Raw genomic sequence first — 122,202 nt, 5'->3', positions numbered from 1 at the left:
CTGCCCCTCGGGAATGAGGCAGAGTCTCACCCTTTCAATCCATGTCTCCCTTCTCCTGATCTTGGCCGTCACTGAATATGCCAGACGCTTATGGAAGATTTTCACACAACCTCACGCAGTCAAGGTGAGCTCGATTATAGTCTATGTTTACCCATAAATCACTTGGGGAACACAGCCTGGAGACGGCACCGAAGAGAATGATGGAAATTAGCCCCCAATGGCAACAAGCTGTTATTTGTGGAAAAAAAGTCCAGCAGAGAACATTGAAATGTTGCTAAGGCAATGACATGAATCTCAACTTTTTTTGAAGAGGTTATTCACAGGTGTCTCATGTTCTTTGTCTGTGCAGTAAAGTGATACCCCCAGTGGTCACTACCATAGTCATTCCAACCGGTCTCCTCGTCCTTTATATATTCAGAGTTTTGTTGAACCGCACATTATGTCTTTCTATATAAAGGATTTAACATAGATCCACTGTAGGTCCAGTGTGAAACAAACCCGCACAGACACACAGAGACACACTCGCATGCATTCCTACCTTAACAACAGTGTCGGATTACGCAGGCCAAGTATGGATCGCTACCTCTGGTCAAATCAAGGTCTTCTTTTGTGATATAACTGCCAACAAGCATTTGTATTCTTCTCTTAGAAATAGTAAGAGAGGGTAAGTGGGTGTTCTATCAACGAGGTATTGGTTTTAATGCTCCACGTGACAAAAACAGGCAGACAGACAGAAGCAGCCGTCACTCCACCGGCATTTATGTACTCATGCAACCCAACAAAAGCTACTGATTGCAATCAGAGCTTTTCTCTGAGCACTTTGCAGCCATTTTCTAGTTATACTTGAAAACTTTTAGTGGACTGAGCACTCACCCTCAGAAGTGCAAAGCAGTCTTCAAACGCACCAAGTTGTTTGGTCAGAGACACTCGATTCACTTTGTAAGAGGCCTTTAATCTTTCATCTATGTTTCATTTAAATTCACTATTGATTTAACCCACAACCTCAAAGTTCTTGTACAATCTTCCAACAACCTCAGACATTTGGTCAGACAGGCAGTCCTAAGCCGTATTTCTTTAGTCTTTTTATGTTGGCCTTCATAATTCAGCGAGTGAACTGTTTTAACACCTTGAGCTAGTTGTGAAAAGACACTTGACTTGATTTGTTGGAGCCTGTGTGTTTACTCTAGGAGTTGGACTATGCAGCGAGTGAGGATCAAACCCAACACTTGGTGGTCCTCTAATTCCCTGAGCAATTTAACAGAGCACACCTGAGCTTCATTTCTTGGAGACTTTGACTCTTCTCTCTGGTCACAAAAAGTTCAGCGAGCGTCCCAGTGATTGAACCTTTGACCTCAAAACGTCCAAACACCCCCCGACCCAATTTAACGTACCAACCTTTTGTGTATGTCCTTTGGAAGTCAAAGATCAAAATTGAATAAGTTGCCGGAGATTTTGATTTCTGATTTTCAGAAATAGCAACAACACTAAGAGCCATTGGGTCATTCTCAAGTGTCAACCACAGGTGTCAACCCACGGTGACGTCACTCATTGGTTTGCGAGCTGCCACTTTGAAGTCTTTATTGTCTCTTTAACTCTAAGTGGGACCATAATTTATACCATAAAACACATAGGGAAAATGTTTACTGACATGATAAATCAAGTGAGAATTTGGCTCCTTTTCTCATAGACTTCTATAGAAACTGACATATTTTTTGCAACCAGTGGAGTCACCCTCTGCTGGAGGAGAGAATATACAGGAGGTTTCTGGCACTTCCGCATTGGCTTGACTTTCCAGAATCCATTTCCATTTCCATTTTTATTTTCAGTCTTTCATCTTTCTTTTATGAGCTAGAGCCTTTGAGTCTTCACTTTGGGTGTTGAACACATAGAAATAAAATCTCACAAGTTACAAGATGTCCCCTAATATAAAATGATCTATTTAAGGAAGGACTGGTGCACTCTTTCCTTTGAACTTTTGACTATTTCCTTTAGGTGATGATGTCCAAAAGGGGGAAAAAATGGGACCACCTTTGTGAGTGGAAAGGCTATTTGTTGTGGTTTGAAGTCTAAGATTCTAGTCTATTATTTAAAAAAATAGTGAGCATAACTGGTGAGATCGGAGAGCAAAATGACTGGTCTATAGCTTCCGGTTGTGGGTTTGATCTTTGTGCGAAGCATTGCATTTTGAAGTCCAACGTCAACAGCAACGAATCAAAATCTCAAACAAAAATGGTGCTCAAATGTCTTTGTTCAAACAGTTGAGGAAGTAAAAGGACTGCTCTGGAATTCTGAGCTCTTTGGGTTGATCATCACACTCTGCGGTGAATTTTAAAGTCCAGCACCAAAAGCAAACATTCAAAGGCTCTGGAAAAAAGGGTCTGTTGTCTGACCCCGAGCCAAATGAGGACAGCTTGGAAGGTTTGAGGTTATGAATTCAGTCCTTGTGAAGCTCAGTAAATTACGAAGTACAAGAGTACTTAGAAGCTCCTAGTGTGAAGAGGACTTTGTGTCTTGGTGAGTTTGTTGATGACCTTTATGTGCGGGTGGGGCAGTGTCTGGTTTGAATCCTGCCCATTGTTAGAAAAACGTATCCCACTGCAGAGGGTGAAAAAACATGTGTGGCTAAAATCTTGCCACAATCAGGTTCAAGTTACTTTATTTGTTCCCCTTGATTTGTTTTGCAGTTTGAGAAAGAGGCATCCGTTAGACAGACATGTTACAGACAGCACAGACAGGGCATGATAAAATGTAATAAAACATACAAATTAGCATTATGCATTTCAAAATAAAATGAGTGAAATAAAAGTGCTCTGTTTGTGTGATTGCTGCTGGAACAAAACAACCTTCTCCTTCACCTCAGGACTGTAAATCCCCATCCAGAGGCAAGGTTTTTAATAGAAGAGTTTGTGTGTTTAGTAATAATTTAGTATAATTTTATTTAATGTGGCAATGTGTCACTGCACAATTTTACCGATGCGGGTTTGGGCCTGCATTGGCCCCACAGTGTGTCCGCACTGCACACTGATGAGTGTGTGACGACTGGGAGATCCAGTGTTGAAAAGTACACAAGCACGCGCACACACAGAGACAGGTTTGATTATAATTGCAGGAGCCTGTCCAAAGTAAACAAAATAGTTAATAGCGAGAGGCTTTGAATCTAATGGTGTTGTACAGTTTTTGGCCGACACGAGTGCCAAGAGCAGTGTGGAGAAACATCATGTATCCCTGAAAAATAAAGATGCTCTTTCAGATTCCAGATTTGGTGAGGTTGAACTTTACCTCACCTCCAGAGGCACGGCAGGGACATGGCAGAGAAAACACAGCGAGGGCCATGCAGGGGAAATTCCTGCCAGGGATCCATGAATGTCTTAATACCACAGGAATGCACAAGTCAAATTTACACGACTGTCCTGACAGCTACAGATACGGAGCGAGATAAACCAAAGTCATCCCGAGCACCATTGTGGTTGTTACTGCTTGTTCTCGGCTTCATCACATTGTTACATAAGAGCTTACATTTGTAAAGGTATTTTGTTTGTTTATAGTGTTCAGGTCTTCTAGGAAACATTGCAGAATGCGTGTGGTCTCCTAACAAGACTTGCATTATGATAATATATTTGGAAGCAGAAAAACAAAATGAAAATAATATCAATTTTAACATCAGAATTCCTTTTAAGAGAACAAACAAGGTTTTTTTTCCCAACAAAACAAAAGGGTATTTATTTAGATGACATAATGAATTTCATGAGGAATGTTCCAGTATTTTTAAGTTTATAGAAGGTTAAATGGTGATTTTAGTCGTGCATTCAGTACTGCAATGTTTTTCAAACTAAAACGTAGACATTTGGGACATGATGCATATTCATTTTCTTAGCGTTAGATTATTTCAAACTTGCTATACCACTCTCATATTGTATGGTTAATATTGATGCAATAGCTGCCGGTTAGCTTAGCTTAGTACAAAGACTGGGAACACAGTTAGCCTTGGTCAAAACCAGCCAAAAATTCTAAATAAAAATGTTTATTACATTGGAAAGTATGGTTGGGCGATAAGGCCCAAAATTATGTACATTATTGTTTCTTGTAAGTTTTAAGACTCTGAGGTAGTTCACCGATGTGTTATACCTCCTGCTGTACCTACTTGCACGATGCATAAACAAATCGATCAGAATTGCAGTGTTGTTACATTGCTATTGACAAAAATTATACTGTGATTATTTATTTGTTAATTATTGAAATGATCAATTATTGATATTGTTCTTGAAATTTCTTTTCAAGCTCAATCTCCCAGCCCTAAAAATAAGTTTTAAATCATCCAAGTTAGAAGAAAGATAGAAAGTACACAAGCTGCTTTTCCCCCCACATTATTAACCTTTTCTTTGCACCTCACAATTTCAAATATTCGTTAGAAAAACAACTGCTGTAATAAAAGATGAAAAGTTAACCTTCAAGTTTCAAGGTTACTCATGTAATTAAATGAGTTATAAACACAGGACTGGTTCTTTTACTTATGGAAAATCCACCCTAATGAAGCTCTAACAGCTTCTACTCGCCCCTGCCCGACCATATATAACCTAATCAGGGAACATCCTGTCACAGCTTGAAAAATAACATTGATTTGTTACTTTAACTAAGCTTCATCGCTGGGTGGATCTTCTCCAATCCTGCCAGCGTCTCTCGGATAGTTTCTGCATTAGTAAGAAAAAAGATTTGTCAAGGCTCGCGTGGATTTATTTATTTATTTTTTTTATAGTAGAACTCCCTAATCGTGCCTCCATTCCTGTTGATGGAGTGCAGCTCATGGAATCTGCTGGCCGAGCGCCCGCTGATACTTGCACCTCAGCTACGAGCCATGCATTTCTCTTTCTCTCGCTCTCTCCCTCTTTCTCAATGCCATTTGACGACTCCTGGTGAAGACGATGTTACACGTGAACATCCCTCTGTGGAGTTCACTTCACTCAGACTTCAGGAAACCAAAAGTTTTGCTCCATTAATCGCTGAAATCTATTAAACTCCTCTACTTGCATTTCATGGACAGCAGTGACTTAAATGCAGTTATTGTATTATGGCTAAATGCATGTGCGCTAACCCAAAGTATAGTAGGTTGTATCTTGTATAGGAGATTTTTTCCCCCTGATGAGCAGACCAGTATAGCTGAGTCCATTATTCTCTGCGGTACTGTACATGCTGGCTATCTGCCCGACCCCTCTGGTAAGCCACTCGAAGAGGCCAGCGCCAGCCAAAGCCTGGAGCATTCCCATACAAACAAAAACACATCAGTAAAGTCAATATTATCCTTCTATGCTGCCAACCAGCAGCAGGAAAGGCTGAATAAAAGAAGAGCAAATACCTCAAAGGATATCTAAAGGCTAAACGAAATCACTCGGATGGTCGAGACGTTAATGAGGTGCTCTCAAAGGTCTCCGTCTCGAGGGGGCCGTAACCCATCACACTCCCGCGCTCACTTCCGGCCATTCTCTGTGTGAGGTTAATTGGACAGAGGGACAACACTTTGTCAGGATGTGTATGGAAGTCTATGGAATAGCTCACATGGGTCCCTTTTATAATGGAATGAGCAATTTCCCCTGGCAACCACACACACATTTCGCTGCCAAGAATGAAGAGGGTGTAGAGTTGAACAGGAATCCATGGTGTGATGTTCTTACAGAGACGGCCTCCATAAATTTGCTGTTTATTGCATTTCAGAGCTGATATCATTTCATATGGCCCTTTGTCTTTTTTTAAGATAAACAGCAAGGTGTTGCACAATAGCTCAGTGTGTCATGTCACATGGCTGTATTACATTGTGAATTATTACTATTATTATATACATATTAATTTCACCCTGTAGTTATTAAAGTATATCAGTGAGAGTTCCTGAAACCACAAAGGTTACTTTGATTAACAAAGGGGAACCAGGAGAGAAAGCCACAACTCTCTTATTTTGAAAGCCTGACATTTATTATTGATGGATGGTTGCCTCTGAAATAGCCTGATTCTAAGTGACATTATCTGAGTCACACGCTCATCTAATAAAAATACTAAAACAAACAAACAAATGACAAAAGGGGAAGTTAAAGTTCCAGCTGAAGCGCTAACTATTTTTTTGTTTCACCTTTAATTGGTGGAAGTAATACTCTTTGCGTACGTAAAAGTACAAATAAATAGACAAAAATGTATTAAAGTTAAAGTATCACATTAACTTTTCAACTTGAGCAAAAGTAAGTACTTGCTTTTCAATATGCTCAAAGTATTAAAAAGTACAAATTTAATGAAAAGATTAAGAAGTACCTTCCGAGTGTAGTCTATTCCCACAATGCAACAGTCTGTAACATCATTATGGCTGTGTTTCTTCACCAATGATTCTGCTGCTGCAGGAGGCGGAGTCTAATGTCACCTGCCCGCTCTGATTGGTTCAGTGGATCAATTCCCTCTTGTTATTCATTAGTTTTACAAATATATTAAAAAACCATTGTGAACATGTAACTATGCTTCGTAAACATGTAGTGTAGTAGAAAGTACAGATATTTGCTGATAAATGTAGTGGAAAGTGAAAAGTATCACAAACTAAATCTAAATGAGTGAAGAACAGATACATACATAATGTATTTAAGTACAGTAAATTTTAAGTAAAGTAAATTTTCTTCTTTCCTAAGTATTTTAGAACAAACTTTCTGAAGTTTCTTGCTTGTGGGTGAAGTTCCAGACAGCTATAAGATCCTGAGCAACATGCCAACTCTCAATTTGTTAAATCTCCCTAGGATTGAAAACTTATTGTAACAATACCCTTCAACTTTTAGCAGACTTGTTTCCTCTGCCAGTTAAACGGATTTTAAGTTTGAACTGATAACGTCTCACAGTGTCAATGTTGGACTTTGTAGTTCATGTGACTCCATCTGTGTTACTTTTCTTGCAGTGTTGAAATCCCCGAATGACTCTTAATGCGAGGACGAGGATTTCGAGAAAATATTATTGATGCTGCTCGCCTCTTTAGCGCTCTCCGCAGTGGGTCCAACAGCTGTTGGAGACACCAGATGGGGTAAAGGTTCATGCTCCTACTGGGATCATGTGATACAGCAGTTTTGTTCTCACTTTTTTTCTTGCAACTGGTTTATTTTCTCAAAAAAGAGATGGACCCTCTGTGCCAAAGAGTTTCTGCACATGTGTGTCTTTATTGCAGAGAAATGCTCTGTAAAGTTCAACCTGCACATAAGACAAATAACCTCTTACTTTCAGATTTGTTGCCAGATAAGATTAAACAGGCATCAAATGCAAACTTTTTATCCTTTATCCTTTTTATACTTTAAAAAAGTAAAGGATAAAAAGTGAAAAAAGGATATATTTGAATTATTTTTTTACTACATTATTTCATTATTTATTTGAACATAACATAGAGTTCAGCACAAAGGAAATGATGCCAAATAGAGGATTATACCAGCTTGAATATGAATGAATAAATATAATACATAATATATAAATAAATCTCAGACTGTCTGAGCTCAAAAGGCTGTTTTATTAGAAATGGATTTCCTGTTTTCATAAAGATAACCCTGCACTCTGCGAGCACATGTTGTGAGAAAATATTAAACCTGGCTTTTTTCAGCATCCACAATCTTCACATATTAAAGATTAAATCCGTCGGGAGGTAAGCTTTCCTCAAGTAAACTGACTCAGTGGGCTACAGGTCTTAAATAAATAACAATTCTGAATAAATCTGTGTGGTTTTTTTAATCACTTCATCTTGTCATTTAGAAATGGAACCAGCACCCCTGTGGTCCAATTTCTGGTCTTTTGAAGTGACACTTTGTCCATCGTAAAGCACTAATTTATGACTTTTGGAAGGGTCCACTTCTCCCCAGAGGGCAGAGGCTATTACTGTTAAATGCCAGCCACTATAGTGCTCTGAAGTGTGTTGTGGTCAGAGCAGTTAGGTTGAGGTCAAGTCAAAGAATACGAGCCACAGGACAAATCGATTTAACGCTGTTTAAATAATGGACGTAAAGCTGATGACACTTGCAGATTTGTCATGGGGCAAGAAAACATGTGACAGCGTGAATATGTTGATATTAAAGCTCCGCTCGACTGATTTCTGACTTTATTTTTATGTGCTTTTAATTGCCTGGCACAAGATATCCAAATACACACTAAAATAAATATGCAGCTGCAACCACAGCTCAAGCAGCACAAACAAAGACTTCAGCTTTAGTTTTCCAGGGTCCAAAGTTTCATTTTTACGTGGTTAATCATTGCAGGCGATGGGTCTTGGACACCTTACAATAAAAAAACACAAATAATTCAAGTAAAACCAAGCGTTACAATGAGATTAGGAGACACAAACACCAATGAATACAACATATGGGACACGAGAATAGTTCAAAAGTAAAACCAAGGTTATAAACCTGGTTAGGAGGCATAGAAAGCTGATAGCTCAACAAATGTGAACACAAGAGACTAGAAGGAAAAACAAATGTTAAATCTGATCAGTGAGGGATGAACACGATGTTATGTGGTAGCGTGATACAAACAGATGTGTTTTGAGTTGTGATGTGAACAGTTTAATAAGGTCCAGCTGCATATTGACAGCATAACAGTTACAGACACTTTCAAGGGGAAAGTATATTCTGAATTGATCCAATGTTCGGATTTCTATCATTTTTCTCCTCGTCTTACTTTCTCTACCTCCCTCTGCTCCGTCAGCCTATAAAGTCACAGTTTACAGGATGTAAAGGATGTAAAGAGCGGATGAACTTGTTTAATCCTCCATCTATACACACATCCCACCGTCAGATACTCACCTGTTTCCCCGTCGAGCATCTTAAAAAGTACACAAACATTCTCTTCTTGACCCCACCTTGGCAGGAGGAGAAACATGAAAACAGAAAAGGTAGAACGCGTCCCACCCTTTCCTCCCCACGTATGGACCCCGACCACGATGACATAAAGCCCAGGAAGGGAGAGGCTGCAAGGACACGTTCCGCACTCTCCTTCCGACCATCAAAGGACGCTTGGTTTATCGCTATCTATTTGCTCAGGAGGCCGGAGTCAGCTGCAGGCAGGAAGCAGGCGGAAGGTTTCAATCAAGATAATACATGAAAAGTTTGGAGTCGAACCAAATTCTTAATAATCAACAACTGCCCAGGAAAAAAGAAAAAAAGAGAAAAGAGCAGCAGCACGTCGTGTCTCCGTTCCTGTTCCTGTCTTCTGTTGCAGAGGTTAAAGGTCAGATGAGCCCAACTTACCCCAGGTTACAGCTCATATACTGCTGAATACAAATGTACACATCTTGAAGATCACTTAGCACACACAGGAATTCCTTCCCATATGAAATCAACACAGCATTTCCTCTGCAGATTAACAATTCTAACATAGGATGTTGTTGGGTTTTTTGGTACGTATACGTTCTCAATTGAAACAGTAGATACTAGATAATTTACTCATACTTGGCGAATGATGCACTTCAAAAAACTGTTAGACGAGTTCAAACATGTTGAAAACTCACTGCTGTGTAGCAGTTTATTATGAAATGTTTAAATCTAAACCCCCAGGGACACGAGTGAAAGCGCCGGTGAAGTCACTGCCAACTCAGTGAAAACAAAAAGGCCTGAACCCCTGTGGCAACACCGAGGTGAGGAAACAAATATTAGTTTAATACAGCACTATGTAACTTCTACTGAGCAACAGCCAGTAAGTGTTTTTGTGCAGAGAAAAAACAAAGTATCAATCTGTTGACTCGAGCGCTGACTGTGTCGTCCCACTCACTGAACTGAAACACAAGTGAAGGATGGATGCTACCCATGATCCCCTGAACCAGAAGAGCTGTGCTGTAACAAATACACCAAACTGTATAGTCAGAATATTTGTAAAATGTCCTCGTGAATTTTGGAGATAAATACTGTTTTTTAATGACTCCTCATTTTATATTTTTTAAGTAAGCTATAGTTCAGCATTACTCTTAAACTTGTGGTAATTTAAGCTGCGACTATAAGTCAGTTAAACATTTCTCACAGGAGGTCATATCCATAGACTGTATATAAAGATGGGCGTCATGACAGCTCACCAAAAGTGAAGCATCTCGATTGCCCCCTGGTGGCTGGCAGCAGTTTAAAATTTGTTTTCTCAAAGATGGTTTCTGCCATTTTAGGTCGTTCCTAATACATTGATATTTGTTCAACTGCTAATTTGTCAGATAAGTTTAGTTTTAATGACTTACTTGATGCTATAAGAATGGGTTGACACATCATGATCTACAGCTGAGACTGACTGGTGGAGTGTGTGCAATGATGAGACCTCGTAAGTGTGGCTCCATCCCCCAATCCTTATTGTGAAGACTCTGGCTCCAAATGCACAAGATGGCGGTGTCTCATCGTATCTGATCAAAGAGCAAAAAGAGGTATTCAAGGCGAGGAGTGGGAATGAAAGCAGCACTCTCTCTTTTCCATGTCAGTGTAGCATCAAATTAGTTTTGAAGCTGCAATTTTAAGGTTAAAAAAAAAGTTACATAGTGTTGCTTTAAAAGAAGAACACTCACACTAGGACACTAAACTACTTTGGCAGTTCAGCAACTTGAAACTCCAAACATATGTAGTTATACCCTGTATATGTATGAAAAATGAACACACACTAATTCAGTCGACTGGGAATGGAATTGATTAAGCTTCAGCGTTTATCAGCATCAGCTCCCGAGCGTCCCAACGAGCGGATGAAAAGACGCTTTTTAATTGTCTCCACAGATGACTGAGATGCAGGAACGCATGTAACAAGAAATCTTTTATCCACAAGCTCATTAGGATCACGCTGCAAACACTGTATTTCACAAGCCGTGAAGAAGTAGCCACACGTACGTACGCACGCGCGCAGACACACACACACACACACACACACTTGTCCTTCTATAGTTGTGAGGACACTCATTTACATAATGCATTCCCTAGCCCCTTACCCTAACTTTAACCACCTTAACCATCCCAACTAAACCTAACAATGTAGTATCATGAAACACTTAACCCTCAAACAACCATTCAAATTTGTGAGGACCAGTCAAAATGTCCTCACAAAGTCAAAATGTCCTCACAGACACACACAAACTATAGAAAGACAAGCACACACACCCATACACACACACTTTTGTATCTTGATCAACCAAATAATTTCTTTAACTTCTGCCATTAAATCCGTGAAGGGTTTTTCGCTCTCTGCCATTCAAATTAAAAGTGGCTAGACTTAAAATGCAATTAAGGGATTAAAGGCTGCTTTTTAATGCACAGGATCTATAAAGAATAAATGCATACAACTCAGAATAATGGGAAATTTGACAGTGCGTGAGAACTGTGTTATATGTATTTAAAGAATATTTAAGTTCTTGTTTACATTTCATATTATAGTGCTTTCGGAAAACCCCTCTTATTCTGTTTCTATACACGTCAGTGTCATCAGGAAACTATGTGATTATATTTGACAGCACAGCGCTGCTATAGGCCTGTTCTGGAGTGTGTTTAAATTGAGAATATGCCAACAATGAGCTATAGAGAGCAGCTTGATAGCATCTTAAAAATGATTGCAAGTCACATTCCGAAGTTGTTCCTCCTGCACCGAACCCAAAAAAAGGTGTCTTTAATGGGGACCTCCAGTAAACAGGAGCCTGGGCTCGACTGAAATAATGTGAGCAGCACTTAAGCTGTTTACAGTAAAGGTGACAAATGCGTCCTGGTGGCGTCTGCAGGAAAAAGAATGAGGCCTATTAAAGACTAAACACAAACACGTCAATCAGGTCGGGCAGTGCATCGGTCCAGTGGAAGTGGACTATCGGCCCGCACGTACATTTCTAAATATAGTCCCAGTAAGTGACTCATTATTGAATGAGCTGCAGGGATCTTCTTATCAACCCACAGGAATCAGAGAAACACTTTGTACAGAGAGGGAGCATGCGGAGCTTGTACAGTACGGACGGATGAATCAAACTCGGCCCCTCGCAGCTATGGCACCGCTCCACAAAACGACCATCAAAGCCTGAAGCTTTATTTTTCACTACCTTCCCCAGAGACTCATGAGGCCCCACTTCTCTGCAACGCTAACTTACTTTGCTTCAACCCCACTCAAAGATTGCATATATCATATCTTCTTGTGCACCGTGCCACCAGCGTTTACATCATTGCCTCAGTAATGGAGGACGTGGGCAAAAACTCATAAATGCCAGATTCTGTTTAGCCAATCTGGAGATATGAGTGAGGGTCTTTGTGGGAGCCGGGGCTCAGCAGACCGGGTGCTGCAGACAGGCTGTTTAAAAACCTCTGCCTTCTGCTCCTTATAAATCACTGAAACTTACTCACACACTTGTATAAAATAACAACATCTCAGTGGACTGCGTCCAAGGTGCTGACGAACAAATCAGAGGAGGGAGAATTGTAAACGTGTCGTAAAGGCACCTGAAACATTATCTCTCTGAGGAGTAATGATGACACCGAACTGTGGGAGCTAAAATATCATTACGTATAAATCATGCAGACATACGGAGACATCTGGGACTGATTAAAACTTAAGCATATTTCATTATGTCTATCCACACAACCTTGATTCAACTAACAGTAAAAATTAAATCATAAATCACAGTCATAAATGATTTGAAAAAACATGTTTGTTCATAACTATTTTGCGTTTTGTTTGGTCTATTTCGTCATTGGTTTGTTTTTAAGTTGATGTCAGGTAACACATGGAAAGTGTGCAACTAATAATTTTTTCCACATTTCTGGTTCGTACTTTAGAGGAATATATGAATCACAGGTCTCTGGCGAACAGTAATAACCCTGCGGCCTGACCTGTTCTCCATCCAGATCGAGCAAACTGCTGTTATCAATAAACCCTTTTTATCTAAACTTCATATTATTACAGTCTGCATGTGTCCTCACATACCATCTGTGAAAAAAACATTTTCCTCGGAGGCCATTGAACTATCAAACATATATTTTCAAATAAATACGTCAAAGAACGAAAGAGACAGATGGAGGGGACAGATGAGAATAAGTCTGTGAAATCTCAATCAATGCGCAAAATACAGAAAGAAAACAATGTCTTCTCCATAGTGGCCTACATCACTAGAAGTTTGTCCTACTAAACACAATATGCCAATTACAAAACCGCGTCCTATGTAATCCAACAAACGGTCCTATTAATACTAGATCCAACCCAGGTGACATTTTTAGGTTGTGATCACAGATTTATGATTTCACAGAAAATGTCTTAGCCTAAAGTTCTGCAGAGAAATATTCTTGTGCAAAAGACGTAAAAGTATTATTCACCGTTTTTACCCCACATGCTGTCAGAGGACCTTATTGCTCTAATCTACTATACTATACAGACTGTATATGACCTATGTGCGCCATCTAGTGTTGAAATGTAAGCATTGTCTCAGTTTGAAGAAGGAAGCGTGTGATTCCGGGAACATGGTCAATAGACAACAACTGTGAAGTTACCCACTGTTACCTGGTGCTTTTAAAAAAATGAGCCTCAAAGTAAAACTTCTTGAGCCTGCAGGAAAAATGATGTTGAAGAATGTGAAAACAGAACGTAAAGACAGAGAATGTGTAAATTGTATATTTGAACATTTTATCAATTCATATTAGCAATGTTATTATTAAAAATATAAAATTAGATAACGTTTTGGACATAAATGGTGGAAGATAAAATGGTCAAAGTAAAACAGGAATAAATGACATGATCATTTAATTGTTACATGTTTTATCATACAATTGCATACTATATATATATATAATGCAAGGAAATATAGAAACAGAACATGTACACTAAATATTATTATTATTGCATAGGTTTTCTTAGATAATGGCTACAAATGCTTTCCATAGTAGCGTAATTGCATATTAACAATAAAAAACACATTTACAAATCTATCCCATAATCTGTAGATGATCTATCACAGCCTTTTTTTCAGACCTGTTTTGATTTATTTCAGCTTCAAATGTAGCTCACGTGAAACAACCCTCCTCTGGGTAAGACATAGGAGAACTTTTGTATTTTAAACTTCACATTTTCTTTTAGATGACTCCCTGTGGGTTTTACCTTGAAGGTCACCAGCGGAAGTGGTGCTTCGTGTCATGGCTAACTGTAGCTGGTGTTAGCCTCCTCACTCACACACACACACAGGCAGCATGGCGTACAGTGCGAAGATCGGTCCGTCCATCCTGAGCAGCGACCTGTCCTGTCTGGGCAGCGAGTGCGTGCGGATGATGGAGTGCGGAGCGGACTACCTGCACCTGGACGTCATGGACGGGTCAGTGCTACCGGTGCTTAGCCCCCCCCCCCACATAAACTAGCATGCTAACGACTAGCGGTCTAAGTTCAGCACTACAGAGAGAGAGAGAGCTAAAGTTGGCTAAGCTAAGTTAGCATGTGAGAGGTTAATCTGGGGGAGCTGGTGTTTATAAGTGGCTGTTTGTGGTTGAATTGTTTGTCAGTGAGTCTTTACAAACATGTCAAACATGAGCCTGAGCTCACGAGAGACTCACTGACCTCTTCCTCCTGCCGCCAGACTCACTCCTCTTCCTCTGCACTTACTCCAGGCGGCACGTGTGTGGAAGCCCACCACTTCCACTTTGTTATTAAAGATCAGACACGATGAGTCACCCTAATGAGAAACTTTCTCAAAATAATGACTCAGTTATTTAAACTAACTTGGCATCTTAAAATAATGACTCAGTGACGAAATACAACTTGATAATTTCAAGTAACAACTCAGTTACTCAAAATAATGAGTTGGTTTAAAAAACAAATGACTTACTAACTAACTAAATAATGATTGACTAACTAAAAGAACTTGGGCTACTATCTCAAAATAATGATTTAATATGTCAGAATAATGACTTACAAACTCAGAATAATAACTTAGTATCTCAAAATAATGAATAATAATTATTATTTAGTATCTCACCTTGATAATCTTAAATTTAGTATCTCAAAATACTTGGCTAGAATCTACCAAATTTTGACTTAGTATCATAAAATAACAAGTAAACATCTCAAAATAATGGCTTAGTTTCTGAAAACAGTGACTAAATATCTCGAATAACAACTTAGCATTTCAAAATAACTGAATATCTCAAAATAATGACTTAATATCTCAAAATAGTGAATAAGTATTTTAAAGTAATGACTTGGTGTCTAAAAATACTGACTTAGCATCTCAAAAAAATACTTATCAACACACAGTAATGACTTACTATCTCATATTTTTGATTAACTATTTCATAACTATGAGTTGGTCTCTCATAACAACTTTCTGTCTTGACTTTTTAATTTCAAAATTCAGACATCATCTTCTTCTCCTTTCACAGGCAGAGATGAGCTTCCGGCACTTTGCAACTGTTGAGCAAGTTGTGAAAATGTCCCAACACCTGCGTTGTGTTAAATGTCTGGTTTTGTTTCCCTTTCAAGGCATTTTGTCCCTAATATCACATTTGGTCATCCCATGGTGGAGAGCCTGAGGAAGTCAAGCGTTCAGGAAGCCTTCTTTGGTGAGGACAAGAAACAAAACACCCTCATGTATAATTGACTTTACAATGTAACCCAATTATCCCGTTTGGATTGAACGAAGAATGGCTCTGCTGTGTGTTGGCGTGCAGTAACTGTGACAGTGTTGATGTTGCAGACATGCACATGATGGTGTCTCGGCCGGAGCAGTGGGTGAAGCCCATGGCTGCAGCAGGAGCCAACCAGTACACTTTCCACTTAGAGGCCACGAGCAACGCTGGAAACCTCATCAAGGAGATAAGAGAGAGCGGCATGAAGGTGAGAAACGATTCTGCTCCCCCGACAGGCAGAATTGAACTCACAGCAGAGGGTGTCATGTAAAATGTCACTAAGTAAGAGAATTAAGAAATATATATATATTTAAACATAAACGCAGATTTTTTCTGAGATTTTTATCACGACTCTTATTGACGAGTGATTATTATTGCAGGTGGGTTTGGCCATAAAACCTGGTACAGCGGTGGAGGAACTGGCTCCCTGGGCAAACCAAATCGACATGGCTCTGGTCATGACTGTTGAACCTGGCTTTGGAGGACAGAAGTTCATGGAGGACATGATGCCCAAGGTAAAGACACAAACTAAACTTCAAATCGAACAAAACAGTAAATCAGCTCCTCTTAAATAACAGCATTATCAAACATTGAACATAACCAGCTGCTCGTTTGTATCATTTAAATCATCTATATGGCCAATATTTTGCTTTTCACGGAAGTATACCATAACATTACATGTGCCGGCTAAAGGATGTATCCCATGTGCAGTGCATTGATAAAAAGACAACAGTTTGCACAGTTAACTGGCAACAAAAGAGGCAAAAGAGAAAGCATAAGCAAGTTGAACATTAGGACAAAAATGAAATGATAGATTGTATTTACAGGCTCATCTTCTATTCAGTGCATTGAAAACCGTTTCTGTTAGAGGAGGATGAAGAGTTTAGACCTGGTCTGTGATATGTAATCAAGATTAAAAAAAGTGCAAAGCAGAGTCAAAATAACCGTGGAGCAGATCAGACACTCTAAAGTTAAAGACTGAAGTTTCGAAAGAGTCGTGTAAAGTGTCACAATGATGTGAGACTCGAGGTCCACAAACATTTCTGCTAAACCACACAGAAACAGTTATTTTACGTAAGAACCACACACAAATTGCGTATCGTCACTGTAACTGTCCACATCAGATCACAGGACTTTGTCTGACTAGTGTTTCAGTCTGGGTGGAGGAGGATGTTTGTACTTTAACCTGCAGCCCTGTGTCTCTCTGCAATCCTTCTAATATCTGAAGATTGTGTAGTAGAAATGGTGCTCAGCAGATTTTAATCTCTGTGTCTTGTGACCAGGTGAGCTGGCTGCGGAGTCAGTTCCCTTCATTGGACATTGAAGTAGATGGAGGAGTCGGCCCTGACACCATTCACAAGTGTGCAGAGGTAATGAATACAAACAGTACAGCCTATTAATTCAGCCACCAAAAACAACTCTCAATAATATTCTCCTTTATTTTGTGTATTCTCATGTTTGCTCCAGGCAGGGGCCAACATGATTGTGTCAGGCAGCGCTGTGATTGGCAACGACGACCCCCGTTCTGTCATCGCTCTTCTCCGCACGGTGGTGGCCGAGGCCATCCAGAAACGCTCGCTGGACCGCTGAGATGTGTCCTGTGTCCTCTGGAGATCCCCATGGTGACACTCTACCCAATCCAAGCCACACACCACAACAGCCAGAGGAACAGACTCATTACGGACATTTCTGGGGGGCAGAGGTCAGGGTGGGGGGGTTCACAGTCAGAGCAAAGGGGAGCCTCAGTGGAGGCGTGAGCTGATGGTGAAATCTAAATCACTGTGGTGTGAGTGAAGCTGCATCGTGCCTCTACAAAACTAAATCCTGTCCTGACACAGCCTCTGAGCGGTTTAGTCAAAGTGAGTCTCGTCTTTTCCAGACTGGAGCTGAGGTTACGCTGATTTCACGTCTGTAAACATTCCTGAATATAAGTCTTAAGTATAAATTATGGAACTAACATAACCCAAGGACATTATCTTCTGTTTTACATCTGAAATCATTTTTCATATAACTGCTGTGCTCTTTTGCTGTCTTGTTGAAATGGACCATTCTCTGCTGTGCTACTGAGCAAAGATATTCTACTCTACTGAAATCCATGAGATTTGGTTTTGCAGATTAAAAAGACTCAAGTCATGTGTGGATTATTTGCAGTTTGAATAAATATGAGTGAATTACACCCAGACATCATTTCCCTTCAGGTTGCTTAATGGCAGTGCGTCAGTGTTACAAGCTGCTGCTGGTTCCGACTGGATGAGAAAAGCCGATTATCTACTGATATTTAATAATCTTGATAATATAATCCAGGGTAAGGATGCGTGTTTGAAAAGAAGGTGGACGCTATTTAATAAGTGACAAAAACCTAATTTCGTTCTCACATTTATGCCATTAAATTCGTTGTGCAACTACAAGCGGGGAAGATTGAAAAGAACAAACAGTAAAGATGATTAATATGTTATCTGCACGTACACAGCTTTGTCCATTCTTGTTGGCAGGGATTCAACAAGCTGCTTGAAACATTTGAAATTCTGCTCCATGTTGACATGATTGCGTCACGTCATTTCTGCAGATTTGTCAAATGCACACTCATGCTGTGAATCTCCTGTTCCGCCGCATGCCAACGTTTTTCTATGGAGGCTGGGGAGGCTTCTGAAATTTACTGTACTCACTTTCATGAGCATGAAATCAGCCTGAGACGACGACTGCTTCGTGACACGGAGCATTATCATGAGGAAGCAGCCATTAGAAGATGGAAAACTGAGTCCGTGAAGGGATTCACATGGTCAGCGGATATACTCCGAGAGGCTGTGGCTTTCAAACCATGATTGATTGGTATCGAGGAGCCCAAAGTAAACACTCTCTGCACTATTACACCATCAGCAGCAGGCTGGACTGTTGACATGAGGCAGGTTGGGTCCATGGGTTCATGCTCTCAACTCTAAATTCGGATCATACCATCTGTGTGCCTGAGCAGAAATCCAGTTTCATCAGACCAGGCTTTTTTTTTCTCCATCAAATGTCAGAGTCTCACTGCAGCCTCGAATTTCAGAGACAAGTGGAAGCTGATGTGGTTTTCTGTTGTTGCAGCTAACCCGTATAGTAACTAGAATATAAATCAGCAAGTAGTGTCCTTATGAGAACACATTTACACTCACTAGATCCTGATTTCTATTTTTATCTGCACCACATTGCCCAAACAACATGCTGGAATTCTTTCCATCAAGACCCTGGAATTATAAGTAAGATTTTGAATGTCGTGCTCTTCCTATCCACTGAATATTTTCTACATTTTGATTTTGCTGCTTCCTGCACTGATTACGCATGTTCTCGTTTTCCTCTTCTGTACACTAGATGGCGAATTTTTTTCAAAAACCCCCGGACTAGGAGGATTCCTTGTCAGAGTAAGAATTCATGTAATGCAATTGTATGCATATATTATTAATCTGTAAGCATGAACAAATATTCTACACAGCTCTGGATTTAAGAAACACAGTGGTTTAATGTATAATGCATTTTGCCTCCACGACATGAACAGTTCTACTAACAGCGCTGCAGAGAGTTGGCTGCAGAACGAGTGAGACTGTAGAGTTCTCTGCTGATAAAAAATGATTTTGCTGAAGCAATGAAAACTTAAGTGACCTGATAGTATATGTGCATGATTAAACCCCTTTTTTTGCACCTTTTTCTCTAGAGCCTTTTCCACCCAGACAATTTTTTACCAAAACTTACAGTGTATAAAGTTGTGTTGATATTAGGTAAGTAAATCAGGAGCTGTGGTGGTGCCACTGGGGATTTTTGGAACAGGGAGAAGTGCAGGTTAATGAGCGGGTGGCATTTTGAGGAATCGGTGCGTAATCCTGCACTGGCTGAGGCATTCTGGGATGTGGAGCCCTCATCCCGAGGACACCCAGGAAGACGAAAGACACGACTACAGTGTCTCTCATCTCTTTGTCTGCTGACAGATTCCCTCGTGTCAATGCGAATCACCCATGACATACTTCAAACTGCAAGCAGCTCGCTCTCAATAATGCAGCACATGTCTTGGAGGCAATTCACAGAGCGTTGAAATATTGATGACTAAAATCTGTATTTTCATTTCGATGTGACATATAATGGCAGATAATGCCATCATTTTTGCTCGTCGGATCATTCGAGGTGCGTTCTGTGTGTGTGTGTGTGTGTGTGTGCACACGGGGGTCGGGATAGAGTGTGTGTTGCATGTGGCAACAAAGTTTGTGTGTGTGTGAGACGTTGCACTTGTGCATCACGGGGAAATCTCCTGTGACCGATCTCGGCTCTAATAGAGGATGACAGGCATTTTGTCTGCCCGTGTCAGTGGCGCCGCGCACAGACAGGGGACACAAGTCAGCACCTCCACATGCACCGCACTCCTTACAGTCATGTTGCAGTCTCATTATCAGGTAATCGACAGCTGCGAGGCTCTCCGGATCATCTCACACGGTTTACACTCCATTTGTTGATTTGTGTGAAAAAAAATGTGCAGCAGTATTCGTGACAATGAAATAATTGGAGTACGGGTGGTGCTTATACACACACACACACACACACACAGACGCACACGCACACATACGTACCTCATATGCTGGGCCCTAACTTATACATCAAAGCCACTCATGAGAGACTTTGATGCCATGACAACCACATCTGCTGGTACTGTCATCTGTGGTTAAAAGCAGAAATAGATCGGGGTGGGGGGGGTGGGGGGGATGGCAGTGACGAATGGTCAGAGATCCATCAGCAATCATGTGTTTGAATCACCGGCATCTTTCACAGCCTGTCTCCGGGCGTGTACATAGGAAAACAACACACACACACACACACACACACATAGTGAGAGAGAGAGAGGATATTGAAAGTCCAGAAAATATTTGACACCAAAATTGAGTCAGACAGCCACCATGTTGAGCTTTAAAGCGATGCCTTGAGGGAATGTCTCGGTCCCTGGCAGAGGTGTGTGCAGACATCAGAGTATATACCACAGCGGGTACAACCACCGCACAGTAAAGGTGCATGGTTCACCAAACAGCCGGGTTCCTCCAGAGGCCCTCTTCACAGACCGCAGAAACCCACACCACCACCACCACTGGGAGCAACTACACCCAGTTTGAATAGGTGTAAAAATGTACAAATTTTACACCAGGGTCTCAGAAAGGATTATGATACCAGTACCCACAACCATATTCATGATCATGAGAGATGAATCACTGGATAAGGAACTGTGCTGTCAAATATTCATTGGGCTCATCCAACGACACTGTTTGAAGTAGCTGTCCCAGGGGAACGTGGTTTTTACATTTCGTCTCCGTTTTTTTTTTCTTTTTTTCTTCTCTCTCTCCCCTCCTCTTGCACTTTGTGTTGCCATTTATTTTGTTCCATCTATTCCCTGCTGCATTGTCTCTGCTTTCATGATTCACCCTTCCCCATTGCTGGAATCATTATATAGTGGAATTATATCTTTCCGCCTCTCTCCCCTCATCTTCGGCACTAAAAGCACATTAGTGAACTCGCTTTGCCTGCTCCTGCTCATTCATAATTACTCGGCATCCCACAGGAGGACAACATGCACATCGCTGATTAGCTCGCTGTTGTTGCCACTTTTACTTATGCATAGAGGCCTCGTCTGATTGAGTCTGTATAGTCTTATTAACAATTAAAAAACAACTTGTTTGGAATAATATTACAAAAGATCTCCTTGCTCTTCCCTGCAGCAAGTTGGTTGATTGTGCAGTGTATAGATCGCGAGTGAATTCTGCGTATGCATCCACAAGGCACAGAGAGGATGAATCATTAACGACTTCAACGTTGCCTCATTAAAAGGTGCACGTTCATGGCTTTAAATTAAACTATTGGATTAAAATAGCAAGTTTCAGTGCTTGAGTAACAATTATGCTGTCCCTGGTAAACATGAGCATATTAAAGCAACACTATGTCAATTTTACTGAGCAATAGCGCCCCCTCCATGTCAGAGCAATTAAAGCCGGGGTAAGCGATTGTTGATATATGAAGTCAAGACCAAAACAAACATCCTCCCCCTCAGGGGTACTTCAGAAGCTCCACCCCCCCACATTCATGCTCTTCATCAAGAAGTTGGAATTAGCCACAACAAACATTAGCAAATGGGGAAACACAATACTGACTGAATGTGAGCTAAAGAAAATAAACGTTATCCACCTGTTAAGTAGAAACAGAGCAACCTCTTCAACGTCTTTCAACTCTCAGAGAGAAGGCTATGTATCTAAATCATGTTTTTTTTCCAGCGCACACACAGAATGTAAAGCTTGCAGGCCACGAGGAGATATAAGCAGAATTTGACAAAAAGTATATTGGATTAAAATCTTTAAGTGGTTTTCATGAAGGGAAAAAACAAAGCCTATCAATGTGTTGAGTGGAGCTGGGACTGTATAGTCACTTTACCAAAACACAACTGATCAGTGGATATTACCCATGATCCTTGGCTTCCTGAACCAGAAGAGCTGCCACTGTTACAAATACACCAAAATCTGTTTTTTAAAACCGATCTACAGCTTGGCATTACTCTTGAATTTACTGGAGGCCAGTCAGTTGTGCACTACTCGCAGGAGATGTCCCTCAAAAACGTTTCATAGACCTTCAGGGTGAGGAGTGGGCATTGAAGCTGCACCAAAGACAGTGAACCATCAAACTAATACAGAAGCTGCTATTTCAAAGTTTTAAAGTGTTGCTTTAACATCATAATCCTGAGCATGATATCTCACTGGCATTAGCTCAAAAACCCAAATGTGTCTGAAGAACCTTACAAAGCTGCTAATATGGCTGCAGAGCACTCTTGTTTGAAAATGCCTCAGGACTCGTATTTTTCCTCCGTTCACGCTTATCCACACAAAATACATTTTAAACCTTCACAACCTTGGATTGTTAAAAGCCCTGCATGCTTTGACATATCTGGAGATAAGCTGCGGTAGGAGAGGTCAAGCAAAATGCCCTCGGCTAAAATGTCCTGAGGACTGAACCATGCAAGGTCGATCCACCTATCAGGTATTAAATGTTTAAAAAACAAACATTACAACAAAAGCCTGGACCGAGCAATTAGCTTCTCATCTGAATCTTCCGGCTTTCGCAGGGGCCCCTGGAGACCGGAGAGACTAAATGCAGAAGTCCCAGTGGGGGGGAACGTTGCCGTAGTAGCAACCTTAGAACTAGTTTACTCTGCCTTAGACGGAGCCGGTGGAAGTACACAAACGATTTTAGTGCCGATCAATTATGGATGAGATGAGAAAATTCCAATGTGTGTTTGTAAATTTGTGCATGTTTTTAATCCATAATGAATGATGTGGGACCATCAGTGTTTTTGTTGTTTGGATTTCAGTATGTGTCTTGTGTATTTTGAGCTGCATGTGATTCATGTGAGTTTTCTGTGGTTGCAGTGATAATCTACAAACTCATTTTATTTCCAGAAAACAGCTCAAACTATCAGGCCCTTAATACAACTATTGATTCTTCTTCCCCCCCCCCCTGCAGGATTCACTGCATCGTCCTGGAGCTGCTGATACATCAACAGCAATTTGTAGAGCAATTTTCCGCTGTACAGGTGGAACATCTGTTCTCCTCCCACCTTTATCGCTCACCCCTGCGTTTGAACCTTTGAAAAGGGAGAAAGCAGCGCAGCCCTTTAAAATGCCAACGTTACAATTTGTGTAATAACAGGATTATTTCTTTGTCACCGTTGGCACACCTCTCACTCAAAGGTGAGCGCAGCAAGCGGCACACGAGCCCCAGCAGTCCACTCGCACCACAAGCTGTTCAAGTGGCAGCTCTGCCTCCCTTGTGTCGTCACCTCGAAGAACAGAACAACATGTGCAGTGTATTTTTAGTGTTTTTCCTGAGCCTTGTGTTAACATGATTTTCTATGCAAGCCAATAATCCTTTTGCAATTTGCACTTGTGTGCTATTGATCCGTATCGATCTTGATTTTTCTCTCTCCGTCCTTGTAAGGATGCGTCTGAGCTCACCACAGTGAAATGAAATGAAAATAGACGCATGTTATCTTTTCCCTCTCTTCCCTGCTCCCTTTCTCACTGGTATTAAATCACAATCTTATTTGCCTGACACGTCACCACGCCAGTGCCGCCTGCCCATGTGTGTCCCTCCGGTGTCTGCACCCTCAGCGAGGACTATATGGATTTGTGAGTATTACTTAGTTTTATGCAAAACAGATCTTTCCTCACAGGATGTGCACTTGACAACACGGCAACAGAATGAAAATCAGGGAGAAAGTGGGACAGGGAGACAGTGCTCAAAGCGGGAGGATTTGGTGTTTCTGCATCCTGTGAAGTTGCTATGGAGCCACTGACAATAACATCAGCAGTATCAGTGTTGCCTTTACTATCAGCGCCAGCAGCATCAATAGATGTTTGACCAAAAGCTCCTGCAGGGGGGGAACCCGCGTGCATCACAGAATCCTGAAAACAATCAAGTTAACACGCCGAGCAAAAGCCAAACTCTGATTTTCTCTTGCAGTGAGTGCAGTTTTCCATTCACATCACAGTTGATTCATGGAACGGGCGCCAACGTTTGTTCTTGGCTTCATCGGGTTTGTGTGAATCAATATGAGTTAATATGGATTCATGGGAGAAGGAGTTGGGGAGAAGTTTATGAATGACACAGACTTGTGGAAAATTGCAGCTTCTAATGGGAGGTATGTGTGGGAGAGCGAGCGAGTCCGTCTGTATTGGTTATGAGTTATGAATGGTGAGGTGTGATTTGCTGAGGCTGTCAAAAAAAAGTGCCTGGTTAACTTGCAGCAGGCCCTCGAAGCATCATTTATCCTCTTATCGTGCTGACACAATCCTTCGCTCTCCTCCACTCGAATAAAGACACATACACGCGGCGAGCGAAAGGAACACGCAGAGTAAATAAAGCCTCGCGTTGTCGAGGGGCTCAGAGGTTAAAATCCCACGCCGACTCGACAAGACCCTGCTGGCTGCAGGGCGTTAACCTTGAGTTTACGATTAAAGCAAAGCCAGATGATTGGTAAGGGAGCTGGTGGTGTGTTAGTGCATCGTGGCTGTTGTGAGAAAAACTGGATCAATATGCTGTTTTAACAACTCATCTACAAACACTGCACAGCGCATACGATTGAAACGAAAAACAGGAAGATGCACCGAATGTATTTTATTGCAATAAACTGACAATAGCAAAGTGCCTCTTTAATGTTCACGATGGCAACTATTAAGAAAAAAAGAAAATAAACAAACCATGGTCATATAAAAATACATCACTGAAAATAAAGCATCACTGGCTGAACTGAAAACATCACCACAAACTATTTTACACCTAAATCTGGAGCCAGCACACAGCCGAAACATGCAGCCCTCGAAATGCAGCTACAACACTGTCAGAATGTCGGGAGGAATCTTGGGAGGCAGCGATGGATGCTTTTAATATTATTATTATTATTATTATTATTATTATAACAACAAAAAATACACTATTCAGAGCTCGTGTGCAGCTCCGGCGGTGGCGGCAGCGCTGTGACAACAACCGTGCCCTATACTTCCTGGCTCAGGTCTACAGAGATGAAATGAATTGAATTTAGAATGAATTCAGTCTGGGATTAATGTGATTTATACAGTGACTCAACCTCCAGGATTGTTCCATATTTATAAAAAAGAAACAATCCAGCAAACCAGCTCCTGATTTGCTTATAAAAAACTCAAAATCGGCTTCATATGATGCAAGTCTATCAGATATGCAACCATGACAACAGTTGCATCAATTCTTCCTGGTGATGCCTGGGAATGCACAGAATGACTTTCCTGCTGTTCATTTATTATATATACATATGCATATACATATACATATATATACTTCTGACTTGTAGTAGCATTGCATCAAATAGCAACAGGGGGCTGTACCATTCACACTCTGAATATTGCGACTTAACGAGGTGACATTTGCAGTATATACACACAAACAGAAAATCAGGCTGACGATTAGATCACGTGATGCAGAAAACAAACTTGAATATTTACAGATGTAACTTTCTCATGCATAAACACGTCAATGTCCATATTTCTATCAATGTGCATTTGAAATAGCACAAACCCTCGATATGCTATACAGTGGATTGTGTTTTTTGCATCACCTGTCCTTTTCTTCCTTCTCATGGGTGTAAGACTTTTATAGATTAAATGTCACCTCATCAACTACATGTTCGTTGTGGACTACTCGTGTTTTTTTCCTTTGTAAGTTGGTTTTGTCCTGACCCTAAAACCTAACTGACCAAATTCTTGGCTAAATTATTTGTGGCAAATGTCTCGTTCATGAGAACAAAACTGAAAACACGTGTTTAATAATGAGTGGACAGGCAGTGACGGGCCTTTTTCTTTGACATTAATCAAACTGAGTTGCAGCTGCAAATACATGACATGTCTGACTCCCCTGACTTTACAGCACCAGCTCTTCTCCACTCAGCGGCGGTTCGGTGTGGACTTGAAATGCTAACAAGAAAAAACAGCAAAGCAAGTTGATATCTTAGAATTCGTAAGCTTGTGTCAGTATCGGCTACTTTTTTGGGGGATTATTAATGACATAAATCCGTTTAATGAAGTTCTGCATAAAAGCAAAGCGTTTAAAAGAAAAAAATATGAGCAGTAATATCAAACACAATCTCCAGATAGAGAACTTTATATGTTGGATGGGCATCGTTGGCAGTCGAATATAGTAAATAATGATATAATGATGAGAGGGCTGGGCTTTGTGTTGGCTCAGGAAGTCGGGGTCAAGGAGGAGGAGGAGGGGTGGGGGTGGGATTGGGCACTGCTCTGTCACACAAACACAATGCTCAAAGAGTTCAAAGTTTACAAAACATCAAAATTCCTCCTGCAATACTCATGCAATATACATGTTGACACACTTGAGACAACGATGTCAAGTTTTTCGAGAGTTTTTCATTTCAGGTCCAGTCTGGCAGTGAGAGGGTTAGGGCCCGGGTCGGGCAGGAGGATTTATCGTGTCTCCCGGCTGTCAAGTTCCAGCGGAAAAGTGATTTTCAACCCTTCTGCCTTTTTGTCAGGGGGAACTGAAGAGATACACCCTCAGCGAGAATCCACAAGAAGAAGACGATGTCGCAGCAGTTCATTTTCGGCTTTGATCAAACATCCTACCAAGGTGTTACATCACATTTCACTAAATAAACGCAACGCGAGCGAAGAAGCATTAAGTGGATCAATTCCTGTGACTTGTCTGTTGGACTACTGTACATGAAAAAGCCACAGTTAATTCCATTATAGATATAGATATACAGTGTTGTGACACTGACCAAACTTGACAATCTGGTGTGAAATGCTACAGACTGCAATGCGCAGGACGAATCTAGCATTTCTACATCTACCACGTTGCCAACACACAGGCTATTGACATAATCTGCTTTGGTGCAGTTGCCTGGCAACGCAAGCAGCACAGGTTTTAGAGAATTTCAAAGCACAAAAAACAAAAAGAAAATCTTACAAAGCTATGCAAAGTAGTATAAAACAATAAATAGAAAAATCTTTAAAATAAACACAAATCTAGGTTTGCTTATAATGTGCAGAATACATTTTAGAGTGTTTGACTACACATCTACACATTAGTAATCTGATGGGTGGTTCGTAACAGACCAAGTCTTGTTGTTTAACTTAATATGCATTATTTGAGCTTCTGGTATCTTTTAAAGACAGGACAACAGAGTGGTCATATTGGGCAACTTAAAGAAATGTGCAAGAATTCAATTTCAGCCATCGACCCCCACTGTGCAATTTAAGAAGGACAATTCAACTGATTTAACACGGGTGTAGAAATTGCCCTTTTGCCCACGAGGCCCCATAAACCCACAGCAGGAGGTAAGCAGTCATGTTCACGATCTGCCTCGGAACCAATCAGCTTCCCCCCCTCTCTTTAAAACTTCAAATACTGGCTGCAGACGACAGCATTGGAAATAAGGAGGACTTGGCACTGAAAAAAAAAAAAAATCCCATGTGTTGAAGTACATAGATCCTCAGCAGGAGAGAGCTGTTCATTTATTCTCCATCCTTTCTGACCTCCCTAGCGTTCCCTCGCTGTCTCTTTTGGGAGAGGAGGAGGAGGAGGATGGAGGAGAAGAGCGGAGCAGTCTCTCGCTAAGGCCAGAGTGTCTGGCAGTGTTTAAGTGGCGCACCAGGACCTGTTTCTGTCTGCCAAGGCAAATTCATTGTGGAGGCAGGTGGGCCAACACACATACACACATCCTCACTTAGGACACAGACTTGTGTGTCCTTGCCTTTGTCTCTATGCAGGCTGGAAACCAAGTCATCGGCTACGAAGTCAGTGGGCGCAGAGCATCACTATGGCAACCAACATAGTGGGCCAGGCTGTGGCTGCTCTTGGATCAGTGTGTAGATGTTTTTTCTTTTTTTTTTGGCATCCGCTCAGTGCCAGAGTCCATTATAGAGTTCCCTCTCTTAAATCTTCTTCCCGGATTGGCCAGTGATCTCATGTGCGCAGTTTTCTTCTCTTCTTGAAAAATAGACACATATTCAGAATAATAAAAAACTCAAAATGCAGCTATGAGATTAGGTTTCGCAGAAAACAAAACAACAGAGAGAGAGAGAGAGAGAGAGAGAGAGAGGCTTGTGATACTCTCTCATCCTTCAGTTTGCACTCACACACTTAATTGTGCTAACATGGCACACGCATTCTTGTCCATACACACACACACAAACACACACACAGTTGTTAACATAAAACAGGCAGCAATCAGGGTAGGAATCTTAAAACTGATCAACTGACTAATTCAACACAGCAGTGAACGACAGTAAGTTCTGAAAGTGGAGTCCACATCTGCTCCCTGGCATTGTGTTGGCTGGATCCGCAACAAGAGCGGAACAGGAAGGGGGGCGGGGACCCTCGCTTAGTCAACAGAGCCGGGGTGCAGGCTGAGCGCAGGGGGGTCCAAACAGGTGGGCGAGTAACTCAGGTGAGGTTCTTTAATCCACAGGAGGGGGGCGCCGTTTTTGCCCTCCTGGCTCTTGCTGTGGCTGCGGCCCTTGTAGCGCACGAGCAGCAGGGCGATGAGGAGGATTCCGAAGATGGGGAAGGGGTAGAAGAAGACGAAGTAGAAGAGGGACTCGTTGGAGCACACCACCGACTGCAGGTTGGACACTGTTGAGAAAGAACAACAAATCAAAGTTTTTTTTATAGATGCACCAAAAAAAATGGAACAACTAAAACACAATCACGACAGAATTAAGCAGATGTTGATAATGAAACACGCAGTTACTTTTTGTGGTCAAGCTAGCCGCCGCTTAAAATGTGAAGCTCGTCTATTTGACGTGTGCTTGGAGCAGCCAAAAAAAGGAAAGTACAGGAATGCACCTGTACTACAACACCTCAAATAGACCACCATCACAAACGACAGCTCACTTGAATTGATCCGTTCTCACTCACTTCCGTTGTGGTTTCGTTATGTGGCGATCGCAGTTGGGCTGTGGCATTTGCATTCGTGTTTACATAAATGTGCCTGTGTGGGACGTCTCTGCCCCGGTTCAAGAAAACCTTCTTGGTATAGTCCTGAGAAAAATGGTCACTGAAAAATTAATTGACTGAATTTTACTCTGGATTTTATGACTCTTCAAGCGTGTATAATGCAATTTGTAACAGCTATAAATGATCTTCATCTAGCCGTTGACACTGGTGAATAAATCAATTTGAATTCCTCGGATCCCGGCACTGCTTTTGACGCCATTAATTACTTTTCTTTAATGCTAAACAGTGGGTGGCCATCGCTGGCTTTGCTTTTAACTGCGGTTGTTCCCTTCTTCAAAATAAATGTTGTGACTGGGGAAGCCTGATCATCCGAAGCAGGGGTGACACACAGACTATCTGAGAGCTCCTTAATTGGACTATTAATATTCTCTTGTTACATGCACTGTAAAGAGGACATATTAGGACTTGGCAATATGACAGAATACAGCTCGAGACTAAACAGTCGAAGGAGCAGCAGAAAAATGTAACCCTATCCTGCAATCGGAGGAACATCTACAGTCTTTAATCACCAGAATAGTATAAGAAGACAGCCTTTGACCTAAGTATTGCATTAATCTACATTCAAAACAGTTGTTTAAATAAGGCCTCACCTTGTTGCAGCACATTAACAATAGTGAACCCAGAGTTGTTGGTGGCCAGGCGGTACCACGCGTTGCGGGGGTTGAGCAGCCACTCCTCCACGTGGCAGTAGTATCGCCCTGCGTCTGTCGGTCGTGCCCCCTGAATGGTCAGGCTGTACTGGTCGGACGCCATCCTCTCAAACTGCAGGCGGGAGGTAGGTCCCGCCTCCTCTCGGGGGCTGCAGTTTCCGTTTCCAAAAACGGCATCGTGGCCGATCGAGAACACGCACTCCCGCTCCCTTTCGTCCTCGTCCGGCTGGCCGTCGTCGTCCTCGTCCTCGGAGTGCTCCACGTACCAGGACACGGAGAAGCGGGAGTCTCGAGACGACTGGGAGGGAATGCTGCAGCCCAATCGGATTGAATCGGACTCTTCCACTGTCACGTTGGACTCCAGCTCCTCGACCTGCAGTCGAACTTCTGCAGACGTCCGTGAAGATAAGAAAGAGAGAGAAAAACGTAGTATTGAAACGTACAGTATTAGTTAGAGCCTCGCAACAAAGTACAAAAAAAGGACAATCTTTTAAAGTAAAACGATAGTGACAGACAACCATTCTACTAAAAGTACGACAAGAAACCCAAAAATATACGAGTCAAAATAATAGAATTCATATGCCTTAATCTCCGGACTCATGTTCCACTTGAATCCACGCTCCACTCTGCCAGGGCGTTAATATTTCACGGATGTGTCCCCGCCGAAGTTACACCAAGCAGTGTTTACACATGTCGACAGCCACATGGAAGGACAACATCAGAGCTTAAACTCTTAATGCAGCATCTGTAACGTGACCCAATTCTCCCTCAGGGATCAATAAAGTATTAATGATTCTGGATTAGATTTTCCGTAGAGAATCTGGGGTCAGTATTGGCCGACCCTGCTTCTAGTGATCCGTGATCAGGTTAAAGAAAAACCCTAATAGGAGCAGCCTTCATTTTAAGGTGTCAGCTTGTGAAATCGTGTTGGGTATTTTACTCAGACAAGGCATTTAGTTGAGAAAATAATCAAATATTAGCTGCAGCCTAAATGAACTTCAAATAACACCACAAAAATCTGAACGGGATTATTCACAAAACTTTACAACAGACAAAAAAAAGTGAATCCCACAGTGCTGCCCAAAGCCATCACCAGGCTTTGAGCTTTTCAGCAAGGTTAGATCCTACCCCAAGGCTATAGTGTCTGTCTGTAGGTATGTGACAGCCCTTCAGGGGTGACCCAGTTCCACTACAGTAACACAAAAAAAAATGGCAGCAAAGACCTGGCTTGCTTGGCGTTCTCTTGCACACAGTTTGAAACAGTCGACTTTAAAGCAAAAGAGAAGTGGCCCGGACAGCAGGAGAGCAGAAAAAAAGGCAGGAGCTGGCACACGTCTCCACTAATCTTTCCTCTCGACAGGCAGATTTCTGGACCACTTCCTCGGCGAATGCATTTTTCAGCACTTTAATGAATATCCATGTAGTTTATACCGCTATTCTACTTTTCTTACGGACATACCATTCACAAGTTCAAATCTATATGGTTGTGAGTAATATACTGTAGCTCTCTGATTGCTTAACAATAACGCAAGCTGCTGGTAAACTTCCACAAACAACCACGAGTTCACTTTTTAAATCAAAGTTGAAACTAAGCAATAGAACGACAGGAAAGTCTGTATTTGTATTTGTATTTCTGTATTTGTATGTGCACCATAGCTTCACTATCTACATTAAATAAAGTCTTCTTTCTCGCTTCACTGGCTCGTGACCAGACGTTTGGATCCTTGCGTTCTATTTGGACAGACGCCACGACGAGGATTTCATTCTGCATTAATAAACAGGACACCTGGCAGAAGAACACTGCTCTAGGAGATGTTTGAAAAAGGTCACCTTCAGCTAGTGCGTGGAACAGAGCCATACAAAAGAAAACAGGGGCTCGTCACGGATAGAGTGGGTTGGATAATTATTTGTTTGTTGCAAATTCAGTGGAGGAGAGAAGGAGATATGAGACTGAGTGTACTTGAGATGGCTGTCAGGGTCTGGATGGCATTAGGTACATGATGGCTTTGAGCACTTGGGAAGTTTTTGAGTACTGGACACGAGAATTAGGTCGTCCGTCTGAGCCAGGCTGCGCCCTCTGGCACGGCACATGACAGCTGGCTTTTTTTTTTTTTGCCACCTGAGCTCTGCCCAGGGCACGTGTAGGGTCATCAGAACGAGACGGCCTCGAGGCGGTGCAGGAGGCAAAAAGTTCGAAGAAAACGAATAAACAAGTGAGTGTTTTGTTAAAAGAGAGTTTGACCGCGTGCTCACCTGGCTGTCTGACCAGAACCTGCGTGAGCCCTGAGGACTCCCGGGAGAGTCGATACCAGGCTCCATCTGGGTCACTCAGCCACTCCTCCACCAGGCAGTAGTACGTCCCGGAATCGCTGCTCTCGGCCCTGTTCAGCGTCAGCACGTAGGAGCGCGGCGACAGCCTCTCGGCCTGCACGCGACGCCGCAGCCTCTCCTCATCTGCGTAGGCGCCGTACTCGAAGGCCCCCGAGCGCTCGATTCTCAGCAGGAGCTCGTCGGCCTCTGACCCCGTCGCGCGCCTCACGTACCACAGCACCGCATGCTGGGAGTCCTGGCTGGTCTGGGAGGTGATGGTGCAATTGATCCTGACGCGGCTGTCCTCCGGGTAGACCTGAGACTGATTGGTCTTTTGCACTTGCAGCTTACTCTCTAGAAAGAATTAAGGGAGAGGGGAGGGAAAGAGAAAGAGCAGACAGTCATTCCTTTGGGTGCAGGAAAATGTGAGCGTCGGTGACAGGTACACAATGCAATTTCTGTTTTGCGACAGACGACCTGTTGCTGGGTTTATTTCTGTTGGCAGCAGGCAAAAGATAGTGGTGAGTGGGTGGGTGCAGCAGGTGACAGGGAGGGAGAAAGAAATATGAGAGAAAGGAGGTGGAAATGTCAGGCAAATCAAAGCTGAGGGGATTGTAGGTTTGCTGGTATTAAGGTAGAAATGTAAGATAAAGTGCAGAGCAGACGAGGGGGAAGGAGAAGGAGTGTGTTATTAGGTGCGCTACAAGACAAAAAAGAAGGGCAATGGGTTTGTCAGTGTGAGAAGGAGGGAGACAGGAAAAGGAATGCATTTGTCAGTGGAGGACAGGGAGAGAGCAGATAGGAGAGGGAGGAGACGACAGAGAGGTGTGACTGAGATGTCAGGAAGGAACTGAGGCTGCACTGAGGGCTGTGACAGGATTGGTTACAGTGACATTGGTTGTGGGTAGGATTAGCTGCAGGTACATCAGGTGTGACTGTGACCAGAGCCCTGCTGTCAAATGCTTGGCGGGGGGGAAGGATTATTACAGGAGAGAGCATGTAGAAAACACGCACGCACGCACGCACGCACGCACACACACACACACACACACACACACACACACACACACACACACACACACACACACACACACACACACACACACACACACACACACACACACACACACACACACACACACACGTGTAAAAACTTGTACACCCTTGTATTCTCAGGCAAAACAAACAAAACTGACATTATAAGACATAATAAACAAGGACTGTGACATCACCTTGAGATCTTGAAATAAATTTATCCCAAACAATCACAATCACTGCACTGAAACAAATACCATTCATCTCCGATAAAGGTCACATAGTTTCATGTTCATTTCTAATGTGCATTTTCTAGCCTGTTTCACAGTGTTTTCTCAGATTCACCGCAGATCATCTCTATCACCAGCTACCACCACCGACACCATGACTATCTGATTAGTAACACTTTCTAGTGTTGGCACACAGACAGTAATCCAAGAGTTGTTTGCTGGCTGAACGGGATTTGGGAAACAGATTCCCTCGACTGATCTCAGAGGCAGATATGCAAGTGCACAGAATGACATCTTTCCACCGGGAGTAGAAAGTACAAGAAAAGGGGTTGTCTAACTTGCAACTGTCAAAATAAACTATGGATCCCACGATTTAATTAACAGCACTCGCAACAGGATATTCACCAATGCACACACATTCTCTGTCTGCACATGTAGGGTTATCTCACATAGAGGCGATGGTGAGATGGCTGAGAGGAGCTGGCAGGATTGGCAGGTTAATAAGGGGTCATTTCGGTTTAAAGGGGATAGCATCTCCCCTCAACCCCGAAACTCGCCTACTGATTATAGTTGCATGAAGACAAGTAGACACTCAGAGAGTTCATTCCTCCACCAAGGCCGAACAGTCCCCTTATGAAACCACAGTTAAATTCACTACATATAGATTATTATTTGGCTCTGCACCAAATTGCACACAAAATCTGTCCTATAAACATGTCGTTCATCAATAACCATGAATTATTCATCATAATGTTAAAAAAAAAACTATTTCAGAAAGACCTTCCCCCTGATCCACACCAACATTAATCAGGAATATACATTAGTGATAATGTTGTTTTCTGTTTACTGACACAAATCTGACCTCATATTAAACACTCTCTGTCTCATCTCCCATCTCACCCTCCTATCTCGAGCTAAACTCTGCTATGACTGACTGACTGGCTGACTGCCTGACTGCCTAGGGTCACAGCCATCTGCCCAAAAAAATCTCGCCCCTATATCCACAGATTGGCTGAGGGCACTCAAATAATCACTTTTGTAGATTGCATTAAACTGTAGCTACAGTATGTAAATAATTGGATGCATTCAAAGGAGATGCCACATGGCATTGCTGGACCACCATGTCTTTCAACGGCAGTTCAAGCTGGCATCTCAAATTAGTCATCATCGTTGCCTCACTACCCACTGGAGACTTGGTAGGAAGCCTGACAATCCCCCCATCCGGAATTACTGCCGAGCTCTGCAGAATCCTGGCAATCTTTTTTTTTTTTTTTCAGGAGAATTACCTCCGAAACCTCCTGAAGTGGAACCATGCAGGATTGGATTGGCACAGGACAAAGCAATTCTCTGCCGTTTCCATTTGAAGTTTGAATCTGCAGCCAGCAGGGGGGAAAAAAAACTGAGGGCTGAAAGCCTGTTGCAATACATGAGTGTTTACAGAAATGCTATTTTTGTTTTTTTCAAAGCTAAAATAGGCTAATTATTCAAGCCTTATTAGGTAGCATCACGAGCTATTACGAGCTATTTTGAGTGAGTGCTCGCTGAAGGAGAGAAAGGGGGACAAATACATTGAGGGAGCAATGAGCGGAGATATAGAAGAGAAATGAAAAGGGAAATATTGTCTTTTTTTGTCTTCAAACAACCTTAAAGTCTCGACTCCTTCCAGAATCCAAAAATGTCTCACAGCGACTTCACAGACGAGCCTGTCACATCCTCTGACACCTGTCCGTTCCCACAGAGAGAGGTTTCTTCCTTCAGCCGTGCAGCCGTCATGTGACGGCTGCATCAGCAAGAAGTAAACAGGCTAAAAATTCCATATGACGTTTGTGCAATGTTCCTGTATATGTGGTTCTGATGAGGGGCGATTCATTATGTCGTGGGAGGAGACCCAGCATAACGAGCTGGGATCAATCATACATCAGCAACAAGGCCGCTCATCATGTTACGTGCGATCCCTTAACAGCGAGCGCAGTTCTGTGCTCTTGTGTGCGAAGGCTGTTCAATGTTCTTTGCTACTGTATTTCTTTAATGAGCCTCAGGGGTGTATCAACAGCCAAATCCATTATCGGAAACACATGCTCCCACAGCTCTGCATTACTACATGTGCCCGTCACACCTGGTCTCAGCCGGATGAAAAGGGCATAATTCTCCTTTAGCCCCGGGGTGGTGAACATCCCGCCTCCGGGCCAATAAAGTACACAAGACGGTTTGATCTGACCCATGAGATGATGCATAAATAAAAATCCCATGACAGCAATTATTTCTTTCTGTGATGAAATAAAAGAAAATAAAACTATCATTTCCCTCAGGGTGGTTCTGTCTGGATATATACTTTTCAGTGTGGAGCTCGTCAAGATGAGGGAGGAGCAGCATGTTTTGGACTTTTGGTATACGTGCATTAATTTCATAAACCCTGAGATCTGTGATGGGTGACTAGTTGTCGGTAGAGTGTGCATGTCAAGCTGACCCTGATTCAGCTTCAACCGTTCTGAGGTCAGATATCTTGCACGGATCACTCTGTACATGAGACCACGTGAGAACATGTTTCTGATGCGGGTTTGCTTGATTATGAGTAAAAGTCGGCAAGCCACTGTTATCAACTCTGCCAAGGAGGTTCATTTTTATCTGCGTTTGTTAGTTTATTTGTAAATGGGATTACGCAAAAACCAACAACTGACATTTTGTGGAGAGGTGGGGCATGACCCAAGGAAGAACCCATAAAATTTGTATCTTGATCAGGGGGCGGGGTCCAGGGATCCCATTTTTTGTGAGAACATTGTGAGATGAGGGCATTTACCAACATTTTCATAAATTTCTCAGAGAATAATACATGGATCTTGAGGCTTCTTATGTTTTATTTTCTGATGTTTTTTTACGTTTGAAGACGTGGTCGCCCAGTTACTTCAATAGTTTTGGATTTGGCTTCAACACTGTTTACCCCTGAGACTCCGAAAGGGTTTTGTGGACTCAAACAATTCACCCACCCCTCCATTGGCATAGTGGTGAGAAGATAATGAGTGAATTTTCATTTTTCGGTAAACTATCCCTTTAGACACCTTAAAGGACCTCACTGGCCTCATCTAGCAGTAATCAGTATCCTCCTCTAGCTAACAACACACCACCCATGATTCAATAAAATGTAATTACAAATGTCGGATTCTCACTGTGCAGAAGTTGTAAATAATACTTTACAGGGCAAAGATACGAGCTTGTATCCCGACCTCACAACTATATCTCAGCTCCGGTGGAGATACTCGTGCTTCAGCAGTTAGTGGGGCATGTCGGCTATACTGTCATCACAGTGCACTGAAACGCGCATAGAGACTGCACAGCACACACACTAATTGGCTCATTGAACCCTCGTCTCAACCGTTTTCCCATGTGTGCAGTTTGTCTGTTTAATAGCTGCAGGAGCATTGCAGAGTTGAGACAAAGCTGTCTCCATCCCTTTTATTTATCAGTGGCGGTAAGTACACAGATGCTGCAAAACTGCTCTGCTTTCATAAGGAAGAAAGATAGCGAAGTGGACCCCAAACCCCAAAAGCTGCTCCGCACAACTGCTGTTTATGAAGCCGAGCAGATGAAAACAAGTTTGAGTCTGGGGGGACCGAGAAGTGTACAGCTAAGGATGCCACTGTGGCACGTCAGCACACGCGAACCACGGCTTGTAGAAAAGAAAAAAAAATGCGGATAACTTCAAAAGGGCTTGGAAACTTCCTGGTCGATTGTTCAGAGGCGAGAGTACAGCCCGAGATTGTAAATGAAAGACTGTGATCCTTTATTCTTTGGCTACAAAGGAAATTCAATTCATTTTCCATCTCTGTTTTATGCTGCTGCCGCTCCAGGTGAAGTCTTTTTTTTCCTTTTCTTTTTTTACACGAGAGAGGATCTAAACGCTGGGGTTGAAATGTCGGCGTCACCCCCTCTGATTCCTCTTTCATCACAGTTGTTGTTTTGACCTCTCGTCGCTTCGTTCCTCCCCTCTGTGTTACTGTGATCTGCGCCTGATCACATTCTGCCTAATCACCTGACGCCGGCATGAATATTCAGCAGCCTCGACTGTGGCGTGATGAATATTAATGAGGCATAAATGAAGTGCGAACACCAGAAGTGCTGGTGGGGTCTCTGCCTGACATTTTTCTGCTCTTTTTAGATATAGTCTAATATACGCTTAATGACCGCTGAGCTGACAGCCCATCCACTGGGCCGCGGATGTAATGCTTCCACTTAACTGAGGGAGGGCAGGGTGGACAAAAGCCGGGGAGGACGAGACATGAGGAGAAAAGCGGGATGAATAAAAGCGAGGCGGCAGACACAGACAGAGGGATGAGGTTTGTAAAGATGGGATGAGAGGCAAGCGTTAAGGGATAGATCACACAACTGTACAGATATTCAGAGGCACCTACTAACAAAGAGCGGAGGAGTGAGAGCGAGTTTATAGAGGGAGTGAGAGAGCCTGGAGAAGATGAGAGAGATGTAAAAGACAGAAAAGTGAGAACATGCCCCTGGGGGGATTTGGGAAAGCAGCAGGCAGTCGCTCCAGCTCCACTCCAGAGGACTTACAGTCTTAATGGCTGCCTGCTCCGCCCTTTAGCATTAGCATTAGCACGGCCCTGGGCTAATCCGCAGCCGGGACCCCGAGCATGTCAGGACTGAGGGCTTTCGACACGCCCTGATCCCCTGCAGAACGACTCACTTTGGCTTGCCGCTCCTCGTCGGCCTCTGCAGCGCCACACGCTCAAGCACATAAAACACAAGACATGACACACGCAACCCGTCCGTCTGGACCTCCGCCCCATGGGGCATAGATCAGAGCGGGCTGCTTGTCTGAAGCGATGAGGGATGGAGTTTTCCTGACTGAAGATCGACTCCTCTCCCAAACTGGGAGCCCAATTTCTATGCTAATGACGGCTATGTATCTGTGATCCCATTGTGTCAAAGGGATATTACCCCTCCTCATCCCTCCCCTTTCCAACTCCCCCTACAATATCATTAAGACTGGGCTAATTATGGGGATCTTGTGCACGTCAAAAGGGCGGTTTGAACACACCCAGTTGGAGCCCTGTGTACACGCACGGAATATGATTTCTATGCTCCACCAATATTGTGAGCAGATGCACTGACGGTGCACTTCCCTCTTCCTTCCTGCCCATCTCATAGAGTGATTGCTGGTCGCAGGATGGTCCGATAGGAAAATGGATGCACAAGAGGAGAGTGAGACGAGGGATCAGGGCAGCAAGAAGCTGCATGGCACAGAGGGGAGAGCATACAGACGTATCAGATTAAGCAGCGTGCATGTGTATCGATGTCTGTGTGTTTTGGAAGGGGTCTGCCAATGAGCGTAAAACACATTATGCTCATTAAAGCAAAGGGAGCAGCGGTTATTCAGTTAGTGCAGGCTGCAGAATGGCTAATGTGTATGTGTGTGTGTGTATTCAGGAGGCGGCATTGCTGAGCCTCTCTTACTATTAGCCACTGATTTACATGGGGAGCAGCAGCACTGTGGCTAGCTCTGAGTTATGACTTCAATTACATCAGCAGCAGGACACACAAGCGCGCATGTGCAAACACAACCACAAATGTGCGCGCACGCACGCACGCACGCACGCACAGAAAGGTGCTTAAGAGAGATGAAGAGACACAACACAGAGAATCTCATTGTGTCTGCAGACTGGGCCGAACGAGGGGAATCAGGCCTAGATTGGATTGGATTTGACAGAAAAAATGTGCCTGCGCTCTCATATAAGGGGTTTGCTCTTGTGAGGAAGAAGACGGGAAGGAGCCTGACCTTGAATGTCTGAGGCAGACGTGATTAATCAAAAACCTTTTATGAAATTATTTTCTGTTTCAGCGCACCCCTCAAAGCCTCTTCATTTATCACCCATTATGACCCTGTGTGCTCATGTGTGTGCAACAGACAGACACACTGTGAGTGCACTCTGATTATTTGTGCATGCAACATATGAACTGTATGAGGCAGGTGATGAGTTGCAGACGATCCATATGCAGAGTTCTACCTAAGGTGGGCAAAAACAAAACTATATACACTGCTGCTGAAAACAGGCCAAACAATAGATTTACAACCTTGTCACCAACAATAATACTGTGATAAAGCTGCTATTGTGCGCAAACAAGCACAGTTGCCGTATCCTTATTATTCATGAAATACTGACAATGGTGGAAAAGCTATTTGAAGAAAAATGTAAACATAACAGGGAGAGTGATGATGAGGAGGGAAGCAGGGAATTATAAAATATTGAAAAATCAAAAGCGTGAGAAAGAAGCTGGGGGCGTGCGTAGTGGGAAACATGCAGCTAAGTGAGAGTGAGGGGAAAGAAGACATTAAAAGAGACATATGGGGAGAGGGAAAAACTAAATGTTGAAAGACAGACATGGAGCGACGGGCCGATGGGCCGAGCCTTAATGAAGATAGACATCTCACATCCATGCCTGATAAGCAGGAGTCTCCAATCGCTGCGGCAATGCCAACGCTATCAATAACAGCTGTGTGGCAAGTACTTCATTGGCATGAAACGAGAGCACATGTGGCATCTGCTGGTGCCAGCCCATATTAAACGGGAAGACACCCTCAAGTACAATCTCAGAGAGAGAGAAAGGCAGGACAAGATAAAGTGGGAGACAGTGGGAGGTTTTCATCCTCTAACTCAAAGCACAACCACAGCAGGGCAAAACAAGAGGAGGAGGATACGGATGAGCAAAATACTAAAAAACAAAAACAAAAAAAAGGAGATCCACTCCTGCGTCATGTTTGATCATGTCGGGGGGGGCGGGGGCGAGCCGGGCGAGCGTAGGTGTGCGAGGAGAGATGAGGACAAACTCTAAGTGGGACAACCCCTCCATCATCACCATCTTAATTCCAGCTGAGCCAATAACCAGACGGTCTTAATATCCCGCTCCTCATGCCAGATACACGCGCGCACAAGAGTGCACGTGCACACACTGATATGATGAGAAAAATGTATTGAACTCCCCAAACCATCATTAATCTAAACTCCAGTTCCATTAGGGAAGATTCAGCATAATTAGTTTTGTGTGTTTTCAGTGTGTGTGTGTGTGTGTATATCGGTGAGAAGAAGAGTGTACTGTGTGTGTGTGTGTGTGTGTGTGTGTGTGTGTGTGTAGTTTGAGATATGAGCAGATGATATTAGATTGTGTTGTAGAGACTGAGGCTTCCCTGGCGATCTGCCATGCTGAACATGTGTTTGCCATTATTGCATTTCAGAAAGAGACAAAGAGAAAACTCAATCAGGTGAAATCTAATATTATACTGCCGCTGCATACTGTGTGTTTATGTTGTCTTTGTGTGTGTGTGTTTGTGGAGATCCTCTACAGCGAGGGATGATATTGTGCACCCTCAGTGTGTATCCTTGTAGTGCATGTTTAGACATGAGCATGATGTTGTTTGTACTCCTGTGTGTGCAATGGGTCTCTGCAGGGAAACTATAGTGGACACAGCTCGAGCACAGCTACTGCACAGGACAGAGAACATACAGTAAAAATAATGTAAGTGTGTGCATATATAGCAGTGAACTCATCTCATACGACCCGAGGGACTTGGACACAGGCAGCGAGCCGCTAATGCAATCTGAAGCAGGAAGTAGGCCTGGGCTGGGCTGGGCAGCAGCCACCTCACTCCTTCTGACGAAACATCACATTGACCGGCTGTCTGCTTCTGTTCCATCCAGCTTTCTTCTGATTCCAACTTTTTCCTCTTCTGCCCGTTCAAAGATGCACGGAGGTTGGATCAAGAGCACGGTTTCTAAAGCTAGTTCTCCATTTTTTTTTACTTTTGAAGTTCTACAATAATTTAATGAGAAGTGTCATTCTGCATTTGCAAAGCCTCCTCATGTCGGGGCCAAACGCGTCTCTCCTCTGAATATAAGATGGTGGAGAAATGGAGCATCGGGAAGCTGCGAGAGACTGTTGTGTTGCCGGGTGTCAGGGGTGCGAGGCAGGCTTTCGTATATTATGCATAGTAAGCATATGAATGCTCTCAGAGGCCCATCGCAAGTAACACAGTTGCAGGGGCAGTCATGCAAGAACTTAAGACTCGCTCACACGTCCTGTATGTATGTGCACACATAATGCTGGTGAGGCAGTTTTATACGTATTGAGCATGCAGGTACCACGATTTAACGTCTCTTAATTATGCATCTGGTCAGATGCTGTGTTTTCTCACACCTCATTACACACACTCCCCTTCATCCCACTTCTTTGAGAGAGGACGGGGGAAAATGCCAGCCGCTCTTTTTAGCAAGAGTGGTTAACATTTAGGAAAACAGAGGGGAGAAAAGCAGATGGGAAGGAGAGGTGCGAGGCAGAGAGAGAGAGAGAGAGACGTCCTACATTCTGACAAATGAATCACCAGTCTAAATGAAGGTCTGACAAACACACACACACACACACACACACACACACACACACACACACACACACACACACACACACACACACACACACACACACACACACACACACACACACGAGGTGGAGGAGATGAACACGGCATGACGAGGGATGAACTAGGCCTCGGCAGCCAGTGAGATAAAAAGAATAACTCACTCGCCTCCCCCTGTGAGTAAGTGCCCTTACACGTAGGATGATAGAACCGCTATGGTAACCGATTGGTCTTCAGTCCGCTGCTGATCACGTCGTCACGGTTACTGATGGAATTACCAAGGTGACTGATCACTTTGTCATGGAGACGCTGCCAGAGAAGCAAGTGGGAGGTGGGCTGTGTATTTATCCCCCCACAACATGTCTCTGTGTTTCTGTGTGTGCTCAGATTGTTCTGGTATAAAATAAACAAAGTGAAGTGCACATGGGAGGAAGGTAAATGAGCATTCAGGATGATAAGTCGATCGCCAAATTACTTCTGAAGGGCCCGGGGACACTGTGTGTTCTGCGTGAATGGTTAGGGTCAGAGCACAGTCAGTCAAGCAGGTAAAGCACTGTCTCTGCACTGTGGTTCACCTGTTGTGTGTGTGTGTGTGTGTGTGTGTGTGTGTGTGTGTGTGTGTGTGTGTGTGTGTGTGTGTGTGTGTGTGTGTGTGTGTGTGTGTGTGTGTGTGTGAGAGAGAGTCTGTGTACCAATTTGTATTTGTGTATACCTGAATCAATAGCGGCGGGGAGAAGAGATACTGTCTGTACTGTACACGTGACTGTATTTAACTGGCTCACAAGTGTTATTGACCTGCGCAGTCTACGTCTGAACTAAATACAGCATCTGACTTTCTCTCAGCTGAACATGGAGGGGATCACAGGCAGTGGAAAAACCCAACACTACACCTATATCTAGAGATGTTCAATACCACTTTTCCCTTTAGGTTCCCTCTGATTCCAATACCTGGACTTTGCATACCAAGCATAGCAGAATGCACGCATATCAGCTAGTCTGGTATGACCCCTAACAAAGCCAAGTGAAGAGTGGGCCAGATGGCCAATCAGAGCAGACTAATTCAGTGGAGAGACAGGAGCTAAAACCAAGCGTTTCCGACAGGGGTTGAAAAGAGGAGCAGCAGCAATGGGCCGTATCAATAAGTAATAAGCCAAATTAAAATTATGAACCTGAATATGAGCATAATAAAATGAAAATAAAATCTCCCTTAAAACCAAAATTTCACAAAATCCAACAAATCATGGTACTTCAAGTACCACAATGCTTTGCTGGGCGGCTTTGAGAGCCAGACTAAAGCAGTGGGCTTTTATGAGCAAGAGGAGTGTTTGCTGCAAGCACATTCACCTGAATAAATAAAATATCGTACTATTGAGGCAACCACACTGAGGTAAATTGGGCCAGTGTGTGTTCGTATATGACTGTGTGTGTGTTTGTTGTTTGTGTTCAGCCACTAATTGGGCTGTGTCTGAATGAGTTTTTCGTTTTCTATCTCTCTCTCGCTCTCTCCTTTGTGTGTGTGTGTGTGTGTGTAGCACAGAGGACCAATGGGGCGGTGTAGACAGTTTAATGCCTCCACTGAGGAAAAAGGTTCAAGGACATATCGTTCACTCTCTTTATCGCACTTTCTCACTCTCGCCGTCTCCGTCCTTCGCTCCCCTCTCTCCTCTACCTCGTTCACTCAGTGTTCTCTTCCTGTGGGATATTTAGCAATCCTTTCACTGTTCTCCATTAGGACACTCCACCCTGCCACACACACACACACACACACACACACACACACACACACACACACACACACACACACACACACACACACACACACACACACACACACACACACACACACACACACACACCACAAACACACACACACAACACAGCACCCATGTCCGCACACACACTCCAATTAGTGGCTAAACCAGAGACTAAGAGCAATTAAAGCGGGCAGAAATCCTCTAAGCTCTGCTGAATTCACTCCGTGTGTCTGTGTGCGTGTGTGTATATGTGTGAGTATGGTAGTTTGTGTGTGTGCGCGCGTCTGAATCTGTGTTTATCCCTGTTTGTGTGCCGGTCTGTGTCTGTTCTAATTAAGTGTGTGTCTGCCTGGCTAGCAGCCATGCATCTTTACCTGGCTGCAGGACACTGATGCCAAGCAGGTTGGAGGTGCGGTTGGACACTCTGCTCCAGCTGTTGTCGTAGTTTCTCCTCCAAAGGATGGCGCTGCACTGGTACTTGCCCGCCTCGCGGCGCCCTGCGCGGGTCACCGACAGGCGGAAGTTGGTATTGGAGTGGGAGCGGTCCACGGTAGTGCGGGTGCCCAGCCCCAGCAGCTGCTCCCCCCACTGCAGCGTGCCCTCGCGGGTGAAAGTCACCAGATCTTTGAACTCTCCCTGCTCCTCGTCTTCGGCCTCCGAGCCAGCAGGCATGAAGCGCCAGGTCACGGAGGTGGGGACGCGAGGGTTGTGACGTGGCTTGACCAGGCACAGGAGGTCAAAGGAGTCTCCAAAGGTTACAGATGGTGTCCGTGATGAGGCGGACACGCTGAAGGAGGACTCTGGATGGGAGAAGAAGAGGGGAGAGGATTAGGATAACACAGAATGACAAACCCTGTGGAGAACAGCTGATTGCATAATAGCTGTACAACATGGCTTGAGAGAGTGATTGAATCTGTTCTCCAAAAAGCTTTAAGCTCAGTAAATGATGGAGGGGTTCATCTTCATTACAGTAAGCGAGGTCACCAACAGAACAAACCCCTCTGCCAAAAGAAATACAGAGCGTAGCTTTTTCAAGTGCATTGACTTCTTTATTGGAAAAGCAGTTCTCAAACTTTTCTTCCATCATTACAGCCTGAGCGCCTAAAGAAAGCCATTTAGCTTATACGCGTGCATGTGTGTATATATATATATATATATATATACACTATATATATATATATATACACACACACCACTTTGTGCTTGTGTGTAAGTATGAGGTTGTGCGCTTCACTGCGAGAGCGTGCTTCAAAATGAATGGTGATGCAACAAAGAAAACCCAGGGGAGAGATTTCCTCTAAGCGCTGATGTTCGATCTACACCCAGCTCCTTGCCAAGTCTAAACTTTCCTCATTAAGCTAAAAACATTCACCCAGCTCCATATATTATTTCCGAGATACACCTACACTGGAAAGCACGGGAGACAGGAAGAGAGAGAGAGATATAGACTGGATAAAGAAAAATCCCTTTTATCCATGGCCCTTTAATAAACCTGGGCCCGGTGGCACCTATTTTTGGGGCATTTCAATGGATGTGAATGATGGAGCCTGAATATGAGAAAGACGCTCATACAAAGATAAAAACAAGCGAGTGGGAGGTAGAATGGGGAGATGTTGATGAAGTGTGATTTTTGCCAGATAAGACAATTTATTTCCTTGAGACTTTGCAGATTTCTCCATTATGCTCTTGTCAACAGCGCCCATCGCTTTCCCTCGGCCCCTCGCCCTCTGTCTTCCTCTGACAGCCATCATCCCCCGGTGTCCTTCAGGGTGTGTAATCAATGGTTTTCTGTCCAGACTTGGCTACTGCTGGGACAGCTGCCTGGGGCAATAATTCTCTAATAGACAATAACTCTCCGCTCTCGCTCTATCTCTCATCTCCCTGCACCGCTCTTCCGTCCATCCATTTGGCTCACTGTCTGCCTGCCTCTGTGACAGTAAAGAGGATTTCATGCCGATCCATTTTCCCATACAACGCTGTCTTTTTGGGGGTTTTTTGTGAATAAACATGAATGCGTTTGTTTCCTGCACAATACAAAGTGTGTGGTGAGTGCAGGAGAATGTGTATCTGCTGTACATTAGTGTCTGTGTACATAGAGTGTTCCAACCGGCATCCTGAGGGCCCCTTAAGCCAATCAGCTGGAAAGAAGACTACAGAGCACCTTTGTCTTCACCGTGGCAACAAAAACACAAAGATTCCCCAGAGGACACCTCCCCCCAAGGTCTTGTCAACCACCAGAGGGAATCCATAAAGGATGATGAACTACATTATGCCACAATGATCATGAACAATATCTTTAACTTCAGCCAGTTGTCGGGTTCACTCAGAGGACAGGTCAGCGTGAAGCCAAATCTCAGATCAGAAGGAAACTGAAGCTCGAGTTTCTCCTTTTTTATTTATTATGTGCAAAGACTTAAGAAGAAAGACAAGCTCTTGTAGAGGAGCTGAAACACAGGGAGACTAGAAATACCACCCTGTAGTCGTATGTCTCTGCCAACCAGTGCCGTTTCAGTTTTTTTACAGACTCATCTGAGGTCACCAAGACCTTTCAAAAATTTCATAACTTTCCCGACAGTCAGACTTGAGGTATCGTGTTTAAGAGGCCAAAAACATGTTGTGAGGCCACAGTGACCTTTTACCACCCAAATCTAATCAGGTAATATGTGAGGTGTTCTTAAGATGATGCGTCCAAAAGGCAAAAAGGACCACAGTGACCTTGACTTCGGACCACGAAATTTTAATTAGTTCATCCTTGAAAGTTTGTACCAAATTGTAAGAAATTCCCTAAAGGCGTTCTTGGGATATCGTGTTCACAGAAGGAAGGACAGAGAACCCAATGACACAATCCCTCTGGCCACTGGCTGTTGCCAACACTGAGGCATAAAAAAAAGTTTACATAGTGCTCTATCTACATGGCAAGTTTAGGTCCAATTATTCCGCATTCGGAGGCTAAAGTGAGAAAAATGACTCCCAAAACAAATCATGGTACAAAGTAAGTAATACCCCCACCCACTGACCGTCACACAACAGTTCACATTTGCAAAACCCTTGATCAACGCGTGTGGAGGAGAGGGAGATGAGACGTCGAGAGGTGCAACTGAGGAGAGACGAGCAGCTTTGGACTTCTATTCCCCCGATTTGCATAATTTGTCCCTTGTTCCTCGGAGTAATGTTTCTGTTGTTGCCTGAACTTAACAAATGGCCACTTAAAAACTGACATCCCTTCGCTGCTGCACCGCAGTGTGTTGCTGCAGGGAGCTAATCCGTTGCTTGTGTGTGAGTGAGTGAGTGGGTGTGTGTGTGTGTGTGTGTGTGTGTGTGTGTGTGTGTGTTATTGAGTCCAGTGCTCCAGGTCTGCCAGCCCCTCACTGCTCCGCTCGAGTGGCTTCCTCAGCCTGTACCGAGGACGTTCAGCTTAATTCAGCCCCGACTGAGGAGACCCACAGACTGTGAAACACATCGCCCCAGCATTTCCATTCTAATAATTCTGACTAATCCTATATGGGTGGTGTGAGTGTGTGTCTATGATGGGTGTCACTGACGCACCACTCTTGACGTGTGGCAGGTGGTCTGTGTGTGTGTGCAGGTGTGTCTGTGTGTGTGTGTGTGTGTGTGTGTGTGTGTGTGTGTGTGTGTGTGTGTGTGTGTGTGATAAGACTTTTTCTCCCCTGGCAGAGCATGAATAAACCATTGACTATTCCAATATGTGCACTGCATGTTCTGCCTGAGCCATTCATCAGTCATGAGAAAATTACAAACCATATGCCTGTCTCTCATTTGGTATGCATTTAAATACACACTAGGTTTGGGTATCGTTTGGGTTTTTCTGATACTGATGATGAATCCATACTTTTAAAACTCAACTACAGTAATTTTATAACTAAATAACAGTTTCAGTGGTTAATACAGTAAAATGCTCCAAACTCTTCATCCCTTGCCTCCACATCGACGGGGTCAGGGACGCCCACACTGCCCTCTGCTTTTAAATGTATCCCGTGCATCGCCCGGCGCTTCAATAAGTTTGTTGTGTTCCTCCCTTTAGACAGAATTGTTCTCAAACATTTGCCGCTCGTCCCAGTGTCGTAATCGTGTGAAACACAGCAACACTTTTTAGCTTTAGGTATTTCTTTGTTATGCCGACTGGAGTTTGAGGTAGTTAGGAGCTAACTATAGGTGAACGTTAGGTGCTGCCAGAGACATGTGGAGAGTGTGTTGCCACCACAGTTAGGTGTAATGTTAACTAGACACGTGCAGTGATGTTTATGTTGCCAAAGAGCAGTGCAATGATTTCAGTTCAGAGCTCAGGCAGCAAAATGTGGCACCGAAATCGGCGTTGTGATTTGGTGCCAATCTTCAACACAGAATCCTACTACACTCTGACTTGTCTTCGCTGTTTACGTGTTTTACTGACTTGGAGTTGATAAAACACACACAATATCGTGGCTAAGTGAGGCTGAAATAACTTACCAACAGTCTTAACGGTGACCGTCTTGGTGGAGGACTTCTCTCCTAGCTTCTCCCAGGTCAGCTCCGGTTCGGTGCCGGTCTGAAACCATTCAGTGGCAACACAGCGGTACTGGCCCTCATCCCCAGGTAAGGCGTTGTACAGAGACAGCAAGAACGTGTCTGCTCGCATCTTCTCCACATGTATCTCCCCATAGCTAGAGCGCTCCCTGTAGGCGGGGCTGTGCCACACGGTGCCGTCCCTGTCCACAGAGGCCACCTCCTCGGGCGGCACGTTTGCCTGCTTGTCTGTCCAATGCCAGACGACGGACAGAGGGCCTGTAGTGGACTGGACAGAGCAGGTTAACTGGATGGCGTCGCCCTCCAGGACCTCCGAGGAGTTGATGGACAGCGCGACGGTGATGTTGCTCTCTGAGAGGGAGGGGTAAGGAAAGAGAGAAAAACAGGTGAGCATGCGAAGTGAGAAGAAGTCCGAAGAAATTCTTCAAAATCTCAACTCCTCCTCACGCTGAATCCAAAAATCAATAAATAAAATAAAAATCACACGCTCTGTATTAAAACATTCAGAGAGTACAGGAGGCCAGAGGCGATACAACAAATAGTTGAGCATGTTGCCGCGAGTGTAACACAATACTGTGTTGTGCATGTGTGTCTCCACAATCGTATGTAAGGATGTGTGTGTGTGTGTGGGAGGACGATAGTGCAGTGCAGTTTGTAACTGGCCTCGGGCGCATCAGAGCGACAGCCAGAGAAGATGCCCGGGTGAATTTGCGCGTGTGGGTTGAGACTCTCCTTCTGAACCCTGTGTAGCTTGTTGACCAAGTCCACGCGGGCACAGGGAAGAAGAGCGAGATCACAGGGCTCAGCGGCACTTCAGAAGAAGAGGAGGATAAAAGTCTTTACTGGCTACTCTGCTCTGTTTTTCTGCTTTATCTCTACTGTCATCACTCCAGCGTGCATCAAACATCATGGAGCCGCCGTTGACCCAAAGCTCTCCTCGTCCTGTGGGACCGACGCTGCACGTCTCTTGGGGGGTGGGGCTCAAGACTTTTTTCCCCTTCCTCCCCTCAGGCCAAGCTGCCTCCCTCTCTGCTCGCTGGCCTTCCTAATAAGCATAAGCTCTCTGTGAAGATGGAATAAACTCCTTCATTCTAACAAACTCGGACAGACAAAAGTAAAACCCTTCATCCTTTTCTTGTTCCTCAGTATATCCCCGATATCTTACTCTTGTTCTATCCATAGCACAGATTTTCACTGTTGCATGAGAGCTCTCTCTCCTTCTGCAGAGTTAAACTCATCCATCAATGCTGATCTTGTCAGAAGCGTTTGCCCCTGTTTGATCTCTGCTGTCACCTCTGCCGCCCTCTGACTCAACTTTAACCCCTGTCGAACCCTATTACACCAACACTCAGCCAACTCCCAAAATCGGAGTTATGAAGCACATCTTGAAAGTGTGTGTGTGTGTGTGTTGTGTTGGTGTGTGGGTGTGTGTGTGCAGGTGAGACAAAGCAGACATGGGAGAGCAGTTTGTGCATGAAATAAACGCTGCCTGACCGCTACTGCTGTGTTTCATGGGAGTTTCTCCTCCAATAACCATGGCTATTATCCTGTGTAAACACTATAAACATCTTTTATAGGGCATTAAGGTCTTTTGTTGGGAAAACAAAACCTCCCATACAGAGAGCTTCTCGGGAGTATGCTGCAGGCTTGGGGCCCATTGTTTTTGGGCTGATTTAGCAGGGGGTGCAGAGCAGTCAGGGTGAGGAAGCATTTGGCTGCTTGGGAGGAAATACCATCATGCTTTATTATACAGGTAGCTGCTGGCCCCATGCACTTCAGAGAGAAGTGAAGGTAGAAATAGAAAAAGGGGGGGCATGTCTCCAACTGATTGAAGGGTTTAAGATACACCTCAGACCCTGGTCAGACCTGGAATTAACATCATGAGAGATCTGATCACAAGTGGACAGTCTGTTCGCATTTTGCATTAAAAGTTGTTGATCAGATCTCACTTCTTCCGCTCTATATGCAAATAAACATTTAAGTCATTTGTGTCCACGAAGACCAAATGACAATGACGACAATCTGTGTGTGTCGGCACTAGCAAAAGAGAGCAGGTGGAATCAGGAGGGACTGAATGGACCTCGCATAGCTGTGCTGTGCACCAGTTTAAGTAATGCATCAGTCATTATGTAGTGGTCGGTGTTGATACTGTGACGGAGGCCACAAACAAATCAATGTATGGACACTGAGAAGAGTAAAAATAAGATTAAATGTGTAGCGGGTCAGAGGACGTTAAGGGTTTGTCATATGTGGCCCAGGACGTTTGTGCTCACCCAGCAAAAAGAATGTGGCCACATGTGTCCCAGACCATTTCAGAATGTGGTCTGAGTGATTAGATCTTTGGATGCATTCAAACGTGAACTTCGCGCTGTCCACTTGTGATCCGATCACTTAGGACGGATGTTAAAACCAGGTCTGAACGGGGTCTCGGGGACTAATGAGAGGACTGTTTTCAAGGTTTGACTGTAATCACTGACACAAGCCCACCCTGCTTAATCCAGCTGAAGGAGACTGCCTCACGAGAACACATTAATTTAAGCCTGGGGAACCACTTAGAGGGCCCTGGAGAGCCAGGACCCTTTCTCTGCTTCTTTTCTCTTTCCACGGTTTCATTTCATGGCTGTTAGCTCAGTCTCCTCGAGTCTGGCCTCCTCTGCTCTCCATTACCCAACTATAGTGTTGCCACACACACACACACACACACGCACACACACACACACACACACACAGCTAAACCAAGGAAATGGGAAGGACCATAATGCTGCATTACCAATCCTTAGCAATCCACTCAAACAGAAAATACATCAGGAGTAAGAGCACCATTATCCTTTTCCCTCTTACTCACAGCTAACAATAGAGGCTGCACAGCTATCTGTTATAGGCCACCTTGTAGAGAGCAAGGGAAGAGAGGGGGAGGGAGGAAGAGAGAGAGAGAGGCTGGAGAAAAGCACAGTATGACAGTGTTCTCCACTGCCTTTATGAAGATAAAACTCTTTATTATGAAGAGCTCATCATTCTTAGTCTAACTGACAACTAAGGACAGGACAAGTAAGCCATTGGCCTCATGAACAGATTATTACTCACTGAGTGGCTGGACTGTGATCTGGACGTTGCGAGACCTCTTGCTGCGGTCGATGAAGTCTCCCGTGGGCGTCTTCTCCCGCTCGGTCACGCGGCAGATATATTTCCCGGCGTCATCGGACCGCAGGTGCTGCAGCTTGAGCAGGTGCACGTTGGGGCTCTCCTTGCGCACGGTTATGTGTCCAGCGGCCTCACGTGCGACGTAATCGGGGCCCAGGACAGGCACGGCACTGGGGCCCACCACGGCCACCGGTGAGCTGCTGAAGACCCACGACACCGAGAAGAAACGCTCGGGGACATTTTGGGCCTCGATTGTGCAGCGAAGCTCCAGCGGCTCACCGGCCGTGAAGGACCGTCGCTCTGTGCTCACCTGGATGCTGAAGTCCCGATCTAAGTGAAAGATGGAGGGGAAACAGAGGGAACATCAAGGTTAGAGGGGTGTTTCGTATAACAATCATAAATGTGGTCAGGAGGCAGGAGAAATATAGACACAATCTAGGATTCTGAACCTCTCAGCTAAAAGAGAGAGTGTGGGGGGTGATACAGGTGGGGGTTGAGTGGAGATGGGTGGATGCAGTAACATAGGCTGTGGTCACACAATGCATCATTCTGGTAAAACGCTAATCTTTCATGGGGCTCTACTCGCTCTCTCACCCCCTTGATTTCACCTCTGCAATAAAAAGCACATCTAATTAAAATTCTCGCCGGCAATCTGAAACAGAGTCAGGCAACGTGCACCAGCCTACGACGGAGCAGGCAGAGCAAACGCTGCTGGTGCTCGCTCCTCCACACGGCCTAAAAACAGTTTTCTGTGTATGTGCTGTTTCGTTTGCACGTGTGTGTGTGTGTGTGTGTGTGTGTGTGTGTGTGTTCAGTTTTATTTGCTGTATTAATTTCCAGATGATGAGCACAGTGTGTATCAGAGACGGTTTGCCTCTCAGTGAGGTGGTAGCCCTGAGCTGTAATTACAAAGACTTTAAACTGACTTCCTCAGAAACACACTCTCGGAAAAAAGTTCAAAGTCTGCCGTCGGTACAGAGCTCGTTACGGAGGAGAACATTATGGTGGGTGGGTGATGAGGGGGTGTGTGTGGGGGTACTTTTTGGACACGTACAAACACACGGATGCTCGCACATGCTGAATATTGACATACAAACACAGGGTGTGTTTACTGGTGCCGAAACAATTATCATCTGCCAATAAACGTGGAAATTAACTGTTGACAATTTTGATGACAAATATTTAGTTGGTCGTTATTAATTAATAACGCTTTTCTCTGTTGTTATGTCATTATACATAATGAATGCATAATATAAATAGGATATAAAATATATTTTATCTTTGCCTTAATGACACTGTATCTCCTTAGAGCATTATTTGTTTCTATTTTTGTCATTTTAAAAACAAAAAACAAACATGGCATGGCCCAACAGTCTCCTTAAATTTAATCAAGCTAACACATATCAGTCCCCTCAATATTTGTTTTCATCAAGATCCATGAATGACCTCCTAGAGAATCTGTGAAAATGCCATTTCTCGCATTTTCAAGACATTGATAACAAAATGTCTTTGTTCGGGTCCATGCCGAATTGAATAGGCTCTCTCCAGACCCGTGTCCCAAACGTCCACCAAATCCATTCGAATTTCATGGAAATCTGTCCAGTGGCTTTTGCGTGATCATGCTGACACACACATACATGGACAGCGAAACATAACCCTCTCGGTGAAAGTGAAAAACATCACTAGATTTATTATTTAAGTCATGTTTTTTCGTATGAAAGATTTTTTTTTACATTTTTACAGATATCCCAGGGAATAATTCATGGATCGTGATGAAATAAAAATCAGGCATGTTTGAGGAACTGATATTTCTGAGTGTATGCGAAGATAAAATAATCATTACTTGCAACCCTGAAACACTGATACATGCACATAATGGCCTATGTTTGAAGAGAACAGCCCACAGAGGGCAAAGCAAAGAACCACCTTCCTACAGCAAGGCAGCAGCAAAGCAAGACATTGTATCATGACACATTAATGTCATTAAATGTTAAGGAAGGGGAGCAAAACTCAAAAAAAACATTAACTGCCTGGTCACCCACTACATGGTCAAAAACTGGTCACTGCTTAAGTGTTCAGCATGGAGCTCTGTTGGGCCTGTGTTTTACAGGAAGAGTTCAAACGAGAGCTCTGGAGAGACTCGGGATAACAGGCGGAGGGAGGGAGAAAGTGGGTGATGCAGAAAAACTGGAGGGAGCACGAAAAAAAGAAAGACGCAGCAATGAGACACGACTGCAGGAAATAAGAAGTGATGTGAGAGTGGGAATGAACAAAGGAGGAGGTGAAAGAGAAGAGAGAGATAGTAAAAACAGAGTGTGAAAGGTACATTAGGATTCTGTCTGCTGCTCCTCTCTCTTGATGCCGGCTGTGGCTGATTACCTTGTGATGGGGCTGTCTTGCGATACACTCCATCTTTTATAATAGGAGTCTAATGGAGGAGATGCTCCCTCTCTAACTTTTCTCTGTCAGAAATGCAATTGGACGGGGCACACATCAAACACACAATTTGGGCTCAAAGGTATGCAAGCTGTGCTCTCATCGTGTGCAGGAAGAACTCTAAGTAAGCTCTCACACACTTGAGTTTGAGGACCCGCATCCAGCGCCGCGCCCCTTAGCACAATTCTGCTGTATTCTTTTTGTCACGCAACAACACCTCCATCCATTATAGATTAGAGAGAAGACAAAGAGTGACGAAGGGTGCTGCGAGGGGAGCTCTTTGTGCCTTTTGTCTGCTCCCTATAGTAACGGGAGCTCATCTGACAAACCTGCTTTTACATTCGAGGGTTACCATTCTCCCTCTCATGCTCACAGAGCTATCTGGGGCACCATCAAGTTGTATTGGTCCAGAGCGGATCTGATGCTTAATGGAGAAAGGCAAAACGATTCCACTTTGAAGTGATTTACTGACAGGAGACACACTCGCCACTGTGTGTGCTGCCTTGGTAATTGAGCTAATGTCAAAACGGTTTATCGCCCATCCCCGCGACCCCTTCTTGGAGGCACACAAAGACAATCTTTATGGGTGTGGATACAGCAGCGGTGGAAGTGATGGGGTCAGGTCGGGTGAGAGGTGACGAGGATGCGAGCACTCGTAAAGTCGTCTTTGCTTCTGGTCCATTAAGTCTAGATGTAGAAGGCTTATGAGATCATTATCATATGAGGCATATTCCTCCATCAGGCACCTCAACGGACTCTTTGTCTCTCCCTTGTACTTCCATCATGGAGCCCTTGTTACTTACTGAACCACATGTCACGGTGCCGCCCTTCCCTCCCCCAAACGTCTTCCTCCCCATCTTGGTAACTCCCTTCCATTAGACAATCTCCTCCTTCAGATATACTAGCACTGGTAATGCACTCACATACTAACTAGACAAATGTCTATTGTTGGGGAGGAGCGATTGAAAAAAACATTTTTGGCTTCTGAACTCCGGGCCGCTGGTTGCCTAGAGAGATATTACATATGTGGAAGCCAATAGGGCCCCCCCGTGGCAAACACCCACGCTGTTTGCAGCCGGTTAAATTAGTCTTGGATACATTTGTAATGTTGTCCATCAAACAGACACAAATACAAAAGTGGGGAGTCTGTGGAGGTTTCGTTAAGCCCTTTTTAGCGAGCTAATGAGCTTAGTGGGAGATACTGATCAGCAATCAGAGGAAGCCGGCCCACATGCATGCGAGTGTTCTTGTCAAAAGGATGGGGACCTAGAAGCAGACCAGACTTTCCTCTCATTCCATCGTCTTTTACACAGAATTGATTCCCTTTACTCACCAGTGGGCTGAATGCGGAGCTGAGTCTTTTCGCTCTGCTTGCGGGTCATGGCGAACCAGCTACCGTCCGCATCCTGAATCCACTCTGCAGCCTGGCAGTAGAGAAGGCCCTGGTCCATGGGCTGCAGCTTGTGAATGGTCAGCCTGTAGGATGTGGCGCTGGTTTTATCCAGTCGGAGGTCCCCCGCTGCCATCCTCTGCCGGTACGGTCCACCAGAGCGGAGAACAAAGTCCCTTGACAACGTGACCAGCTCCTGAGGCGGGGCGGTGGCTTCCTCCGGAGACCGCAGGTACCAACCCACCGACAAGTGAGTGTGCTGCACCGTGGTCCGAGACACCTCGCAGGTCAGCTGTAGCGTGTCGCCCTCCACCTTGGACAGAGTCTGGACCGGAGCCGTCACTGTCAATGAGTCAGCAATGACTGCGGAAGAAACAAAAGGGGAAGAGGGAAAATTAGCACAGAATATGTGGATGCTGCTGGGGATGTAAGGGCAGATTTAGACCCCCAACATATACTAAATCATTTGGCAAATTTCCCCATATTGGGACTAATAAAGGATTATTGTCTCATCTTAAAAAAATCCTGAGATACCATGTAATTCTGTTGTTAAAGATGGAAAACAACTGGTTTACACTATTATGGAAGTGCAAATAAACAGGCTGCTATGAAGTGGTTCAAAATCTAATTTACTCCCCATCGTGAGGAAAAGGTGTTAATGCAAGCAAGCTTTTTGTTCTGGAGCGTCTGCTCTCTGGTTCCTTTTTTCATACATGTCACTGCGCTGACGTGTGATTGTCGATCTCAATCTCACCCACCCCAGACCCCCAGGCTCAATATATCCTAAGTGCTTTTCCATAGCGCGCCACACACACACACACACACACACACACACACACACACACACACACACACACACACACACACACACACACACACACACACACACACACACACACACACACACACACACACACCTTGCAGCCAAGCTCCCTCCCAATAAACGTTCAAACATTCTTTTGATCACACATACTAAATTTACAAACTGCAAGTTAAATTGCTGTAATAAATTCATCCCAGCTCTTCTATCTACAACACAACTGAGAACAGAGGACAGACTTCAAGCCAGATGGCTGCAAACCCAGGAGATGAGAGCGGGGGACAGTCAAGAGCAAGGAAGCAACATCAAGGCATAAAGACGTGATCGTTTCAGGAAGCAGTCTGGAAACGCTCGGAACTCTGACAAAAATAAACAGGTAGAGCTTTATAAAAAAAAAGGAGCTTGTGTTGCCACAGAAGTATTTTTGGATGTGTACCAGGACGCTGTTGTATATGTGTGAGAGAGAAAGAAGAGAGACTACCAATAGTCCTAAGAGTCCAAAATCTTCTCACATTAATGACAACCACAAAGAAGAGGACTTAGAATAAAAAAAGGTAGTGCCAGTGTGCTGAGTGAGAGCTCTCACAAATGATCATCATCAATCTAATAATTCCAGAAATCTCTGTCTATCTGCAGTTCGCAGATCTTGAGAAGGTTCATCTTGTCTGCCTCACACTTCACATGTCTATTGTTAAAGACCCAAGAGAGTGCAGATTTGGACATGTTCAATAAACTTTAAATAAATAAATGACCAGTGCTCTGTCGCAGCGACGGCCGAAAGACCTTTTCAACGACAATGGCATCAATGACTGATTTTCCAGTTCTGTGTCCTACGTTTTGAGTCGAGCTTCACCAAACTTTGAATAAACAGCTCATTGTGCAGCAGCGGAGGCTTCAGGGTTTTGCAGTTTGTGTTTACTTTCCACGGCTCAAATACTGCAGGTCACTTTTACAGTTTCAGAAAGAAAACTGCAACCAGCATCACCACAGGCCAAGCAAACAGCCCACCCCAAAACAGCCATGTTTAGAATGGGCACTGCACAACACACATGACCTGAGGCTGCAGACATGCTCAGATGTACATTGAGTGTATATGCACATGCACCTGGTGCCTGAGAAGAATATACGGACTCGTCAGTGTTGAGTGTTTAACAGACAGTCGTCAAACATTTAAGCTCAAGTGTGATAAACTGCATTGAGTGAGTAATTCCAAAAGAATCTTTCTTGCGTTGCCTCGTGGTGACTCCTCTCAGAAGGCAGAAATTGGAAGTGTTGTGAGTGGGTATATTCTTGTGGAGTGCTTTGTCAAGATGTTTGGCTAATCGGGCTCTGAAGGGGATTGTCATTCTGACGACTACAAATCATTTCAGGCCTGTGCTTCTCCTCAACTCACCTGCTATGACTACACACAGATTCAGGGAGAAGCTTTACTCCCACATTGTTTGGGATTTATTCAAAGACATACTACATACACGCACCAACTTTAAAACAGGTGCTCCTCGCGTGTGCTCATGCATCTGCGTGTAAAAACACGAGATGAGGGACCAAGATGGGAAGAACAGAGAAACAGATGACACTGATGAAATCAACCGTGGTGGGTGTGGGTGAGTGCAATGAGGTGGTGGTGGGGGAGGCGGAAGGGGGTGGCGAACAAAGGCAGAACAGATCAGAGAAAGAAAGATGGAGGGGGCGGACAAAAAAAGACGCTTGACATCTGGTTACCGGAGTTTAACAAGACACTCAAAAGAAAGAACCGGGGCTAAAACAGTAGTGGCAGGAAAATAAAGTGAGTAATCAGGTGGGTCAGACACAATGGCAGTAAGATGAGATGCCGCTCTGCAGATATTTATACACGCCAAGATAAGAATAAACAGCTCCCTACAACAGTTTTAAAATACTGATGAGGTCGGACCGAATATGTCATCTAATCCACTTCTACATTTTCTTCACTGCTGGCAGCAGTCATTGACATCAATAAAAAACACTTCTGCTGATTTATTTGGTTGTTTGACGTATGATGAAATTACATATTTGGGAATACCACTAGACCTTAATCTGTGCTTATATTCAGATGAAAGGTTATGATAGTCTGCCTCTTCAAAGGGCTCGAACCACTGGGCAATCATTTGTATCGTTTACGAATTGCCTCTGCTGTCTGTTGGTTTGGTCGTTTATATGTCAGCAGGATTAGGCAAAAACTTCTGAATGGATTTCCACAAAACTTGGATGAGACATGAGCCAAAAAAGAACCTATGACATTCTGGCATGGACCCAGACAAAGGAGCGGAATTACTTTTGAAAATGTTTCGCCATTTTCGCAGATTTCCGAGTGAATAATTCATGAATCTTAATGAAGAAAGAAAAACAGGCATATTTAAGGGACCGATGACTATGAGTTTGTGCAATTTGATGCAGATCCAAATCAAAATCCAGATCAAGCCGATTTTATTTGTGGTCTCTTAAGGGCACTGTTGGGCCTTGGTTGAGGTATGAGCTCCACTGAGTGCCATTCTAGTTTGCACTGGAATTATAGTGTGATGATATGATCTTTTTTTAAATATTTCTACAAACCTGTGCAGTCTAAATAAAAGATTTAAAGTGAGTAAAAATTGTTTTTTGTTTTTATATGTGATTTTGTCTATATATTGCCACTCTAGTATACATGGCTATATTGTGAAATTCTGCACTCCTCATGTACGTTAATGGGGAGAAAGACCTCTCGGCAAAAACTGATTATTACAAGGTCACCTCAGTGCAACTGTATGTCGAAGCGCTTTGCTGAAGACACCTAAAATCTCTTTTATACCATCAGATGCTCTGTGTGGAAATGACAATCACATGAAAGATCGTGCTCTTTTAAAAAGCATCACTGACGTCTGATTCTGCTCTTCAAAGACACTGGTGTTGCCACGTCCTCTCATTGTGACTCTCCATTCAACACCGACTGGACGGCTGCCTCACACAGACACACTGTTGCCACAACAACACACCTACGCTACAACCTGCCATTGCCATAGCAACGTTCCCACATGATGCTGCGGGCCTCTGAGAACACCCGGGAGCTACTATAACAACCCCCTCCTCCCCCTCTACACCAACCCAATTTTAAATCTGACTGCCGTCCGCTGTGGACTTCACCTCGGGAACAGAGGGTGAAAACCGCAAACTGATTCTTCACGCCCCTTAGCCCACTTCATATGGAGATACTCAACACATAAAATCCTCTGGGCCAATCAGATCCCTGCAGGCAGAGATCTGCTGGAAGACAGAACCAATCAGACACTCTCAGCATCTCTGAGGGTTAGGCTGAGGTTGTAAACACACCAAGATCGCCTAACAGCCCCGCTGACCTCAATCTGGGGAGGATTAAGAACACCATGAGATGGCTTTCTCGGACATGCACACAAAATTGAGAGAGTGTGAGGACACCACGTTGACTTGTTTAGCTTAAATAATAAATGCTGTATCAAATGAAAAGTATTTCAATGGCCTTAAAAGACAAATCTGACAGTAGTCTGTTTCTTTTGTAGACAACCAATCTCAAAATCAGATAAAGATCAACAACTCGAATGGCACTTAGGAGAAGTGCAAGGCCCGACAGTCCCCATTAATTCAATTATGCTGCACTAAATTCCACACACTCATAGATATCAGTCCTCTAAACAAGCCTGATACTATTCATCAAGATACATGAATTATTCCCAAAGACACCATGTTAAAGAAAGTGCTGAAAAATAAAATCTTGGATCTGCACTCTGATCTAGATCCACGCTCAAATTGAATGGGTTCTTTTCTGACCCATACCAGATCCCTCCACCAAGTTTTGTGGTAATCCGTCCAGTAGTTTTTGCGCAATCTTTCTTACAAACAAACAGAAAAACCGACAAATCACCATACAAACTTTAATGGCACTCGGCAGAGCACATACCTCCGCCAAGGCCCAGGACTCCTTTAAAATCAATCAAGATGTACCAAATTTCGCACACTCATATATCAGTCTCCTAAATATGCCCATTTCTTTCATCAAAATCCACAAATCTGCAAAAATGTCAAAAAACGCCCTATTTGGCACTGGATAAAAACATCCTTGATCCGCCCCCTGATCCGGATCCGCACCAAAATTGAGTCGGTCCTTTCATGACCCAGACTGAATCTTTAAACTAAGTTTCGTGGTAATCCGTAGTTTTTATGTAAACAGATAAGGGTAAAGACATGTCCTCCTCGGCAGAGGTAACGACTCAATGAACATTTTACTATTAAGTGAAGCCAAAAACCTGATCTACCTCAAGACGACAACTGATATTGAAAAACTATCACCAACAATCCACTGCATGTTTTCTTCACTACAGTGAACATTTCCACATAAGTTTATTTTAGGTGAGTTTTCTATTTCGTGTCCTCATTAACCAGCACAGCAAATGTCTGGCAATCCCAATCTAATTTTATTTAATTCCTCCCACTAACACCGACAAGTGTCAAAATAAAAGTTCTGAAGACGATAGGAATGTGATACATATTTAAAATATTTAGTCAGTTCACCACAAATAAATATGTTTGTGTCTACAGCAATTAAATGAGTTAAGTTTGATTAGCATGAAATACATTTCTTAAGGACTGTATTAAGTATTTCCTTATTTGTGTCACATCCCTAGTTGCTGGTATCTCTGAATATTGGAATTTCAAACATTTTTTAACAGAAGGATCAGGCAATCTTTCATATCGTAAGATCTCGTGTGTAGATATGAAGAAAAGAAACATGTCTCCGTTATTTTGCTTCTTTTGACACAGAAGATGTCAATCCTTCATAAATCTTTAAAACTACTCTCTTCCTGCTCTACCTCATCTGCAATTTTCACTTTCATCTCTCCTCCATTCGTGATCTTCCCCTCCACTTGCACAGCGCTGTGAAGTGAGCGACGGTTGTCATCCCTCAAGCCGGCCTTTTAAGTCCAGTCACACAGGGATAGAAGTGTGGGGGACACGAGGACACAAAAACGGGTGGAAGAGAGATTTCGCAAATATGACACCGTGAGAGAAAAAGAAGATAATTCATGAAGTCTGATCCGTTACATTTTGCATGTGCCCAAAATTGTAACATCTCTCTGCAGTGTTTGAGGTGGCTATTGAAGCTGCAGAGGCAGAAAAGACTCCTCACAGACACAAGAAGTAAAAGGGAATCAAACAGCGGTGTTTGAAAGAGCGTTCAGTGTTTCTCATCCGAGTGATTGTTTGAACACAGTTTTTAAAAAGGTGGACGCAAAACAGCACAGAGTGAAGACGCAACCACGCAACACTCTGTGCACTCACTGTTGTGTGCCGATAGTTGTGGTCTGGTCTTGGGAGAAGATGATTACATGAGGAACCAGAGAGATCTGCGGTGCACTCTGGATGTTACCACTGCTGAAAGTGTTAATACTGGAAGAAGCATGTGCTCGCTCCGTGTCAGCAACACAAACAACACGTGTACGCACCCCAACACATGCCACTTAATTGTGTTTCTTTGCATGTATTTGTGCTTTTGTCTTTGCCTATTTTACTGTACAAGGCAAGTTTGTGGCTTTGGTTATTCCCAGTATGCTGCTTTCAGATCGGAAATTTTCCTGAGGGGCTGTATGTGAAAACGCAAATGTACAATTCAGTTTCTCCTCGTATCTTCTAAGACTTTTACTGCCAGCCCCATAGTAGTGTCTGAGTGAGCCCATGTGAGAACAGAGCAGGAGAATGAGAATATTCCAGTGAGCGAGTTGAAGACGCTTTAATGACATTTCTAAAACTAGGATACAAATATCTCAGGATCAAACTGAGGTGCCAAACACGTAGAAGAAGATGTCAACTTGGAGTGTCGACCTCCGTGCCGACACTTTCCCGCAGTGGAATTTATACGTCATGTCCTGACTCCTGTACGCTTTACCGAGCTGCCTCCTTGCCTGAAGCTTCCAAACTGTTTCTCATTGCTGTTAATGTGTCTGACTCGGACAACCTCCTGCTGCGTTCTTCAACTGGGAATGGAAAAATCCGGTGTTGGTAGCTTAGCCTCAATTTGGAAATGTCACACTTTTGCCACTGGGTACCGACCTTTCAAAATAAAGAAGAGGATATCAAAGGTGTGTAACCATAGTAATAGTAGTAACCATGAGGGAGATTTTCTATCACATATATTTGAATGAATTTATTCCTGCTTGGAAATAGTGCCAACTGTATGATGAGGCAGTCAACAGAAACTCCAAATGGGCCTAGTATCTACGCTACATAGCCTGTGGACATCCGAACAAAGTATTTGGACATTTGCATAGATGTGTTTCTTGAGCGGCATCATTAGTGAGAGGCACGCACGGGCAGAAAACATCTAAAAATGACGGAGAGCTTATGAAGAGATAAACATGAAATGGTATTTTGGTGGCTGAAATGATGTGAATTGCAACAAAAGAGGGGGGAAATGTTCATTATCCCAAGAAGGAAACTCGCCTGTTAGTTCAGGGAGCACAATTAGCCATTAGCTTGAAGGATCCAGTCGGGGGGTCTGGATTTTACACTGAAACTGCAGGAACAAACAGCAGTTTTAAGGTAAGACAGCTGTGACTGTGTGTTTAAGGCGGATTAATGATTATTCTGCAGTTCAGTTTGGGAATCTGTGACAGCTGATCGCAGAAGACTGATGGCTTTGGATGGAAACTGTGTCATGTTGTAGTGTGTGGGTGTACAGTCTCTACCTATGATCCTGTGTCTGTTTACACTTCAGTCGTCTCCAATATGAGATGTTTGCATAAATTTACCTCGGCTGGCATGCACCCAGTTCCAGGTATATTATGAGGGAGGAGGAGAATTTCCAGACTTGTCAATGCACCGGTGCTCTTAACTTGTGCAGCAGGCAAGCAGCGTGACAACATTACTTTTTTTATGCCAAAGTTGTGCTTTTATGTTTAAACCGTGCTGTCAGTCGATGTTTTTGGACACGCACAGATGTCTCTCTTCCTCCGGAGCTATCTTTGAATAGACTCACGTAGCATCACTGCGGAATATGCTGCTGCCAAGAGTTGACATGTTTATCAAAAGTGGCGTGTGACTGAAAAAAGGTAAATAATGCAATGATATGTGCTGCATTGAAATTCAGCCCCAATGTGCACTGCATCACAGATTGTGAATGGGAGACCCCCTCTGTGATGCATGTGTTTTGTTGGTGTTGTCAGTGTTGACGACATGTGTCCATTCTAGGTTTCTTTGTACGCTTTGTTGTCCCCACAAGATTGTAAAAAAGACAAAATTTAAACATTGGATATGTCACTCTATTTATTTTGAGACAATAAACAAGCCTATGTCTTTCAAAAGAAAAAACGTCTTTTCCTGAGTCTCAGGGTAGAAACAGTTCGCCTCAATATGTGCCACATCTGGACCAAACAGTTTCCCACCTAAGTAGATGACTACCTACAGCGCTAACCTTTTGGAGTTGATTACAATGGTACCAATTTGAGACAACCTACCAGGGTGGATTTGCCTCCTGAATGTACGCCCTCCCAATCACGTTGAACAAGAAACCAGTCTATGTGGTTGTTGTAGATTTTATGCCGAAACGGCTTTAATCTAAATCTGCTGCCCTACCCTCTGCTTTTCTGGGAAGGTGTCCCACAAGACTTCTGAAAGTGGCTGCAGGGGTCTTCTCAAATTCAGCCACAAAGGCACAAGTGAAGTTTGGCACCCATGTTTGGTGACACACCCAGTGAAACAATTCATCCCACAAGTGAGGGGGTTGAGGTCCGGGCTCTCTCCGGGCCCAGTTCTTCCAAACCAAAGCAAGAAATGCTCTATTAGGGGTTTTGCTTTCAGCTCAGGTGCATTGTATGTTGAAGCAAGACAGACCTTCATTAACTAGTATTGCTAAATGACAAGATAAAAGCACATGAAACTATGTGGATAGTAGGTAGGGAGAGGATAGTCCACAGACGTTTGCCTTATTGTGTATTACATTCATAAGACTGCTGCCTCTCAATGCAGATGTTCAGCCACTGCTGAAGTGCTTACAGCTTTCCAGCGTGTAACAGCCTTAAGTGTCTGTGTTTCTGTGAGTGTTTGTGCGTGTGCGTGTGTGTGTGTGTGTGTGTGTGTGTGTGTACTGCTAAGCAAATGGCCATTTGGCAAAGCTACTAGGGTAATTATTGTTAATTACTCTGTGAAACTGAGAGGACTGCTGAGAGGAAAGCAGATTGAGTGGGCGATCCTTAGCTTCACTTCATGTGTGTCCAGCCTCATCCCCCTGCACACGTCACTATCTGGCCCAGGATGCCGGCAACGCATGCAGGCGTATCCTGGGTCAGGAAGTAATAGAGGGAGAAATAAACAGCAACCGTGTGCCTACACCTGTCCTTCTCATCCATTACCCTGCCCATTCACGTCCCCCGCTCTTTTGTTCTTCTCAGTGAGAGCTGTCGATGACTCAAAATGAGGGATGGAGTGGTTCAATTGGCAAACTGGCAGTGACGATGGTAAAGTGGGAGGAAGAGGAGAGAAGGTGAAGATGAAGACAAAGGGAGAAGGAAGAGGATGAATAACAAAGAGGTATAGTGTTGTTTTTGCTGGCTGCATCCCACAACCCCCACACACACACACACACACAGTTCGTGACTTCTGAGCAGGAAGTGGAAAATCTACTTCAGATAGATCATTATTTTCTTGTTGCCTATATATAGATGGTGTAGTTGTCACTCATACTTCACTTGCCTAAAGCCATGCACGCACAAACACTAATTTGGCGATCAACAACCACAGGTCTTCAAACACAACACCCTGAGAAACCAGTAGAGCCAACAGATGATCTAAGGGTCTGCACACTGTCCTCAGGAGCTTGTGCTGATAATATGGACAGGATGTGGAGTAAAACCAGAAAAAAAGGGGGCAGGGTAAGGATCATACCCCAGAGCAAAGGCAACTGACTTGTGGGAGCCCTCTTTAAAAGGAGAAGAAAGGGGTGCGGGGGAAAACAGTCGAAGGGAGTTGAAGTGTGAGATCTAGGTCCACAGCAGGGGGTGTATCAATAATACAACACACACATGATCAGATGAGCCCTGCACCTAATTGGGTCGACGATGCAGAACAGCACTCACTTCATATGTGTGTTTCTGTGCGTTCACACATTTCTGTAATACAGGCATAAAAGATGTTGTTCATTGTATTGACCCGGGGAAACAATTGTGTATTTATTTAGTCGTCATGTCAGAATGTTGTTAGATCCTCTAAACTGCTGCAATTAGCATGGCCTGTTCTTTTTTTCTTTAAATCTACCATGTACAATACCAATGGGATTTTATGCTTCTGTTTACTCAAGCGTTATGTTGTTTGGAGCTGAAGGAAGCTGTGAAAAATGTATTTCAAGAAATATATATATATATATATATATATATATATAAAATCTGAAGACAAACATGGGCAGCAATAAAAGCAAAGCAAAAAATTACAATTTATTTCAGCGAAAGAGTTAAAGTAGAGAAAGATATGGAGAGAGAGAGAGGGCCAGGTCGGAACCAAACCTGAAGCTGCAGCAGGGGGACGCAAGCCTGCAGGGTGCCCAACTACCAGGTGAGCTAGCGGTTTCTCGTGATTATTTATATGCAATTTATTTTTAACGTTAAAAATAAATGCTAACTAGAATGGCCCTCAGTAGAGCACATACCTCCAACATGGCCCAGCAGGCTCCTTAAATTCAATCAAGCTGTACCGAATTGCACACACTCATAGATTTGATATCTTAGTTTCATAAACATGGCTGATTTTATTTAAGTTAGATGCATAAATTATTCCCTGGTAAATCAGTGAAAATGTAAAAACTAATTTAAAAAAATGCCTGAACTCGCGATGTTCCTGGATACGCCTCTTTCTGCAGATCCACACTAAAATGTAATGGTTCCGTTTCCGTTCTGTAAGTTTTGTATATATCTCGCAAACAAACTAACTAAACCAAACAATAGAGAGGGGGGAAAAAATAATCTTCTTGGCAGAAGTTATAATTTAAGTGAGTTCTTACATAAAAGTAAATATATCAATTCATCAGACACACAAACTCAGATAATTACTCCACTTTTAAAATTGTAGTCCATATGGCCACGTCTTGATGGCAGGTTGTTGACGATGCCTTGAAACATGACTCTTTAATAAGGAAACACAATGAGGAAAGTGACAGCAAATTCATTAGTCTTCATGTGGAGTCTCACAATTATTTGTAATTAGTTAACGGATTGGAAAACTGTCAAACATTTACTCTGACACAGCTACGGTCTTGGTCAAAGGCATGAATGTTTTCTCACATTGCTGAAAACATTTTGGCATAATGACCAAATACTTTCATCACACCACATCACATCGATCACATCACATAACAAGAGCAACAAAACTCAAGACTCTCGGTATCTGCAAACTGCAGGACCTTGATCACATGAATTCATGGCTCATCAGCAGCCATAGATGTTTTTTTTACAAGCACTTATTCTAAAAATGAGTCAGTCAGTCTCTTTTCGCAATAATCTTTTTTCTCCCTGCAGATCAAAGCAGCCGTGCAGTCAAATTGTGTGTACTAGAGCAGAAGCAGTTTTGATTTTGGCCTCATGTTGCACGTCAACCCCTTCCCGTCTTCCCCTTGATATTTTAAATATGATAAACTACAGTTTTCTACATTTACTGCGAATCATAAACAGAATGATCATGAGCGGGAGAGAAAGGATGGTTTTCTTTCTAATCTATAGCTGTTTTTCAGACATGAACTCTAGAAAATTCCCAGAAAATTGTGTCCAGACTTTGGAGTTTGTCTCATTGTCTTTCCAAACTGACATTTTCGTCAGTGTCTTCTATGTGCATGGCTCCACAGATATTTGTATTCATCAAGTTGTCGCCTTCGTCACATGTTGGAAACGTTATCAACACGTGCACTTGCTCACTGTGAATTTTCCTGCTGTATTCTCACGTGGGCTCACTTGGACAATCTCTGGACACTTTACTCGGGCACTGGCAGGAAAACGTCTGGAAAATGTCCAGAGCATTCTCCTACAGAGCCCCACCGGAAACATGTCAGGGATTTCAATGCATGTCTAAACGTGTGCACAGAATAAAATGGCTCTTCATACATTATGAGTGAATACACAGTTGTTACTCCACCAAGGACGTTTTCGTCAGCATTTGTTTGTTTGTTCGCAGAATTATGTAAAAACTGCTGAACCAATTTCCATGAAACTTGATGGAAGGATCAAGGGGGAGAATCCTGGAATATTTTTTCACTGTCATTAACATTGTGAGATTTTCAACAATTTTCCTTGATTTCTCAGAGAATTCATGGATCAGGATTTTAGAAAAAATCCGACATGGGACCGACATCTATGAGTGAGTGAAATCTGGTGCAGATCCAAATAAAAATCCAGATTACATAAGGTTTCATAAGGGGATTGTTGGGCCTTGGCGGCCATATGCGTTCTTCTAAGTGCCATTCTAGTTTATTATCTGGATCACAAATTGAGAATTAACTCCATTCATAATACCCCATACTGAAAACAGCATGATTTTGAGATTCAAAACAAGCTTGGTTTTGATATTTTGAGACTTAACAAGAAGCTTGTAAAAATAAAAATGAAATGTTTTCTATAATTTGCTTTTTAAATGAGCCACTGAGAAGAGGAGAGTATCTCCCATTATCCAGTCTGATCAAAGAGGCTTCCACTTGGCCCTATCCTAACACACCACCTCCAATCTTCTAAAAACACGAAGAGAGATTAAATAGAAATAAAGAGGGGGATGAAATAGAAAAAGGGTGAGAGGATATAAAAGATCTCTCAGATGCGGTTATGAGATTTCCAGTACGGAGCGGTGAGGTCCCCCACTACTGGAAAATCACTCTCAGTGGGTGTGTGAGTGCAACTGTGCACATCGTGCTCCAACACTCGGGTCACAATAACTGAAAGGAAAAAGGCCTCTTCATTTAATAAAGAGGAAGCGATCTTTCATGTCTCCTTACACCACCACTCTTCTCCAGGCTCTGTCCCATTTTCTCTCCTCACAGTTTTCTCCTCACTCCAGCCCTATTCCGTCTACGCAGCCCCCTCCCCACCGCCGCCATCACCACCGCCGTCCACGCCCCCTCTCGCCGGTGCCACAGTATCTGGCGAGCTCCCTTCTAGACAGGCAAGTTGCTCGTCAGCACCCAATTATCACTTATTCTGTTTTTCTCAGACTACTTCATACTCCAACTCGGTTTTTTTTATTGAGTGCTGATTCCTCTGTAACCGGATTACACTGTATATGTCAGTCAGACAATGACCATGGTGATAGTTGAAGGTTTATGTCCTCGGGGGTCATAAAACTAGTAAAGGGTGTAACATCTGGTCTGTGTGTGTGAGAGAGAGACAGAAACAGAGCTAGGCCCCTGTGGCTAATACAGCTCATTATACCTAAAGGTAGCAGGAGAAGCACATCATAATCTGGCAGCCTCTCCCTCTTTCTCTGTCTCTCTCTCTGTCTCTCTCTGTCTCTCTCTCACACACCCAAACACACATGCACAGTCAATCCTGTGGGAACAGCTGCTCTCCGACAAACACACACAGACAAAACACAATCTTGCACAGCCTGTTCAAGGAGGGAACTGCGCGTTTCTTCCACCTCCCCTTTCTGTATAAAACATATATACGTAGAAGACATTGCTGTTCCACCTTTATCCCGGCAGCAGAGTATAAGACGGAGCGCCGGCATGGTGGGAGAAATCCTGATGTTGTTGTCTTACATGACACGCCTCTGATTCTGGAACGCTGGCATGCTTTCTAAAAACCACACACGGGGGCGGCGTCATGTAGCAGTTTGTTTGGTTCAGTGTAAACAACCAAAGGCGGCACAATGAGGGAGTCTTCTTAACGGCTTTAGGTCGGGATCTCTGTATAAAAGAGGGGGCTCTGGATAACAGAAGGAAGTTGCCATCCCATGTTCACCCAAACATTTCCTCCAGAGATGTGACTCAGCCATACTGGGTCACTGCATTACAAACAGTCCTCAGGGGTGTGCTGCTTATTAAAATTATTTTTTGGACGATTATACAGCAAGTTAATAACAGAACTTACTGACACAGCATGTTTTGTTTTTTTTGTACTTGCTTTTGCCGAACTTGCAAAATGCATGAAGTTAGAAGGCCACTCATTCCATCATAGCATTTCAATTATGTGTACCCTACATTACATTTCTTGATGTCTTTATTTCATGGGTTCCTTATTTTCCTAATAACTTCCTGAACAATACAAGCTGAACCTCCAATGAGAGCAGAGGAGGATTTAAGACGCAAAGAGAATGACTGAATAGTTGAGTCTATTTTATCTGTCATTTCAACATTCAAGTAAAAATAATTAGATGCATCCATTTGGTTCATTTAACAGCGAGACAGTTGACCCACAGACATAGTGATATATGAAATTATCCAAAATTATACCTTCTCTGAGCAAAGAAATGATGGCTGGAAAATTACGAATCAAGTTCAATGATGTGAACAGTTGGGCAATTAGCAGGTTAACATTTGAACATTAGCATTTTAGGGAGCATGTTCAGCTACTGCGATATATATCTATAGAAATATATATGTATGTTCATAAATTATCCAGTTAGCTTGAAACATGACTCTAAATGAATGCTAACTGTTAAATGCTGTCTACTGGATGTGTAAATAGGCAACTGTTTGCTAATGTTGTGTTTACAGCTCTCCCCGGGTATACATAAAATAAAATATAATCAAATTAAATGCTGGTTAAAAAATTGTCGTCGGTTTGCATAAAATAACATAAAATTAAATAAAATGCTGGTTTTATTCTCTCTACCAAGTGAAGAATATAAATATTACAGCCTTTTTTCAGGAAATGTTCAAAGAATTATTACCCACATCCACCTGCCAGCTCTTTCTTTAAGAGTCGCTTAAAAGACACTTAAAGTAAAGCATTACCAATATAATATATGATAATAAATGGAAAGAAAATTTATGAAAAAAGGCCTATATCTGAAGAACTTTTACCTTCAATTTGCTCAAGTTTGTTTTAGTGAACTTATGAACATTTCTCCATGTTTACTACCCGTGACAGCGCAAGCACAGAGGAAGACGTATAACAAAAGGAGGAAGTGGGAGAGGAAAAGAGAAGAGAAAGACGGGCATTAGTGGGCTTTGTTATTGTAGCAGAAGAATGGTGACGTTGAGTTAAAAGGCTGAATGTTGCGATAAGAGAGGGATCCATGGTGAGAAGAAGCTTTCAGATATGAGACGCTGTTCACACAAAGACAGTAGAGGAGGATTTAACACTAACACACACAGGCGCGCACAAACACACATACATACGACACTACCTCTCGCTGAGGCCCAGCCAGGAAATGAGCCTGAGTGAGTGTGTTGGGAAGATGGAGAGTAAGCGGCAGATTAAAAGGCAAGGCGTGAGAGGAGGGGCAGTCTGAGGAGAGGTGGGAGTATGAAAGACAAATCTTCCTAAGAGTGTTTGAGGAGAGCTGTGTGCAAAGCTATCGTTGACTGAAATCCTTTGGAGCATCAAAGATTTACTCATCATGCCTAAACACGTGAAATATTCCTTCCCCCCCCCATTCAGCATCACACTCCTCTCCCTACACTTCCCAGCTTCAGACCCACTTTCTCCATCGCTTTGTCTGCCGTGCACTTCTTCCGCCCTTCCGTCTGCCCGTGGATCCAAACACTGTAAATTGCAGCAAACACTCAGGAGGAGAGAAATACACACGGATACCGACTGTGTATCGGTTTGTCTTGTCCTTTAATGCTGTCCTGGAGGTTGTTAGCACATGTGCAGGGCACGGCTCCGTCTGCCAACATCAGCAAAAACACACGCACCCCAGAGTCATCGCCACTTCTACACACAAACACACAGATGCCACGCAATAACCAGTCTACCTGCAGGCACACAGGAATGCACCCGGGCACATGAACACTTCACGTGCAATCAATCGCATTCGTGCACCCTCCCACTTGTGCACTATAAAAAGCAGTTAGGAAGTATATTACGATTCCAAAATTACTGGAGGTGCAAGTATTAAAACTAATAAGCTCCATCCCTGTTCTGCACTTACAGTCAGTCTCTCCGCCTCTTTCCATCTCTCCGTACCCCTTACAGGAGCGCCTAAAATCTCCCTTCATCCCTCCCTCCATCCGTCGCTCCAGCCCCAGATGGTGAAGCACTGTGACCAATTAAAGACTTCCCCGAGGATAGAATCAGTTATAACCCCAGCCATCTGACCATGTGTGTGTGTGTGTGTGTGCATGTAAACGTTACAGAACATACTGTGTTTTTATCAGGCTACAAAGCCTTCTTCACTAAAAGGTACGTTGGCACATGAATCTAAAAATACTGTCCTACCTAAAGCCTTTTGAATCGTGCATAAACACACAATAACAAGATCGAGAGTATCGCTTACACTTTACAGCGAGGGGGTTGGGCGAGGGTTGAGTGGAGCAGCGTGTGGAGGCTGGCCAGATGTGCGCCGTATTAGCGAGGGGTGCATGTGTTGTGTTGGCGTACGAGACACAGAGAGGGACAGAGGGGGAGAAAAAGACAAGTCGAGGGCAGCGAGGGGAGGTGGGCAGCGCTCAGTCACCAGGCACACGTCCAGCAGGGCAGCAGATGAGGGAGCAACTGTCTGTCTGAGCTGCCAGCGCTGAGGGGATTCAGGCATATGCCAGCCCCACCCCCACCCCACTCCCCCTCATACACGCAAAACCCATCTCGCTACCACATACTGCACAAAGGCGAAAAGGCACAGGTGGCAGCAGATGCCTGTTGTCTACCTCGCGGTCAATTGTGAGGAAGGGACCGGTCGTGGCTCTGTCAGTTTGTGTGCGCTCGTGGGCTTGTGTTAACATCCCATGGGGACTTAAACCTGAATGCACACTGAGTCCATGGAGACTCTGTAACCACTGTGGGGACAAACATGTAGTTCTCTGTAAGGTGGAGACTGATATCTGAGAGCTACGTTTGGTTTGAGGGTTCAGCTCCTGAGTCCTGCACTGGGTCGGGCAGGAGAAATCTGACATTTAAATGATTGTGCAGTATTTTTAAACATCCAAATCAGCTTATGTTCAGCCCAGTCAGGCGCAAGGATTTATTTTATTGTGAAAGCCTAGGAAGCCACCTTCGACCCCTTCACTTCTGCTCAAATACCAGCAAAATTGATCAGATGAAGACAAAAATAGCCAGTGGGGAGTGTGTTCTTAGAGGCTTTGCTGCTTGTAAAGAATGACAAATGGTATTAGCTACTGAGAGCCACAATAAGCTGGGCAGGTCGTCACTGAGGAAACACATTGACAGCTGCAGGAGCACAAGTCCTGCAACAATCGACAGATACTTTTCCAAGAACACACCTCAGCCACCATGACGAGGATAATTTGAGTGACTGTGTATGAAGCATGTGTGTTTGATCATGTGTGCGGGGAATGGTTTCTGGTACAGAGATTGGCAGGTGCCTTTTTGCAACAATGGGCGCATGCAGGACTATTGTTCAGCTCACCGTCAAGTGTAAATGTGTGTGTGTGTGTGTGTGTGTGTGTGTGTGTGTGTGTGTGTGTGTGTGTGTGTGTGTGTGTGTGTGTGTGTGTCTTTACACAAAGTCAAAAGTCCTTGCTAAAGCGTTTAGATATGTGTGAGAATGCGTGTACATTACCCGACTCTGCACTGCAGATACTAGATAGCGGCGTGTCCCTGAGACGGAGCTTGAGGGTCATCAGCTTGCTCGCCATAGTGCCGCTTCACCAAAATGAGCCTGTAGCCTCCGAGGCTTCTCCCACTTTTACTTTTCCACTTCTACTACAGCAACAACAGCCTGCAGCCGGCTCCACGGCCCACACTTAAATATCATTGCGTAAGATGTTTAAACTAATCCTCAGTTTCCCGTTGCAGAAAAAAGAAATGAAGCATGTGATTAGGATGCTAATGAGGTGGGTGTGATGTTAATCTTTAAACTTGTATGAACAGGGCTTATTCACAGGCCAAGAAAAGGACACGAGGGTGGTGACTTCTCCAATAGTTTCTCCAAACTGGATCTTGTATGCAGGGAAAAGTATTGACGCAGTAAACAACTTATGATCACAGCAGCAGTGGTGGTGGTTTTATCGGCATGGTTTATCCCACCATTTCAATATGTCATCATGGCTTGTGGCTGAATCTAAATGGTTTTCTATCCTTGCCAGTGCAAAGAATAAGTTGATAATATTCCAGTTTACTGTGGCATTTTCAAGAGAAAACTAAAGTTTCACAGTATTTCACAGTTCATTTTATTATTAAAGTTTAAATCAATGAAAGCTGTTTTTGTTTTTTTTCAAACATACAAGTTTGAATTTTGAGTATTCACAGTTTTACGTTTAAGTATAATAAAACACTGTAAAAGTACTGCTACACATAAAACTCCTGCAATGAGAATTTTAATAAAATGTCAGTGTTGTAACAAATATGTAAATAAAGTATTCAAATATTCACTGCAGAAAAAAGTCATGTGATTGTCTTATTATCCATTAAACCATAATCAAAAGCAGGGTTTTACTGTTGTAGTTGTTTGAGGTGGAGCACGTTTCAACTTTTTGGTTATCAAAGTGCAAATAATGATTCTTTTCATTATGAATTAATGTGCTGATGAATTCCTCCATTGATTGATTTAATATTCTGTTTGTGAAAATAGCGAGAAGTATCGTCACATAGACGACGAAGATGTAGCCAGGATCAGTGATGTCGAAAATACTTTCATTGGCTTTTTTATGGTCGACATTTAAATATTCACGTCTTTTCGTTTTGGGATTAAAGTTATAAACGGGACACATACTGTGATCCGCACAGAGGGGTGGTGTTCCTCAAGATGGGCCAACATGTTTGAAGTGTATCCTCCTTTGACTGCCAATCTGCATCCAAGTTCATTTTTGGAATATCCAAAATGATGCATTCAGTTTCTTTTCGGGGGAGATTGGCAGTCTCTCTTCTCTCTGCCTTTTTCTCTGCATGTGTTTGTGGAGTAAATCTAACAGACAGTTGAGGAGGAGAGATGTGCAATGAGCAAATGTGCACGGTATGATAACCGTCAATTTTCATGACGTGATATCCCGTCAAAAGCGAATACAGCTACAACCCTATCTTTGATTTGCGGTGGACTGATATTTAACATCACGCCCTCTGTCTGATGTGACGCCTGCTCCTCATAGTGTTTCCCTCTCCCTTGCTGCTTTGTACAATCTGCATGCTGGCACAGCCAAATCGACTGCAGCACAGCCAGCTGTGTTGCACAAACATCTACATCACTGCCACCCACGAGTTGGTAGTGCAAGAAAAATCATTTGTCTGAGTGCAGTTGCTCTCTAATAATCCCGCTCGTCTACTTCTCCGTGCACAGGATACATCACTGAAAAGAATTCCTGTCTCAGCATCTTAACTGCGTCTGCCAGTGATTGAATAACCTGCCCGAGGACGCAAGAGCCCAAATCTGTGCACGTTCTTGTCCATATGAATGTGTGCAAATGGATTCCGATGCCTGTGTGTGCATACGTGTCCGTGTCAAAAAGGGTTATCGCCCGGACCAGGAAAAACCTCCTGCCCCCCTCGTGCTCAGATAAGGCTTCAAAGCAGCTGCCGACATCAAACAATGCAGCAGCAGCCGGCCCGAGTGTCCTGGACTACACTTACAACCGCACGAGTCCTGCAGGCAGCAATCCTGCAAGTTCCACTCTCTACTAACACACATTTTTTACGACATGAACACAAACACTCATTAGCACATCCATTCACATCCATATTCATGCGGAATTCATATTCAAAACTGGGGCTGTGCTCTGTTAATCTGCCGGAGAGGAGGCAGCGGGCCCCTGAGGTTTAGCGCTTTGCTAAGTTAATCAAATCAACAAGAGGAACACTAGCACATCTTTAGCCCATTATATAAACATTAACAAACATATACTCTGAAAACACACACACGCACGTACACAAGCATTTGTTATCACACTAAATCCTTTCTCATTAGCTCAGCTATAATGTGGGCGACAAGCTAAATGCAGAGGAGCATCTCTGACATCATTTATGTGTTCATAAGGGTAACAGCCAAAATTTGCAAAGCAGAGTATATGCATGAAAGTGTGTCTGTAGGCTACGAGAGCATTTAGGTTCATGTTTAATGGCAAAAGCTTCTTAATTGGCCCACCACACTCCTCAGCACAAATATGTAGAGCCAGAGGCATGTGGTGCTAAAACACAATCCAGCCTCGTCTCTGTGTCTGCTGGCTTCATAGTATCATAGAGCTGACCTGGGACCTGATTTGGGCCGAGGCTACATCCATACTACTACGTTTTCCTTTTAAAACAGTGTTCTAAGACTAAAACGTCCCCGTCCAGACGAGTGTTTTAGCTCCGTCAGAAGTCATCTCTGTTCAGTAAATACTGTGAAAACCAATGGTGAGAGAAAGGGCAGGGATTTCCATGTGTTTGTTTGGTTGATTTGTACGTTTGTCTGTGAGCAAGATTACACAAAAACATCTAAACGGAATGCCACGAAGCTTGATGGAAGGATAAGACATCAGCGCCAATCCAGAAAAATGGGCAGATAGAGGAATTTTGATCACTTTTGTTAACAATGCGACATAAGACCTTTTTCTCAGGGAATGAGTCATGGAAATTAGGCAAATTTCAGGGTGATGGGTGTGTATTACTGTGTACAATTTGGTGCAGATCAGAATAAAAATCCAGATTAAACTGGTTTAAATATGTTTTAATGGGGGGGGGGGGCAGTCCACCATGCACTGTCCTAAATAACTACCAATGTGTAGCTGAGATAATAGGGATTCAGTTATGCATCAACGGTTTTGATTCAGTAATGTGCTCACAGAATTTGACGTATTTTTTTAAAAATTGAAGCGATAAATCTGGAAGAAATCTGCAAATGTAATATCCAGATGTGTAGGAAGAGTGCAATATGGGCCTTAATGGAGATCTGCCCGCTAGTGATTGTCAATCTAGGTTCTAAATGTCTATGATTTTGCCCATTCGGACTTAAATGCTCCCCCTGGAGTTTTCAAACTAAAAACGGGGCAGACTACGTGGTAGCGTGGATGTAGCTGGGTCCTATCCGAGCAGTCCAGGATCCCACTGTCTCACCATGGGCCTTGAGTCTCTGTGTGTAAATGCCAGCGAATCCCAGCTATCTTCAAAAATGAATGTTTTCAATAACAAAGGGCGTGAAATGCCCGAAAAATTCAACACAGTGCGATAATTATAGTGGCACACCATCCTGCTGTCAGCACTGGCATTCTCTCACACATCTTTTTTTTATTTTTATTTCTCTATTTGGAAGAAAATGCTTTTGGATCCGGTCCAATTTTCCTCGGGTCTACAGGCGTTTTTTTCACGCCACCGTTTTTGACATGACACGGTATGAAAGCTCGGGTGTAAAATGAATGATGGCTCAATTCCAATTAGGTGTTTCAGTTTCAGGGTCCTGCTCTTTCGCACGCCGGCTCACTGTCACGCTGACATGTTTTACTGGGATACTTGGACCGCACGGAGCCATCGTTATTTAGTAACACCTGTGCTTTCTCCTGCTATGACATGTCAAAATGTCTGCAGCGTCTCTGCGACTGGGCTTGAACCATTTTTTTAAAAGATGCATGTCCAATTTTTGACAGGTCCATTCGGATCAGGACTAAAACGTCGGACCTGTGAAGACATGAAGCATCGCTCTAGTCCTCTTTGACTTTGCTTCTGCCACTTTGTCCTCTATCCAACATGCCCTCTGCCTAACTGTGTCTATTCAGTGTTTCTGACTCACAGCAAGTGACAGGCAGTTGACAAGACCTAAGAGCCACCTCGGACTATCAGAGTATCTCGTGTCAGGCAGCCAGATTTGATTTAGACCCTTTTCGTAACAAGCTTACACATCTCAAGACAAAGTTAAAATGCAGTTGCTCCTCCAAAACGCTCCCCGTCTAATGTGATTGCAGTTACTTATTTGATTCTCTGCCCCAGCTTCGAGAGCAGCCCTTTTCACGACGCCCTGGGATTTGTGTAACAATTTCAAACTTGGATTCAACTTCATTCTTTTCCACCCACTCTCTCGCTGTCCCCGAATCACACTTCTGTTCCGAGCACTAAAAGTAAATTGAGGGCACTCTCAGAAATAATGCCACAGTGTTTCTTTATTAGTTAATTTCACATTCAGTTCAGTAAAAGGGGGAAAAGAATCAAATCAATGTCTTTATGACCATCCTTCTCCTTTAAAAACGTACAAATATGCAACTTTGGCCACTTGTGGGCTTTCAATCAAAACAGAAGACCTTGTTTGACGACATCATGAGGCAGCTTGGGATCATGGGAGTTGTTGTCATCACTACCATTGCTGATGAAAGTCTACCTGGCACGACACGACTCATGTTCAGGGATGAGGTAATGTTTTCAAGTTGTATTTGTGAACGTTATGCAGCAAATGGCAATGAATAATCGTGATCCACTATGAGTGAGGAATACCAAACGGTCGACTGGCTAACTGACTTATAGCAGAGACTGACAAAGCAAGCAATTAGGAGACGAACAAAATGAAACATCCTATGACCCTGAATAAAATTTGGGATGTCTCTGTATTTGAGTCAATAAAATAAGAAACGTTGTTCCAATCGTTTTTAGGCATTTTATGAATAATTGTTGAACAGTATATTTTTTTAAACCCGCTCTATGTCTGGTGGTATTACGTGAAGGAGAATCTAAAATAATCTTAAGTGCCAATACACACCGTACTCACGCTGCATCACAGATTGCCCTACAAGTACTGGGCTGTCAGTTGCTCTGTATAGCGGCCCTGTTTTATTCACAGTGCAACAATGTTCTACTGTATTCAGCAGTTGTATTGTCTGCCGCAGTGATCCGCCGGGTTGTTAAAGCCCTCTTCAGCGATGTTCAGTAGAAAGCATGTGTTCCGTTGGGAGCACTACAGCGCCGTACCTCTCAGGCTCAATTACGTGTGCGACATCTGTCCTGACTGACGGCTCACTTCAGCGTGTGACTGTGACTCTGTTTGTTTCCTGTGTATATGGTGGGTCTGAATGGCGGTAATATTATGGAGCGGGAAGCCCTGTCCGCTAAAGTGGATGAGATGTGCGAGAAAATGGCAAGCCAGACGCAGTGATAAAATCTCTTTCCATCTGGAGTCCTGCCGGGTTTGCAGCTTAGAGCCAGGATGTGCATAAACACGACACACGACACACGACACACACACACACACACACACACACGGGAATGTAATTGTAAATGAAAGTGAGAGGTGATTGCGAGGCTAGAGAGAGGGGGGGGAGAGCCGAAAAAAAGCCAGAAGTGTCAGTGCAAGGAGAGATGAGGGAGATGAAATGCTCCCGTCACAAACAGGCCTCTGCTCCCAATCAATACCGAGAGACACAGAGATATAACTTCCCCTGTCTATTTATCTGCACGTTCTCCTGACTGCTCACCTTTCCCTCCAATACATCTTACTCTAACTTTCTTTGTCCGCACCATTCAACCATTTGTCTTCACTAAAAGAGATTCCTATCTTCCTATTTTTACCCTTCCCATTTTGCTGCTCCATCTTAATTCAATCACTACTTCCCTCTACAATCGTATGCTATGTGCTTCAATCACCCGTGTGCCTTTCTCCCGTGATGGAGCTCGACGAACAGCCGTATTGACGTAACCATAAGCCTACATGACCAAGACCGACCGGGGGGGCTGAGGCGTGGACCAGCCTTAAATCGAATCTGGAGCTCCCGGATTGATGGGGGGAGAGAAGATGGAACGCGGCGGAACGGGGAAGGAAAGGGGAGGTGGGGGTGTCTCCGTGTCACCCAGTGTAAAAGACAGAATGTGAGATGACATCTACCCATTCAGTCTATCTCATTAAGTGAAGTAGAGGAGTGCAACTTGGCTAACTCCCTTGAGAAAGGAAAGAAAAATCAAGGGAGACATACAAAAAGACACACACACACACACACACACATACACAAAACCACACACAACGCTGAGCTCAGCACAAGCATGATTCAGCCACTTTTACTCTGTATGTGTGTTTAACAGCGCACAGCCTCTGCTAAGCACAGAAAAATCAACACCTCTGTTCTCTGGCCTCTCCACAAACGCGTAAAAGGTTTGCACGTGTGCAGAAACACACATGCACACAAAAGAAGAAGATAACTGCATTTTGACCTTGGGCGGGCATTGCTTTACAGATTACTCGCTTACTGTAGGGCTACTGTTTTAGCAGGTGAAAGGATCCTTTTTTCTCTCCACTGAAAAAAAAAAAAGTAGGCCATAACGGTAATGAAAATGAAAACTGTGACTGGAGAAATGTGGTATTTTACCGCAGCTTGTTCTGAAAATGATTCGCCCAAAAGCTCTCTTCCTGCCTAATTGAAATTCCTGCTTCTCATCTCCAGCCCCTTTCCCCTTCTTTCCTTTTCTTTCCCGGCTTCCTCGATTTGTGCTGGCTAATTGCGTTTAGAACTGGTATGGCGGTTAGTGACTGCATTAACCCTAGGAGTCACATCAGGCAGAGACTATTTAAAGTGCATCCCTATAGCGCCAGCTGTATTGTGGGTAATGCCCTGGGGAGGTGTAACCAATCACATTGGAGTGGAGTGGAAGACCTCATCATTTATTGGTCACACACTATTCAGCATCACCCCGCTACCCATTTCAAATAGCGTCGCTTCTGTCTCCATTCCTCTCTTTTCCAATTTCCTCATTGCTGCCTTTTTTGCGCCGTCCATCTCATTTTCTTTTCTTCAAAACCGCTCCCTGCCTAACTTGGATTTTTTTTCTAATCACACATCTGAAGATGGACGTTTTCCTCCTTTCTGTTGTCCAGCGGCGGTGAATAACAGAGAGGGCTTTTGTTTGTTAATGTATCAAGGCGTTGCTTCTCCAGCTCCATTATTACAGGACTGAGGATGGATGTCGACTGCCAAACGTGGAGGCTTGAATCTGTATCTCAGCCAGCACAGTCACTCCTATGGTGCCGTCTATGACAGTGAGGCTATACGGCAGCTTCATAAGCAGGAGCAGTGTGACACTTGTCTCAGCCAGGGCTTGTTGTTCTGCTGGCTGTTGGACTCTCTCGCACACAGGCTGGTGCGTAGGATAAGGACAACCACGACGGCCATGTCAGGCTGTTGTCCGTTTCTTCTACAATCTGATGTGTAGGAGGAAATCCTAGCACGCACACATGCACAGAAACACACTCTCGCATGCAACGGACCAAGCTTAGTCAATCTCTCAAAGATCAGAGAGTGGGGGTGTGTACGAAGAAACTACACGTGACCTTTGACCTCAAAGAGCTTCAGCGCACTCTTAATCACAGACAGCGCAGCACAAACAACTTCTGTGGCAAAGAAAAACGACGGCTCCTCCGAAAGAGAAATAAGAGTTTTAGAGAAATTACAAGACAGAATTGACTTTACAACAGAAATGTTGTCTGTAACCACAGTGCAGCTCAATCCTTGATGCTTCAGAACTCCACTTTTTACTGATGCATTTGTGTGACATTTATTGGTCCTATTTCTTGTCGATCCACATCTTTGAGCGAGTATAATAATGTTTACCTGAACCACAGTTGCTCTGTAGCAATCGAAAATGTAAGAAATGGCAAAGGCAGTTTAGAGAATCAATTTCTAGTTTTTCTAAAATTGTGCTTTAATTGATTTTTGGCCACTTGGAGGCAACAAAACTTGGTATAAGACACTGACATCTCATCTGTTTACAAAGTTGATATGGCTCACATATTAGTATTTAAATATATGGAGGATATGGACTTAACTCTGCTCTACTTATAACTTTGTTTTTGGTCTCCACCACCTCCTACAGGAAATACAAGGCTTTTTAGTAGCTTCACATTCCAGCTTGTTGCCAACTGTCTGTATGTTGTTTAGTGCTGCTGGAAGCTAACAGCATCTCAATAAGTGGGTATTTCTCTGCAGGTGTGTCACAATGAGATTTCACGTACAAGGCGATTCATCTGTAGGTGTGAAGAAGCCATTGGTGTTTTAAGCATTTAGGCCAATATTTCATTTCATGGAGATTTCCATGAACCTTACAGGCTCATTACCTTACAGGGATTTGTGACTTGATGGCCAATTATTCTTTACATATGGTAAATGTAATGGTGAAGGGACTGTATTTATGTAGCACTTTTCTTAGCTCCAACCACTTACACCACTTAAATACATACAGTGCTACTATTTTAACTTTTCAAATCACATATCGTCGGCAGTCAGGGTTCAGTGACATTTCCGCACGCTGACTATAAAAGCCAGGGATTGAACCTCTGATCTTCTGGTTAGCCGACCTGCTCTACCTCCTGAGTCACAGCCGCACATATGTGTGTAATACTCCCACACTGCCTGAGGCAATGTTGGCCCATTTCCATTTGATCAATCTGGTATCAGAGTGTATGAGAGGGAAACTTTCTGACTGCTCACTCCCTTTAAAGAAAAGGAGAAAAGTCTCAGTTAAGCATCTCCTTAAACAAGGAGTAGCAGGGATCATTTTCCAGTCAATCAACCACATTTACAGCTGGGGTGCCTCATTCTGTGTGACAGACAATACAAACACATGAAAACACTGTGTCCTCCTATCAGGGAGAGCGGGTGTCCAGGTGCACCACTGAGACGGTTTTCTTCCTCCAGCAGCAGGGATCCAGTTCCATGTTAAAAACCCTCACCTGCTCTTTGTACAGAAAGGTGACAGTGGATGAAATGCATCCCCGGGACTAATTCTTAATGCAGCTCTCAGGGTACAAATGACTGTGTGGCCTTCCACCCCTACAATTAACCCAACCACCCCACCGCCAGACACGCACCCTCACACAGAAACATTGCTCCTGTCTGCCCTTCTAGGTCATATCCCTCCTCCTCATATTTCCTCTGTAATACTCTCCTGCTTGTGGTTGCCTTTAGACATCACCCTTGAAACACGTCTCTGCAAGGGCAGCATCTGCAAAGGCCTTTTTTTCACCACAAGAGAGCGAGAGCAAATTAAAAGAAAGAGGCCACGGCTGATGAATGGACACAGACAGATTACAGAGGGAGGAAAAACAGGAGGATGAGGAAGAGGGGGAGGTGTTTGCACACAATGGTCCACGGAGGCGTGCAGCTGCCAGGGATCAGAGAGGGTATCAAAAAGAACAGCAGAGAGGAAGACGGGAGAGAACCTGCCGCGTACCCTTGACCTCCAAAACTGGGTTAAGAGGTTACAGACGCAGAAAGAGATTACAAAGTCCCTCAACACCTCTGCTTGCATACCATGTCAAGCTCCCACTCTCACACAGATCTATAAATACTGTGAGCCATCAGCAGTGCAGTTTGATGAGCCCTGCCCTATATACTAGAAAACACAAATGCTGAGGTCCATAGAATAACACTTCTTCAACAAAAAAAAACAAGCCTATAGATGTGTTAAGCAAACAGTAGCTTTTGTTTCTGTAGTCTGACCCGATAATGACCAAAAAAAGAATATAAATATCAATATTTCTCAGTTCCACACACTGGATGAACTGGGCCACACAAAAGTTCAACCCAAAGGTTCCCCCAATAACGGTTTGGGTTACAATCTGACCCTGAGAAAAAGGTCAGCCACGCCTGGGCATGAAGTTATGAAGGGAATGGAATCCCCAACTCCAGCAGCTGTGAGCCTATTGGATGGATCTGTGTGTGTGTGTGTGTGTGTGTGTCAGGAAAGAGTGGGAGGAGGAGGCTTGTGTACCGTTCATACCATCCACACATCACGGCAACACACCGGGTGCGTTATTGAAACGGCTCAGGTCAAGGAAAAGGTGTGGGAAGGAAGTACGTGAGCTGTGAGTGAGTGAGTGAGTGAGTGAGTGAGTGAGTGAGTGAGTGAGTGAGTGAGAGAGAGAGAGAGAGAGAGATTGTTTTTCTTCCCGGTCAGAACAGGTGCGACTCTGTGTGACTCTGGAGGGCAACACTTCCTCTCGCACTCCTTCCATAGGATACACACATCACATCGAGGTAACTTCTCATTAACGCGATCAGTCTGGCTGCTCGGATTTTAACAAATATCCTGTTTCCGATTTACTTGGACTTCCAAAACTCAAAACAACAACACATCAAATTCAAGATCACAGCACAAGGTGGTGTGTCCTGCATTGTCCCTTCATCATGAGGCCTGTTTCAAACCCCGCTAATTTAATTGTTATTCCTGTATTTGTATACCTATATTTTACACATGCTTATAAAATTACGTCAAACTAACTGACAGAGCCAACCTGGATAATATTCTAGAATAGGATACCGGGTTGGGAGCTCTTGACAAACTGTAATGGTACAGCTTATCGACCCTGTGCACAATACGTAATGGGTACTTATAAGCTTCCCTTTAAGGATATATGAGCACTTTATGTGTGTGTGAAACTGAGGGATCAGCAGAGACTCGCAGCTCAACTTTGCCCTCGGACTCCAAACATGTTAATCCAGCCTTGAAAAATAATACAACACAACTTAATCTCTGAAGAATAATCACAGTCACACTGCTACAACAGAGGGTCACGTTACGTTAGCATTAGCACTTTGTGTTTTAAAAGATGATAAAGGAGTAAACTTTCATCACCGGAACGGGATTCCAATTCAATAGATAAAATTGCAGACATGTTTGAATAATTGTATCACATCATCTGCATAACGAGGCACAAAATGTCATTAGTAGAGCACAGAATCCCAAAAAGTGGGGGTCTTTTAATTTAAACATGGCTCCAAAGCACCACTAGTCATCAAAGATGTTTATGTTTATAGGTAGGTGGAGAGGCCATTAGTCATTATACTATAACTGTGGTTTATCTGTACACACACATGGTTGATTTGTCCACGGACAGTTTGTGTGTATTTGTATGTTCTTCGAGACTCACCCGTGACGTTGGTGCGTGCACTGTACGATCCAAGGTACCTCCCGTCTGTGTTGGGTGTGTAACACTCAAACAGGCCCTGGTCCCCGGCCTGCACTTTGGTGATGTGCAGCACAGCTGAGTCGCGGCTCAGCCTCTCCACAAAGATCTCTTTGCTGTTCACCCTCTGGGCGTACACAGTGTAGGCATAGTTTGGCTGAGCTGTGCTCACAATGCGGATCTCCCGGTCCTGTGCCGCTGCCAGATACATGGACCACTCAAAGTCCTGCTCCACCCCGTCCTTGTAGCCCGTCACGTTGCACCAGATGGTCACGTGGGAGCCCTCGGTTCGTGTCAGCGGTCCACTCTCCACCGTTACGACTCTCTGAGCCACGGCAACACCGGCTACAGACGGAGGAGGGGAGACAAAGGATGGCGTGGGGAGAGAGAGAAGAAAAAGATGAGTTACAAACTGTAGTTTAAATATAAACCATTGGCAGAGTTTATGCAGCTGACATCTTCAGAGACAGCACGACGTTCACACACTGAGGTTGAGGTGTTCATATACACACACATTCACACAAAGCACACATGATTTTCGAACCCTAACAACCTGAAACATTCACACATTCACGACTCTTTTCAACAGCCGTGATCCAATCACGCTCACTGCTGCTTCACACACGCGCATGTTAAACCCCTCGCCACCAGGACGGCACTGCAGCTGCACGACACCGAGGTGAGAGGAAGCCATCTGGGAGTTAGGACAGAGGTCAGTGTGAGCTGGTTAAACAGCAAAAAGTCAGCAGAGCATGTTAAGTGTGTCAAGCTGCACGGAGTACAGGTGTTTTTGAAATGGATAATAAATACTTTCTTGCCTGACGCATCATTACTTTTTAGTGCTCGTCGAGATTCCTCAGCCAGGATGTGCATGGACTACTCATTAGAGCTCAAATGATAAATTAGCCCGGCGTATATACTGGCCAATAATAATCACTGCTCATTGCTCTGGTGGCTCAAAGGTGACAGGAGATAACAGGACAGAGGAGCCAAACATCCAGTAGGTATGTTGTGGTCATTAAGAGGTGTTGTCATATCATCCAGAGAGTGTGACACTCATTTTTCACAGTCATTTTCTCCTACTCAGTACATATCACAGTTCTTTACAGGTATCATAATAAAAAAAATGCTTGCAAGTATGCTTATGTACAAGTGTTTAAACTCAATATGTCACTAACCACGAGAGCCTAACTGATACAGATTTTTGGAGGCTGATGCAGATACCCATTTTGGGGTGTAAAAAATGTCACACACACATGTTTTTTTTAGATACATGCACATTTTTTCTGCATTGTTTTTTCTGTAAAATAAAACCCCTGTGCCTATCAATAAATATAAACAGATACTGATAGGTTCGTGAACAGTTCACATCAGCCATAAGTCAGTCGGGCTCAACTTGCCACATAATGGAGATTAAGATATATAATGATACAAATCACATGTGTAAATGGAAGCCTAGATCTGTACATTTGAAAGAAATACCAGAAGGTTAAATGTAATTACCTTAATTAAAAAAAACTGCTTGCTGAAAAGGCTTCATTATGTTCAAGGTCAGAATTAGAAATTAAGTTTAAACATCTTCTGACTCATTAATATATATAAAAAAAATGTTTAAACACAACAAAACACAAGTTTAGTGAACTAATGTGTTGACTATTGGGAGTAATTGACTTGTCACGAAGGCTGATTGTTACTATTATTTATGACAAGTGACATACTGTATGTAAATCCTGCCTCAATCCCTTGCACGCATTCACACAGACACACACACCCACATAACATTCACCATTCAGGGAACAACTACAAACATCCCTCTCATTGCAGCCGGAGACAACAGAGCACTTACACATAACCCCCCAAATCCAGACAGAGTGACAAGCACGCTGTTTCCTGTCTGCACAAGCAACTGGGGACTGCAGCTGGGTTTGTGTGTGTGTGAGTGTGCGCACGTGTGTGTGTGTGTGTGTGTGTGTGTGTGTGTGTGTGTGTGTGTGTGTGTGTGTGTGTGTGTGTGTGTGTGTGTGTGTGTGTGTGTGTGTGTGTGTGTGTGTGTGTGTGTGTGTGTGTGTGAGAAAAGAGTCTGTAAGAGGCTGTGTCTGTGGGCACAATGCTCGGCATTAATAATTCACCAGAACAGCTTTTTAACTTCAACATCCTCTTTCCTCTCATTGTAGCTTTCCCTCACACTTCCACTACACCGCCACTTTTCATTCACCTTTATTAGCTCGAGACCATTTACACTCCTGTACGTGTGTGCACAAACATGCATGAGGTGTGTGTGTGTTGTGTGTGTGTGTGTGTGTGTCTGTAGTACAATAAACGGTTATCTGGTTGTCACCTTTGCAGATTGCTGTCACTGGTTTGAGTTACTGCACATTTGTGTTTGCAAACACGAGAATCTGCCTGTGTCGATCACAAGTCTTGTGTTTCCTTCCTGAGCTCGGAGCGTCAGGTCTTTTGTCTATCGCTTGCCTTTTGAAACTCATCCCACTGATGAGCTGATACAATCTTTACAAATCTCTGATTTACAGTCGCTCGCTTGAACAGGATTTGAATTCAGTCACAGTGGCATAATATAAATGAACACTGATTAAACTAATCATTCCTTATGGCTTGATCTCTCCTAAAAGAACCCCCCACACAACTCATCAAGATGTAAATTCTCTCAAATTTACCCATGAATGCCTCTAATTCAAATATTTAACTCGTAACTATGGAGCAAAAAGAAAGGAAAATAGTGTGAAAAATTATGCAAATGTGCTTTTTAATAATGTACATGTAAGTGTCATTTTCCAACATGCACATCACATACATTTTTTATGCAGTTCTAGTGAATCATGCAACATATGTCCCAAGGGTTCCTTCACAGAGATATAACAGACATGATTAAAAAGTGTTAAGGCCATTTGTTGGGGTTTTCTGTTGTTTGTATTTGGAAAAAAAACATGAATAAAAAACACTTAAGGACAAGACCCTCCACCAAGGCCCAAAGTCACCTTCAATTCAGTCCAATAAATATTTTTTCCCATCAAGATCCATGAATTACTCCCCGAGTAATAAGGTAAAATGTCAAACTAAATATATAAATAAATCTTGCAATGTTATAAAAAATTCATGAAAACATTTCTGGATACTCCCCCTGATCAGGACCCATACCAAAAATTAATGGGTTCTTAACTAAAAAAAACCCTCATATTTCCCCTCAGATTTCTGTTGTTAAAAATGGAGAGGTAGATTTGTTATTCTGTCGGGAGTGTGACGACCCTGAATACACAATACAAACATCAATAATATCGTATCGTGATACGAGGGCGATGTGAGACCCCAACCTTCTGCACGCAACCTCTGCAGGAGAAGCTAATGGATTTTTGAAAATAATTTCACCCTGTGCAATGATTTATAATTTAATATTATGAATTTTACAGAGTTCTGTTAAACCCATGATGAGGTTCACGATATCGGCAGCTACTTTGCACATCTCTTCCCGGCTGTGCCTCCATATCACACTGCTTCATCCCCAGAGGTCAGAGCCTGTGAAACATCTGGACACACGGACGTTTAAAAAGTGAGTTAGCATACAGATTGACAGAGAGTCTGCAGAGAGGCGTGCTGACTGAGTCTGACAGAGCGCAGTAAGAGATGCATTAGGTAAGAGGAGCAACCGTCTAAATCTGACTCAGACCCCTGGTTCCCTGCTTTTCCTCACTGTGATGTCAGAGTGCTAATCTGGCGGCGCCCAGTCTTCTTCTCCCCGTGTCTCATGTTGCAGCTACTCATCTAGAACTGCTGGAAACATATTACTCACAGACTGAAAAAAATATATTGCTGAACTAAGACCCGTCCTGCTGTCATCCCTCTGAAACAAGTTGCCTCCTTACTTCCGATTAGTCTCAATGCCATCCACCCTGTCTCACCATCAATCCTTCCCTCCGTCCTGCCCCTCCGGTCTCTCCCTCTCTCTCCCTCTCCCTCCCTCCCTCTCTCTGTATATTCCTGTCTGTTCTCCGGGCCTTGCGGTTCTCTGCGTCTTTTCAGGCAGGATTTAAGCAGCTCTGCGAAACTTCAAAGTGCCCATCGCTCTGCGGGCTGTTTAGAAAGGCTGACAATGACATACCAAACCCTGCAGACCTTCAACTGATTGCACCATTCCACCCCCCTTACGCAATAATCCCGCGCCCCGCAACCTCCCCCCGTTCCTTCACCTCTGGCTGCGCTGCCTCGATCACCCAGAGTTCCTAGATATGCTCAAGAAGGCCTCCGATTTTTTTTCTATTATTAACACTCGTCTCCAATCTCTGCATATCGTGGATGATTTGCTACCCTTCTCCTCCTCCTGCACTCACTCTCTTTAGCATTCCTTCCCATGTGTCTCATCGCTCGTCTTGGCTGCCGGATGCTTCCCTCAGCTTGTTGACTGGACGCAGGAAACATGCGTCCAGTGTCAGGTGATGGGGAACGATCACGGAGAAGCTCTCGAACTGACCTTGGTGTTCATCAGCTGGAGCATACGTAGCAATGGGAGTGGATGACCAAAAACACACGCACAGAAAAAAGCTGCAAAGAGGATTATGCTAAGTGGAAGGGGGGTTAAACACTAATCCAATCATTTGTGGCCAGTGTCTTATTCTCAGAGGAGACCGCAGCAAAGCCACTAGAATCCATGCCTGCGAGTCACCATCACTCTGCTATGACACATGGTAATTACACACCTAGGCAGGTGTATAATAAAAAAGTCTGGAGCGTGACACAGAGGGCATCCAGCAGTGCCGAAATGTGCTAATGTTAGAATTCCAGCTGTCCATCATTTCCTCTCGCTTTGCTTTCATGTCTTAATAACATTAACACATAAACATTTGCCCTCATACTTCTTGATATATATATTTGATGCAAAAATGCAAAAACAAGACAGAAAAAAAAAAATCTCCCGGTGAAAAAGCGGTGGCACACACGTAAAAGACACAGATGAAGATGTAAAGAGAGTTTGCGTCACCTCTCGCCTGAATAATGCGGTGGATTTGATGCTGTGGCGAACACGTCTGCACTGCGTTGTGAATGTGTGAAAAGCAAAGTGGGTAAACTCCAGACCCAATTCTCAGGACTTGACCCGCAGGTCATGTCTGAAAATGGTTGAAGTGAGCAGGGCTCAGCCAGGCGAGCCTCCCTCCACCCTCCCTCCCTCAGCGGGCTCCACAGACGTACCACTGAGAGCACCCTCACCACCTGCGCCTCTGTCTGCTTTGGGAGCAACAAGCCCTCCGACTCAGACCTTATACGGCGATCCGTGAGCACAGCGGAGATGATCACCTGAGCCTCTCTCCCTTCCAGCGATCCACTAATCTATCTGCTAATTCCAGAAATATCTGTCTCTCGAGAAACGTTCATCTTATCGGGCTCACACTTGCCAGGCGTGTAGTGTCCAATTCGGAAAGATTTGGACACTTGATACATTCAGTATTTTTTCAGCACTTTAACATTGAGCTGAACTGTGAATTTATTTATAGATTTTTTTCTTTCATTTGTCAATTTTACAGATTTTTTTTTTTCAACGCTGTGGGCCTCAAGCTCTGCCATGAAACCTGCAATCGATCAATAACCTTTAACCTGACTTGAAAGAACGTAGAAGGAATATTATGAGGCACTGTCATTACGCGAGTTTACAGTAATAAACTGATGCGCACATGCATTCCTGCAGTAGATTAAAATGCAGTGCTTGCAAATGCTTCTCCTCTCACATCTGTGTCTGACTACGATCCAGCTGAAGAATATATCTTTAATTCCCCTCATCTATGTGTTTACGATCCATTTCTGCTCTGGCTCCCGAACTGCTCTTCTGATTGAATGAGCCGTTCGTCCAGCTGCTCTGCAATTCCTGTTTGGAAAAGCCACCGGGGCTGTTAAACGGTAAAAATTTATACATCTTGAATACACAGGCGTCCGGGGCGCTGTACCAGTGGCAACAGGCACAACAGCAAATCGGTGACCAACTGGGCCCTCAGCAATGGGAATGGCCCCAACCAGCCCAGCCACGGTCTTGTTACCTCTTTACAATCCAAGACCTCCTCTGCCCGGCTGCTCGAAAGCTGCTTCACATGGTCCAAATAGTCCACGAGGAAGAATAGGAACAGGATTTATAACAACAATAAAAATCTCGAGGTTTGAACTTCATGCGTTTCCATGAACCAATCAGTATTCAGGAACATAATGGTTGGTTGGTATTGTTATTCATTCGGAACTCTAACTTGTTACTGATTCTATCATTAATATTAAATAAAAGAGAAATACTTAAAGATTTGAAAGAAACTTTTTAGGGCCTTTTATAAGGAAAAAAAAAAAGAAGAAAAACAAAAAGATATTGGCAACTCTATATTGTTGATTCTGGCCAGTTTTTACTTTTGAGAAATACTCTAAAAAAGGCATGAATGGACAGTAAGCCCTCAACTCAAAACTTCTCTGCAAAAACTTTCAGGGGGAAGTTAAAGAGCAGTGGAACGGCAGCAGCTACAGCCAGTGAGAGATGAATTAATTATGAGCCAACTTGGACCCAGTCAATGTCCCATCTCCCCAAGGGAAGTTCAGACTCATCCTACAGATCTGAAATCTTGTGAAGATTCTCAGACGGCGAGGTAGCGCTGAGGCGAGGAAAGGATTGCACGCATGGCGAGCGGAGAGGAAAAAGAGGGAGAAGAGGGAGAAGCTAAAGAGAAAACGACAGCTGCCTCCGGGGTGCCGAACACCACAAAAAAAATGCACAGAGCTAAGTGAATTTATGTGCCACTCACTTTTGTGCAGCATATAAACGCAGTGTATTACAGAGAGAATTAAACGCTGGAGAGAAAGGAAGAACAGTGTTTTCCTCTGCACACTTCTCAAAGCTGGTTTAACCAGTCTCCAAAAATCACTCGGCGCCTGTCTCCCTTTAGGCCCCGAAAAGCAGTTGACCCCGTTAACATCATTACCAGAGAGAGAGAGCAAGAGAGGGAGACAGAGAGATTCCAAGGTGAGGGAAGAGAGGAGGGAGAAAGATGAAAGCGATAGAAAGAGGAGACCCTAACATTTAACAGGATGTGGTCATGGTACCATTTGAACTCCCGGAATGAAATAAACCTCCATGCATTTCATTATATTTTGGCCTACAAAATCATAATTGCCCATTTTTTAATGGACACCACTGTGCTTCATGTGAATTTGTGCATAAGCTGTTTTCAGACAAAGTTTCACATATGAAGAACTCAGCGGGAGTTTATCCAGGAGACCGACAACAGCTCTCACAACAACAGGAAATCATTCAGGCGAGGGGTGGCGTCCAGATAAAACATGGAGGCAGGACATGACGTATAAATTCTGCTGCAGATATGTGTTTTTGTTTACATCACATCGACACAGGCGTCAATTCTAATCACCAAAATCCCTCAAATCTCATCTTTGTCTGCATCTTCTGACAGGAACCTTATTTTCATCCTAAAATATTCATATTCTTTTTGTCTTTTTCAACTTTGCGTCCGACAGGTGCATCAACACGCCCACCTGCTGTATTCTCACATGGTCTCACTCTGACATTCTCTGGATATTTTACCAGGGGGCTGGCAAGAAAAACTCAGGAGAATGTCCCGAGTTCAGTACATGTCTGAAAGCAACATAATATCTTGGTGTGAGAAACTGTACAAATTCTCACACACACAGAGAATATTTGGCTTCTCTGTCTTTGTACACTGCACCGAATCGTCGTGTCACCTTGAAATACATGCCAACATACAAATGAGTGCAACTCTGTCTGTGAGAATAAGAATCACGATTTCCAAAAAAATACCTAGCTGCTGGAAGCCAGTCAACAGGGAAACAGATGCGACACACAGTCTATGTTTCATAAAGCATAAAAGAGAGACCAAGTGTTCTCACTTCCATTAGAGGGCCAGTTAGACAGGCTAGCAGGCCACTTTAACAGCTGACACACACTTAGAGCAACTGACCATTACGCCCACGCAGCTTTAATCAGAGGGAGAACGAGCGAGTACAGGAGCGTTCATAGAGTGGGAAGACGAAGCCGGCACGCTGCATGCTATCGTGCTGCTCGAGTAAAGAGAGGCAGGCGATGCTAATGGTGAAGAGGCAAAGATTACAAGATGTTACACAGAGGGAAAATTTCACTAAAGCCCTTTTCACACTGGTCTAAAAACCCACCAATATCTGGCTGTGGTCTGCAATGGGAATGCATACAATTGGCAGTCACTCGACTCAGGTTATTAATCGACCACGACTTCTTCTTCTTCAGTCTAGACACTGATGCTGCACCTTTTCCGGCACAACGTTACAACAGCCATTGAACTTCCAGGCATTGGCGAGCAAACAGCCATGAAGGTTTATAGACTTCATGTTTTTTTTAATCATTTTACGGCATATCTAAGATGCAACACTGGCAAGTCGGTGAGGTGACAGAGCTTCTCATTTGCACATTTGTGACATCGAACATGACATGAGAAAGGCGATCGCACTTCTGAGTGTCTTAGAAAGCAGGAAACTCCGCCAGGGGGCAGAGAAAGAGAACCGCACCTAAACAAACAGACACACACATGTATAGTGCATGATTATACTGTACAATCATCCCTCCTCTGAGGCTCACTCCATCTTGTGCTAGGGAACAAAGAGTTCACAAGCAAATATCTTGCGTAGTTCTTCTTTTTGGCTTCTTCTTTTTGCCAGAACTGGGACAGAGCTGAAATAGTTTTGACATTTCGGGGAAGGGATATAGCTCATTCACTTTCTTTCCAGGTAAACATAAGGCTAGAGCCATCTGGTTAGTTTATAGCCCTTAGCAGACTGGAAACAGGGTAGAACAACTAGCCTGGCTGTGCCCGTTGGCAACGAGATCCACCTACGAGCACCTCCGTCGCCCACTAATTAAAACGTGATGTCTTGTTTGTCTAATCCGTACTCATATTTAAATATAAAATCAACAAGTTTCTACAGAGGGTTATGTTCTGGGGTCACAGCAGGACTTCAAGAAGTTACTGTTTTCAGTAGGAAAGAAAAAGATTTGAAACTGTTGAACATAACAGGTTCCATCTGTTTCCAGTTTTGTGATTATGATAAGCCAAGCGGGTGCTCGCTGCGGCCTCATAACCAGATTCAGATGATAAGAGAAGGATTTTTGCAACGGCTTTAAAAACACAGGACATGACTCATTCTGCTTTCAAGTCTCTCAGCAGTCAAGTCCGAGTCAAGCCTCCAATTTTTGGGATTCAAATCCAGGTCTCAATTCTAGGGGCTCGTGCTCCGTGCCACACCTGGGTCATGTTGTCCTCTGCTCCTTCCGTGCTAACTGGTTCTAATTTATGGGCCCCCTGGGCTACAACAGTCATGACCCCACCTGTGCTGTTGCGCATAACCAGCTGGTGATACCAGGATGGACGCAGTGGGGGGTTCCCAAGGCTAATTCATTCTTCTGTGCCAGTGTGATACAGTACGCAGGAGGTGTCCGTGGCCTCCAAGCTATAAATGTTACTGTGTAAGTGTAGGGGCTGTGCATGCTGAGCACAAATGTGATTGGTCTGCATGGTCTGATTCATATTTTCTCCATTCCATTTCCGGTGCATGTAGTATTTTTGATAGTGTCAACAGCAAAGAGCAGATATTAATCTATCCTTCTCCGCTGAACAGCTGCCTCTTCACACTCCCTCCTACACCCTCAGCTGCTTCGCTTTTCCTTCCTGCTGGACGTGAAACAGCTTTTGAATGGTCATTGTTTGATCCTGGGTGATCGTTTCAAACGGATAGATAATCAGCCCAACAGCGATTTCTCCTCATCCTTTTAAATAACCTTTGCTTCAAACATTTTTCGATCAAAATTCTCATTACCGATGTCAGAAATAGTTTTCCTCCTCCTCATCTGGCAAAGCTACTGGTTCTCAAATGCTATATGTTGCTGTACCGCTCCGTCCCCTCCACTTGAGGGTAATCATGATCAGTTTTGAGATTTGTTAGAGAATCATTACATGACCCTTGTTTTGCAGCCTGCAGCTCTAGTCAACAAAGTGAGCTTGTGCAGTCACTACACCATCGTCACATATGGCAAAGCTACAGCAACATATCGACGGAAAAATCTTAAGTAAGGAATAAATATTGCAGCTGGGTAGCACTGTCATTCTTCCACACAGGCCATTCCACACACATTGTTGGACATACAATGCGTTCACTAAGCCCCTACCATCACAAGTAAAACCCTAACCCTTACCCTAAAAGGGTTGACCATACTTTCCGTGTTTCTCAAACGATGGACTGCATCGGTCTGGTGTTCCAAGCATGTGAACCAGATCCCACATTCCATTCCATTGCAGCATAACCAAGAATAGCTGCTATTTGTGTCTCTTTATACTCCTTCAAAGTTGGCTTGTACAAATGAGAGTTCCAGCAGATCTTCTCACACAGCCTTTCTTCAAAACCAGCGTGTATGTTCTTCATCATCTTCTCCTCTTTTTTGCAAACAAATCAAGAGCACGCCACCAGCTGGACTGGGAAGTATCAAACAACATGATATAGCATGCGCAGTTGATGTGTACAGTCATCGCAGTCACAACCTTTGAGCTGCACGTAGACGTTCGCATAGCGGTCCATGTGTACCCTTGCAGACATGGTTGGGCTGTGAAATGTACGTCACACAGTGCAACAGACTATAAATCACCTTTACTCTGACCTGAACCCAATTCTAACACCAAAAGTAACTTAATCCTCAAACAACCCTTTGAAAAAACATTTTGGGGAAAGTGAGGACATTTTGGTCGGTCCTCACTTTCCCCAAAATGTCTCCATGCCGTAATGTCTATGCTCAACATGACCTCACAAAGAAAGAAGTACAAGTACACGCACTATATCACGTATTCAAAAATAGTGTGTATTGTTCTTAATGGGAAAACAAGAACTAAACCCAGTAGTTGTGAGCAATCAATTAAGAGAAAGAAATCCATGAGCTGAATATAGGAGGTAATTACACTCTCCATCATTTTCCCCATGAATGCTGCTGTCAACGTGCTTTTAAACTCAGCTTCATAGATCACTGGAATAAAAAAGAAACCAATTTTCCAAACTACACTGAACCACTCTACACTCATCATCTGGACAATAGCACCATATCAAATATAATTATTTACAGAGTATATACACACACATGCATATACAGTATATATATGCAAAATGGCTGCTGCCAAGAGTAAATTGATTTTTGCCAAATCTATATTGGTAAACAATTACAGAGTGACAGATGGTTACAGTAAGTGTGTGTGTGTGTGTGTGTGTGTGTGTGTGTGTGTGTGTGTGTGTGTGTGTGTGTGTGTGATGGACACTAACAGGACTGTCTGTGCCAAACTGAAGTGCTTAGGTTTGTGGTTAAACTTAACAATAATATTTTAATTAAAAATATGGACCTTATCTCATCGACTGTTTATTTCTGCTTATAATAAGAGTGGGTGAGGCAGAAAGGTTAGAATGATAAGGAACAAAGACAAAGTTGACAGACTGGTTGTCCGCACGCACACGCACGCACGCACACACGCACACAGTACATTACGTGCCTCCATCCACGCCCTTCGCCAGATCCATTAACTCTATATATGGACACCTGCTACCCCACTAACCTCATCTCCCCAACCCCCAACCCTAAGCTATCTGACCCCCTCTAGGCCTCCCCCCACTAACAGACACATCCCCCACTCACTCTCTCTCGCTGAAGGACAAAGAGCTGCGGTCTCGAATCTCACCCAACCAAAACTTTCATCCAGACAAGACAGGAAAACATTTAAAAGCTCCATCCTCATCCTGTCATGAGCAACTCTTAAAGGACGCTTTGCAGAATTTTTGTGGTAGTTGTCGTTAAAAGAAAAAGGAAACAGGCAATAAAAACATTCCACTATCTTCATTCATTATCCATCTTGTGCTTAACAATTAAGCCTGACAGCTGTATCTACTTTATGTACAGTGGTTAGTTTGTGTATGACTGGCAGCTTGCTATCACTTCCCACGTTTGTGCATTAAGCTGCAGATTGGAAAGAAAACTAATTAACTATTAATTAGTGTACTTCAAATAGACCTTTTTCCTTCCATTGTCAGTCATTTTGTCTTTCAGGCAGTAAAATGCACAGACTTGTATATTCATGCATTTATGTATAAGCAACAAAGACACGCACAACATGCACACATTCCTTTTCTTGTTTTAGGTGTAAAGTGGGAAACAATCACATTAACTAAAAATAATGCCAAGGGGGGTTGCATATATTTAGACACTTATTCACGCAAGTATTTTTTTTAACATAAACACCATCATAGAATATGGATCATCAGCCGTGTGCAGGTGGGGAGCTTGTTGTCATAGTTACGGCACCTGGTGTGTATCCCACCAGCGTGGGATCTGCTCGTGTTGAGGATCGAGCAGGGACGGGGGAGAGTGGTGGCTGCAGTGAAGGACAGCAGCTCTGTGTGTGTGAGTGTATCTGTTGGGGGAGTTAAGTGCAGTCCTCTCGTCAGTAATCATCATTCCCGTCACACAACCGCAGGAGGTGCGAGGAACAGACAAACTCCCCAGAGGGAAGGGGGCTGGGTTGGACTTTTAATTGGTCAAGGAAGGTGCTGCTCATAAAAAGTCCAAGGTAAATGTGGCCGTTAAACGCAGATTCTTCCTTCAACGCTGAACAGGAGGAGAAAATATCTGGCTTGAATCACTTGAGGGCAGTTTTTAATTAGTATTCTTTGAAAAGGAGGTTGGGCCTGGTATTGTTTGGAAAGGAGGGGGGGAGGGAGGTCAGGGGCTACTCACAAGAGGAGGAGGAGGAGGAGGAGGCAGCTGAAGTACCTTTTAAGTGCGAGAGTGAGATGAGGCAGAGATCCATGCATATCGCACCTTAAGAACACTTTTAACGGTTTACAAACTGAATACCTAAAGGTCAGTTGTCGCATTGTTATCACAAAACACAAGATAAGGGTGTCGGGCGTGAGCAGGCGCTGCCATTGTGACGTGGGACAGTCCCGACGGTTAAACCAAAGGTGCTGCTGCGGAGCCAAAAAAAAGATTCAAACACAAAGCAGACGCTGCCTCGGCTCTGTCTCCGGCTACAGCCACTTCACTGATTCACTGTGGCAGGCAGGAAGTCTCCCTCAAGAACTTTGTTACACTTCACACAGTCACTCATCTCCACATGCGAAGTGCAGAGAGGCTACAGCTCAGATCTGGGACACGGGGGAGGATCGTCACTAAAACAAAAAGAAACCTCACACAGACACTGCAGGAATTAGAGCGGCTGAGATTATCCCACAACCAACTTTTGATTTACGGCTCAGTTACCAATAAAGTTCAGTCGGTTCGATCGCAAATTGTTTCCAGACTTTTCCTTGATCTCTTCAAGGCTCCGCTCGAGGAAGAGCACTTTTATTCCTTTTAAGCGGTTTTATCTGCGAGAGGATGGAGACCCCGTATAGACCTGCTGTTAACATCCATCCTGAGTGATCCCATCACAAGTGGTACAGGAGTGAACGCACCTAAATGCATCCTGAGATGCGTTTGAGAGGTCGACGACATTCAGAGGTGGTCTGAGTTCACATTCTTTGCTATGTGTGAATGCAAATCCGTCCTGGGCCACACGAAGGACCACCTACTCAGCTAAATGTCTCAAATCCATGACAATGTAAATGTATCTTTGCATTTCTCAGTCTATATGTTGATTTGTTTGTGGCATCCACCACCGATCACCAAATGATGACCGATACTTTTAACTTAAATTGGTAAATCTTTCTTCATAGCTTCACAATCAATCATTCATTCAGTCCTCCAGACTCCGCTCTGTCTTATTCTCACACGCACAAACATTGTCATTAGACACACCTGTAAAGTCAGACTGGGTAAAAACAACATTATTTGGTCTTCTTGAACACAAATGACGTACGTGATTATTTGCATCTTGAGCAAGGAAGTGAGATCCGATCACAAATGGTCACAGGACAGAAGTGCAATAGATGCTGCGAGTCACAGAGCACATTCAAAAAAAATAATACTTGCAACATTGATGAGAAGAGACGGCTCTTAACAAAAAGGTGTGAACACTATTTGTGTTGACCACTTGTGATCTGATCTCTCAGGACAGATGTTAAGACCAGGGGTCTGAACAGGGCCTGAGAGTGAGGAGGGAGAACTGAAGGCAGTCGTAGTAAAACTGCAGTGGTAGTTGGGTGTGACTTTCTGTAGCAGACTGTGAAGTCTGTATTTGAGGGACTTACTTTGCCTATTGGCATTACAGTGATAGCCAGCGTTTGACTTGTGCTCGAGCACATGACACACCCATGTGAGCACAATGACCCACTCCTCACCCAGTTCTATTGATCCATGACTAACAAGATGTCTCAGTCCAGTAGAACACTGACCTACGTCTGGCTGCCTTGTCATTATGCATCCCAGCTATAGTGGATATTTACTGGAAACTTACGACACAGCTAACAGTCATTTTGTCAGTTGAGTCGACGATTGTTATGGTACAAAAAAAAAAGGCGTCTTGTCATCGGTATACACAACGGCGTGGGTCTAATGCTTATCATGCAAACAAGCCCGCGTACAACTTCAGATTATAGCAGGCACAGAAAATAACAAGGGGAGCAAACAGCAGCACAGTCAGACAGCTGCACAAGTCCATATTTCCCCCCAACAGAGGGAAGCGGGTCCCCTGTTTCTGGTGACAATAACAGACACAAATAATGAGAAACAAAACCTGGGACAATCAGGTCGCGAACACCACAAACTTTTTTCAGCATCATGTACACGGAACACCTACACAAACAGCGTGACAGTGAGTTATTGCATTTTGCTTCTCTGTCTAGACAGCACTCTCTCCTGTGTCAGCTGAGGCTGACAAACACATGGAAATCATCCCTACTGTGGTAACAGCTGAGTCAAGATGTGCGGCCAGAAGACGCATTGGGCTTGACCACACACACAAGAAAAAAATCCCTGTCATTCTGAGGTGGGGGGGGGGTGCTTTTCAGCTGTCATTCTTATTTGGGACAGAGGAGAGGCTGGGGGTGTGCATCCGGGAGTGGCACTGCAAACTCCGAATTCTGACAAATGCCTCGGAGTTGACCTCAACATTCCCATGACCATTAAAGGCTGAGAAGACAACAGAAATAACTATGACCTGTGTATCTTACTTCTTTTAACTTACTTCTTTGATCTCTAATTGACCTCAATTTAGATCATTTTCCCCTTCATATATCTATGTCATAAAACAGGGAACCATGCTACTTTGACTAGCCGCTAAGGGAGATTTATGCGAATTTGGAGCAGCGTGATGTAACACGATGACATCAGAATACCTCAGAAGTATCGGCCGGAAAATTGACGAAGTGTTTCAGGAGCTTTAGTGGCAGCATTTTCTGTCTAAATACTAGATGTCAAAGCTACACGCAATTATCCAGATGAGTCCATTCCATACGCACGATTATTAATTTCTTTCACCATTAATTATATTGGAAGTTGTTTCACATAATTCAGAGTACGCATTTTAATTAGTTTGTCCAAAATGGAAAACAAGATGATTTAAATCCAAACTACTTTAGAGCATTTGTGGCAATTGTCACAGCACCACACGAACAATCAAATCAGAGTGGCTATAAGTGCTGCCATTCCTACTTTGTGCAAATGTTTTGGGAAAAAATAAAAAACCTGGCACAGCAGTTATGCCTAAAATGGAAATGAGCTCTTAAGTACCTTTATGCCGTTTGATTGGGGCAATTATGCAGAGCTCGCTTTATAATCTGTCTGCCAATAAGCACAAAGTTTGACAGTGTTACAACAACTACTTAAAACTTCTTTTAATCAATAGTGTGCTGTAATGAACCGGGATAACAGGTTATTCTTTCCCCGTCAGAGCAGAATCAAAAATCTCAACAAAAGAAAGACAGGAGGAAGCATCCGAGCACACAAGAGTGAAAAGAATGGAGGTGTATGACGGCAGAAGTAAGATGGTCACTGGTTTTCATGCACTTCTTTATGGAGTCCTGAGTTGTGTTTATTCCATCACAGTGAACATCGAGCCCGCAGCATATTTTAAAACTCCAGTTTTACTGAAGCTCCGCTGTTGTGCCTTGATTTTAAATAATAATACATCATGAAAAAGAATGCAGACATGAGGCAAGCCTGCAGATATATTTTCATCTCCTAGATATGTAAATGAAACCACAGGATGCAAGTAAAAATAAAGCGTACATTTTTGTAAATGCGACTGCAGGGCGTGGAAAATTCTGGGCATGTTATTTAGAGTGTTAATGGTTTGTAGCAAATCAGCAAAACTTGCTAAATCACTGGTAGCATAGGACTGACTATAGGGACACAAAAAGGTGCAGCTGTGTTTCTTTATGCGTGTTGGTTATGTTATGCATCTTTTGAACAAAGGCCTCGCCCACTGCCACACCCAAATATTATCCAATCGCTCTTCTTCCTCTCCCCAACCACCAATCCTCTCATGTAGATTTGTGCAAATCCATCCATAAGATATTCAGTAACTGTATCAACAGGGTGAAAACAGCACCTGTCTCATCGAGGGGGCAGCGCTAATCGAGGTATATTAAAACATCACGTTATGACACACGCATGAGTAACCTGCAAGTGGCAGAATGTGCATCTTGACAGACATAAGCTTTAAGATTTTTTCCCATGCATAATGCGAGAGCTGCTCTGAGACCAGCTGATAAACAGGACCAGTGGCAGCTCATCACAACCTGGGCGACTGCAGGCTACTCTCATGTCAGGCCCGGTAAATGGAAACCACTCAAGCATTTCACAGTTAAACCAGCCAGCCTCACACATATTACACTTTCAATTTAGTTATATAAACCCGGGATGTCTTGGGTACTTTGCGTTGGCTCCCTCCATTTCAAGCGCACTCACACACAAATGGCAGCAAAACCCAGAACGTGCACAACGATGCCTTCTCACTCTCTGTGGGGGTACAGGACGGCATCCTGTTTGTAAACCTAATAAACATTCGTTCCTCCAGGCAACTCCTTTATATGCCTTATATCATATGCCACACATAAGCATGCACGCTCACACCTGGTTGCAAACTCAGCACCATAAATCAGCCACGATATAAGATTTGCCTAAGTGGCACCCCTGGGTTTAGCAATGACGTGTGCAGTTGCCATATAACACAGCTTTCATCCACCTCTTTGTTATTTCAACAAGCAAATGAGAGTGCAAACGTGTGACTGCTGACACATGAGAGATGTGGCACAAATCTGACGCACACACATATCTCCCTTAACACAGATGTGTGTGTTTGCAGATACCTCTAGGAGAGTTTAAATGAGGCCATAATACTGTACTACTGGAGCATTGGCTCTGTACTCTTCCTTGAGACGGATCTCTGGTCTTTTTTTTTTACGAGGATGATGTGATGGTTTTAGATTCAGGTTTTCTTGCAGATTTTCAAGTTTAAGAGGATGCAGCATATCTCCAATGGCAGAATTGTGAGCCTCGTGTCAACAATAATGCCGGAAACACATTACAATGTTATTAAAAATATCGCGAGTCCCCTTGTGATTCATGCCAAGATCGACACTGAGGTACACGTTGAACAAAAAATGGCTCTTTCCCAACACCTGAACTGTTCCTGACCGCCTCAAACTGCTTTTCATTTTACCACATGATTCATTGTTATTACGTAATTTGAAAACCCCTCCGTTATTCAGCCCACACTGTAGATAGGATCTGAATTGTGTGTGTGTGTATTCTTCCCTACTGTACAGCGAACAATGCCTCTCGCGTTCTTCATGGCAAAACTCATTTGCGGCCTCCCCCCCCATCCCTGTGAAAGTGACTTCTGAAAAGGGAACGTGAATCAAGGCGCAGGCCGGTAATCCTCTTGGCCAAGTGGGGGCCTCCAGTGGGCCGACTTCCACTCCCACCCCCGCCTCCCTCCACTGTCCCCCAGCAGCACCCACAGGCCTCCCAATCCAGGAACAGAAAGGGCCATCTGGTGTTTGTTTGGGACAGTTCGCAGACAGGATGTACCTTATGCATCTATGTGTGTGTCAGCAGTCATGCCCGTATGAAGGTTTGAACGTGTCACAGAGTGTCATCGTTGGAACACGTAGTGTGTGTTCTTCACCTGGAGGCATGACTAACTGTGCCAACTGCACAACAAAGCAGGCACTGGGTGTCTTCACACACACACTGGATGACTTCATACCCCGGGGGTGTTGCTGAGGTGTGGTCCAGGTGTGTCTATGATGCATGTGTTAGTGAGTGTGTGTGTGTGATCTTGGTGTGTACGTATGCATATGTGGGGGTTAATTACAGACAATATCAGGTTGCCACAAGGTGCACTTCACAACGCAGGAGGTCAGACTGTGCAGGGTTAATCTGGCTAAAGTCCAAACGTGACATTAACCTAGTTCAACACACACACACACACACACACACACACACACACACACACACACACACACACACACACACACACACACACACACACACACACACACACACACACACACACACACACACACACGTTCATAGGCATCTGTTATTATTGCAGCGATTATCGATGTAGCCTACATCCACCTGACTCATGATGACTAGTAGTTGCTCTCCACTGAAACCGTCTCAAACACGTGTGTGTGTGTGTGTGTGTGTGTGTGTGTGTCAGTACACGCAGGTCCCCCCTCATTAATCTAACAGATTATTAATATGACAGCAGCTTCTCTTTCCTCCAGGTGACTTACCGAGCAGCGCACAGGCGAGCAGCAGGAGCGCACCGGTTGCCATTGTGTGGTGTTGCCCCGCAGATTCACTTCCAACAACAGCTATTCCCTTTAGACGGAGGAGGCGGCGTCTGGCCGGGGGTTTGACAATGTGGTGTAAACCGCTTGTTCCCCCTGGATCAGGAAGAGGAGGAAGGTCTGCGAATCCCAGGCGAACGAAAGCCTGTCCTGAGCCCCAGAGCCGGAGAGACCGGCGGGTTTGCCAGCGAGTGTCCGACTCACCTCTCCGTGTCCTCCTCCTGCTGAAAATAAAAAAAAACCTCAGCTGGGCAGGAGCAGGAGCTTCCCCCCCTCTCTCTCTCTCTCTCTCTCTATCTCTCTGCCTCTCTCACCCTCACCTATCTCGCTTTTTTCACCGCTGACGACGTGTGCGTACGCCAGGCGCCCGGGCGACCCAACCCACTCCGCGTTTACGCATCCACCGAGACTGCGGAGGCGATTCGGTACCAAAAAAAAATGGCAAAAGTCAAAGAGTAACCTGTGCGTGATCGGAGATGCTGGGATTCAACGCAGCCTCGTGCACTGAATGTGAAAGTCCCGGTGGTCAGACTGGAAATGAGCCCTCGCTTCCGTCTCTGGTGATGGGAGAGCAGATCGTCAGTCCAAGCAGACTCCAGCTCTCTCCACGGCGAATCCCGGAGACGATCATCAGTCTCCTGCTATCGCTCCGCAGAAAGCCCAGTGGGCGGGCGCTCCAGATGAACAGACAAGGCTTTGTGCGCGCACACAATATATCTGATTAATCAATGAACACGTTCAACTCCCCAAACACCGACTTCTCACTAAATTCTCTTGAGCCAATGTGTCCTAATTTAAAAAGGACTCAATTTACGCACAAGAGCCCTTTAAAAAAAAAAAGCAGCTTTACTCATGCGTTCAAACACTTGCTGCGTAATTAGGATCCGTCTGACGAATGCTTTGAAGTAACAGATTCCTTCCAGCCTCTGTACTTCCCTGTTTCCTGCCTGGAGAACCACCTCCGTATGTCCGGTAGTTTGAAAACTTATCGGCGTGCTGCTGCACTTCTGCCCCCACCCACCCTCCTATCAGAGGAGACCACGCCCCGGCCGGCAGTGTGGGACACCGTCCACTGGAGGACAGATCTGCATGTCTGGATTTAAATTCTAGGCCATGTGCGTTGAATGGGTTAAGTGAAGTGGAGGGTAATTAAGGCTTTCAAGCTCACACCAGTTTGTATTTGCAGGGGTGAAGTTGAGCAACCTTGTGCGGCTGGCACAAAATCATATTATCTGGCATGTGGGTAATTATTTTTGAGAGGAAAAAGAAACAAATCCTTTTTAAATATGAGTCTTTTTTATTAATGATGTTTACTTGTCACATGCTGATCACACAAAAAGTCTCATTCTCATGCATAATTTACCCAGCAGTCACAGAATATTTCATATCACTCGCAGCTCCTCTTTCCACACACACACACACACACACACACACACACACACACACACACACACACACACACACACACACACACCTCTGGCAGGCGACATAATGAGGTGCCACTCTGTTTGGGAACTGTCACTGACATCAGAACAATGCGTCAAAGTTCACCTCTCAGAGGTTGCAAGTTGCAAATTTCACCCCCCCTTTGATTCCGATAAGCATCGCTTTGACACGTGCACAGGATTTATTGATTCGCCAGACTCTCGGTGCATTATTAGGTGGCTCTCAAAATAGACATAGGGTGAATGGGAGTTTGCTGGGAGACAGAAAATAGCACAGTGAGATAATACTGCTTTGGTGTGAAGCTGTGAAAAAGGAGCACGGCGTTTGGGAGAGGACAGAAATGTGGAAGCTCCTACTTAAAGGAACCCGAAGCTCCCTCCTGTGTAATACATGAATAAATAAATGAGCAGGCCTTTGCAATGTGCACACAAAAAGTAATTGCAATAGACCCATCTGGTAGACTTTTTTTTTTAATCGACTGGGAATTTCAAGTTCCGAACACTCTCTGATTGCAACATGAATACTGTTTTTATTTTTGGAAGCAGTAGAAATGATTTGTTTTCTCCCTTTTGCTGTGTTCATAGATCTCAGCGAAGATAAAAAACTTCCTGAACAACGGCCGCAATGAGTTTGGTTCCTGAGGCACCACGAGAGATGTTTACAGAATACTGTTCGTTTATGAACCATAGCCTCACATATGAATAAGAGTTAAGCAAACACTTTAATGGGGAGAAATATATATATATAAATATATATATCGCCTCTGTTTGTCCCTCCTTCTGTCTAAAAGTGTCGTGGTATTAACGGAGGAAGAGAGACAGCTTTTAGCATGTTTATATAGGAAAAACAAAGGCTTAGCAGCCGTTGCTGCAAGAAAAAAAAGTAAGCCAGAATGGGAGTAGACACTTGTGATGTATGTGGCCTATTGGCTCAGCTTCTCCGAGTCCAACGCTGCTGAATTAATACACAGTGGAACAGAGCTGGCTAGGTAGGCCATGTGCATTACACCTGGTCTACATATTGCTGCGCCTAAAATTAGCCCGGCTCTCCGCTGCGTGGCTCCTCGTTGCATGGCCGAGTTATGGCACCGTTCTCACTGGCAGGCGGCGAGAAGGCAGCAGTAACATTGTTAGAGCCGAGCATCATGTCAGTACTACAGATGAGATCCCCTTTGACCCCGCGGGTCAATTTTGGCAACCGTCCTCGGGTATGTTTGCTCTGAGAAAAAAGCAAAGACGTCAGAGGAATGTCTGCAAGTGCAGTGGATGCTGGGGGATCACAACAGGTCTCCATGGAAACAGCGGAGTCTGCATTGAATGCACTTCATAACAGGGTCCATCTCCGAAACAAGACTTGATTGCCAGAGCCTTCTTAGGAGTGTCCTTCATAACTGTTGAGCGCTGTATGAGACTCGCACATGGCCGAGCAACTTTCTTTTTTTTTAAGATGTTAATAATTCAGCGTCCCTACAGCGTTATGTGTTGAGATGTTGTCAGCTGAGGGAATCTCCATGTGGAGAAAGAGAGAGATTTGAACAGTGGTTTCATCATACAAACATTTTCATAGTATGACTCAAAAGTATGTGAATGATTTATTGGATTTCTTCTTTTCCCTCTTTTCTCACATTAATATGTCGGGGGGGGGGAGGTGTTGAGCCATTTAACATATAAACAGTTCCACATGTTTATATGCACAAATGTGCACATGGAGACGCAAGTGTCACTTCAAATTACAGAAAGTTACATGTGAAAACATGCATTATGTACAACACAAACATGGAGTCACACATGCACTCGCTTTGTTGATAAAGTCAGGCTTTAAAAGAATGATGCTCAAACTACGAGCCCTGTCACATAAATGATTTCTGAAATGATAAATAACTCAACAAAAGCCCATTGTGTTTGATGGAGTCGAAAAAGCAAAGGGAAAGAAACTTTTTGAAACGACTTCTGGCCACATTTATTCTGAGAGACGCCTCTAAGAGGAGTGAGACATAACAGAGACAGAGAGCAAGGCGGAGAGGGACGGGGGAATAATCCAGATGGGTGAAGATGAAGGGAGGATAAACAGAGAGTGTGTGAGATTCCTTTCGTCAAACAGAAGCTATGCTGCAATATGTGGCTTCTCTGAGAGGAACATTAGTACAAGTGAGGCTGTGCGGTAAGAAAGCATTTCTATTGGGGGGAGAAAAACATTGTGCAACGCCAAGAGTAGAAATGGGCTCGTTAACTATCAAAACCAACATCAATGCATGTGTGAAATGACCCCGATCATCTATAGTCTTCGCTGGTGGGCCCTGAATGCATCGTGACAGGCACCAGTACAGTATATAATGCGTTTTTTTCCCCCCGACAGTCAGCAGACTGACAGACAGCAGGCAGTCGACAACACTCCAGCTGGGACCAGCCAGATTCAAGAGTGCCACTCTTCCATATATAAGAGTCAATATGGGCTGAGTCAAAAGAACATAGTCAAAGCAGTACAGTCCTATTACTGACACCTCGCTTCACATCGGCTCGGATGATTACACACCGCATCGTCATATAAGCTGTGATTACACATACAGCTGAGGCTGGTGCATTCAAAAGAGAAATTTAACCTTTATGTCATGAAGCCAGTGTCGCACAGTGCAGGTAGCCAGAAAAAAAAAACAAGCTCAGTACTCCAAACTTTATAATATCGCACATTAAACTGTATAATTCCACAGCAACATTCACGGGGCTTTACTTTACAATGCATTAAGCTGCCAGGAGCACAAGTCACTACATTTCCCAGCAGATCAATTATTCATCACAGGAGCTCTTAATGTGGAGTATTAATATGAGATGACTGTCAAGCCACCATATTTTTTTTCACTTCCTATCTGCCTGCGCTCTGATGTCCCTTTTCACTCCTTTACTTTTTCCATTTCTGTCCAACATGCTACTTAAGACTTCATGTCGTTTTCTTTCTTTTTCTCTTTTCATCCCTACTTGAAAACTCTGATTACCACAACTACTTGACAACACTTGATGACACCCGTGCTTTTGTGCGTCTGGGTGCATGTTCATTTTTCTACATCCATGCCTGTATTTCTTTCCCCATTGTTAAGAATTGTGAAGATGCTACTTTGCATCAGTTCACATGCACATTGAGGGTCGAACAAAGACTTTAAGTGAAACGCAGTAGTGTTTCCTCAGTTGCAGGTGGTTATCGCAACACTAATATATGTTTATCTCAATCCCCTTAACCTTCAAATTACAGCAGAGCTGACGATGAAACGAGGTAAAATCACCACATGTAATTTTCATAATCATTATCCGACAGGTGGTTGCGAGAAACATCCTGAATTAGTTTTATTGCAAATGATTACCCTGGCTGTATGTGGCAATTAAAGGATTCTGAATGAGGAGAACAAATACTTGAACACCTGAGTAACAATAGATTCCTTCAGCCAGCCTGGGGAGGTTCCACTATATATCATTACACTGTGTTACACCAGGTGTCCATATACACACATTGTCAGCAGCAGAGCCACATGACTGCACCCAACACAACGCGTCGGCCACAGTTATGACAATTCCTGGCAGCAGTATGGATTGAAAAAAACCTCCTGTGACTTGACAAAGTACAGCTGTGAACACTTGTTCTTCCCTTTTTCTCTTTTCTGGGATTTTTGTTCAATATCATTTCTTTCGAAAAGTTATTGTATTCATGTGGCATTCATCCCGTCTTTCTCTCACTCTGTCTGTCTCATCTTGATTATGTGGGTGTTGCCCAACGTGCATACACAGCTGATTGCCATCCATTATTCATTCGTAGTTTACTTGACACGCACGCGGGCACACGCACGCGCATTCATGCACGGACACGCACTCGCTCGCACACACACACACACATTATATTCTCAAAGAATGAAAGCAAGGGCATCAAGATGAGCTCCTGTGAAAAATGTTCGACTTTATGCCCCCAAAACACCAACCACATAACACAACACAACACACACACACACACACACAAACATACACATTTCATCATCTTCCCTGGCAGGTACAGGCTTGTCCTTTTTGCTGTTAGGTAACAACAACAAAGCAGATGCTATCTATCAACTCCAGGCTGTAAAACCACATTTGCTTTTTCACGGTCACACTTAAAAGGAGCTCCTGCTTTGTGTATGCAGAACAAGGTAACTCGCTCTGACCACACACCCATGTAAATCTGATCTGACTCATGGCTGGAAGAGGAAGTACGTGGGCTTTTGGAGGTGCAGTTAATACACCAGCAGATTACTGAATCATGCCATTATCCAAGCTGGTATCACAAGACGGATCCAACACAGTACTGTATTCACCTATTTGTTTTATTTCCATGTAAAAGTTCGCTACATAGTTGAAAAGATTTATTGAATAAACAGAGGAATATTGTGTTTTTTTGCACATAATGAATTCATTGTACTGAGGTGACGTCTGGATAAATCACAGGGTGGTTGTGTGTATAATTGCAGCCATTGATTGGATTTCTGAGGCCGGATCAGGAACATGACCGCTCTTCCCTCGTCAGACCAACACAATGCAACCACCCAACATGAATCATCCAACTCTTGCTCTTGACCCGACCAGTGTCGAGCGCTGGGCTGACACTGCTCGGCTTTGTATGAGAGGCATTAAAGAATAATTATAGGATTACCGAACGTGTTTATTATGGGATTACCTCCACCTCGAGTGATGAGTTTGGTGCGGCTGCTTTCTAAAATGTCATTATAGGTTGTTCAGCAAAAGAAAATTGCACAAGACAAATGTAAATGAATAAGTAAATACAAGTGAAATCATCTCATTTTATTCCTACAAGCTGCTTTTGTTGAATAACCACTGCAAAATTACAGCAATCAAGACTAAATAAAATTTTATTACTCTGGTTTTCAAATATAGGTTCTGTGTACTTGGTGTTTGACTTTCCAGTCAAATAAAGAGATGGAGCCGATTCCAGGTGCTAATGTGATGAGATTGTCAAGATTGCTCTTGATCCCGGAGGTCGTCTGTGCAGCGTCTCATTATGATCCATACTTACCTTTTATTTCCAAGCCCCCTCTAGTGCCTGGAGTAATTACGACAGGGGCAAGGGGAGGAAGTCAGATGACATTGATAGACAAAGTCTGCGTTAGGCTGGGAGAGGGGCTGTGATGGATGGACGAGTCAACAAAACACTGAGAGTTTTGTCTCTGTATGACTTTGGCAAAGGACACAACCATCATTTCTCATTTGAAACCAACGATCGCTGTCTCTTCCGTGACTCTGTCTCTTCTTCACAATCTTAAATGAGTGTTGATTGCTGTAACCATGAGGATGAAGGTGCTTATTTTAAACTCAACCGCCATCTTTACCCAAATCGATGAAAAATAGGACCGTTCCATAAGTTTCACCAAATGTTTATGAATATAACCATGATGACACACCCGCCATCTCAAGAATGCTATTTCAGGACATGCTCCATATGGGTAGTATCAGTGGGACCTATAACGACCTACTGTATGTTTTTTTAAGTTGGAGGATTAGGTTAACAGACATTTAAACAAAAATAAGTTTCCTACATGAAATAATAATATTAATGATAATAATAAGAATAAAGATTTGCACATATAGGACTTTGCAAAACAAAGTAACAAAGTGCTTTAGACGTGTGAAATGGGATAGAAACAGATGCACTCAATAAAATAAAGCAATTTAAATAGGAAGAATTCATAAAATAAAACAAAACCCCCCCAATGACAATAAACAAATAAGACGTGCTTGCAATAAGACCATGAAGGCATTTGTCAAAGGATTTGTTTCGAGAAGTGATTCAGAAGATAACAAATGGACAAATGGCTTAATCTTTATACAAAGGTAAGATGAAAATAAGCTAAATTGTGAGGTTTAATAAACCAACTGTTTCTCCCTTCTTCTAGTTGTTGTGCTAAGATGAATTAATCACCTTCGGATTAATATTTAGCTTAATATTTAGTGAAATGAGCTGAGAATGGAATTCTTCTTATCAGCTACCAAAAATTGTCTAAATGTGTTGAACAATTCCTTTTAGGTGACTGATCCACAATTCAATAAAATCATACAACATTTTTAAATATGCAAAGAAGACATCAAATGAGTTACACTACAAACACACATTTACAACCGGGATGATGGGAACTAAACACCACGATGCAGGATGTGAGTTACACCTCATGGTTCCCAGCAATGAGTAATTGTTTCTGTATTTGGCCGTGACGTCTGTCCAAGTGTCCTCTTGCAATTGCCCAAACCTTTGAAAATCAGGCGAGACACAAAAATGACAAGGCCATGAACTTGTGAGCTTGTGTCTGAGAATCCTTGTGACATCATCTGGGATGGTGAAATCTGAGACGGGACAACTGAGAGGGCCACAGTCTCCGGGACACCAGTATTAAATCCTGTTAAAGGTCACATTGAGGTATTGATGGCACTAACAATAATTCACAGTATATTTGGCGTACAGGGCATGTAAGCTTGTAGGAGCCATGGCAACGTTAATGCTATTATCGTTTACCTTTCACCTGTAATGAGAGTTGAGTGGGTGTCATGTCGTAAAAATAATATCCCTCGTCTGTTTATGCTTGTTTTAGCTCGGCTTTAAACTGACGATAGAATATCCTCTTATTATGATTAAAATCAAGGTGATCTGTGCTTTGATTCTTAATCAAACCAGACGGGGGTTGAGAATTACAGATAAAGATTTTCTGAGTTTTTTCTGTGTTTTTTTTTTCCCGGCAGAGGTAAAGCCCAGGGCTCCTTAAATGATCGGGTTCATCCGATCTCATCTTTGCTGTCTGCCAAGCAGAACAAACATGAGCCGCCTGCCTACCTCGGGCTGAGTCATGCACTTCAGTCTCTTAAACAAACACACTTGCAAATCCATCCGCGTGGACACACACACACACACACACACACACAGAGACACACGTGCATGCACAGTTTAGGACACACGTACATACACCTGCAATGAAAAACACTGTCTCTGATGTTAACACTCTTGTGAGAATTCCCGTGCATAATACTTGTCTAAAGTGCCTTTGAGCCTGTTTCTACCTTTTCCATCTCACCTGCATTCATCAGTCATATTCATGTACTTCAAAATTCTTCAACAGAGGTTCACTGCTGTATCTTTCCTCCCAGTGGCAAAGCATCAACATGTAGCTGACATGTGTGGGCCTGCAGACAGGCGCACATGCACATACACGGGCTCGTGCAAAGCATGTGTTGACGGCGCAAAAATCCGATCTTGCCCCAACAAACTTTGCCGCACCTCAGTTCAAAAAATGTCCAGAGCCCTTCAAACTGTGAGCTCTTGTGCAACAGGGAACTCTATGAATCATAACATGCAGCAGTTTGTGAGTTCTGACTCTGATTTTACAGCGTGAAGCCAGAAATAATTTGTGTGGGCCCACATCGATGTTCAGGCACAGCCTTTGCAACTGAAAAGCTGGTGAAAAGAAATAATTAGAGTGTGTGATGTTGTTTTTACTGTCACGAGGGGTTTTATTGTTTGGGATCAGTGGGCTATTTGGAAGCAACAGCATCAAATGATATGACATAAGTTGAAGCATCAAAAGAAAAATTCCAGCGGACATGGGTTCAAGGACTTTTAATGATACAGGAAGTTCAAGGAATTAATGAATCGGATTGATGTTGACAGGCTTGAGGTGGCGTGGCTGATGAGACATTGTGACCTCCACCAAGAAGGTCGTGTTTCCGCCCCTGTCTGTTAGTTTGCTGTTGGTTTGCGTGTGTGTGTGTGTCAGCAAGATCATACAAAAAACAACTGAAAGGATTTTCAGAAAGCGTGGTGGAAGGATGGGATGTGGGCTGGATAAAGCGTTGAATCAAGGTTGTTAACATTGTGAGATACAGCATTTTTCAGCAATTTTGTTGATTTCTCAGAGAATAATTCATGGATCTTGATTGAAAAAGGCACATTTATTTATTTAGGTATTCATGAGAGTTTGCAATTTGGTGCAGATCCAAATCAAAAATGCGGATCTAGTGAATTTAAATGTGGTTTCACGAGGGGACTGTGACTCCGCTGAGTGCCTCTCTAGTATTTATTCATAAAATCAATGTTCTATTTGAATTTTTGTCAGAGGATAATATTGTAGATTGGCATTTATCCCTCTGACAATCTAGCTGACATGTACTTTTCTATTCAATTCTCAACATTGCAAATATACCAACGCTGTACAAAAATTTGCGGGTAGGTGCAGGTTTTGGAAATGTGGGTAAACCCGCTAAAAAAGGGTGATTGACTCCTTTCCCATTGCCACTTGACAAGTTTCCGTCTTTTGCCCTGTTGTGTTATTTTGTGGAAAATGCATCAAATACTGCGGCAACCTCTCACCTTGCTATCTCGCCAAATAGCGCATTCACGTTTCCAGCCAATCGAAGCCGGAACGAACCGGGAGTGAATGCCAATTGTATCCATTCCCATGGCAGACAAAAGCCAGATGTTGGTGGGTGTTAGTGTGTTTCTTAACCAGTGGATAAGGGGATTCTGTTAAAAAACATTCTGTATAACTTGGGGGAATAGAAAAAGGTCCCTGCTGGTCCTTGCCATACATGCATGCGTCGCTGTGAGCAGCACACATGCAGAGAAGATAACGTTCCAGCCGAGCTATATCTGAATCCAGGACTTATTCTCTCAATCCCCCACAGGACCTCCTATCTCGGCACTCCTTGGACCACATTCTTCCACCGACTGCGTTTGAGCGAGAGGCTGAGAAAATGAGTTTTTCCTCCTTCTGAACCAGGCAGGGCTGTTAGCAAAAAGGTTTTAATTGATTTTGAAGAGGCAGCTGTTGGGGATGCCTCTCGCCATTAAAACAGGCTTGACACATGGAAATCAAAACAGCTTATTACCACATCAAAGTGGCAAACCAGCCTTTTGCCATTTGTGTAAATGGAGCTGCCTGTTTTGATGACACAGGGCAATTTAAAATAAATGTTAATATATGAACTTGCCTTCAGCTGTATCAGGGTCATCTTATTGCACATGCTCAGGATGTGCACACCTCTGGGGGAGGGATTCTTATTAAACGTATATCTTATCCACAGAGGTAGAAGGGAGACATTTATTCACCGTAGCTCAGAACAAACCAAAGCCACCCCACAAGGTGTACGGCTGCATTTTCTCTGTACAGTTTTGGAGTTTGCTCGTCCTTGGAGGTGTTTACTTGAGTGATGTGCACAGGTTCAGTCATGTGTTCTCTGCAGCTCTGATATCAGACAGTCTCCAGCACAGTGTGAGGCTCGGCTCCGGGATAAAGAAGCTGCACCAACAGAAACGCCAATTACTGCACACTGCATCACAATGCCTAATGGACCTGCTGTGGCATAGAGATGCTGAGGATGAAAAAAACCCGCGTACATTCTCTTACAGGAAAACCGGTCTCAGCCACCGGCAGCTTGTTTTAATACTCCTACCTGTACAATCTGAATGACCTAATGTTTTCATCTCACCTACAGTGCTAAATAGACTACACCGAATGTGGTTCACTGAAAGGACAACAACTGCTTTTAAGTGACCGTAAATCGAAACTCACAGGAGCTTCCTCGCCCGGTAGACTGTCGAAGAGAAGAGCGAGGCTGAGCATGACAAACACGCTGTCGGGGGTACACACTTGAGGTTGGCCAGAGGGTAGCCTTTCATGTTAGAGGCAGATTTGTTGTAAAGAGATTATTAAATGCTAAGAATATACTTGCATTAGTAAAGCGTAAAAAAACAAAACAGCAGCTTCTCAAGTGAGTTGTGACCCGTAAATACATCCATCCATATGCAGCATTATCGTTTGAGGGTCGCAGTGCGGAGGGAGCCAATCACAGCTGATGTTGGGCGAGAGGCGGGGAACTTCCTTGATAGGTGGCAGGAATATGGCAGGGCCCGACATACAGACACAAACATTCACAATTCAGAGTCTTCAATCAACCTAAACCCAATCTGTATGTCTTTGGACTGTGGGAGAAAGCCGGAGTACAACCACCAAAGCCCACGCAGACACGAGGAGAAGATGTAAACTCAACAAGGAAAGACACACAACTGGGAATCCTCAAGAAATGGGTAAAATGTTTAAAATAAAAATAATATATATAAGCAAATAAGAAAGAGACACAGCAAACAAGTTAACAACAAATGCCTGAAAAGGAGTAGGTAGAAGTGAAAACGTATATCAAGTCCAATTCCCTTCTTTCGTCAGGGGCCATTTTGGGCTCAGTATCTTGCCCAAGGGCGCTTTGGCACGGGAATTGGGGGAAACTGGGATTGAATCTGCTGCTTAGAGGATAACCCGCTCTACCTCCTGAGCCACAGACGCCCCTCGATGTAAATGTAAAAGATGTGAAAGATGATGAGTTTAGTAGGAAAATTGTTCTGAACACGTTTCCTGTGTGATCTGATGAATAAAACTCCAAAGGTGGGTAGACACTGAATTACAGCGTAGAATTGCTTCACATGGGTGAAACTGTGCAGCTCCGCGGACCACACCCTAATCAGTGATGTTTTCATTCGGCTGCTGAAAAGAACAGAAAAAGAAAATCACATGCTTTCACATCTCTGATTGCAGCGTAGCTCGAGGTGCAAAGTGATTCCAACTTTACTCGCACCATCAATTTTCTGCCCTATTTTAATCGGTGTCGATTTTTCCTTTGAAAGCTTGAAAGCAAAATAAAGGAAAAAGGTTTTATTTCCACACTTTCTGTGTTTGCTAGCACGTGTTACAGCCACTCTGCCAGGACTGCATTTGTAGCTCAAATGCTGCAGCACCGAATATGTCGCGCATATTGTGCTTGTGCCTGCAGGGGTCATTTTCTAATCCAAGGTTGCATGCTATGAATGAAATCAAATAATTAAAGAGCGTCTGTGATGCCTACGTCTGCACCATATGTAATTAAGCAGATAGTGGCAGACGATGAATAAAAGAAAACGTGTTATAAAAGTATCATGGGATCTCTCTTTACTTCCATTATGACTTTCAGTCTAGCTGTGCTCTGGACTAGAAGTTTAAAAAAAATGATATACGTATGTGTGGAACGCAGACCAGACCATCTCTCTGCCTTAAAGGCCCTCGGTGTCACAGTGTGAGACCCTGATGATTTGTGACAGGCCTGCCTGCCTCAGTGTCACATCAACCAGCTTCTACGGAAAGAGGGAGAAAGAGAGAAGCTGCAGAGTAAGAGAGAGGCAGAGTGAGTCTTTAAGCTTCATATCTCTCTGTATACTCACCTGATGTGACCGAAACAGATACAAGATTCACAGAAAACCCACTAAGAGGGATCATAAATTCAATACAATACAGATTAATGTCAGTCATAAGTGCTTCATTAACATTAAAGAAAGATTTACTGTTCAGATAATCAGATAATACTGTTCTCAAGGAGTCGGTTACCATGGTAGCCACGTTAGTATGTGTGATATGAAAGGGGGATGGGAATCCTCTATTTAAGTTGAAATTATGATGTACACATTCACTATCGATACCGTGTATGCTGCAGTGTGTATTTTATTAGAAAACGAGAGGAGAGATCGTAAATGATTACAACATGAATAGATTATTTCAAGTTGACGTGCAGTATAAAGTACATTTTAAATAATGTTCTAACTTAAAATGTGTTCACTGTGTAAAAGATATGACACAATGAGTGGAAATGTTTGTCTGTTTGTAGAAGTATTTCACTTTTATGGCACGGATGCCACCGAGCACGTGTGTGTCAGCGGGAAGTGCATGTTAATGTGTGTGTGTGTGTTGATGTAATATACAAACAGGAGTGTTGTAAATGTGCAAGCTCCTTGGTCGAAGTCGACGGTGTTTGTCAGCTAATTAGCAGCATGAATTAGTGCAACAGCAGTTTGGGGAGCGCCTCACATGCAGAGAAAAGCTGATGGGAGCTGATGGGCGCAGCAGAGCGTTGTCACTGGTGAATGAAGACCAAAAAAGTGTGTGTATGTATGTGTGTGTGTGTAGGGGGGTGCACCTCAACCACTGCTAATGAAGACATCGGCTCACTACAGCATACAGGGGCTATCTTAGTCACATCAGGAGAAACAGCCGTCAAATGTGACATTATGGCTTGAATAAATTGCTCAGACGGTGCAGAAGAGCTGTCAGACGTACACATGCCGGAGACCGGAGAATAATTTGTGCACAATTATCTCACTCCAGTGGGGACGCTGGTGTCCGGGTGACACTGCACAGCTGGCCACATGTGCAGAAGTAAAGTAAAGAAAACAGCAAATTTTAGCTGCGCTCTGTTTGTTTGATGGATATGTCTGAATATGTCTAGCTGTCTGGTTTGGGTACGCAGACAAATACTGTAGTTCACCGCGGCAGCCACGGCAACTGAAATTCATTTATTTTCAGTTCACGTTCTTTTGAGCTATCGTTGACTATATGAAGGCTTAAGTATAGGGGAAAAAAAGATTACATCTATATTAAATGTGCACCCCAGAGTTTTATATATATAAATATATGAATATACTCATACATGCAGAAGAAAATAAATACTCCAGTTGCCTGAAAGAGCAAAAATAAAGCTTTCTGCAAGGTTGAGATCAAGATAGAGATATATGAGGTAATATCTAAAAATAAGAAGTGACAAAGACGATAATTAGATGCAAGTGAAACTGTGCAGATGAGCTGCAAACAAGGTGCAGACAGTGCAAAGTCTAACGTTGTTACACACACCGTGTACCAACAAGCTTGCAGTGTGGTTGAAGTCAAACTCGCCATGACATTTCTCCCTCGCTACCTTTCAGGATAACATTTTGGAGGCGGAACGCTGATGGGCAGCCGGCCGGGGCTGTGCGGGAAAGGCCTCAAGTGCCAGCGGCCGATGTATTGGCTGATTAGAGGCTTGCATGGCCCCTATGGCTGATAGAGCTCCCTGATAGCTGCTGCCGAGGCACATTTGCTGTCCTGCTCTGAGATAGCAGTGAATGAATGTTTCAGGGAGCGGCTGATATTTCTTCTGTGCTCTCATCCCTCAGCTAAGAGGCCTCTTCTCCGCGGCAGCTCTGTCACTAACAAAATCAGATAGAGTGGAGCCGTAGACAGACAGTGTTGAACCAGCCTTAACCGCTGTTTTTCTCCCTTTTCTCGCCCAGGTAAGTTCACAATGGCAACTTCTCACTGACTTCATGCGGCTTCTTGTTACCTCGGTGATGCTTGATTCACATCGCCCTTGGCAGCCCAACATCTGCAAACCAAATAGATGCACGCTGACTCCGACTGTATTAGTCGCTGCACGCCATCAGTTATTCACACTTGGGCACATGTCGCTGTCACTGGTATTTCTTTGATTTAAATGCCCGGTGATTTATTAAAGAGAATTTCTGAACGACTCCAGTATGAATGATGACAGTTGTGATAAATACCAGAAGTAGCTGCTTAAGGCTCACACCACAGGAAAGCAGCAGTTGGTATGAGCCCCCACGGTCCCATAAGGAAGCACCAACAGTGTGTTTGTTATCATTTTATCAGCCCTGGTAACTACGATGCATTTAATGCCAACACGAAAAAATCAATTTCTTGTTTGTCAGAGGGATGGAAATGTCTTGGCGGTCTTGTTAGTGCAAAAGGAGAATACGAGAGAAGGACTGACAAAGGAGGTGTCGGTTAAGATTCATTATTTTTATTCATATGTTTACCGCCGCCGTTCAAAAGAAGAATGGCAGCAAAAATGCCAGATTGATTTCTCTTTGACACATGAGTCAGTGCATGCTCCGTGCTGCTGTTATAATGAAATCTAAACTTGTCATCATCATCCTGTCTGTTTTTCGTCAGTCACGCGGAGACGCAGCAAACTGCAAACATGATTAAAGGCAGCAGCTACGGCATTTGCACACACACACAGGTGGAATGACAGGAACACGGACATGAAAGTCTTTTACTGTTCGTAATGGTAAGCTACATTATCATAACAGGAGGCCCGCAGATGAAGCAGCTTTGGGGTGTTCATCCGTGCAGCTCCAGAATGTGAGAGTACAGATGTGGAAGAAAGAAAGAAAGAAAGAAAAAAAAAAAAACAGGAGCTCTGAGTTTGTTGAGAGCTCCCCTGACAGGAAGCAGAACCGGCTATTACTTCATATTGCACCATTTAAGCTGTTTTTTAATTTGGACTCTCCAGCTCCTTCCAGCAGCCAGCGCCGTCTCTGGGGAAAACAATCAGGCCTCAACCAGGGAAGGCAGACAGCTCCAAACAGTTTAGAGAGCTGTGTACGGTTTGCGCGTTGAAGTGGGGCTCTGGATAAATGAAGTAAATTCTCTGTGTGTGTTTGAGACCGCAGCTGTCACTCTCACGCTCGCTTTGCTTTGGCATCTCTCAAACGCTGCTATTCTAGTTGGCAACGTGCGGCGCGTGGCGTCACCATCGCACCCTTGCATCCCCCCATGAGATGTCAGGCTGTCTTTAGCCCCCTCACCTGTGTCTCTCCTTCCACAATTGTTGGCATTTTCTCCCTCTATAGTCTAGTCCCTGTAAGACATGCACAGACACACACTTGGACAACATCTTAGGACCAAAGGATTTCATTGCAACAACTTCAAGAAGAAAAGGAGATTCTCAGCGTGGGTGCTGCAATGTCAAGCTATAGTGTGAAGCACTCTGACTCACCCGTCAGTGTGTTAACCTGGAGACTTTAGCATGTCCATGTGCTTGTATAGGCAACTATAGCCCCCTCTAGTGCTGACAGATGATAGGACTGATGTGGAGAGACAGAGAGGAAAGAGGGGGAGAGAGGAAGAGAGAAAGAGAGAGTAAAAGCATGTAGCTTGTGGTTTGGGCAAGGAGCAGAAGGCGGTTCTGTCAGGCCTGTGTCCTCTCCTTGTGCGAACAGGGACAATCAAAGCCAAGATATAGGGCCGCGAGGGAGATGAGGCTATAGACAAAGAGACTCAGTGAGCTGAGGTGAGAGGAGGCGAAAAGTGCTTCAGAGAAGACTTTCAGATTTCAGGAGAGGTGTTACGTAATCCGCACAGATGGTACTTTGAGTGTCTCTCGGCCCTTGTGTCATCCCAACCTCTGCCAGCACGTACTATCCTCTTGTTCAGGAGGGTGTTATGTGCCTAACTTTGATCACTGGTGCTGTTTACTGTGTTTTTTGTGGGTTTTTGTGTGTATGTGTGTGTTTGTACTTTTGCTTCGTGAGGACCATTTTGAGCGTAGACCTTACGTACCTTATTTTGGACAGTCCTCACTGCTTCAAAGGGGTGTTTGAGGGTGATGACTTACTTTTAGGGTTAGGGTCAGGATTAGGGAGTATTAAAGGGGACATATTATGAAAATTCCACTTTGTTAGTGCTTCTACACGTTAATGTGGGTATCTGGCATGTCTACCAACCCAAAAACACTGGAAAAAAAACACTCGCGCGTTTTGTTATGGTTCCTCTACGTCAGAAATGTCATGCTTGAGTGACTGTGAATGAGCTTCCTATGTACTCTCTTGTCACAATACAGTGGGAGTCTCCCTACATGGCCTTGCCCCCCCCCCCCAGCATCGGTGCTGTTTGTGCAGCACCGATGGGGTATTTTGACATAAACACATAAAAGATGCATCTGGTTTTTGTGCTAATTATAAGGTTAATTGGTCATTGCAAATATTTTTAATGAATGAATGTCTATTTTAGTTCATTTCAAACTACACAATAATTGGAACGTTTCATTCTGTACCATGGTTGTCAACCTCTTGGTGGCACTAGAGGAAAATGGATGATTTCAGCAGCTTACACAAAAACTACTGGGCAGATATACACAAAACTTGGTCGAAGGTTGGGACTTTTGGATCATTGCCTTTTTTACATTTTCACATTTTTCTAGGTATGATTGTGACTGACAGCTTTGTAAACCTCAGATAAGTTAACCGTTCACCTCCATTGCCTATAAGTTTAAAATATCTGTTGCTTTAACCACAAATGTGCTGTTGTGATATTACTCATGCATCATTCTGATACATTAATTCTGGTATAACCTACATAGCAGCATATGTTCTTGCACATAAAACATCATTCATCCTCCTGTAAGTCAATGAGCTGTAGTTTAAGATGTTACAGTAATCGTATAGTTACAGAAATAGTTATAGAATAAATCTACTAATGGCAAATGAAGAACAGAGCATCACTTCCATCCCCAATTAGATCTGCAACGAGATCAGTGTCACAGATAATACGTTATTGAAAGAGAACTGGACTTATAAATAAAAATATGCACTACAAGCAACACTTTGATAAGAATGGATGATAAGTCTCATTAGTGTGTTTAGTTCAGACTTTATTAATCCAAAGGCCAAAGGAGTCGTAGCGTGGATTTTAGATTGTCCCCACTTCATCCCGTCTTTGCTGCAAAGACACGAGCATTGATTTGCCTCCCAAATTCGATGTTTCTTCGTTTGCTCTGACAGCCATTGCCATGGAAACACAAGGGAGTGGAATTACAGTAAAGTTAAGAGGAAGGCTGTAAGAGGGAGCTGGTCCAGCAGACTGTGAAGGGCTGGTATAATTCAAGACCAAAGACACAGTGCTACATCATCATTCGAGGCTGAGGGGAGTGTTCCTCTGTGTACTCTTAGTTTCTCACATCTTTCAGAAAAACCACGAGTTGGTTTACCATATGTTGTACAATCGTCGGACAAGAGTGTGGGAGCATTCCGGTGTCGAGACCTCTTTCCTCAAAAGTAAAAGCAAGAAACGGCTTCTATTCCTGCTTCTTACACAGATGGGGTGTTAAACATTGATAGGGCTGATGTTGGGAGAGATGGAGAGAGGGAGAGACGGAGAGAGGGAGAGAGAGAGAGAGAGAGAGAGAGAGAGAGAGAGAGAGAGAGAGAGAGAGAGTGACCTTTTTCTTCTTAAGTCTTGATTTGATTACTCTCCAGTATCATATTATGTGAGCAGGAAGGTCTTCTTTTTTTTTAAATGCAGTAGCTGCAGCGTGGCAGAGATTCAAAATGCATGCAAACATATGGGAGTGCAGTGTGGAGCAGTGACATGTTCTGGATTTTCTACTCAATGGCACCTGCAGACATTTAATATAGCTATAATTGGTCGGTGGTCTCAAGACTGTTCTGCAGTTTTCTCAGCTTCTTGTCTGTTTTGTTGGATTTTAGCTTCAGCCTTCAATAAGAGGGAGGATTGAGGTTATTGACTTGGTAACTCAGGAACATTCCCCTGGAGCTAGCTGTGTATTTATCGTTGTTATTGCCGTACGATAGGAAAAAACAACATTTTAATTGTACAAACACCATAAATTAGACGTTTAATCTCATAATTGTTACCTTTCAATGTCATATGTGTCTGACGACAGCCAAAACAATAAAAAAATGGACCTTTGCATGCACAAAAACACATTCAGTGAGACAAACTCATACAAATGCACATGCACGCAGGTTTGGGAAGCTATCCTCATTAGGACTTTGCATTGACTTCCATAAATTGTGGACACCCATAACCAAAACCTTGTCCCTAACCTTAACCATAACCAGTTCATGCTTATCCCTAACCTTAACCTAACCACAATTCACATCTGACCCCTTACCTTAACCAGGACCTCAGAAATGAAGTTTTGCCTCATTCGGACTGACCTTAGTCAGTGTTTATACAGGAAAAGGTCCGAAAACGAGTACAGGTATATGCACACAGGGCTGTGCATCAGGAGGTAGAGCGTGTTGTCCATTAACAAAGTCAGCAGTTTGATCCCATTCCTTGTGCCCCCGGGTAAGATACTGAACCCCTGAGGGTTGTTTTGGCATGTGATAAAGATACAGAAAGTGCTGCACATAGATGCACTGCACAAATACAGACCATTTACACATACACATACACACACACGCCCTAATAGGCACAAAGCCTCCATATCTTGTCTTTTCAGTCAAACTGTGTATCTAGAATCTAATGACAGAAGTGAGACAAGTATGTAAAAACAGGAAAAACGGTCTTTCCGCTGTCTGCACAGATACGGATAAAGACATGCACATCAGCAGAACTGCCGACCACACTGTTGCCCGCAGTCATGAGCTTAACATTTGCAGAACCACAGAGCACTTCCTGGTTGATTCATCACTGTCTCACCACATTGCACAATCTGCTGCTCCCTGAGACACGCTATAGTCTTGCACT

At 43.7% G+C, this 122,202-nt stretch overlaps 2 protein-coding genes across 2 annotated transcripts; one reads left to right on the top strand and one right to left on the bottom strand.

Moving 5' to 3' along the window:
- Positions 1-14,101: 14,101 nt before the first annotated feature.
- rpe (ribulose-5-phosphate-3-epimerase) lies at positions 14,102-17,720 on the top strand. The gene is made up of 6 exons (XM_035174507.2): positions 14,102-14,281; positions 15,442-15,521; positions 15,656-15,795; positions 15,968-16,102; positions 16,871-16,957; positions 17,055-17,720. Exons 1-6 carry the CDS (start codon positions 14,160-14,162, stop codon positions 17,175-17,177), a joined length of 687 nt encoding a protein of 228 aa, XP_035030398.1. The 5' UTR covers positions 14,102-14,159; the 3' UTR covers positions 17,178-17,720.
- A 7,020-nt stretch (positions 17,721-24,740) lies between these two features.
- On the bottom strand, positions 24,741-103,595 carry igsf3 (immunoglobulin superfamily, member 3). Its single transcript, XM_035174504.2, has 10 exons — positions 102,935-103,595; positions 102,558-102,838; positions 83,772-84,152; positions 54,977-55,396; positions 51,151-51,537; positions 48,010-48,417; positions 43,917-44,342; positions 32,048-32,458; positions 29,735-30,181; positions 24,741-28,760 (listed from the first exon to the last, which is right to left on the bottom strand). The coding sequence occupies exons 2-10, from the start codon at positions 102,598-102,600 to the stop codon at positions 28,510-28,512; spliced, it is 3,174 nt and encodes a 1,057-aa protein (XP_035030395.1). The 5' UTR covers positions 102,601-102,838; positions 102,935-103,595; the 3' UTR covers positions 24,741-28,509.
- Positions 103,596-122,202: the final 18,607 nt, after the last annotated feature.

This window comes from Hippoglossus stenolepis, chromosome 13, assembly GCF_022539355.2.
Source record: "Hippoglossus stenolepis isolate QCI-W04-F060 chromosome 13, HSTE1.2, whole genome shotgun sequence".
In the NCBI taxonomy this organism is placed as follows: Eukaryota; Metazoa; Chordata; class Actinopteri; order Pleuronectiformes; family Pleuronectidae; genus Hippoglossus; species Hippoglossus stenolepis.
This window is presented reverse-complemented; position numbering and strand designations above follow the sequence as displayed.

Excerpts from the sequence above, each read along its gene's own strand:
- rpe (XM_035174507.2), top strand. The coding sequence starts at position 14,160 with ATGGCGTACAGTGCGAAGATCGGTCCGTCCATCCTGAGCAGCGACCTG. Across the intron at positions 14,282-15,441 it reads CACCTGGACGTCATGGACGG|GCATTTTGTCCCTAATATCA; the intron begins GTCAGTGCTACC and ends TTCCCTTTCAAG. Across the intron at positions 16,958-17,054 it reads CCATTCACAAGTGTGCAGAG|GCAGGGGCCAACATGATTGT; the intron begins GTAATGAATACA and ends TGTTTGCTCCAG.
- igsf3 (XM_035174504.2), bottom strand. The coding sequence starts at position 102,600 with ATGGCAACCGGTGCGCTCCTGCTGCTCGCCTGTGCGCTGCTCG. Across the intron at positions 55,397-83,771 it reads TGCACGCACCAACGTCACGG|TCATTGCTGACTCATTGACA; the intron begins GTGAGTCTCGAA and ends TTTCTTCCGCAG. Across the intron at positions 28,761-29,734 it reads TGTTAATGTGCTGCAACAAG|TGTCCAACCTGCAGTCGGTG; the intron begins GTGAGGCCTTAT and ends CTTTCTCAACAG.